The 144179-nt window shown below is 43.8% G+C and overlaps 1 long non-coding RNA gene and 1 pseudogene across 1 annotated transcript; both read left to right on the top strand.

The window, feature by feature from the left end:
- The first annotated feature begins 31227 nt into the window (after positions 1-31227).
- On the top strand, positions 31228-122934 carry LOC114912125 (uncharacterized; annotated as a pseudogene).
- On the top strand, positions 61962-64319 carry LOC108929483 (uncharacterized). The gene is made up of 3 exons (XR_001965765.1): positions 61962-63498; positions 63877-63981; positions 64124-64319. It is a non-coding gene; the product is annotated as an uncharacterized LOC108929483 (long non-coding RNA).
- Positions 122935-144179: the final 21245 nt, after the last annotated feature.

The raw sequence follows: 144179 nt of genomic DNA, 5'->3' as shown, positions 1-144179 counted from the left end.
AATGATGCAAAGTGTAGAAATCAAAATTTCACAATACCAAATATGATGAATGAAACGTACATCTTATCATGCTCTACCGCCACTCGCCAGCTAGAACTTCACAATGCTTTTAACACCTGCGCTTAATTAGTAATAAAATTCTTAAGAAGTAGCACCTGAAAAATCCTGCTGATCATTATCTTGGTGGACATGTCATCCTCCCTTATTGTCACTCCAATCAACCAACCATTGTCAACAACCACTTGTCCCAACAGGTGTCACAGCGAGCCAGAGCCCAGCCAGCAACACAGAGCGCAAAACCAAAGGGGGAGGGGACACACTGAGGATGGGATGCCAGTCTGCCGTAAGGCATTCTAAGCAGGGCATGAACCCCAGACCTGTCACACGGTGGACACCGGCCAAACCCACCGCACCATCATGCCCCCTGTTTTCCATCACTCTCTTGCTGCTTTTGAAAAACACGTAGTGATCCAAATTAATTTATGAATAACTTGAAGTGAAGCCAGCATGTTTGAAGCCACAGATTATGTGCAGTTTCCATTAGTTTACGTCTGGGGTGTTCAAGAAGACCACAAAATGAAATAACTCAGAAAATAAGATGGCAAGAAATTATAAATCAGGCATATTTAAATATTTTACATTTTGAGCAAAAAATGGTTTTTAAATATAGTTAATTCATAATTTGTTCTTCATTTTGAAAACAAAATCGAATGAAGGCATCATAATTCACATTTTGTTTTTCCATTTTGAATCAAAAAACATATGAACACAACATACACGGACCATGAAAGAACCTCCAAAGTCAATTTTCTATACGAAAATGACACAGATGAAAGAACCAATGCTGCCATATTAAATTTTAAGTCTATTTGTATTAGTACTTCTTGGTGTAGTTAATCCATTTTGCTTTTATTCAATAAAAACTTAAAAGTGCACTGTTCATAAAGAGTGTTTTCTTATTTATTTCAGACCGGGCGACCATGAATGTTTTTCTCCCCAAGCTTCATATCATTAAAAGTTGTTTTTAATCTTGTTCCTTCTTAATGGCTGTTTCACTAATTAATTGGATCCTCTGTGTTCCTTTCTGGTGGCATGGGGCCAGATAGTACTTACATTATTTTATGCACAGACCACAAGTAGTCCTAAGTTTATGCACTTGGCAAATATCTTTACAAATGCCCCTCTCTGCCAATCTAACCATAATAATGCCATCACAGAAACATCTGTTGCTAGGACTTCATAGACACATACAAGAGAGATGAGTTACACTCCTTCCCAGAGTCGGCACCAGTTGGTGGAGGTTTGCCAAGTGTAGGCCAGATTGTATTTTTGTGTTATTTTTTATGTTTAGGGAAAAAGTAAATACTGCACTGGGCAATGTCATTTCAGTTTTTCTCATATTGAAAATAAGCTTCATACATTTCACTCTTACCTTGTTACAGGATGTTGACAGAGATGGGCCTCTAATTATGCATTTAGGGGTTATCAAAATGCAAATGACTCTGATAACATTTGAATAAAGTGGAATTCACACTGCTGCTAATGTCATGCAAATTGGTAAAACGAGAGCATCATTTAGAATTGAAATGCAGTGGGCACAGCTTAATCTAGGACCCATGCCTTTGTAACTAATACCAGAGTTGAGAGGATAACACGCAAACCACATTAGGAGCCTTTGAAAAATTTCCTTGCCATGGAAGACAGGCCAGCCTGTAGTGCACTGAGCTGTACTAGTGATCATAATCAGCTGAGAGGAACAAAATTTTAAAAATAATACAAAACTATACTCTTGGTGAATATGTATGGAATATCAAAAGGTTTTTTAAAACTCTAACTTCAGAAAGAAATTAATATTTTATTTTCTGATATATTTGTTCTATGTATTATTACAGGAATAAAAAAAAATCTCTTCCATTTATCAAAAAAAACTTGACTTTATTTTGAAGCACAGGAATTATTTAAAAAGACTAATTTGTAATGCTATGAGAAAGAAAACACAATTTTACTATAAGAAACTACAGTAAAGTATTTTTTATTATGCAATACAAATTTATGGGAAGGCCATGCTTTCAGATCTGGCCATATCAATGTGGAGTTATCTACTGTAGGGTGCACTGCTCTCAGTGTGGATGTGGCAAAGAAGGACACACAAACACAGTTCATCATGAGCGTTTATTAGAACACCAGCACACAATCAAAGGTATCACCGAGTATCAATAGAAATAACACTGTCCAAGGACCCCTTATACCCAAGGACCTTCACCTCAAACCAGCCTTACACATTTAATATTACATTTATTCATTTAGCAGAAAATTTTCTCTAAAGCAACGTGCATCTCACAGAAAAAAACTGAGTGCATTACACACACCCCAACAGGCACTCACCTCCTTATAATCCTCATAAGCCCCCACAGTAGTTGAGCAACCATTTCACATTCTTCCCACAATTCCCATTTTCCCAACTATTTACAGTACAATGAACATCTGTTCCTACTCAGATGTGACACTCATTCAGTAATGCAGGTCGTTACATTGTTATACTTTATTGTATATTTCTATGTTTCTGTTATCTATGTTTGCTCAGGGAGAACACACAAAGAAATCTAAGGAAAAAGGTAATGCTAAACCACTAGTGAACTCTTTCTTACTCTGGAAAACCTTGTGAGTGGTTCCTATGAATCAGAGTGAAATTGTTTTGCTGTTTTGCCATCTTTCTTCTTTCCTGAAGAAGCTGCTCATATGGCTCCAGACAGGACCTTTTACCACAAAATGCAGTTCTGCTTCATTCTCCCTTGCAATTGTTCAAGACTAAGCATGTGGTCAGACTGAACCAAGATGAAGAATGTGGAGCAAAAGGGCATCATATACTGTAGTGCTCCGCACCCTGTTGTATTTGGCTGTGTCGGTGTGTGTTAACATGTCAGGAAAAGTGGCATATGTTGACCCAATTTCCACCCAATACTGTACTGACATTGTTCTCTGTTTACCAGTCACATATGAGCTAATTCACATTACATTACACAGCAGAACTACCTGTATTAAAACATCCAAAGATATACTACAAGATGGAGGACATTTGCCATGATTAATTTGCAGACTCATAGTTCATAGTTCAAGTGGATTCACATGTTCATTATGACATGTAGACTACATGTACCTTGGCAGTTATTCAGAGATGCTTGTTACTAGGGGCAAACTGTATTTTTTGTGGTCTCCACAACTTATCAGAACTTCTGGTAAAATATTATTTTAATGATGACAGAAAAGAAGAGTTACAGACAAATAAAATTATGTTTCTTCCCTTCAACTTTGATTGTCATAAAGTGTATGTTAACATACTCGCTGGTGTAGATGGGCCTAGGGGGAGATATTTTTAGTGTTCTTCTACCAAGACTACGAGAGGCAGGTATTTCTCTCACAGGGGATGACTGATCCAGACAGACTAGAGTGATTTGCATTGACAAAGCTGTCAGGAGAGCTTGTGCCTCCTGTGTGGTGATGGATGTTGACTTGGGGACTGAGGTGAGGAGGAGCATGAGCCTCCCAAGCCTCCTTGCTACATTTCATTATCACTTCAAGGTAAGGAAATCCATTAAAAAATAAAGCAATGGAATAACTTTGTCTGCTGCTTGAGAAAATGAAAATTACTCATGTGAAACTGTACCTACCTTTATTTGAGTTTATAGAATTAGTTGCATTGACAAACAAACAAGCAAGCAAGCAAGCAAGCAAGAAAACAAACAAACAGACAGGCAAACAAAGGTATGATATGTCAGTTTGAATTATTTCTAGTAAATACCTGTTGGCTAGTGCTCTAGAAACTCCATCCTAGACATCAAGTACCAAGATAATTCGAAGATAAAATAGCGGAACTCCTCTGCAAGTGCAATTTGTAAAGCAGGCATCAACAACTGCAAAGCAATGAGCTCTTGTGCAAGGTAAGAAGCATGTGCACATTGTACTCAACTGTAAAGATGCGGATAGTGATAACAAAAACCTGTTCCTCCTCTGTTCCTGGAAGTTCAATACAAGTTGTCACATACATTTTTTATGCTTCAGCCTGTCAAGAGCTGACAAGCCGAGCAGTATAGAGAAAGTCCTATTGGCAGGAGTGAAGTCATTCAATGTCCCTGTGTGCTTCTGAAAGCAGAACTTTGTGACTGGGAGGGGTTTAAAGGTACTGATACAGCATCTCTAGGTGTAGGAACTGAACTGCCTTCTAACCTTTCTAGTCATACGCTCCTGCAGCCCATGGGCTCTTTGCTTGTCACCTCCTGTCGCCCTCACCTCATCACAATGTTTGCGGCTCACTGGCACCTATTCGAAATGCCACCTGTCTGCACAGGAAGGCAAGGTGACTTTCCTTCAGTTGTAAGGAAAAATTAAGCCCTCAGTGAGTCTGAGGAAAATGACAACAGGTCAGCATCCCTCCTGGTCTCCACTTCTTAAGAGGCAAGGTCACTGGACTTCACTGTTGACTGGAAGGCAATTCCCCACATACAGTTATGCCTTTGACACCCTTTTGGATTGTGAACTTCTTGAAATTTGTATGATTTGCATTCATTAGCTTCTAGCCAAAGCAAAGGGACTTGTAGTGTCCTCTGATGTATAACCTAGAATTATTTTAGTTAAGGCAGCAGATAGCATGAAGTATAGATCTTCACTTACCTAACACAATATGATACTGGCAATGCCTTTGACGTATTTTTTTTTTTTTTTTTGCTTTCTCCGAACTTTCATCGCTTCAAAAGATGCTAGAAGAATCTCCATATGTTTTACGTGAATTCACTACTTAAGGAAGACATACAATTACAAACTGAGAATTCTCCTAACATAAGTCTGTGAAAAGAGATTGTAGTTTGACCGGGCAATTGAACAAGTCAGTATTAGTTCACATGTGATTTCAATCTTTTAATTTGAGTAATTGTAGCTAGGAATGTGTAAAATTTATATTTTTTACAAAACATAATGACATTTTAAATAATTTCAATAATTTCAGCAATTCTAACTTTAGCTCTTATTCAAACTTTCACTCAATAATTAAAAAAAAAAATAAATAAAATTAGACCAGATAATATTTTTGTCACCAGCAGTTGCACTTAACCATTTGATTTCATGTGCTGTGTAGTTGCTTTATATCCAGATTGTTTCTCCATATAAAAAGGAAATTATGAAAAAACACACACACACACACACACACACACACACACACACACACACACACAAACACACACACACTCTGACTGAAGCCGCTTGTCCCAACAAGCTGGAGCCTAACCCGGGAACACAGGGCACAGGGCTGGAGGAGGAGGGGACACACCCAGGACAGGACTCCAGTCTGCCACAAGACACCCTACGCAGGACTCGAACCCCAGACCCACCAGAGCACGCCAAACCTGCTGCACCATCGTGCCCCCTTTTGAAAAAATAACATTTACATTTATTCACACACACACACACACACATTTTCAGAACCGCTTGTCCCATACGGGGTCGCGGGGAACCGGAGCCTACCCAGTAACACAAGGCGTAAGGCTGGAGGGGGAGGGGACACACCCAGGACGGGACGCCAGTCTGCCACAAGACACCCTACGCAGGACTCGAACCCCAGACCCACCAGAGCACGCCAAACCTGCTGCACCATCGTGCCCCCTTTTGAAAAAATAACACACACACACACACACACACACACACATACACACACACACACATTTTCTGAACCGCTTGTCCCATACGGGGTTGCAGGGAACCGGAGCCTAGCCGGCAACTCAGGGCGTAAGGCCGGAGGGGGAGGGGACACACCCAGGATGGGACGCCAGTCCGTCGCAAGGCACCCCAAGCGGGACTCAAACCCCAGACCCACTGGAAAGCAGGACCTGGTCAAACCCACCGCGCCACCGCACCCCCTTTTGAAAAAATAACATTTACATTTATTCATTTATTCTCCAATGCAATGTACATCTCATAGAAAATACAATTTGTGCATTACATTAGGAGAAAGAGACATCGTTACAGATGTGTGATTCGTAAGTACAGTTAGTTTGTTTCCTTCCACAATATGCATCAATGTTCATCACAAGTAGCTGCGTAAAACTAGGAATATCGACAATTCTTGATCACCTTCCTACTATTTTTTTTTTTTTGAGATACACAAACATTTAAGTACATTACAGGAGTAGTTGTGTAAAGGCTTATCTGGACATGATCTTAAAGTTATAGTGGATGAACATTTATACCTTACATGAACTTAAGAGCTCATGGGCGAAGTGAATCTGGAAGAGGTAGGTTTTCAGAGCCTTTTCAAATGTGGACAGAGTTTCAGCAATTCTGAGTGTGTGTGTGTGTGTGTGTGTGTGTGTGTGTGTGTGTGGGGGCGGGGGGGGGTCATTCCACAAAAACAGAGCCAGAACCAAGAACCTCCATCCTTTACCTTTTGTGCGTGGGACCACCAAGCGGACCGATGTGGAGGAGTGTAGTAGTCTGGTTGCGGTGTAGCGGACGGCCAAGTCTCGTGGACAGCTGGGAGCAATTCTGTTGATCCATTTGTCGGCAATAACCAGTGTCTTAAATTTGATCTGGGCAGCTATAGAATCAGAATCAGAATCAGAACGAGCTTTATTGCCAAGTATGTTCACACATACAAGGAAATTGTCTTGGTGACAGGAACTTCCACAGCATAGACAGAATGACAGTGGCAAGATAGATGAGAAGATAGAGTATGTGAATAAGGGATGAAAAATATATAAAAATATACAGTACCCAATATTATATACAAAAATAGTCACTAGTTACAAATGCAAGGGAGTGTGAGAAGAGATATGATGTGATAAAAAGTTATAAATATAAATATAAATAGCATTATGTATTGCACTGGTTTACTCTCTAGGGGAGAGATTTAGGTGTTCATGAGGTAGATGGCCTGAGGAAAGAAACTTTTCTTATGCCTGGCTGTAGGAAGCCAGAGCAGAGAAATGAGTAGAGGACATACATAGGAATGCTTCGGCAAGTCAAACACAACTCGGGCAGCAGCCTTCTGTAACAGCTGTAGAGATTTGATGGCAGTAGCAGGAAGACCATACAGGAGAGAATTGCAGTAGTCCAGATGGGATGTTACCATGGCCTGGACAAGTAGTTGGGCAGAGTCTATTGTGAGGTCGGGACGAATCCTGCGGCTGTTATGTAGGATGCATCTGTAGGTCGGGGTTGTGGGTTTGATGTGCCCAGAGAAAGATAAAGTTAGTCGATCATACCAGACCCTTAGTTGAGGAGGTAGGCAATATGAGTGAGTTGTCCAGTTTGATCGAGAGATTGTGACAGAAAGACAGGTCAGCTAGGAGGTGTAGGATCTCTGTTTTGGAGAGGTTGACTTGGAGGTGACGATCTGACATCCATGCAGAGATGTCTGACAGGCAGAGATGCGTATGGAAATGTCTGTTGCTCCAGGTGGAAAGGAGAAGAAGAGCTGAGTATCATCAGCATAGTAGTGGTATTTGAATCCATGAGAGGGAATGACAGGGCCGAGGGAGGAGGTGTAGCTTGAGAAAAGAAGAGGAGCCAGTACAGAGCCCGGCAGGACACCAGTTGAGAGAAGCAGAGAAGAAGAATGGGAACCCCACCAGACCACTTCATTGGATCTGACAGATAGGTAAGACTCGAACCATCTTAGTACCGTTCCTTTGATTCCAAGCTGAATAAGAGAGCAGAGTAAAATTTGGTGGTTGACAGTGTAAAATGCTGTATACAGGTCGAAGAGGATGAGGACCGAGGACAGGAAGGTGGCTATAGCTGACTTGAGAGCATCAGACACCGGCAGGAGCGCTGCCTCCGTGGAGTGACCAACTTTGAAACCAGACTGATATCCATCAAGGAGATGGTTCCAGGTGAAGAATTCAGAGAGTTGATCACAGGCCGACCGTCCTAGAGTTTTAGACAGGAAGGAGAGGAGGGAGACTGGCCTGTAGTTTTGGACTGAGTTAAGATCCAGAGAGGGTTTATTTACCTGAGGTGAAATGAGAGTAGTTTTGAAGGCAGATGGGAAGCAGCCAGAGGAGAGCAAGGAGCTGATGATCTTAGAGATGAAGGTGGAGAGCTACGGGGAGATGTTCTGTAGTAGTGACAATGGGATTGGATCAGGTGGTGGCTCTGTGTGATGTCAGAAGGCCGGAGATTTTAGATTCTGAGAGTGGCTTGAATTCGAAGATTCAGTGAAATAAAGTAATTTATAAATAATTCTGTGAAATAACATTTCGTGATAGATAGATAGATATGTGCTACTTTCAAATGTTAGGTGGGAGATTTTGAGATTCTTAGGCAAAGCCAGACATTGTTGTTAAACATGAAGAAAAGAGATCAGTGAGAAAAAGAATCACGTTCTCTATTCCCAGGAGACAGTTGTTGAGAAATGCAGTATGCTAAGATAAAAAGAGTGTATAGAGATATCAAACTAAGCTGTCCACCTGTCCACTCTTCTGCTGCATTTAAGACTTGCCAAGTCAGGCACTCGTGGAACCAGAATCTGTAGAGATGATGGAAATTAACTGAATGGCCCACTTCCCAAGGACTGCAGGGTTTCAAGAGTTTTTTGCTACTGGACATAGGATGAATGGTGTGCTCTGAATTGGCACCCATTTACTGTTATATTCTGTGTGGTTGAAAGCCTTTCAGATATGTTTAGAAACAATGTGAGAGAAATTACTGGAAATGTGATATCCCGTGGGTGCAGTGGCGCAGTGGGTTGGACCGGGTCCTGCTCTCCGGTGTGTCTGGGGTTTGAGTCCCGCTTGGGGTGCCTTGCGATGGACTGGTGTCCTGTCCTAGGTGTGTCCCCTCCCCCTCCAGCCTTATACCCTGAGTTGCCGGGTAGGCTCCGGTTCCCCGCGACCCCATATGGGACAAGCGGTTCGGAAGGTGTGTGTGTGTGAGAGATCCCGTTTGAAATGTTGTGTTTTGGGCTCCATGGAAATCAGTGTTGGCCTCTTTCAGAAGACTGTACACCAAACAGTGGGTAAAGGCAGCACTTCCTGCAGTCTGAAAGTGTAGAAGCCACATTTCCTTTAAATTTGAAAAGATGCGTGACCCCTTTCTTTCAGTATCTTCTCAGATTCTCACTAATTACTCCTGTGTAATGAGTTTGTAAAGGCTATGCTTTCTGTGACTGGAGATTAAAATTGGCAGCTCTAATGTTCTAGTGTTCACCAACAGAACAATGAACATTAAACAGAGGTTTAGGAAAAAGTAGGTGTGACAATATAAGGATCTTTACCCTGAAATGGACAAATGATAAATCCTCTTTGTATTCAGCTCACTGTCTCCTCTAGTTACTGGCACTCTGAGGAAGCAAATACACCTATAACAACATAAGACACAGGACTGTTCATAAACTGATCATTAGGTAGATTGTTTCTCTTTGTATTGGTAGGCATGTTCTTTATTTGCCGTGCTTCATGAGATAATGCATAAGCATAAGCCCCCTGTACTTGCTGAAAAAATGTAGGAATTTCACAATGAATGACAATATCTCTCTATCAGAGAGTGTCAAAAAGTATGTGTTTGAGAATTCTGCTAAGCAATACAATACAGTTAGGGGAAGCATGAATTTGAATTGGAGCAAGAATGTCTCATATGCAGTTAAAGGACTATTTTCATATTGTTGTATTGTAGTTAATTGTATTTTTTTCTATTGTGTTGTATTGTATTGTATTGTTGTCATCAGCTATATTTTGCCACGCCCACACCTCCGGGCCAACACGGAACACCTGGGACGCAACGCAGACTGCAGCATAAAAGGCTGCTTCGGACAACCAGCTGATGCGGAACCTTGATCTGCCTCCTTGTTAGCGACCTTCTCCAGCCATTTCCTGTTCCCGAACGCCTTCCCCGAACCCGTCCCTTGTTTCCCCGATCTACTGCCTCCTTCGGATCATCGACCTCTTGCCTGTACACTGACCTCGCCTTTTGGATCCTCCCTGTTACGATGTTCGCACCTCGAAGATCCTTTGCCCGTCCTCTGACCTCCTCTCTTGGATTTCCCCGAAGACACCACGATTACTGCTCTGCACTTGGGTCCGCCGCTTCCCTCAGACGCGACCATGACATATTTAAACAGATCTTTCTGAGAACTGTTGATTTTTGTGTCACTGTACAACCTGATTTTCTCCAACTTACTATTCTACAATTACAATAATATATAACACAGCAGATGCAAGAAATGCTAATTAGAAAAGAAAAATATGGAGTTGTAAATGAAAAATACTGAGATTCTGAGTATTTTTCATGAGACAGACTACAAGTGTTCTTATAATTCATCCAATTTAGAAACACTGAAATCTGGATTATTTCCAGTGTTAAGATGACTTTTCCATGCTTTTTATGGCATGAATGACAGTATTAAAACAAGACATAGACACAAATCCTCTTTCATAAAATAGCTCCTCAATGATACAACAGTTCTAACTGCAAGGTCATGATTTCCCTCAAATAACAACACATATACAGCACACAGGTGGATATGGGGACATAGTATAAATTACATAGAACAGCAAGACAAGATATTGTTGCATTGCTCGCAAGCACTTCGTGTCATGCCAGACAGAGGACACAGGGGAGTCTGGATCCAAATGCAGGATCATTTATTAAGAACCAAACGATCAGATGTTTTCCTGTTGCCGGGGACAACAGATTTGGTCGATCGGCGGACAGGGTGAGAATGAAGGTCTATAGTTGAAGTCGGGAGGTGAGGCGAGGCGAATGGTCAGGAACCAGGTAACAAAGAACAGGATACGAGGACGAAGGGGAACAAGACATGGAATGCAGTGAGTATCATTGGCGCAGGGGAGCCAGTTGTCTCAATGAGATTCCGCAACTGAGAAAAGACTGAGAGGAGTTTTTATAGCCGAGTGCTCCGATTAACGCAGGGTGCTTAATCGGAGCAAGGTGCTGCTGGTTGAAGTGAGGACTTGAATGTGACATTATGTGCAGGAAAGAGAGCAGAAGCACCCAAAAGCAAGTAATGTTTCAACTTCAGTAGTGACTATAGGTTAAATTCAAGGATAAATTCACACACAGACATACACACGCACACACTGGCTGAAGCCAGTTGTCCGAGCAGGGTCACGGCAAGCCAGAACTTAACCCGGCAACACAGGGCGTAGGATAAATTTAGAAGATTTTTATTTATATACTTTAATTATAGTTCCACGAGTAAAGATTCATGTTTCCCATTGGTGCTATTTTTACAATAATATGATCAGATCTGTCCTATTTTTGGGATGGAATTTAACAAAATAGGTAAAGTGAAAGCCTATGTGAAACGTGCTCTGACCAAACTGAAAGATTCTTTATTATCTTTTCATTCCTGCGTCTATTCTTAGCCCTGGGTCAGAATTCCTGGGATGTAGTTCTGAAGTGCACTAATTAATCGTATTATTTTCACTGATTTTCTGGCATGAATGCCCACCTTGGTTTCATTGCAGACTATCTTGTGGAATCATGCGTTTTCAGGAAATAATGCATAAGGCACCAAGGTAGGCTGCACAGATTAGCCCACAAGAGATGAGCCTGAATAAGTTCTAGATTGGTAAACAAAAGTATGTCTAGTGCAGTCAGTAATAGTTCATTAAAATCTGAGTTGCCATTTGCAACTGTGCCTTCATGGTGTCAATGTTAGACTTATTCATTTACATTTTTCCATTTTCAGCTGACACTTTTCTTCACAGCAACTTGAAATGCTAAGATACAATTATTTACCCATTTATACAGCTAGGTAATGTTACTGGAGCAATTCAGGGTAAGTACCTTGCTCAAGGGTACTACATCCGGAAGTGTGGATCAAACCTGCGACCCTTGGGTCTAAATGCAACAGCTCTAACCACTATGCTTCCAGCTATTAGAAAACACAATGATTGCATTACATCAACAGAAAGAGACTTAGATGCAGACACATGATTCAAAACACAGTTAATATAGTCAAAGCTCTAAGTTACTCTCTTACAACACATTTTATTACATTTTCTTACTGTGACCATTGTTATAACGCAGACGGAAAGCATATGAACTTTTATTTCTGGGTAACTTCAATAAATGACATATTAATATTGCTGTATTTCTAATTCTTTCATTTATCTGCCTATTTACTCTGACTTGCCTCTTGATCTTCGCTTGTCAGTGAAGGCATTGGTAGAGTGAACCAGTGTCTCTAGGCATGCAGAAGCTTATTGACAAGTTCACTTTGTTTTGTTGTGGTTGAGCATCATTTCTCATCACAAGTTATTGCTGTAATCCTGTCTTGGAATAAGGCAATTCTTTTTGTGATAATGTACATCTCAGTGTTCATGCTCTCAAGTCATCTCATAATAATTATTATTATTTACATTTATTTATTTTGCAGATGCTTTTCCCCAAAATGACTTCCAATGAACTCTGTGTAGTGTTATCAACATACACACCTTATTCACTAAGGTGACTTACACTGCTAGATACACTACTTACACTGGGTCACTCATCTATACAGCAGTGGAACACACTCTCTCTGTCACTCACGTACTATAGGTGAACCTGAACAGTATGTCTTTGGAAGGAAACCAGACCACATGGAGGAAACCCCTGCAGACATGGAGGGAACATGCAAACTCCGCACAGACTGAGCAGTGATCAAACCCATGTTCTCTCGCACCACCCAGGTGCTGTGAGACAGTGCTACTAGCTATACCACCAGGCCACCCAAAATATTTGATGTGTTTTATGTAAATTATAGTTAAATAGGCATTTTATAGCATTTTAGACACATTTTTCAGTTAGTTGGAGTTTTTTTTTGTGACGGGTTGGCAACTGGTTATAACTATTCCCATAAGGAGTAATGGGAAATGGGCTTCTGCTATCCACCTGTTTTGTTTTCTGCAGGAATGGATTAAGGATAGATAGCTGGGTAAGCCTATGTGTATATATATTATACACACACACATATATGTATGTATGTATATATAAAATTTATGTACATATGAATAAATTGCTAGTAAGTGTATCCAGTTTTACTACGGCTAGAATCACAGAAATTCTGTGAGCTCTTTAAGCTACTGCTGCCCAGCGCTGCACTGCTTCCCCTCAAATAGGGAATATGTGCAATTTTTACTTAACCAAACCATTTTTACTTCCAAAACCCACTAAACATGTTTTGTTAAAAAAAAAAAAAAACTATAGGTTAATGCTATTCATCTTTTTGAGAAGATCAATGGCTCTTGCCTCACAGTGCCTAGGTGATGGGAGAGAATGTGGGTTTGAAGCCTGCTCACTCCATGTGGATTTTTCACGTTCTCTCCGTGTTTGTGTTGGTTTCCTTCTACGGTCCAAAGGCATATAGTTCAGGTGAACTGGTCATGCAAAATTGCTTGTAGCCCCAGCCCCTGTTTAATCAGTGATGATCTGAAGCCCAGTTAAATGGTAAGAGTTGAAGGGAATCTGGTGATAAAATCTCTGCTCCAACTACAGCTCTCTATACTGTGGCACAAAACCAGCCAAATCTGGGTCTTCCTGGAAAAAAATAATAAAACTAAATAAAATTTGTAGCCATCCATTAGAATGGAAAAACTTAGTTTAGCTGTCTCATTATTTGTATTGATTGGTATTTGCTGATCTAATATTGGTTAAATAATTTCTGAAAGCTACCAAAAAAGGCCCTAAAAGAGACTTAAGCCACCTACAGCTGTTGATACAAAACATCTGGAGGTGACATGGACACGGACATGTTTTGCTGAGCATCCAGATGCGGACAAAAAGGGTGATTTTCTCAAAAGCAAAGTGAATATAAAGCAAAGAGACGCACTGAGTATTCTCGTAAGAAAAACTGAGTACACAGAATCGCGACTTAGACCAGGCAGATACATGGGACCTGGACAAGAGATTGGAGGAGAGATAGAGTTGGGGCTGGAGCTCTGGATGAGAACACAGATATAGTGAACAGAACTTTAGAAGCAGGTGAGTAGACACAGAATGAGAGCCACTATGAAATTGCCAGGGAATGAAGTAAAGCGCTGATAAAGAATTCACAACTAGATGTTTGTCCGTCATTCTTTTTAGTGCTTGGGATTTGGTGTCTATTGAGCTCAGATTGAGCTTTACATGGCTGAGTGGCTCTGGGGGAGACATCTGCTATGTTCATCCCGAGTCTGATTTTCAGGGATCGTGACAGAATTCAATGTTTTTGTCTTTGTTGTTACTGTAAAAACAACAAGTGTACAAAATGGAGACAAATTAGCTTTGCAATTAACAAATATTTATCTAAAGAGAGGAATACAAAATTATTTCTCTACTGATTTCAATTAAGAATTTTAACTCAATTTTGAGGAGCTTTTAAATTTGCAAAATTTTCTCCATTTAAATCTCAGATTTGAATAATAATAAATTGAAACCAAAAATATAAACTGTATGTCACTAAGATTAAGCTACCCCTTATCCTATTCATTACCAAAAATTCTCTTTACATGCCTCAGACAGGTCCCACTTCTGTTGATAGTTGGAATTTCAATACCTGTTTTGATGTTTACTTAGCAGAAGATTTGATGTTGTCTAAACATTTACAAAAATGGAGTTTTACTTATCCGTGTCTTTATTATGTTTCTGATTATTATTATACTAATATGTACTACACAGAGAAATGTCTCTAGGTGCATTCATGTCATTGTACATTATATTTTGTGTTGGAGGATCATCGCTACAGTTCATTGTGCTTCCGATAAGTTTATTTGTTGCTATTGCTTTCTCCAGAAGTGCATTCTTACCGTATAGTTGTGTGGATAAATAAAAATAATCTGCTGTGTGTTTGTGCAGTTGTCGAATGTATTTATTTATGTGTCTATGTATTTATTTAAATGGGGGTGCGGTGGTGCAGTGGGTTAGACCACAGTCCTGCTCTCTGGTGGGTCTGGGGTTCGAGTCCCGCTTGGGGTGCCTTGCGACGGACTGGCGTCCCATCCTGGGTGTGTCCCCTCCCCCCTCTGGCCTTATGCCCTTTGTTACCGGGTAGGCTCTGGTTCCCTGTGACCCTGTATGGGACAAGTGGTTCTGGAAATATGTGTGTGTGTGTGTATTTATTTATTTATTTTATTCAATATGCAGTTTGTTTTGCAACTCTCTCCTATTAGGTCTTCCAGCTACTGCGATCAATCCTCTACAGCTGGTACAGAATGCTGCTCCACAAGTTATTTGACTTGCTGAAGTGTTCCCAGGTATCTTCCTTCCTCGTCTCTCTGCACTGGCTTCCTATAGCTGCCTGGATCAAATTTAAGATCCTGATTATGGCCTAAAAAAGCGTTAATGGGACTGCTCCTAGCTATCTACAAGACTTGATCATCCGCTACACTCCAAACCAGATTAATATGCTCCTCCGCATCTGCCCGCTTGGTGGTCTCATGCATGAAAGGTAAAACACGAACGTCTTAGGTTCTGGCTTTGCTGTAGTGGAAGAACTCCCCCTCCCACTCAGAACTGCTGAATCTCCGTCCACATTTAAAAAGGGTCATAAAACTCACCTCTTCTGGACTCACTTCCTCCATGATCTCTTAAGTTCATGTAATGTATAAATGTTCATGCACTATAACTTTGACATCATACCTGTCAAAGAATGGATAAACCTTTGAGCAGCTATTCCTGTAATGTAATGTAAATGTTTATATATATATGTATAGGTATGTGAGGGGGACGCGGTGGTGCAGTGGGTTGGACCGGGTCCTGCTCTTCAGTGGGTCTGCGGTTCGAGTCCCGCTTGGGGTGCCTTGCGACGGACTGGCGTCCCGTCCTGGGTGTGTCCCCTCCCCCTCCGGCCTTATGCCCTGTGTTACCGGGTAGGCTCCGGTTCCCCGTGACCCTGTATGGGACAAGCGGTTCTGAAAATGTGTGTGTGTGTGTGTATATGTATGTATATATATTTTATATATATATACACACACACACACACACATAAATATTACTAAGAAGGTGATTCGGAATTGTTGATATTTAGATTTTGTGCATCTACTCATGTGATGCACATTGGTTCATAGGGTAGAAAGAAACAAACTAACTGCTTGAGAGCTCTTTCTGCTAATGTAATGCACACATTGTATTTTCTATGAGATGTATGTCGCTTTGGAGAAAAACATCTGCTAAATGAATAAATGTAAATGTAAATGACGGAAGAAGTCATAACTACTCTCTAGCCATCTCCTGGGTTGAACAGAACAAGTGGTAGTTTTTTTACCATTTATTAGTGAAACATACTAACAAAACATGAAAACGGTTAACACAATCTGCACAGAAATATATATTTCAGTACCTGAATGTGCATGTGCATCAGTACACACCCGCACATTCAAGTAAATGTTACAAAGAACCCAGCTGTGAAAACTGAGCACTCTCCCAATAATTTTTGTAAAAATAATATGGAACATATGGTTTGGCAGGTCCTTCATCTTCACAGCACAGAATTTAGAAATGTAGTAATTTAGCTCTGCTGTACTGCTATTAATTCAAAGTGGATGTGGTCATAACAGAGACATTCTAATTTAAACTGTTCTGTCCTCAGCTTATACAGTAGTTCTTCATTTGGTCCCAAACAATTTATCACAGGCGTTTCCTGCCCAACCCTCTTTGTTCATAGTCATTAGTGTAAATGGTCTCATTAGTTCCAAAGGAAAAATTTGCGTGGCATCTTGCTATCCTGCATAAACAACTTGTAGGCACAATGTCACTGAAATCTTCTGCCTCTCTGCTGGTCCTTTCTCCTGTTGAGAGCTCTTTAGCGCACTGGTCAGTTTGCTCATCTCAGCATCACCAGTAAAAGCCTACTCATGTCTGTCACCACTGGCTTGTTGTAGCTGTCCACATCAAAATTCAGGACTGTGGTTATGACCTATAGGGTAGTCAAAGGACTTTCAAGCTAATACCTAATGACCTTGATCCTTCCCAGTACCCTAGAATGTATGCTGTGCCTTCTTCCAGTCCTGCTCACAAGGACCCAAAATCTGAAGCCTGTCATCTTGGTTCAGTTGTGGTGGACTGAACTCCCTTTGACCTTCCATGATTCTGCTAGTAGAGCAATGAGGTGGATGTGAGGATACTGTGACTGTTTATTATGTAGGCAGCCACATTTTGCTTTTCTGGCTTCCTCTTTTCCTTCATATCTCTCTGGATGTCCTGGGGCCTTTCACTGGAGATCTATACACAGCTCTAAAGGAGACAATCCAGTGGAAGCTTGGGGCACCTCATGATAACCAAGCAAGCGTCCAAGTCTGTTTCATTCCCAAGCACATTCAGCATTGCCTTTAGGGTATAGCTGAAGGGTTTCATGTTTTGGGGATAGTGGGGTGGTCTTAATCACACTGGTCCCTAATACCTGATATTCCTGCTGAAGATTTCATTTCAGTAAATTGCTGTTTGACCTATTAATGTTTCTCAGGAAATGCCTGCTCTAGAAAATAGCTGAATTGGGAATGCTTCAGGGTACCTAGTGGAATAATTACAGATTACAACAATATATTTATAGCAATTTACAACCCACTTACCAAAGCTTTCCCATGCAATCGCTCACCTATGTCCATTAGCTACCTGTAACTGCCCTGATCAAATTCAAGACTCTGATTATGGCCCACAAAACCATGAACGGATCTGCTTGCTGATATGTACAGGACTTGATCACTTGTGATGCCCCATCCTGGCTGCTACACTCCTCCACCTCTGCCCCCTTGTGCTGCCATGCACAAGAGGCTCAAATCAAAAGTTCAAAGGTTTTTGGTTCTGTCTGTGATGTTGTGAAATGATCGCCTTCTCTTAGTACGCACTGCTGAATCTCTTATAACATTCAAGAATGGCCTCAAAACTCAACATTTTCAGACTCATTTCTCCCCTGAAGTGTTGTCATGTGTCTGCATCTAAATCTCACCTTCCATTGATATAATAAGGTGCAGTGGTGTGGTGGGTTTACCCTGTGCCTGCTATCTGGTGGGTCTAGGGTTCAAGTCCTAATTGGGTGCCTTGTGACAGACTGGCATCCTGTCATGGGTGTATCCCCTCCCACTCCAGCCTTCACCCTGTATTTCAGGGTTAGGTTCCAGTTTGCTGCAACCCTGCTCGGGACAAGTGGTTTCAGGTAGTGTGTGTGTTGATATAATGCATTTTTTTTTAATTGTTCTCTGGGATGTACAGTAAGGTTCAAAAGTTTTGAATGACCCAGAAATTTTTATGTTTTTGAAATAACTGATTCTTTTTTATCAAGGTATCATTAAATTGATGTAAAAATAATGACATCATTCTAACAATGTTGCAAATGGCTATTTTTCCTTGAAATGACAGATTTACAATTTATTATTCAGTATAAACTGCAAAGTCCCATCTTTGGCAGCCATTACTCCAGTGTCCCAATGGTGAACTCTAATGGTAATGGTCCTAATGGCAGAGAAACTTTATTAAATTAAGTACAGCTAAAACCTGTTATTCTGTTCAAAAAAGCAAGTAAATTTTCTTGCCTTGGGTTGCAAGGTAATGGCATTCCTAAGGTTCATTTCTGGGATCAAAAATGGCCAAAACAAAACAGCTTTCTCAAGAAGCATATCAGTGTTGTTTTGTGAAATGAAGGTTATTCCATGCATTAGGTTACCAAGGTACTGAAGATTTCACACAAAGGTGTCAGCTACTGTCTTCACAGAAGAAGGCAAACTGGATATAACAGGACAGAAAAAGAAGTGGAAGACCCAGATGCATGATACTTGTGTGTAACCGAGTCCAGTGAGCTTGTATCTTCTCACATTTCCTGAATAAATGTATCAAAGTACCTGGAAAGCCTTTGAATTTTTAGCACAGCTGCAAAGTCCTCAGGAATATACTGTGACAGTGCATTGGAGTGAGATCAATTCAGTGAATGAATTTTAAGTTTTGTTCCTAGATGCTGAGGGAGATGCAGGCAGGGAAAGCTTTACCACATATAGATGACCATCCATGCCTGCTAAACGACACATCAAGGTCTTGTTCCCAAATCTCTCTCAGTTCATCAAAAGATCCAGTGCCAGTGCTTGAGAAAGTAGCATATAATGCAGAAATCATGCATCTGGAGTTGTTTAGGTTAATGAGCTGGTTGTCAACTTTTGTTAATTCTGCCCGTAATCTATTCTTTTCTAGGGCAAGAATAAAATGATGTAGCTGTACATATTTATGTAAGGATGTATTTAGGAGGTTGAAATGATTTCTTAGAAGACTTAAGTTGAAATACTCAGCCGATTTCTGGAGCCCAATTTGGTGAATAGTTGGGGTAGATCTGGAATGAGAGCAATAACAGATCATAATGATAAACAGTTCAAGATCCCCAGGTGTCTCTTAACATCTTTCAGAAAATGAATGGTATTGAATATGATAAAATTTTTTGATAAAGATCTGATTACATGAAATTTCTGAATGAGAGGTAAAGATCTTAACAGTCTTGGGTAGCATGAAACAAACTTCACACCCACAGAGTCTGGTCTAGCTTGAAACCAATGAGTAATTTTTTTAATGTGTGCAGCCCAATAGTAAAAGCTCATATACGTCTGGTTAAGAAAGTTTGGTTAGCCTAATTCTGGGGATTTTATTTTTCAATATCAGCCTAGACATCAAAGTGTATATTTATTTTTAAAATTCCTTTGGCAAATAATAGGGTAGATTTTGTTACAGATACACACACACACATTTTCTGAACCGCTTGTCGCATACGGGGGTCGCGGGGAACCGGAGCCTACCCGGCAACACAGGGCGTAGGGCCGGAGGGGGAGGGGACACACCCAGGATGGGACGCCAGTCCGTTGCAAGGCACCCCAAGCGGGATTCGAACCCCCGACCCACTGGAGAGCAGGACCTGGTCCAACCCACCGTGCCACCACGCCCCCCCCCCATGTTACAGATATAATAACCAAAATATTAATTTGGACATTGTTAATTCTACCAAACATCGAAATAAGCAAAGAAGTCCAAGAGGCTAGGTCTTCTTTAATCTTCTTCAGATACCTAGGTATCTAAAACCAGAGTCTACCAGTTCAAAGGGGAAACACCAGGTACAGTTAAGAGGTGGGATTCAATTGTCTGGCCAGAGATTTAGAGAGAGTAATTTTATAACCTGAAAGTCTACTATAGTGGGATGTCTCCTTTAGTACTGCTGGGGCTGATATTTCAGGGTGACTCAGGTATAACTGTACATCATTTGCAGGGATGGGGAAATAGGGGAATGCAATGGTGTTCTTCATCTGCCCTAAAACTAGATAGGTCTTGATTGCTCCTTATAGCATCTGGCAAATGTTTTATCCTAAGTGTGAACAATAAGGGTGAGAGGAGGTGGTCTTGTTGGCATTCTCTTCTAAAAGAGAAATTGTCTGACAGAAGGCAATTTCTGTTTCCTTGCGCTAAAGGATTTGAATACAATAGCTTGATTAGGTTGGTAAAGTTATTATCCATTTTAAATCTATCCAAGACAACAAATAAGAGACTCCATTCTATTCTGTCAAATGCCTTTTCAGTATCAAGAGAGGTCATTAGAGCCAGTTCTTGCTTTTCAGAAATGAATATAATATTGAAGGCATGATGTACCTTTTTGGAGCCAAACCTGGCATTAAGAAAACCAGTTTGATCAGATTTAATGTTGTTTGGGTGAACAATATGTCATGTTTGGAAGACGGATTCAACGTACAAACTGCAAGTGCTCTGTCCGGTCAGGGAAGTCTGAAGACATGGTTGGGGGCGGGCAAAGGTCAGGTGATCTGCAGATGTTGTTCGGGGAGTAACACAGAACCGTGGTCGGTGGAGCAAAGTCATGGATCGAAGACCTGAGGATCACCCAAGAAAAGGATACTGGGACAAGGAGGGTTAGAGGCGAGGAATGGGGAGAAGAGAATAAGGAGCAAACAAAGGAAACAGGTGGTGGAGTGAGTTGCATCTTCCTAACGGTGAGGTTCAGCAATCAGGTGTTTCCAGGCTGCTGCTTCTGTACCTGTCGTCCTTAATCTCCTGCAGGTGCGGTTGTTGGGCACACAGTCGGGGGCATGACACAGTCTCAAGCCTACGTGCCAACGTTTTGGTTACAATTAAGATCTGCATTTAGCAAACTGATTGGATGAAAGGAAAAACACTCTAATGGATTTTGAATTCCGAGAGTGGGGAATATGGCCCCTTTGAGTATTTTATTAATTACTGGCATAATTAAAGGGTATAATTCGGGCTAGCATTTCTTATAAAATTCAACCAGAAACTAACAGGGTCTGCTGCTTTACCAGAAGGCAATGATCAAACAATCTCCCAAATCTTTCCATTACTGTATGGTGAGAAAGAATGGTCCTCATTTGAATCATGAGGCAGCGATAAGTTTTTTACTTATGATTGATTGTAGCCATTAGTTGACTGTCTTCTTTGTTTGTATCTTTTTCTTGCCTTATGTCTGTGTTAAAGTGCTCTGTGTCACTGCGTGAGAAGAGCGCTCTATAAAAATAAATTGAATTGAATTGAATTGATTATGCCTTCATGAATCTCCGTATGGAAAGCTTCACTTTGCAAAAGAGTGTAGTTAGACAAGCTTAGATTAATTTTGAAAAGACTCCTTCAAATTCCCGAAGAAGTCAGAAAAGCGCTTGCATTGTCTGGGCTGTTGAAAAAGATGAGTTTGCCTTCATGAAAACATCTAAGCTGTTCTGGGGAAGCAAATTTGAGTTTTGGCATGTGGGAAAATTCCCTTGTAACAGGACTAAATTCATATCACTTTCTGAGAGTGTCCACAGATAGAACTGCAGACGGTACTCTTCAAAGTTGGATTAAAGCTTCGTTAGAGCAGCTCTCAGGATATCCTCTTTACCAGAGAGGTGCACAATGTATTCCTGAGGCAAGCATTTGGACCAGTTGTACCGGCTAGTTATCTGTAGGCGGAATTGATTTTGATCGTGGGAAAGGTGGCAGTCCGGTCCAAAGTAGAAGCTGAATCTGCAGAAATAGTCTGAGTGAAGTATTTCCCTCAGCTTTGTCCAGAAATCTCACAATTCTCAGATTGTTTTGTCGGAAGTTATTTTTGAGCTTGTCAACTTTTTCTGTATTTTTATTTCAGGGCATCACCTAATCTAGCTGTGTCTTCAACAACAAAGATCCTCTGAAAGCTATTCTTCAAACTTGCTTACATGAGCAGTTAAACCCACAGACTTCCTTTCTCTTCTAAGTCTTCACAGATGACATTGGTATTTGGCATGTTTGTTCTCCTTGTCTCTGATACAAGTCCCCTTTCTTCACAAAAGCTTTTCCCCTCAAAGGTTCCTTGTTATCTGCCTCTCTAAGCACAATATAAAAACACCTTAAAGACTAATTAAACCTAGTGTGGGACGTTCAGAATTCTTTAAATGCTGCACAGTACTCAGAAACTTCTATTTTCTTCACTGGCCTCTAGTCTAGTCTTTTGCAAAAGGGATAAAATGGCATTTCCCTGAAGTAGTTAGTTTAATTTCTCACACACTTTGACTAACACCTGGTCATTTCCACACTGCTGATTGTTGACTTGCTAATCCCTGGTAACTTCAGTAGCTCATACAACATAGGTGCGTTGCTGCAACACCACCAGATGAGATAGGGCTTTTACCCAGCATTTGGGAAAAAGAACTGACCGTGAAAACTATATAAATATCTGTTGTTGAATACATCCTCTTCTGCCAATGAATAGAGCAGACACATATTTTAACACATACACTCACTGAGCACTTTATTAGGAACACCATACTAATACTAGTAGTATGAGTAATACAAGTACACACACACACACACACACCATCTGAACTGCTTGTCCCATACAGGGTGGCAGGGAGCCGGAGCCTAACCTGGCAACACAGAGCATAAGGCTGGAGGGGGAGGGGACACATCCAGGACGGGACACCAGTCCATCACAAGGCACCCTAAGCAGGACTTGAACCCCAGACCCACCAGAGAGCAGGACCCGGTCCAACCCACTGCGCCACTGCACCCCCCCAGTAATATGAGTAGGTCCTCCTTTTTCTCTCAAAACAACCTCAGTTCTTTGTGGCATGGTTTCCTTTGATATTCTGGTCCATGTTGATATGACTGCATGAAACCTGTTTGAGACAACTTTTGCTTTGTGACATGGAGCATTACCATGCTGGAAGTAGTCATTAAAAGATGTGTAAATTGTGGCAATAAAGGGATGCACATGGTCAGCAGCAATACTCAGATAGGCTGTGGCATTCAAGCAAAGATTGATTAGTATTGAAGGGCCAAAAGTGTGCCAAAAAAAATTCTCAACACCATCACACCACCACCACCAGCCTGGACAGTTGGCACAAGGCAGGGTGGGTCCATGGATTCATGTTGTTGATGCCAAATTCTCACCCTACCATCTGTGTGCCTCAGCACAAATCAAGATTCATCAGACCAGGCCATGTTTTTCCAGTTTTTAACTGTCCAGTTTTGGTCAGCATGTGCCCACTGTAGCCTCAACTTTCTGTTCTTTGCTGACAGGAGTGGAACCCGGCATTGTTTTCTGCTGTTGTAGCCCATCCGTCTCAAGGTTAGACATGTTGTGCATTCTGAGATGCTTTTCTGCTCACCAAAGTTGTAAAGAGTAATTATCTGAGCTACCATAGCCTTTGTGTCAGCTCAAACCTGTATAAACCTTTGTATAAACCTTTATGCAGCTACTTCTGTTATGTCTTTTCTCTGAGATGTATGGTGCTTTGGAAAAAATGTCTGGAGGAATTAATGTAAATGAATCTAAATGTGTTTCTCTGGCATCACCTTTCTTTATCTGCAAGCAATTCTCCGCATGCATAACCTCACATTTTGCCAGGCTAGTCCACTTTTGACATTATTTACAACCCAGATGGGCAAACAATGAGGCAAACATAAGGTTAGCATGGATCTACAGACGGTTTATTTCCTTCAGCTGACATGCCAGTGCTCTATTTAAAGGTGCAAGTCTTTCAATAGTGACCATTTACATGTTTTCACATGAAACAAGACTTTTGCTTGTAAACTTAATCTTCACAATAATTCATTTTTCTCTTCCATGCCTTCTTGTTCCTCTCTCTGAAATAAAGGAACTACAGTATATACAATAGGCTCTGACCTCCACCATTCCATTCACCAGGCACATGAAGTATCCATCTTTCAGTTAAAGTTCCACAGAATAACTATTCACCATGATTACATTTTATAAACAACGTTAATTCCTGTTTTCTACAACTATATTCAGATAACAACATAAAACAATGAATCTGTTTCCATCTCAGAACTGCTGAATCCCTCCCAGTATTCAACAAGGATCTTGTTAATTTCTTTTCCCTCCTAAGCTTTTGAAACTGTATGTTAGTCCTTCACTAGTGCCTTACGTTCCACGGTCCCTTACCTAATATGTACTTATTTTCCTGATTGTATGTGGCTTATTTAGGTAACTCTTGCAAATTATATGCTAAGAAAAAGATGGTTTCCTCAATGTTTCAGGCTGCACTTAAGTAATCATATGTATTTTTGTAAAAGCTCTCTGCTTGTTGTGTGGTGCACTTTTGTTTGCGCTGATCTTTACTTTGTTTTGGTGAAAAGCATCTGCCAAATATCTACCTGTCAATGTGAACATGTGCATTCTCAAACTGTGGTTGTGTTTTTGTTATCAGTTCCACAGCAACATCTGTGTCCCTTAAATCATAAGCTTACGGAGCCCCACAGGAGCTCTGCTATCTCTCCTGTGTCCTTGTTATCTGGAAGCACTTACCTTATTGGGTACCCACCATCTATGTGTCACATGCTCTGTCTGCCAGAGGAGAACAGCCAGAGAGTGCCACGAAAGCAGGGGTGCATAGCACTCCTTGGAAAGTAAAGTACCATGAGCTCAGAGTGAAAGCTCCAAGCTTAGTGAGTGTGTGTGTGTGTGTGTGTGTGTGTGTGTGTGTGTGTGTGTGTGTGTGTGTGGTACCATGAACAATTTTAGCTCTTCTCCATTACCTGGAGTGTCTGAATTTTCAACCAGTTTACAGTAAACTTTATAAATCCATTCTGTCTGTAAAACTAGCATTTTCTTTTGCATAAATAAAAATTTTACAACAAGCTTCATCAAATGGAAACATATGAATAAAAATAAATAGAAAAATAAAAAGACTTCTACCCAAAAAAGTAAGCAACGATACTCACTAAAAATGTATATAATGTATATAGATGTAGCAGACACTTTTCTCCAAACCAACCTCAGCTGGACATTATGTAGTGTTATCAGCCCATACATTATTCACGAAGGTGACTTGTACTGATGCATACAATACACTACTTACAATGAGTCAAACACTCTCTCACTCCCACATGATTCACGACTTAGAATCACCAATCCACCTGAACAGCATGTCTTTGGACTGTGGAAGGAAATGCATGCAAACACGAGGAGAACTTGTAAACTTCGAACAGACTGAGATGGGATTTAAATCCACACCCTCTCATACCACCAAGGCAATGTGAAACAGTACTACTACTTGCTGTGCCACCATGTCATACTTCTACACTAAACTTTTTTAGTGGTTAAAATACAAAATATTGGCATCTCTCATCCTGGGGCATTAATTTACAGTGAGTAAATCAGTACATTAGACAACCAGGCAATCTATCATATGGCTTTCCATTTATTGGCACATGGCTCCTGCAGCTGCAGTCTGACAGAATTTTAGATTGTTTGGAGAGTTACTCCTGAGAGTTAATCCCTAAATCCCCATCCTCACCAGTGCTGCTGTAGCCAGATATACTGTATACTGTATGTGTGTGTATAATGGCTGTTAAATCAAGGTAAAAATTAGATATAAAAGTTTCATTTTCTAATAAATGTTTCATAAATACACACACACACACACACACACACACACATTTTCTGAACCGCTTGTCCCATACGCGGTCGCGGGGAACCAAAGCCTACCCGGTAACACAGGGCGTAAGGCCAGAGGGGGAGGGGACACACCCAGGATGGGACGCCAGTCCGTCACAAGGCACCCCAAGTGGGACTCAAACCCCAGACCCACCGGAGAGCAGGAACCGGTCCAACCCACTGCCCCACCATGCCCCCCTGTTTCATAAATATTTAGGAATGAATTTAATAGATTAAAGTGGAAAGAATTCTCTCACAGTTATGAAGTATGGTAATGTCTTGTTGTGGATACACAGGAAATTAATACAAGGTATTTATTTACGAAATGATAACGAACTGTTTCTAAACTGCACATTAGTGAATTTAGATAGAACACTTAATTTAGAGACTTTTCATTAAGATTTTTTGTTGCTACTACTTAACATATCTACAGCATAATAATAATAATAATAATAATAATAATAAATGACTGGAAGTGTGAACAAACAAAAATCAATTAATTAGCTAGCTAAGCAAACACAAGGAGATGTGATAAGAATGTAATAACAACTATTTTGTTCACATGCCAAATAAATTAAAAATAGCAAACATGCAAAGGTACAACTGACTGGGGTTCTAAGTCTTCTGGATGAGACCCCATCATGTAGGAAACTGGTTCCGACATTTTGCATGATACCCCAAATGCGATACATGCAAATTTGAGAAAATATTCAAAAAGGGCAAGCCATAGATCAAACAGTGAGTAACTTGAAACTCTGGAATGGTGCTTTCCATAACAATAAATTTTAAGTGTACTCTACCCATGTAACAAACTGACTCTAATCATCCTGCTTCTGACTGCAGTAGGCTTAAAAATGTGTGATATCTTAATGAAGCTGGTAGATGTTAAGGTGAAAAATACACCCAGGTAGGAACAAAAAACAGGCAACAAGTCTTCAAAAATGAATATTTGACCATACAGTATTTATTTATCACAGATCATATCTATCTATACACACATGCACAAAACAGAAGGAATTTATAAGTATATAAAAACTTGATTAATTTCAATTTACACTCTGTTACATTAAAGATTGAAGAAAATGGTTGAAATAATTATGACTGGAAACTTAATTAGTCACTTTGGTGGTCAAATAGCAAATATTCAAAAAGAATGAATTTGGTAACTACGGTTAATTAGCTAGCTAAGCAAACACAAGGAGATGTAATAACAATGTAATAACAACTACTTTGTTCACATGCCAAATTCCTTTTATATAGTAGATTCATCCATCCACCCATCCATTTTCCAGACCGCTTGTCCTTGTAGAGTCATGGTGGCGATAGGGAGAACTAACTAAGAAGGAGTTCTATCGGGCCTGGCTGGCTCATGGGACTCCTGAAGCAGCTGACAGGTACCGGCGGGCCAGACGGAGTGCGGCTCTGGCAGTCGCCGCGGCAAAAACTCGGGCCTGGGAGGAGTTCGGTGAGGCCATGAAGGAAGACTTCCGGTCAGCCTCAAAGAGATTCTGGTAAACCGTCCGGCGACTCAGAGGGGGGAAGCAGTGTTCCACCAACACTGTTTACAGTGGAAGTGGTGCGCTGCTGACCTCAGCTGAGGATGTCCTCGGGTGGTGGAAGGAGTACTTTGAGGATCTCCTCAATCCCTCCGACACGCCTTCCGTAGAGGAAGCTGAGGCCGGGGACTCGGAGGGGGACTCGTCCATTACCCTGGTTGAAGTTGCTGAGGTAGTCAAAAAACTCCTCGGTGGCAAGGCTCCGGGGGTGGATGAGATCCACCCCGAGTTTCTCAAGTCTCTGGATGTTGTGGGGCTGTCTTGGCTGACACGCCTCTTCAGCATCGCGTGGAGTTCAGGGACAGTGCCTCTGGACTGGCAGACCGGGGTGGTGGTCCCTCTTTTTAAGAAGGGGGACCGGAGATTGTGTTCCAACTGTAGGGGGATCACACTCCTTAGCCTCCCTGGGAAAGTCTATGCCGGGGTACTGGAGAGGAGAATCCGACCGATAGTCGAACCTCGGATCCAGGAGGAGCAATGCGGTTTTCGCCCTGGCCGTGGAACACTGGACAAGCTCTATACCCTCACTAGGGTGTTGGAGGGTTCATGGGAGTTTGCCCAACCAGTCCATATGTGTTTTGTGGACCTGGAGAAGACATTCGACCGTGTCCCTCGTGGCATCCTGTGGGGGGTACTTCGGGATTATGGGGTTCAGGGCTCGTTGCTACGGGCTGTTCGTTCCCTGTATGACCGGAGCAGGAGCTTGGTTCGCATTGCCAGCAGTAAGTCAGACCTGTTCCCGGTGCATGTTGGACTCCGCCAATGCTGCCCTTTGTCACCGATTCTGTTCATTATCTTTATGGACAGAATTTCTAGGCGCTGCCAGGGAACGGAGGGTGTCTGTTTTGGTGGCCGCAGGATCTCGTCTCTGCTTTTTGCGGACGATGTGGTCCTGTTGGCTTCATCGAATGAAGACTTACAGCGTGCACTGGAGAGGTTTGCAGCCGAGTGCGAAGCGGCGGGGATGAGAATCAGCACCTCCAAATCCGAGACCATGGTCCTCAGTCGGAAAAAGGTGGATTGCCCCCTCCGGGTTAGGGGGGAGCTCCTCCCTCAAGTGGAGGAGTTTAAGTATCTCGGGGTCTTGTTCACGAGTGAGGGAAAAATGGAGCGGCAGGTTGACAGACGGATCGGTGCGGCGTCCGCAGTAATGCGGTCATTGTACCGGTCTGTTGTGGTGAAGAAGGAGCTGAGTCGTAAAGCGAAGCTCTCAATTTACCAGTCGATCTACGTTCCTACCCTCACCTACGGTCGGGAACTCTGGATCATGACCGAAAGAATGAGATCGCGGATACAAGCGGCAGAAATGAGTTTCCTCTGCAGGGTGGCTGGGCGCACCCTTAGGGATAGGGTGAGGAGCTCAGTCACCCGGGAGGAGCTCGGAGTAGAGCCGCTGCTCCTCCGCATCGAGAGGAGCCGGTTGAGGTGGCTCGGGCATCTGTTCCGGATGCCTCCTGGACGCCTCCCTGGGGAGGTGTTCCGGGCATGTCCCACTGGGAGGAGGCCTCGGGGCAGACCCAGGACACGTTGGAGAGACTACGTCTCCCAGCTGGCCTGGGAATGCCTTGGGGTTCCCCCAGAGTAGCTGGAGGAGGTTTGCAGGGAGAGGAAAGTCTGGGGGGCTCTGCTTAGACTACTGCCCCCGCGACCCGGTCCCGGATAAGCGGAGGAAGATGGATGGACGGATGGATGGACGTCTGGATGTGTGCGCGTCCTTTACCTGGGGAACAGATGGCAGCAGGATGCACTATGGAACGAAGGCAAGCCAGCGGAGGCAGTGTGATGCTCTGGGCAATGTTTTGCTGGGAAACCTTGGGTCCTAGCATTCATGTAGATGTTACTTTGACACGTATCACCTACTGTACCTAAAGATTGCTGCAGACGATACACACTCCTTCATGGCAAAGGTAGGGGAGAATGAGGTAAGATGAGCCAGTAGGTAAGCTGACCCACTCCCTGTATCTACAAACATTTGCTGTCATGTAACCATAAATTTAGGAAGCTTGGATCATTTCTACCTGGCTGTAATGGATTGAAGCCCATGGGAGAAGAAGAGAATATTCTGACACCAAAAATTGTTCTTTGCATGTCAAAGCAAATTTTCTGCATGCCAGTGATAGAAATAGACAATAGACACTGTACGCAAGTGATAGAGTCTAAACTAGGTTTGCTTGAGACTTTCATGTCTGCAGCTATGTCTCCATCTCTCAATGTAAGGCATAAATTGTACTTTTGCTGAGATGTACGTCACTTTGGACAAAAGCGTCTGTTAAATTAATAAATGTAAATGTATTGTCCATCCACAGTCAACAACCGCTTGTCCCTAGCGGGGTCGCAGCAAGCCAGAGCTGTACCCGGCAACATAAGGCGCAAGGCCGAATGGGGAAGGGACACACCCAGGACAGGACAGCAGTCCGTTTCAAAGCACCCTAAGCAGAGTTTGAACCCCAGACTCGCCACACGGGGCACCAACCAAGCCTGCTGTGCCACCACACCCCCAATGTCTATTATTTTAAAGCAAATTTTGCCTGGTCTAAAACAATGTATCATACATATTGCTGATTAAGTAATTTCTAAATCGACATGAATTACTTAGCTGAAGATTGGCCTGAATTGTTACACTGTGCATTTTTTTTTTTCTTTACAAAATGGTGGCTATGGGGAAAAGTGAACCAAATGCTTTGGAGCAAATTGAACCCATGATTCAGCTTAACTCCATAAACCTCGTTCTGTACGTCGTGGAGATGGAGTCGGTGTTCTTTTCAATAATAGATTACAAACAACACCAAGAAATCATGATAATATCACCTCATTTGAAGTTCTACAACTAGATTTCAACTCAAAACCCAATATATTTATATTCCTTATCTACGGTCCACTTGGACCATACTCCTCTTTGCTCGAGGAATTAAGTGACTTCATAACCGATTTAGTCATTAATCATGACAAAATTATCCTGACTGGTGATTTCAATATTCATATAGACGTGTCGTTGGATACTCTCACTAATAGTTTTACGTCTCTCTTAAACTCCGTCGGTTTAACTGAAGTTGTTTTTGGTCCTACTCACTGACGTAACCATACGCTCGATATCATCATAACCTATGGCGTAGATGTCCATCACGTTAATATTATCCCTTTAAACGAGGCTATTTCTGATCATTTATTAACCTTTGATCTATGCCTGCCGGTGCCATCTGACAATAGTAAGACCAAAATCATGCGGCATATTGATGAAAATACTACTGTTAAAATTGTTGATCATATTACAAGCTCGGATTTTGGAACGAGCGTAGATATTGATAAAATGGCTTTAGATTATAATTCAGTGGTAAAATTCGCCCTAGACTCTGCGGCTCCACCAAAAACTAAACTTATACGAACTGTAAAGTTAGAATGTGGTAAATTAGAGCATATGTGGCGTTCAACTAAACTAAACGTTTATTACGTAGCCTGGTCCGATTGTCTAAAAAAATATTAAAAAAAGCACTTTTTCATGCCAGATCTAAATCCTACGCAGAGCGAATTGATGAAAATCAGAAGAACCCTCGCTTCCTGTTTAATACCATGTCTTACTTAACTGGTAAACACAAAGATAAACAATGTGTTTCTGCTGCCATTACTAATGATCAATTTAAGTCGTTTTTCAAAAATAAATTAGAGAATATCTGCAAATCCATAGTGCCCTGTAGTTCGGTTTAAACTAGCATAAGCGCTTCTGACGATGATAATATTAGTTGTCTACACCATCTCAGTAGCTTAAACGTAATAACTGTAGAGGAAATTACCGTGCTAATTCGCTCTATGAAAGGTACTACCTGTTCTTTACACCCAATCCCCACCAAATTACTGAAAGCTGCAGTTTCCATCCTTGCAGAACCTATTGTTAATATTGTTAATACGTCATTACTAAATGGCTGTGTTCCAAAAGCTTTTAAAATCGCCATTATTAGATCCCTACTAAAGAAATCGGATCTGGATTGCAATAGCCCATGTAATTATAGACCAATCTCCAATATACCGTTTTTATCCAAAATTCTAGAAAAAATCGTAGCTTCCCAAATTGTAAAATATCTTAATCATCATAATATATTTGAAAAATTTCAGTCTGGTTTCCGCACTAGTCACAGCACTGAAACGACACTCACGCCTGCTGTTAATGATATTCTCATCTCTTCTGATGCTGGTCAGATCTCTATTCCTATCTTACTGGAGTTGAGTGCTGCATTCGATACTGTAGACCAGGGGTGTCCAAACTACGGCCCGCGGGCCAACTGCGGCCCGCGGGTCAGTTTTTATTGGCCCGCAGCAAATTCTGAAAATATAATTGAATATGGCCCGCACATGGCGCTTGAGCTCAACTCTGTTGCACTTCTCAGTTTCAACACTAGAGGGAGCCAGTCACAGAAAAGGTGCTTCTCCACTAAACAAAATTAAGCAAAGAAAAATATTTACCACGAGTCACCAGAAATGGCAGCACCGAAGAAACGCAAGATAGCAAGTGAGTGTAGAAGATTTCAAACACGGTGGGAAAATGAATATTTCTTTAAAGAAGTGAGTTAGAAATACACACAGTAATCATGTGTCAATATGTCACCTCTTGTGTGTGGCCCGGGCCTTTGCTTATTTTTCTGTATTTGGCCCTCACCAAAAAAACTTTGGACACCCCTGCTGTAGACCATAGTATCCTACTGAGTAGACTTGGAAACGTGGCTGGACTAAGAGGTACCGTTCTGAAGGGGTTTGAATCGAATTTACCTAACCGTGAACAATTTGTACTGAAATCTGATGACTGCACCCCCTCCATCTCAACTACGGTTCAGTATGTTGTGCCACAGGGCTCTGTGTTGGGACCATTACTGTTCTAACTCTATATGTTACCATACAGCTTACATGTACATGTTCATTTGTAAAAACATTCTTAGAACGTAAATTATTCTATATTTTTATAAAATAATTCTTAATATCCTATCTTTATACTCTAAATAATAAATTCCAGTCACTTATGACATTGATTTCTCAGTCCTTAGCTGTGGATGCAATCGGATCCTTGTGCTGCTGGCCATGTGGCTTCCTTGCCTTTCCTGGTTTGACAACCGGAAGTGATGCGCTCGGAAAAACAGGAAGTGATGTGCTCAATTTTGAATGAACTTTATCGACAAAGGAAAACGTTCCAAACCCCACAAATGAACTAATAATGTCTTCTAGGCATGACACTCCCTGTCTGACCTCAGTGAGGTCACTACCCATATGTATACCACAGGTCAACCTAAATATCTTCAGGGAGAAATAAAACAACTTCTGTAATTGGTCTGCGAAATGTCTTCACAGTACCCTGCTCAACTGTTTTAACCTCGACTTGTCTAACATGACCATCGGTTCCAGGAAATGTGGAGCTTATTCTTGCCATAGGCCACCAATTGTGTTCGGCCTGCTTGTCTTTGAGCAGGACCACATCTCCAACTTGCAAGTCTTTGCGATGGGTGGTCCATTTTTGTCTGCGCTTTAAATAAGGCAGGTATTCTCTGCGCCATTGTGTCCAGAATTGGTTTGCCAGTGCTTGTACTTTTTTCCACTGTTTAGTGTACATGCCCTTCTCCGAGAAGTCAGCAAGTGGTGGTGGAGCACCTGACTTTTGGGTGAGAAGCATGGATGGAGAAAGAACCTGAGGGTTGTCTGGGTCTGTAGAAACCGGTACTAGTGGCCACGCATTCATAATCGCAGCAACTTCCGCCATTAATGTAGAGAGAACTTCGTGGGTGAGGCGGGCATTTAGCAACATAGAGTCCAAGATCCTTCTAGCAATTCCTATCATTCTCTCCCAACTGCCGCCCATATGCGAAGCATGAGCTAAGGACCGCTTTTCCTCAAGGACCTACAGCTCAAGCCAGCCTTCCCAGCCTGCTGAGCACCACTCATGCTCTATCCCTCCCTCACTGGCCAACACACTCACCCTCTTATATTCCCTGTGAGTTCCCACAGCAGTTGAATAAAATTCCATGTTACCCACAATCCAACTATTTGTAGCCCTATAGCGCTACTAGGTTGCGTGTTTAATTTTGAAGGTTTAAATAAAGCTTCATTAATTGGAGTCCTAGTTTGGTTGAAGCCCTGCCACCATATGTTGGGACAGGTGCAACCTACACGTTGTGCTAGTTCTGCCCGCACTGTGAGTTGATTGGGGGGTTCAGTTTGGTGCCGAACCAATGAGAGAAGGGGGATGGAACGAATGGGAAAAGTTTCGAGACTTTTCTAGAAGGGTCGAGAGAGAGGAGAGCGTGAGACGGAGGTGTTTGAAAGAGCGCTCCAGAGTGTCAGGAGGCGATATTTTTCTGGTTGCTGGACGAGTAACCAGAGAGAAAATATCACTTCTCTGCAGTTGGATTGTGTTGGTGAGTTTAGTTTCTGTGGTGTCCTCGTGGTCCGACGAGACGTCCAGTTAAAACGACAAGTTTTCAGGCTCAGCCCGTCTCGTCGAACTGCTACGCCGGTGTGACGGAGGAGGACTGAGGAGAACCCGATAGCGCTTCGTGTTACCGGTAACGCGCGAAGTTCCTCGGGCATCGCTGGAGTTTTCATCCGCCCGAACGCGAGTGGACGGGGATGAGGTAAACTGCGGGTTTTTTTCCTCTTTCACTCTCAAGAGTGAAGCGACCCATAATTCGGGTCTCAACGCACACGAGCTGCGTCCAGGCCTGCAACGAGGGGTTTTTACGTGTGTTAAATACTCCGGAGTATGAAGAAGTCTGAAGTGTGTAGCACCAAGGTTATTCGTGCTTGTTGTAAGATAGTGAGTGTACGTGTGTTTTCTGTTCGGTTGTTTTATGTTTGCATTCGCTTTGAGGGGATTTCCAATTTGGGGTTGTTAACAGTTTGAATATTTCTATGGGGGTTTGGAGAATTTATTAAATTTGTTGTTGAAATAGCTGAGTTTGGGTTTTCTATTCAACCCAGGCACCACCCTCATAAGGCGAAATGGAGGGTGGCGCTACATATTTAATTCCAATTTATTTTTATAGATAGGGTGCTTTTCTCACGCAATGACACAGAGCACTTTAACACAGAGTGTACTGTTCTCCCTGCGTGTTGTGCACACCCAGTACGTTAACGCAGTTTAACAGCAAGCCAAACTCGATTCTCACGAGCCAGGATTATGAGCGTCTTGCTCCTTTATTGTCTCCAAATGTGAAAATGCGAGTGAAACTATAATAAACAGAAACAGTAAAGGAAACTTAGTTTAATTACAACAATCGTTATAATAACCAGTTAAATCGTTTGCCGATAGCACACTTAGCATGACACAGCGCGAACTCACATACGCGTTTTACAAGAACAGTGGAGTTACGGCTGAATAAACAGAGTTTACATTACAAAGGTCAAACTTAAAAGCACGTAAACATTTTAGCCAATGTCTGCAAGAACTTCACAACTTAGTTAGTGCTTCCACGGGCGTAGGAAAGCACACAGAACTCAAGACGCTTCCACTATGCCTATCCCAACAGTAGCGCATCATGGAAATAGCGCATGTGCACAAATTGCGTATAACTTACGGACATAAAGGTTCCGCTCAACAAAGCAATTAATCACATGAACTAAACAAATCTGCGGGCAGAACACTCCCCGTCTGGCATGACCAATGCCACTAAATTTAAGCTGTTTTCCCTCTGTCCTTTTCAATCCCGTTGTTCCCAGTCATTTTCCAGCAGAAGGACGACGTCGGCGATGGGCCGCAGGTAAGTCTTCGAGGTGCCCTGAGATGATGTCCGTACTTCAACTGTGCGGACCTTTCCATCGCTGCATGGAGAGGTTGACGTGACCAGAGCCACTGGCCACTCATTCCTAGGCACTTGACTTTGGTGTAACAGCACAATGTCCCCAGGTTGAAGGTTCCGATGCGTTCTGTGCCACTTGCGTCTTGAATGGAGAGTGCTTAGGTATTCGTTTCTCCAACGGCCCCAGAATTCATTCGCAAGCGCTTGCACTTGTCTCCACTGGCCTTTCAGGAGATCTTTTCCAGTGAAGACTCCTGGTGGAGCATGTAGGCCTGGCTTTTGAGTTAGGAGCATGGCAGGGGATAGCAGAATTGGTGAGGAGGGATCCGATGAGATGGGGACCAGTGGCCTTGCGTTGATTATTGCTGAGGTCTCTGCCATCAGGGTACACAGAACCTCATGTGTCAGGTGAGTGCGTTTGTTTTGTAAAAGCATAGAGTCTAATATTCTGCGTGTCACCCCAATCATACGCTCCCACACTCCCCCCATGTGGGAGGCGTGCGGGGGATTGAACTTCCATGCGCAGCCGTTGCTGTGGAGATACTTCAGGATGCTGGTCTGCCTCTCATCAAGACACCCCATGCCCAGTTCCGCACTGGCAGCGATGAAGTTAGTCCCCCTGTCTGACCTAAGCTGCTTTGCGGGGCCTCTAACTGCAAAGAATCTCCGCAATGCATTGATACAGCTGGTGGCATCCATAGACTCCATAACTTCGATGTGAACTCCCCTGGTACTCATACATGTGAACAGAATGGCCCACCTTTTGCTTTGCGCTGCACCTCCACGAGTGCGTCGAGTGACCACCGACCATGGTCCAAATATGTCCAGCCCCACGTACGTGAAGGGTGGAGATGTGTTGAGCCGCTCCGGAGGGAGGTCAGCCATCTTTTGCACTTCTACCTTCCCCCTGAGCTTTCGGCATATTACACAGCGATGAAGGATAGAACTCACCAGCCTCTTGCCAGCAACAATCCACAGTCCAGCCGCTCTGATGGCCCCTTCTGTGAACTGACGCCGATGGTGTTTCACAAGCAGCTTGGTAACATGGCTATTCTTTGAGAGGATGATTGGGTTTTTTACCTCTGATTCAAGGGAAGCATGTCTGAGACGCCCTCCGACCCTCAGGAGGCCATCACTGATGTAGGGGTCAAGGGTCAGGATTGGACTTGAATTAGGGACTTCTGTGTTTGCTTGAAGAGCAGCATATTCGTTCGGATATGTGTCTCTTTGAACAGACTCTAGTATGAGCCTCCTGGCCACTTCGAGTTCTCCAGGAGTGCGAGGCCTGCTACTTTGATGCCATCCTTTACACATGTGCTGCGATGTGTCGGTGGAGCCTGACTTGTGGGAACGTGCCTGATGTATCAAGAGGGAAACAGCTCTCAACAAGGAGTTCCATGTAGAAAAATGCTGGAATCTTTCAGAGCCAAGTCGCTTAGCTTCAATGTGGGTAGTGAGAGCCGTTACTTGCGGTCTGACATCCACGTCCATTTCAGGGTCTATCAGTTCAAAGTGCTCGTGCTTCTCTGGCTTTGGAAGCTTATAGAGGAAGTCAGGTCCCTTGAACCACATTGTGTTCATGAGCTGTGATGCAGCCACAGATCTGGTGGCTAAGTCGGCTGGGTTTTCTTCTGAAGGGACGTAATGCCACTGCTCAGGGGACGTTGTCTGGCGTATGCGATGCACACGATTGTGTACATAGACAAAGAATTGCTTTGAGTCATTACAGATGTATCCGAGGACCACCCTGCTGTCGCAGTAGAATTGTACAGCGTCCGGTTTGTGGTCCAGTTCGTCTAAGATCAGCTCTGCTATCTCAACCGCCAGGAAGGCTCCACAAAGCTCAAGGCGTGGGATTGCGGGCTCCGGCTGCGGTGATAGTTTTGCCTTTCCCAGGACAAATCCAACTTCACAACGGCCATCATCAGTGACAGCTCTTAGATAAGCTACTGCCCCTATGGCCCAGTTTGAGGCATCGGAAAAAAGACACAGTTCCGTGTACATAGGTCTTGAGAGTGACTTGGGTATATAGCAGCGAGGCACGTGGAGGCTGCTTAGCTCCTTGAGTGACGATTTCCACACTTCCCATTTGCTCATCTTTTCATCTGGCAGAGGAGCATCCCAATCCTGAACTCCACTGGACAGCTCCCGCAACAGCAATCTGCCTCTGATCGTCACTGGTGCTGCCAGACCCAAGGGGTCAAAGATGCTGTTGACGACTGATAGCACCCCACGACGGGTGTAAGGCTTGTCAGTGACAGCTACTTTAAAGGTGAACATATCTGTGCTGATGTCCCAGCATAGGCCTAGGCTCCTTTGGGCCGGCAGAGTCTCATCATCTAGACCCAGGTCTTGGATGCCTGAGGCCAGTTCTTCTGGTTTGAAGGCTTTCATCACAGTGTTCGCACTGTTTGATGCGATTTCGTGCAGCTTCAGGTTAGACTCTGCAAGTGATGCACAAGTACGCTTCAGTAGGTCTATAGCTGTAGACTCTGTAGGAAGGGATATGAGCCCATCGTCCACGTAGAAGTGTCTTTCAACAAAGTGCCTTGTGTCAGCTCCATACTTTGGTTCTCCTTTCTGAGCAGCTCGCCGCAGACCGTAGATAGCAACCGCCGGGGATGGGCTATTGCCAAAGACATGCACTCGCATGCGATATTCTTCTATCTCTTTGGATAGGTCATTGTCTTTATGCCACAGGAATCTCAGGTAGTCTCTGTGGTCGTGCTTCACCAGGAATCCATAAAACATCTGTTGGATATCAGCAGTGACTGCGATGAAATCCTTCCTAAACCGTAACAGCACACCCAGGAGAGTATTGTTCAGATCGGGGCCTGTAAGCAGCACTGAGTTGAGGGAAACACCGTGTTATTGGGCGCTTGAGTCAAACACGACTCGTATCTGCCCTGGCTTCTGGGGATGGTACACCCCGAAAATGGGCAGGTACCAACATTCTTGCTTCTCGTGGATGGGCGGTGCCTTCTCTGCATGTTTGTTCTCGAAGAGCTTTTCCATGAAGGAGGAAAACTGCTGCTTCATCTCCGCGTTTTTGCTCAGAGTGCGTCTTAAAGACCTGAGGCGGGAGAGTGCTTTCTCTCTGTTGTTCGGGAGTGGGAGACGAGGTGACTTGAACAGTAAGGGAGCTACCCAATTGTTCTTTTCATCCTGATGAACTTCTTTCTCCATAATCTTTAGAAAGATCTCATCCTCGAAGGACATGGCACACTTGTTGTCATTGTCTGTACGCTGAAAGACCATAAGCCCGAGCTTGTCTTCAGGTTGCATAGGTTTTGACGTGGATGTAGAGAGACCATACCTGCGCTCCCCGCCGTAGCACGGTTTTTCCTTTACCCTGATGCTGTTATGGCAAGGAGTGAGGAGAGACGGGCGTCCGTTCTGTAGGATGTGGGTTCTGAAGACACTCGGAGTTGGTTTATGAGCATTGTCAATACACACGTCACCTACAATTACCCAGCCTAAGTCTAGACGCTGAGCAAAGGGTGCATTATGCTGTCCATTGAGTTGCTCTCGCACCTTGTGCACACGTATCATGTCTCTCCCTAGCAGGATCGTCATCTGCGCGTCAGGATCTAGCTTGGGAATGTGGGGAGCAATGTGCCTTAGGTGAGCGTGCGCGAGAGCGACCTCTGGAGTTGGAATCTCAGATCTATTGGTCATTATCTCATTGCACTCAATGAGTGGTGGAAGGTCCATGCACACACCTCCATTCACTGCTTCAATTTGAAAGCCTACCGCCTTTCTTCCAGTCATCTCCGTGGTGCCTGCGCATGTCTTCATCAGGTATGGTGACAGGTTGCTCTCAACCCGGAACAGGTGGAAAAATTCAGAGCGGGCCAGTGAGCGGTTACTCTGATCGTCAATGATGACATACATTTTGATGGAGTGCTCCGGTTGACCCTGGGGGAAGACACGCACCAGGCACACCTTTGAGCAGGACCGCGTGAGTCTGCCCTTACCACAGACCTTGGTGCATCGTGATGTCACCTCGAGTGGAGGACTGCCTCGTGCTTCTGCGTCTGGTTCTAGAGTGGTCAGTGAAGCAGGAGGTTGGGAGGTGAGAGGGTGCATTGCAGAGCAGTGTCTTTCGCTTTCACACTCGCCGCATTTCAACGTCGCTTGACAATCCTTGGCCTGGTGCCTTGGAGAGCAGCACTTAAAACAGCGTTTGTGTTCCTTTAGGATGCTTTTTCGTTCCTGCAATGTTTTCATTCTGAATAACCTACATTTTTCCAAAGGATGAGTTTTCTTGTGCACAGAACAGTATCGGGCTAGATCATTGTCTCTTCTCTCAGCCTCTGTAGTGCTTGTGGAGTCTGCGTCAACTGTGGCAGACACGTCTGTCTTTTGCACAGATGTAGCAGTCTTGAATCCGCTGTGCTTTGAGTTCTCTCACCTTTGTTGTAAGACTGACCGCTGCCAGACAAGATGAAACTTGGGTCATTTCTGGCCTTAGCCTGGTCATAGACAAAGTCAACAAAAAATGAACAAGGGGGAAAAGTTACTCTGTGCTGTTCCTTGTATAGTGAGCCGGTGAAGAGCCATTTGTCTTGCAGGGCTGGAGGCAACTTTTCCACTATGGGCTTTATCCCACGAGGAGTATCGAGGTAGGCCAGGCCAGGAAGATAGCCATCATTTTTAGCTGCGAGCAGCTCCATGAGAAGATCGCTGAGCTCTCTCAGTTTTGTGTTGTCCTTAGCCGACAGACGGGGGAAGCTATCCAGTCTTTTAAATAGGGCATTTTCCACTATTTCTGGTGTAGCATAGCATTCCTGAAGTCTTTCCCAGGACAGATGGAGGGCAGCTCTGGGGTCAGTAACATAAACAGCACGGATCCTTTTCACATGCTCAGATGACTCTTTACCCAGCCATTTCACGAGGAGGTCCAACTCTTCACTATATGTGAGCCCCAAGCCCTGTGTCGCGTTGAGGAATGAGGACTGCCATGCTCTGAAGTTCTCTGGCGTGTCATCGAATTTGGAGAGACCAGTGCTCACTAATTCTCTGCGTGCTAGGAACTTGGCAAAGTCTAACATAGTTGGAGTGTTAGCATGAGAAGGATGCTGACCATATTCTGTGCATGGATAATCCGATGGTCGTGAAGTAAGTATGCGTTCAGTTGCACATGCGTGCTGATTTGCTGAGGGTCTGAAGAGATTGAGTGGAGGCTTCTCCTCTGCAGCTACAGGTGTTGTTTGCTGAGTATCATTGTTCGCAGCGTGCCGGATTTCATCGTGATGCGATAAAGCAGGAGTCTGAGTACTGACCTGTGACCGGCGCCGCACATATTCTTCCGTGCGCTGCTGAATCACTTGTGGCGGGACAGCGCTCCTCACACTTTGCATATCACCATTTTCCATAGCTGCAGCTGCTTCAAAGATTTCAGCGTTTACTTGCGCAGCTTCCGCTTCCTTTTCAATCTCCAGTGCATCTAATTCTAGATCTAGCCTAGCTCTCTGCTTTTTTATTTCTAGCTGTCTTTTAGCATAAGCCACCTTGGTAAGAGCTGCTTCAGCTGAGGCTCTAGCCTTGGCAGCAGCCTCCATGATAGATGACTTGGAAGAAGATGAGCGCTTAGAGCTCGCTCTTGATGCTGCATGGACTGAAGAGTTGGGTGAAGATGGACGCTGCATGCTTGCGTTCTTGTATTTTTTCCTTGCACCCACCGCTGGTATAACTTTTCACTGTACTGTTCTCCCTGCGTGTTGTGCACACCCAGTACGTTAACGCAGTTTAACAGCAAGCCAAACTCGATTCTCACGAGCCAGGATTATGAGCGTCTTGCTCCTTTATTGTCTCCAAATGTGAAAATGCGAGTGAAACTATAATAAACAGAAACAGTAAAGGAAACTTAGTCTAATTACAACAATCGTTATAATAACCAGTTAAATCGTTTGCCGATAGCACACTTAGCATGACACAGCGCGAACTCGCACACGCATTTTACAAGGACAGTAACGTGGAGTTACGGCTGAATAAACAGAGTTTACAATACAAAGGTCAAATTTAAAAGCACGTAAACATTTTAGCCAATGTCTGCAAGAACTTCACAACTTAGTTATTGCTTCCATGGGCGTAGGAAAAGCACACAGAACCCAAGACGCTTCCACTATGCCTATCCCAACAGTAGCGCATCATGGAAATAGCGCATGTGCACAAATTGCGTATAACTTACGGAAATAAAGATTCCGCTCAACAAAGCAATTAATCGCATGAACTAAACAAATCTGCAGGCAGAACACAGACATAAGGCAAGAAAAACAAATACAAAAAAAGAAGACAGTCGACTAGTGGCTACCATAATGAAGTATTTTTTTATAGAGCTATAAGGATGCCTACTGGCCACTGAGGAAAGGAACAAAAACTCCCAACTGAAGGTTGAGGGAGAAAGAAAACCTCTGGGGGTCCGTGGGCCAGTGGTTGCCCACCCCTCCTGGGCATTCTAGAAAGTAACAATTGTGAGCCAGTGTGTAACAAGTAATAATGATTATGTTGCTAAATGGCATCTTGGATCCCCAGCTCAGCATGGAATGTTTTGTTCGTCATGGCAGATGGACATCATTCTCTGTCAGCACAGGATTCGTCTGTCACCACTGGCCAGCCTCCTCAGGTCTTATGTAGCAAGGTTGTGCTCAAAAAGAAGATTGAACAGAGTTAGTAATTTGTAACTTAAGTCAATTTAATATGCATTTGCATAATCAGAACAAGCTTTATTGCCATGTATGTTCACACATACAAGGAATTTGTCTTGGTGACAGAAACTTCCACACCACAGACAGAATGACAGTGACAAGACACACACACTTTCTGACCCTCTTGTCCCATATGGGTCACGGGGGACCAGAGCCTAACCCGGCAACACAGGGCATGAGGCTGGAGGGGGAGGGGACACACCCAGGACAGGATGCCAGTCCGTCACAAGGCACGCCAAGCAGGACTCGAACCCCAGACCCACCAGAGAACAGAACCCAGTCCAACCCACTGCACCACCTTGCCCCCTCACTGACAAGACACAAATGAGAAAATAGAATATGTGAATAAAGGATAAAAAATATATAAAAAACATGAAGTACACAAAATACAAAAAATAGTCACTAGACATAATATGTATGTGCAGGTATGATCTATACAAATGCAAGGGAATGTGAGTAAGATCTATTTATCACAACATATATATTACTATAAATATAAATAGCATTGTGTATTGCACAGGTTTACTCTCTAGGGGGGATTTAGCTGTTCATGAGGTAGATGGCCTGAGGAAAGAAACTTTTCTTGTGCCTGGCTGTCCTGGTGCTCAGTGCTCTGTAGCGCTGGCCAGATGGCAAAGGTTCAAAGAGGAAGTCGCCTGGATGTGAGGGGTCTAGTATGATTTTGCTAGACCTTTTACTGACTCTGGATGAGTACAGTTCTTGGAGAGCCGGGGGGGTGTGCCGATAGTTCGGACTGCTGGAAGAATCATCTGCTGTAATCTTCTGATGTCTGATTTCGTAGCTGAGCCGAACCAGACAGTTATAGAAGTGCAGAGGACAGACTCGACGACTGTGGTGTAGAATTGCATCAGTAGCTCCTGTGGCAGGTTGAACTTCCTCTCCTGGCAAAGGAAGTACAATCTCTGCTGGGCCTTCTTCACAATGGAGTTTATGTGGAACTCCCACTTCAGGTCCTGTGAGATAGTGGTGCCCAGGAACCTGAATGACTCCACTGTTGCCACAGTGCTGTTCATGGTGGTGAGTGGGGGTAATGCTGAGGTGTTTCTCCTAAAGTCCACAATCATCCCCACTGTTTTGAACGTGTTCAGCTCCAGGTTGTTGTGACTGCACCAGACAGCCAGCTCTTGGACCTCCTGTCTGTAAGCAGAGTCGTCACCATCCTGGATGAGGCCAATGAGTGTGGTGTCGTCAGCGAACTTCAGGAGCTTGACAGAGGGATTTTTTGCGGTGCAGTCGTTGGTGTACAGGGAGAAGAGCAGTGGGGAGAGCACGCATCCCTGGGGGGTGCCAGTACTGATTGTGCAAGTATTGGATGAACATTTGCCCAGCCTCACTAGCTGCTGCCTGTCTGTCAGGAAGTTGGTGATCCACCGACAGATGGAGGTGGGCACAGAGAGTTGGGTTAATTTGGACAGGAGGAGGTGTGGGATGATGGTGCTGAAGGCCGAACTGGAGTCTACGAACAAGATCCTCACACAAGTCCCTGGTTTGTCCAGATGTTGCAGGATGTAGTGCAGTCCCATGTTGACTGCATCATCCACAGACCTGTTTGCTCGATAAGCAAACTGCAGGGGGTCCAGCAAGGATCCAGTGATGTCCTTCAGGTAGGCCAACACCAGTCTTTCAAATGACTTCATGACCACAGACGTTAAGGCGACAGGTCTGTAGTCATTAAGTCCTGTGATTTTGGGTTTCTTCGGAATGGGGATGATGGTGGAGCATTTGAAGCAGGAAGGAACTTCGCACAGCTCCAGTGATGTGTTGAATATCTTTGTGAAGATAGGGGCCAGCTGGTCAGCACAGGTTTTTAGGCAGGCTGGTGAGACACCGTCTGGGCCTGGTGCTTTCCTTGTCTTCTGTTTGCGGAAGACCCGACACACTTCCTCTTCACAGATCAAAGGTGCATGAGGGGGGAAGGTGACTGGAGGTCTTAATCAATGCATGGAGAGAGGGTCAGAATGGGTGTGGGGTGTGAGACAGGGTTTTTCAAACCTGCAATAAAACTCATTCAAATCGTCGGCCAGTTGTTGAGTTGACACGGTGCTGGGGGATGGTGTCTTGTAATTGGTGGTGTCTTTCAGGCCTTTCCACACTGATGTAGGGTCATTGGCTGAAAAATTTGTTTCTTCAGCTTTTCAGAGTAGTTTCTCTTAGCCACTCTGATCTCCTTTGCCAGTGTGTTTTTGGCCTGTTTATACAAGACTCTGTCCCCATTCCTGTAGGCGTCTTCTTGGGCCTGACGAAGCTGTCTGAGTTTTGCAGTGAACCACGGTTTGTCATTGTTGTATGTTAAATGAGTCCTGGTAGGGATGCACATATCCTCACAGAAACTGATACATGATGTTACAGAGTCTGTGAGCTCATCTAGATTGGTAGCAGCAGCCTCAAAAACACTCCAATCAGTGCACTCGAAGCAGGCTTGTAAGTCCTGCTCTGCTTCCCCAGTCCATCTTTTAACAGTCCTTATTACAGGTTTAGCTGATTTCAGTTTCTGCCTGTAGGCTGGTATAAGATGAACCAGACAGTGATCAGAGAGCCCCAAAGCTGTCCGTGGAACAGAGTGGTATGCATCCTTTATTCTTGTGGTGTAACAGTGGTCCAGTATATTACTGTCTCTGGTAGGACATGTAACGTGCTGTCTGTATTTTGGCAGTTCACGGGAGAGATTTGCTTTATTAAAATCCCCGAGAATGATTATAAGAGTCCAGATGTTGTTGCTCTGTGTCTGTGATCTGATCGGCCAGCTGTTGCAGCACTGCGTTCACACACGCTTGCGGTGGAATGTAAACACTTACGAGAATGAACGAGGAAAACTCCCGCGGCGAGTAGAAAGGCTTACAGTTGATGAAGAGCGCTTCTAGATCGGCACAGCACATCTTCAACGCTGTTACATCTGTACACCACCTTTCGTTGATGTAGAAGCATGTCCCACCACCAGGTGATTTCCCCACTGATTCTGTGTTGCGATCCGCTCTGAACAGCTGGAAACCAGGCAGATGTAGCGTGCTGTCCGGAATGGCTTCATTCAGCCAAGTTTCCGTGAAACACAGAGCAGCAGAGTTTAAGAAGTTCAGAAGAAAGAAGTTCGTCCATTTTGTTGGGTAGGGAGCGAAGATTCGCCAGATGAATACTAGGCAGCGCGGTCCTGAAGCCACACTTTCGGAGCTTGACTAGCACGCTGGCTCGCTTTCCACGTTTGCGTGTCTTGGAGCGTTTGAGCAGCGCTGCTGCACCTCCAACTACAATGTCCAGCAAAACGTCAGAAGAAAGATTGGGTGGTGTGTACTGCCGAATGTTCAGCAGTTCTTCCTTGGTAAAACTGATTGTAGGAATATAACTAAAGAAAGGAATCAGAATCAGAACGAGCTTTATTGCCAAGTATGTTCGCACATACAAGGAATTTGTCTTGGTGACAGGGACTACCACAGCACAGACAGAATGACAGTGACAAGACACAGATGAGAAGATAGAGTATGTGAGCAAGGGATAAAAAATATTTAAAAATATAAAGTACCCAATATACAAAAATAGTACAAAAATAGTCGCTAAATACAAATGCAAGGGAGTGTAGGAGAAATGTGATAAATAGTTATAAATATAAATAGCATTATGTATTGCACGGTTTACTCTCTAGGGGAGAGATTTAGGTGTTCATGAGGTAGATGGCCTGAGGAAAGAAACTTTTCTTATGCCTGGCTGTCCTGGTGCACAGTGCTCTGTAGCGCCGGCCAGATGGCAAGGGTTCGAAGAGGAAGTGGCCTGGATGTGAGGGGTCTAGAATGATTTTGCTCGCCCTTTTACTGACTCTGGACGAGTGCAGTTCTTGGAGAGCTGGGGGGGATGTGCCGATGATTCTTCCAGCAGTCCGAACTATCCGCTGCAGTCTTCTGATGTCTGACTTCGTAGCTGAGCCGAACCAGACAGTTATAGAGGTGCAGAGGACGGACTCAATGACTGCAGAGTAGAATTGCAGCAGCAGCTCCTGTGGCAGGTTGAACTTCCTCAGCTGACGAAGGAAGTACAACCTCTGCTGGGCCTTCTTCACAATGGAGTCTATGTGGGGCTCCCACTTCAGGTCCTGTGAGATGGTGGTGCCCAGGAACCTGAATGACTCCACTGTTGCCACAGTGCTGTTCATGATGGTGAGTGGGGATAATGCTGAGGTGTTTCTCCTGAAGTCTACGATCATCTCCACTGTTTTGAGCGTGTTCAGCTCCAGGTTGTTATGACTGCACCAGACAGCCAGCTCTTGGACCTCCTGTCTATAGGCAGACTCGTCGCCATTCCGGATGAGGCCGATGAGTGTGGTGTCGTCTGCAAACTTCAGGAGTTTGACAGAGGGGTCTTTTGCGGTGCAGTCGTTGGTGTACAGGGAGAAGAGCAGTGGGGAGAGCACACATCCCTGGGGGGCTCCAGTACTGATTGTGCGAGTTTCGGATGAGAATTTTCCCAGCCTCACTATCTGCTGCCTGTCTGTCAGAAAGTTGGTGATCCACTGACAGATGGAGGTGGGCACAGAGAGTTGGGTTAATTTGGACAGGAGGAGGTGTGGGATGATGGTGTTGAAGGCTGAGCTGAAGTCCACGAACAGGATTCTCGCATAAGTCCCTGGTTTGTCCAGATGTTGCAGAATGTAGTGCAGTCCCATGTTGACTGCATCATCCACAGAGCTGTTTGCTCGGTAAGCAAACTGCAGGGGGTCCAGCAAGGGTCCAGTGATGTCTTTCAGGTAGTCCAACACCAGTTTTTCAAGTGACTTCATGACCACAGATGTTAAGGCGACAGGTCTGTAGTCATTAAGTCCTGTGATCTTGGGTTTCTTTGGGATGGGGATGATGGTGGAGCGTTTGAAGCAGGAAGGAACTTCGCACATCTCCAGTGATCTGTTGAAGATCTTTGTGAAGATAGGGGCCAGCTGGTCAGCACAGGTTTTTAGGCAGGCCGGTGAGACACCGTCTGGGCCTGGTGCTTTCCTTGTCTTCTGTTTGATGAAGACCCGACGCACCTCCTCTTCGCAGATCAAAGGTACAGGAGGGGGGGAGGTGGGGGTTACTTGAGTTGTTAAGTGATTGGTGGAGAGAGGGTCTGAATGGGTGTAGGGTGTGAGGCAGGGTTTATCAAACCTGCAATAAAACTCATTCAAATCGTCGGCTAGTTGTTGAGTTGACACGGTGCCGGGGGGTGGTGTCTTGTAATTTGTGATGTCTTTCATGCCTTTCCACACCGACGCAGGATCATTGGCTGAAAACTGTTTCTTCAGCTTTTCAGAGTAGTTTCTCTTAGCCACTCTGATCTCCTTTGCCAGTGTGTTTTTGGCCTGTTTATACAAGACTCTGTCCCCGTTCTTGTAGGCGTCTTCTTTGGCCTGACGAAGCTGTCTGAGTTTTGCAGTGAACCACGGTTTGTCATTGTTGTATGTTAAACGAGTCCTGGTAGGGATGCACATATCCTCGCAGAAACTGATATATGATGTTACAGAGTCTGTGAGCTCATCCAGATCGCTAGCAGCAGCCTCAAAAACACTCCAGTCAGTGCACTCGAAGCAGGCTTGTAAGTCCTGCTCTGCTTCCCCAGTCCATCTTTTAACAGTCCTTATTACAGGTTTAGCTGATTTCAGTTTCTGCCTGTAGGTCGGTATAAGATGAACCAGGCAGTGATCAGAGAGCCCCAAAGCTGCCCGTGGAACAGAGTGGTATGCATCCTTTACCGTGGTGTAGCAGTGGTCCAAAATATTACTGTCTCTGGTGGGACATGTAATATGCTGTCTGTATTTTGGCAGTTCACGGGAGAGATTTGCTTTATTAAAGTCCCCGAGAATGATTATAACAGAGTCCGGGTGTTGTTGCTCTGTGTCAGTGATCTGGTCGCCCACCTGTTGCAGCGCTGCGTTCACGCACGCTTGCGGTGGAATGTAAACACTTACGAGGATGAACGAGGAAAACTCTCGCGGCGAGTAGAAAGGCTTGCAGTTGATGAAGAGCGCTTCTAGGTCGGGACAGCACATCTTCTTCAACGCTGTCACATCTGTACACCACCTTTCGTTGATGTAGAAGCATGTCCCACCTCCACGTGATTTCCCCGCTGATTCCGCGTCGCGATCCGCTCTGAACAGCTGGAAGCCCGGCAGATGTAGCGCGCTGTCCGGGATGGCTTCATTCAGCCAGGTTTCCGTGAAGCACAGAGCAGCAGAGTTGAAAAAGTCCTTGTTTCTTTGGGACAGGAGGAAAAGTTCGTCCATTTTGTTGGGTAAGGAGCGGAGGTTCGCCAGATGAATACTAGGCAGCGCTGTTCTAAAGCCGCGCTTTCGGAGCTTGACAAGCGCTCCGGCTCGCTTTCCGCGCTTGCGCGTCTTGGAGCGCTTGGAGCGCTTGAGCAGCGCCGCTGCACCTCCGACAACAATGTCCAGCAAAACGTCAGAATAGTCAAAAACCGGTAAAATGTCGGGTGATGTGTACTGCCGAATGTTCAGCAGTTCTTCCCTGGTAAAGCTGATTGTCGGAGTATAACTAAAGACAGGGCAAACTAACAAAAACATTAAAACAACTGTGGAGCTCCACACCGAGGCGGCCATCCGCGGCGCCATCATGTATCAAGATGATTAAAACAACTGTGGAGCTCCACACCAAGGCAGCCATTCGCGGCGCCATGGTACTTTCTCATAAAGGTGATAAAAAACAACCAAGGCAGGTGGAATTACATTTCGAGGTGGAATGCCTGAGTGAACATATAAGTCTTTAGTCAGGATTTGAAAACAGAAACAGACAGGGCATTTCTGACAATAACTGGTAGACTATTCCACAGTTTAGGTGCTCTATAACTAAAGACACAACCTCGTATTGAGGTCTTATTGATCACAGGTACTTTAAGGTAACCTGCATCCAATGAACGAAGATATCGTCCAGGGATATAAGAATCAATAATCTCACAAAGGTAAGCCGGATCAATGCCATGTGCTGCCTTACAGGGTAAAAGTAGGATTTTATATTTAACTCTATAAGCGACCAGGAGCCAATGTAACGATTTAAGTACAGGTGTTATATGGTCGTACTTCTTAGTTCTAGTGACAATTCTCGCAGCAGCATTTTGTACCAACTGTACCAATTCTTGACACAAACCGTATGCTTGAAAGTAATACCATTTGTTGTAAAGATTGGCGTGTTTACGTCGAGAGTTTTGGCATCACCATATACCACAAGTACCGCTGTTTTCCTGGCATTTAGAGATAAAAAATGTTTACTCATCCATAATTTTATACTGCTAAAACAATTAGACAGCACATGTGATGGATTATCAGGCTTAAACGATACATATAGCTGTGTGTCATCAGCATATGAATGGAAAGTCACATTGTGTTTGCAAATAATGTCACCCAATGGTAACATATAGAGTTGGAACAGTAATGGTCCCAACACAGAGCCCTGTGGCACAACATACTGAACCGTAGTTGAGATGGAGGGGGTGCAGTCATCAGATTTCAGTACAAATTGTTCACGGTTAGGTAAATTCGATTCAAACCCCTTCAGAACGGTACCTCTTAGTCCAGCCACGTTTCCAAGTCTACTCAGTAGGATACTATGGTCTACAGTATCGAATGCAGCACTCAACTCCAGTAAGATAGGAATAGAGATCTGACCAGCATCAGAAGAGATGAGAATATCATTAACAGCAGGCGTGAGTGTCGTTTCAGTGCTGTGACTAGTGCGGAAACCAGACTGAAATTTTTCAAATATATTATGATGATTAAGATATTTTACAGTTTGGGAAGCTACGATTTTTTCTAGAATTTTGGATAAAAACGGTATATTGGAGATTGGTCTATAATTACATGGGCTATTGCAATCCAGATCCGATTTCTTTAGTAGGGATCTAATAATGGCGATTTTAAAAGCTTTTGGAACACAGCCATTTAGTAATGACGTATTAACAATATTAACAATAGGTTCTGCAAGGATGGAAACTGCAGCTTTCAGTAATTTGGTGGGGATTGGGTGTAAAGAACAGGTAGTACCTTTCATAGAGCGAATTAGCACGGTAATTTCCTCTACAGTTATTACGTTTAAGCTACTGAGATGGTGTAGACAACTAATATTATCATCGTCAGAAGCGCTTATGCTAGTTTAAACCGAACTACAGGGCACTATGGATTTGCAGATATTCTCTAATTTATTTTTGAAAAACGACTTAAATTGATCATTAGTAATGGCAGCAGAAACACATTGTTTATCTTTGTGTTTACCAGTTAAGTAAGACATGGTATTAAACAGGAAGCGAGGGTTCTTCTGATTTTCATCAATTCGCTCTGCGTAGGATTTAGATCTGGCATGAAAAAGTGCTTTTTTTAATATTTTTTTAGACAATCGGACCAGGCTACGTAATAAACGTTTAGTTTAGTTGAACGCCACATATGCTCTAATTTACCACATTCTAACTTTACAGTTCGTATAAGTTTAGTTTTTGGTGGAGCCGCAGAGTCTAGGGCGAATTTTACCACTGAATTATAATCTAAAGCCATTTGATCAATATCTACGCTCGTTCCAAAATCCGAAATTGTAATATGATCAACAATTTTAACAGTAGTATTTTCATCAATATGCCGCATGATTTTGGTCTTACTATTGTCAGATGGCACCGGCAGGCATAGATCAAAGGTTAATAAATGATCAGAAATAGCCTCGTTTAAAGGGATAATATTAACGTGATGGACATCTACGCCATAGGTTATGATGATATCGAGCGTATGGTTACGTCAGTGAGTAGGACCAAAAACAACTTCAGTTAAACCGACGGAGTTTAAGAGAGACGTAAAACTATTAGTGAGAGTATCCAACGACACGTCTATATGAATATTGAAATCACCAGTCAGGATAATTTTGTCATGATTAATGACTAAATCGGTTATGAAGTCACTTAATTCCTCGAGCAAAGAGGAGTGTGGTCCAAGTGGACCGTAGATAAGGAATATAAATATATTGGGTTTTGAGTTGAAATCTAGTTGTAGAACTTCAAATGAGGTGATATTATCATGATTTCTTGGTGTTGTTTGTAATCTATTATTGAAAAGAACACCGACTCCACCTCCACGATGTACAGAACGAGGTTTATGGAAACACATACGGAAATATTTACAATGTTTTCCCCACTCATACTCCCCGTAATGTGGTTTGTTACAATAGAACCATAAAAGTGTATCACTGGACAGTGCTGCACTGGCATCAGTCTACACCGATTATCCACAACATTAAAACTACAAATTATGGCTAATATTGTATAGGCCCCCCTCATGCCACCAAAACAGCTCTGACCCATCGAGGCATGCACTCCACAGGACCTCTGAAGGTGTCCTGTGGTATCTGGCACCAAGACGTTAGCAGCAGATCCTTTAAGTCCTGTAAGTTGAGGGGGTGGGGCCTCCATGGATTTAACTTGTTTTTCCAGCACATCCTACAGATGCTCGATCTGGTTGAGATCTGGGGAATCTGGAGGCCAAGTCAACACCTTGAACTCCTTGTCGTGTTCCTGAAACAATTCCTGAAGAATTTTTGCAATGTGATAGGGTGCACTATCCTGCTGAAAGAGGCTACTGCCATCAGGGAATGGGGTAAGATGAGCCAAATTTTACTTATCTTGTCCTCTAGGTAAGGAAAAATGAGAAAGTAAAATAAAAACATCTACTTATATTTCAGGATGTCTGCTATCAACCAAAATTATAAGAATGCATCTCTGGCAAACAGTTTTGGAAATATAACTTCTCAAAAAAAAGTGGTTATGTGGCTTAGCTTGCCCCAGGTTAGTGGTAGGTTGATCCAAGTCACTGGGTAAGTTGAGCCATCTGGGGGTAAATTGACCACCAGACTTAAGTTTAAACTTAAAAACATGAAATTAATTAATTAAACATAATTTAATTAATTGGCAGTTTCACAGTTGTGAACTTGTGAAAAAAATCAACCCGAGCTTAACAAACAAATATGCCACAGTTAGAGCTTCAAGACCACTGCACAACCAAAACAACTATTCAACATTCCATTTATCAAGGTTACAAGGAAATATGAATTGTTGCTCCCTCCTTCCAGTTCCTCTAGCCTACTGAGGTTGAGGTAGCTTCATCAGCACATCACTCAGTGGGAAAGATGCCTCATAATTTTCGTTGAATGCAAAGGTAGGTTTCTCACTGCTAGCACTGCCCTGGATTCTTCTCAAAAAATCTTGCACTCACATCGTCAAACTCAAAGCTCTAACCTAAGCCAATGTAACGGTAGCTCCTACATTTGTTCACAAAATTAACTATTAAAAAGTCACCAGCTGAAAGATCTGAGATGTCAGGTTTACCTCTGTCATCCTCAGAGCTCTCATACTCAGAAATGACATCAAATGGGATAAAAACATCACTATCCTCAAAACTGCTGTACACTGATTTTTTTTTTTTCTTCTTTGGTTTCCTCTTGAGCTTTCCTTGTTCGTTGATACTTTATTTTTCCCGCTTTTGTTTAATTTTTTTCTCTTGTTGAGCCTTTCAATTGCCTGTTTTTCAGGTGTATCAGTCACTATCCTTGATTTCATGCACTTTCGTTTTGTTTGTGGCCTGGGATGCTGACTTTTAAGTAAGGGTAGAATTTTAGTAGGATACACATATTCAGTGTGTTTGCGTTGCGAGTCTGGCTTGCTTGGTGAAACACTTGGATGTGTAGGGCATGGTGAAGGCAGTTCAGCAGAGGTAGAAGTTTAAACCATTGGTGAATCATCTGGAGCAGCAGGCTGCAACTCAGAGTTTGGCTTGTCTAACACCATGGATTGCTCAGACTCTGCATCACAGAAAATATCGCTATAGTAAGAGAAAATCCCTGTGGACTTGAATCCAGAAGAGATAGTCTGTGGTGTCATTGCTGACACGAAAGCCTGATTCACACATCCAGGGATTTTGTATAAACTGGTTATTTTGCCTCAGTGTGATGTCATCCACCCATCAAGAGCTCTGTTGTAAGATGTCTTAAACGGACCGCAAACACACTTGTACAGAGGCTGCAAGTGATGTGAAGTGTGGGGTGGAATTGTGAGCATGACAATACCATTTGTTTTTGTAACATCCAGTGCCCTCAGTGAAATGTGTGCCTCGTGGTTATCGAGGATTAGCAGCATGGGCTGGTCAGAGGAGCAGTCGGTGTGCTGAACCAGCTGTTCAAGAAACTCAACAAAGGTGTCTTCATTGATCCAGCCATATCTGGTGGAGGTACCCACTGACCCTGGAGGTGCTCCTGTAATGAAGTGGTCTTTGTATCTAACCCTTGAAAATATAAACATGGGAGGGACTGCATTCCCAATTGCACTGACTGCACAGACCAGTCACAAGCTCTCCTCTTTCAGCAGATGACATGACTCCCATTTGCTTCTTTCCTTTTTCTACCACTAACTGCTTTGGTGTCTGTACTGTTGTCATACCTGTTTCATCAAAATATAAATCATGTTTGGGGGAGTTAAGCTGAATCATGGGTTCAATTTGCTCCAAAGCATTTGGTTCACTTTGCCCCATAGCCACCATTTTGTAAAGAAAAAAAAAAATGCACAGTGTAACAATTCAGGCCAATCTTCAGCTAAGTAATTCATGTCGATTTAGAAATTACTTAATCAGCAATATGTATGATACATTGTTTTAGACCAGGCAAAATTTGCTTTAAAATAATAGACATTGGGGGTGTGGTGGCACAGCAGGCTTGGTTGGTGCCCCGTGTGGCGAGTCTGGGGTTCAAACTCTGCTTAGGGTGCTTTGAAACGGACTGCTGTCCTGTCCTGGGTGTGTCCCTTCCCCATTCGGCCTTGCGCCTTATGTTGCCGGGTACAGCTCTGGCTTGCTGCGACCCCGCTAGGGACAAGCGGTTGTTGACTGTGGATGGACAATACATTTACATTTATTAATTTAACAGACGCTTTTGTCCAAAGTGACGTACATCTCAGCAAAAGTACAATTTATGCATTACATTGAGAGATGAAGACATAGCTGCAGACATGAAAGTCTCAAGCAAACCTAGTTTAGACTCTATCACTTGCGTACAGTGTCTATTGTCTATTTCTATCACTGGCATGCAGAAAATTTGCTTTGACATGCAAAGAACAATTTTTGGTGTCAGAATATTCTCTTCTTCTCCCATGGGCTTCAATCCATTACAGCCAGGTAGAAATGATCCAAGCTTCCTAAATTTATGGTTACATGACAGCAAATGTTTGTAGATACAGGGAGTGGGTCAGCTTACCTACTGGCTCATCTTACCTCATTCTCCCCTACCTTTGCCATGAAGGAGTGTGTATCGTCTGCAGCAATCTTTAGGTACAGTAGGTGATACGTGTCAAAGTAACATCTACATGAATGCTAGGACCCAAGGTTTCCCAGCAAAACATTGCCCAGAGCATCACACTGCCTCCGCTGGCTTGCCTTCGTTCCATAGTGCATCCTGCTGCCATCTGTTCCCCAGGTAAAGGACGCGCACACATCCAGACGTCCATCCATCCGTCCATCCATCTTCCTCCGCTTATCCGGGACCGGGTCGCGGGGGCAGTAGTCTAAGCAGAGCCCCCCAGACTTTCCTCTCCCTGCAAACCTCCTCCAGCTACTCTGGGGGAACCCCAAGGCATTCCCAGGCCAGCTGGGAGACGTAGTCTCTCCAACGTGTCCTGGGTCTGCCCCGAGGCCTCCTCCCAGTGGGACATGCCCGGAACACCTCCCCAGGGAGGCGTCCAGGAGGCATCCGGAACAGATGCCCGAGCCACCTCAACCGGCTCCTCTCGATGCGGAGGAGCAGCGGCTCTACTCCGAGCTCCTCCCGGGTGACTGAGCTCCTCACCCTATCCCTAAGGGTGCGCCCAGCCACCCTGCGGAGGAAACTCATTTCTGCCGCTTGTATCCGCGATCTCATTCTTTCGGTCATGATCCAGAGTTCCCGACCGTAGGTGAGGGTAGGAACGTAGATCGACTGGTAAATTGAGAGCTTCGCCTTACGACTCAGCTCCTTCTTCACCACAACAGACCGGTACAATGACCGCATTACTGCGGACGCCGCACCGATCCGTCTGTCAACCTGCCGCTCCATTTTTCCCTCACTCGTGAACAAGACCCTGAGATACCTAAACTCCTCCACTTGAGGGAGGAGCTCCCCCCTAACCCGGAGGGGGCAATCCACCTTTTTCCGACTGAGGACCATGGTCTCGGATTTGGAGGTGCTGATTCTCATCCCCGCCGCTTCGCACTCGGCTGCAAACCTCTCCAGTGCACGCTGTAAGTCTTCATTCGATGAAGCTAACAGGACCACATCGTCCGCAAAAAGCAGAGACGAGATCCTGCGGCCACCAAAACAGACACCCTCCGTTCCCTGGCAGCGCCTAGAAATTCTGTCCATAAAGATAATGAACAGAATCGGTGACAAAGGGCAGCATTGGCGGAGTCCAACATGCACCGGGAACAGGTCTGACTTACTGCTGGCAATGCGAACCAAGCTCCTGCTCCGGTCATACAGGGAACGAACAGCCCGTAGCAACGAGCCCTGAACCCCATAATCCCGAAGTACCCCCCACAGGATGCCACGAGGGACACGGTCGAATGTCTTCTCCAGGTCCACAAAACACATATGGACTGGTTGGGCAAACTCCCATGAACCCTCCAACACCCTAGTGAGGGTATAGAGCTTGTCCAGTGTTCCACGGCCAGGGCGAAAACCGCATTGCTCCTCCTGGATCCGAGGTTCGACTGTCGGTCGGATTCTCCTCTCCAGTACCCCGGCATAGACTTTCCCAGGGAGGCTAAGGAGTGTGATCCCCCTACAGTTGGAACACAATCTCCGGTCCCCCTTCTTAAAAAGAGGGACCACCACCCCGGTCTGCCAGTCCAGAGGCACTGTCCCTGAACTCCACGCGATGCTGCAGAGGCGTGTCAGCCAAGACAGCCCCACAACATCCAGAGACTTGAGAAACTCGGGGCGGATCTCATCCACCCCCGGAGCCTTGCCACCGAGGAGTTTTTTGACTACCTCAGCAACTTCAACCAGGGTAATGGACGAGTCCCCCTCTGAGTCCCCGGCCTCAGCTTCCTCTACGGAAGGCGTGTCGGAGGGATTGAGGAGATCCTCAAAGTACTCCTTCCACCGCCCGAGGACATCCTCAGTTGAGGTCAGCAGCGCACCACTTCCACTGTAAACAGTGTTGGGGGAACACTTCTTCCCCCCTCTGAGTCGCCGGACGGTTTGCCAGAATCTCTTTAAGGCCGACCGAAAGTCTTCCTCCATGGCCTCACCAAACTCCTCCCAGGCCCGAGTTTTTGCCGCGGCGACTGCCAGAGCCGCACTCCGTCTGGCCCGCCGGTACCCGTCAGCTGCTTCAGGAGTCCCATGAGCCAGCCAGGCCCGATAGAACTCCTTCTTCAGCTTGACGACATCCCTTACCTCCGGTGTCCACCACCGTGTTCTGGGATTGTTGCCGCAACAGATGCCGGAGACTTTATGGCTGCAGCTCCGAAGCACCGCCCCGACAGTGGAGGTGTGGAACATAGTCCATTCGGACCCAATGTCCCCAGTCTCCCTCGGGACCTGGTTGAAGCTCTGTCAGAGGTGGGAGTTGAAGACCTCTCTGACAGGAGCCTCCGCCAAACGTTCCCAACAGACCCTCACTATGTGTTTGGGCCTGCCAGGTCATACCGGGCGGGGTGAACGAGATCCTTGATTTAGTAGTTATAAGGGGATTTTGAACCGCGCTTTGTCTCGTCTGTCACCCAGGACCTGTTTGCCTTGGGAGACCCTACCAGGGGCATATAGCTCCAGGCAACATAGCTCCTGAGATCATTCAGGCACTCAAACCCCTCCACCTCGGTAAGGTGGCGGTTCGCGGAGGGGACCTTCAAATGTCCACGTGATCTCAAGGAAAATGTGATTCATCAGACCAGGCCACCTTCTTCCATTGCTCCATGGTCTAGGTCTGATGCACACGTGCCCATTGTAGGCACTTTCGGCAGTGGACAGGAGTCAGCATGGGCACTCTGACTGGTCAGCGGTTACACAGCCTTATACAGAGTAAGCTGCGATGCACTGTTTTCTGACACCTTTCTGTCATGTCCAGCATTAAGGTTTTCAGCAATTTGTAGTACAGTAGCTGTTCTGTGGGATTGGAGCAAATGGGCTATTCTTCACTCCTCACATGAGCCAGTGAGCCTTGGGTGCCTATGATCCTGTTGCTGGTTCACCGGTTCTCCTTCCTTGGACTGGGAACACCCCACAGGACCTGCCGTTTTGGAGAACCTCTTACCCAGTCATGTAGCAATCGCAATTTGACCCTTGTAAAAATTGCTCAGATCCTTATGCTTACACATTTTTCCTGCTTTCAACACAAAAAAATTCAAGACCTGACTGTTCACTTGCTACCTAATATATCCAACCCCTTGACAGGTGCCATTGTAACAAGATAATCAATGTTGTTCACTTCACTTGTCAGTGATTTTAAAGTTGTGGCTGATTGCTGAAAACTTCATGTGAAACAGAATTCCTTTCCTGCAAGGCAGAATTTCTCTTACAGAAGTTTGAAATGCTGTCAACTTGTGGCTTGAAAAACATTAGGAAATATTCTAGCTTGCACAGTTCACTGGAACCAGTATAGTGCCATCTTCAACAAATACCACGATGGATATACCTTTGTTGAGACATGTACTGTGTGGCATTTTGTTAGCATTTTCCACTTTTCAATACCTAAGTGCTGAATATGTTGTGTTACGCAGACAAGTGAAAATAGACACACGCACATTGACTGAAACTGCTTGTCCTGAGCGGGGTCACGGCAAGCCGGGGCCTAATCTGCCAACACAGGGCGCAGGGCTGGAGGAGGAGGGGGGGGACACCCAGTACAGGACAGCATTGTGTCACAAGGCACCTCAAGCAGGACTGGAAACCCCAGACCCACCAGAGAGCAGGCCCTAGCCAAACCCACTGTGTCACTGCACCCTCAGTGAAAATACACCAAAACAAAAACATACTGAAAATAAAAGATGCATGTTAAATTTCCTCTTTGTTGAGACTGAACATTTATCTTAAATGAGATGCCCTTTAAAAATGCCACCATGATCCAGAATTTTGAATGTACACAATCTCTTCTGTAGATTTACATTCGTTTCCTTAGTAGAAGCTTTTCTCCAAAGCAATTTCTCAAACTCTGTGTAACATTATTAGCTCCCACACCTTATTCACTAAGGTGACTTACACTGCTAGGTACACTACTTACAATGGGTCACTCATCCATCCATCAGTGGAACACATTCTGTCACTCACACACTACAGGTGAATCTGAACAGCATGCCTTTGGACTGAGGGAGGAAACCATAGCACCCAAAGGGAGAACATGCAGACTCTACCCCAACTGAGCAGGGATTGAACCAACATCCTCTTGCACCATCCAGGCACTGTGAGACAGCAGCGCTACTCACTGTGCCACCCTTCTTTTTAAATAAACCAAACAGTTGAATTAAACTTCATAGATTCTGTTTGATTGCTGTGCAGTGTTGTGATTTGTGTGGATTTTTTCTTTTAACATGAGGAATGTGTAAGAGAGGATGCTCAGATCATTCTAAAGAGATATTGTTGCTGAATCATTTTCAGAACCTTGAGTATAACAGCATTCAATAACTCCTTTCCAAGCTTTGACATTTGTTGCTTTTTTGTTAAAAAAAGAGTGATGATATTGTGAAAAGCAAAAAAGTGACAGAACTGTATTTTCGCCCATTACTGTTCTCTTTTAGATCTCTGTGTCGAAAACTGTATTCACTACCAATACAAATTCAGTGTGCTAGTAATCAGCTTGCATGCAAATGGCCTGCAGCTGTGAGACTATTCTATTTCACTCAATGCTTCTGAAGTTCTTTACAGTTTTAACACACTATCTGCACAAACATACAAAAAATTAACTTTTTACAGTATCATTCCTGTTTGTATATTAGCAAATTTCTGTTTAACCAAAGATTTTCATTTATTAAATTAGCAGACACTTTTCTCCAAAGCAATTTACAGTGTTAAGTTATTTACAATTACTACTTACAACAAAATAAACACATAGATGTTTATGCTCGATAAACATATATATATCTGTTATGTTAAATTATTTTGAATTATACTGAATGAAAAGCCTATATGTACCTACTTGTGTACTGTATACTGGTTAATACGGTAGACTGTGACAAATTGAATGTTCAGTAGAATCATGTCTCTGTGCAAATCTCTCCTTTTGTTGATGTAATGCACTTTGTGTATTGTTCTCTGAGATGCATGTCATTTTGAAGAAAGGCATCTACTTAACATGTCATGTAGTAGTAGTAATAATAATAATAATAATAATAATAATAATAATAGGGGGTGTGGTGGCACAGCGGGTTTGACCAGGTCCTGCTCTCTGGTTTGTTTGGGTTTTGAGTCCTGCTTGGGGTACCTTGAGACTGACTGGGATCCCGTCCTGGGTGTGTCTCCTCCAGCCTTGTGTCCTGTGTTGCCGGGCTAAGCTCCAGTTCGCCACAACCCTGCTTGGGACAAGCAGCTTCTGAAGGTGTGTGTCATAATAAGATGTTGAAGTAACCTCTCTCGTACTCTGCTCCATACCATAAAAACTTCCTACTTAAATCACAGAATGTAAAATATTCTTTTTCCTGTAGAGTATCATACAGTATCATGTTGCAACATACAACCTGTCTGAATTATTTTATTATTCAATATTTTTATGTGTTTTTAGCTTGTGGACTGCAATCCACAGTGTTCACAAAGTCACAGTTTTGCCAATAATGTAATACTCACCTAAATATGCTAGTGGATTTTGCTGAAACTGAAAATTAATCTGGTCTGGTTCCATTTATGTGTTAATTGGCTTCAAATTCAGATTGGTTTTCTGTGTAGTCAGAGCCCTTGTAAATTTTGTCAGTTTAAAAAGTACTTCCCTGCAGGTAGAGAAAGAAGGTAATTGCACAGACTATGGTTAGAACAAAGAAAAGTCATTTATAAGCATTGAGCCTTTCTTTAATCTTTCAAGGAGACCCACTTAGATTGGAGCACCAGCAAATTGATAAAACATTTACATTTTTTCAGCTCTTCAGAATTCGCTTTAAAAAATATTAGAAAGTGTGCGCTTTGAAGATTAAACTGCAACTTGGGCTTCTTCTTGTATTTTCCACCTCTAGCATGTTAATAATTTCCGTTTCCATAATGAAGACAAGTCTGTTTTATTTTCTTTCAGAGACAGCTGAAAGAAAAGCTGACATTTGGTTACTTTTTTCCAGATGGACTCCTCTATGAGACACCCACCACAACCCACCTACCCTTCCACCTGACAGGTAGAAAGTACTGATCTCTGCTGAACTCAGCAGGTATTATCTTCTATGCATTAAATCGGACAGCACTGTGGAACATACATTCAGGAACTTGAAATATCAACCTCAATTTAGTAGCCATGTTATCAATATTTCAAATACCTGTAAGAAAATTAGGCTGGTTGCTTTCTTGGACTGCTCATCAGTGGAGAAGCAGACAGAGATAAGCAGTGGTAGATCAGTAAGTCAAAACTGCATTTTTCAACAATAGCAAAGAGGCATTTACCAGACAACAAGACTGAATTTAGAGTGTGTTATTTTGAAGCACAGATTTCTTATGGATGTTTAGCTGATAGCTGGATCCACCCTTTTAATTGAGTTAGAGTACATTATACAGTCACCCTTTCAGATTCTGAATATCTTTAGCATGCACTGGTCAGCTTAAGTAACCCCTTGGATACCTGGCAAGGCTTGTGAAGCCTATGCAGATGATGTGAAGTTGAAGGCACAAAAAACTGGGGACTCTGTTACTTTTACAGGTACCTTTGGATAAAGCCACTGAGGCTCATTTCAGCAGAAGGACAACCTTCCCTTCGCTACTTTCCTGGCGTGTGAACAGAGCACTTAGAAGTAGCTGGATTTTTCAATATGTATTTGCATCAGTTGAATAGTTTTCTTCAGTAATTCTGTTTTTTAACTGGATTGAAAACTGTCAACAATTTGTTCTATTTTTACGAGGTTGCATACACATTTGTACATCTTGCAGTGCAGATTGATTACACGTTCAAGATATACAGGAAAAGATGTTATACCCCGTGCATATTTTTCAACGGCTGTACACAAGGACCCAGTCCAGTTATCAACCTGAAGCCACAGAGAACAACACCCAGCATAACCAGTATACATCTTCATGCCCTGAAACCAAGAAGCTTAACTGACCTAATCCACCCACCACACCGAAACTAATTCCACCAACAAAATCAAACCAACAAGCCAGATCTAACCCTACCAACAAATAACCAAACCAAGCCTAACTCACAAACACAAAACACCAAACCACACCCACCAACAAAACTCCGAAAGCAAGCCTAACCCAACAAACCAGCCATCCAGCCAACCCGCTAACAATAACCAACTACCAAGCCACACCCAACAAAGCCAAATCTACAGACTCTCAACCACCAACAGAAACCAACCAAGCCTACTCCCACCAACAGAAAAACTAACCATCAAACCAAACAGACCAAGTCTAACACATCAACTCAGAACCATCAACCAATACCACCAACAAAACCAAGCCTAACAACCAACCAAACCACACCTACCAAAATCAAACCAGCAAACCAAGTTTAACCCACCAACACAAAAACCAACGAACCACACCACATTGACAGAAAGAGAGATCTGCATGGAGACATGTGATTCTAGAGTAGTCAAATTTTCACATTCCACCATATGATCCAGTATACATCACACTAGTAGCTGCATAAAGGTTTTTTTTTCCATTATTCAACAATTTCTTATTTAAAAAATTATTAACAAAAGAAACATAAACTCTTATGCTTTTATCATGCACTTGTGAAATCAGCGGAGCAATGAGACCGAAAGAGGTGAGTTTTGAGACCCTTCTTAAATGTAGAGAGAAATTCAGCAGTTCTGAGTGAGAGTGGGAGGTCATTCCATCACATCAAATTCAGAACTGAAAACCTTTGTGCTTTTGATTTTGGACCTTTTGTGCATGGGACCACCAAGTGGGCAGCTGTGGAGGAGTGTAGCAGTCTGGTTGGGGTGTAAAAAGTGATCAGGTCTCGGGGAGCAGAACAGTTTTGTAGACTCTAAATTTGGTCCAGGCAGCTATAAGAATAGGAAGCCAATGGAAAGAGATGAGGAGGGGAGATACGTAGGAATACTTTGGCAGGTCAAACACAATTTGTCCAGCAGCATTCCGTATCTGAGATGTTTGATGGCAGAGGCCAGAAGAGCATACGGGAGAAAGCTGCAGTAGTTCAGGCTGGATATCACCAAGGCCTGGACCAGGAGGTGCTTAGAGTTCCGTAGAGATAGGGGTGGAGCCTACATTTGTTATGAAGGATGTATTGGTAGGATCAGGTTGTGGCTGTGATATGTTGAGAGAAAGATACTGTAGACTTGTGTCAATCATGACTCCCAGGCTCTAAGCTGATGAGGTAAGAAAAATAAGTGAATTATCCAGTTCGATAGAGAATTCTCAACAGGAGGACATGTCAGCTGGGACGTGAAGGTGAAGGATCTGTGTTTTAAAGAAATTAAGTTGCAGGTGGTGATCAGATTCATGCATATGCAACCAATCCAGAATTTTCCAGTCCATTAAAAGTAGACTTATTTTACCACTGTTTAACTTTATTCTCTGTTCCTTCGCCTAACCTACATCCCGTCTTGTTTGGTTATCAAAGAAAACCTCCTAAAACTTGCTAGGTAATTAAACACCCAAAATTAGCCTGATGGAATATGACCTTTTAATTAGTGGCACACTGGGAAATTGCATCATTGGATGTCTTCAAGGGTCCTCCATTCCTGAAATCCCAGGGAGGCACTTCTTCAGCCCCTCAACTAATCTGTCTAAGTTGGTACAACTCCTTTGGTCCTGGTTTTGGTCCATTGCCCAGGGCTAGTCTGATCACAGATGTGAGTCACTGAACATTTGTGATTAGCAGAAAAACTCACTGGATCTCTGCCTTTAGAGTAATCTCATTAGGATAATGGAGACATTTCTAGTCGTGGCAGTCACATTGGATGAGCATTTGGTTTTGTTTTCACCAAGGCAAATTATAATGAGAATGTGAGTGCAAGAGAGAGAGAGAGCAGGCAAAAGGATGTGGGAAATGAACAGGATGCATTCTGCTTGCTGGCTGATCCATTCTAATCAGTGTTACTGAGACTCTTCAGGAGTTCATTAGTGAAACACAAGAAGCCTGATCCTTCCCAATGCGCAAACATACACAGCAATCATTAGGAGCGATACAAAGGAAACGCGGTGGGCAGGCATGGTGGCTGTGATGTAGGCTGGTGGGTCCTCATACATGTGTCCTTTTTCCCTGTGCATCACTGGCATGGCTGCAGAGACAACATACCTTTCTTGCCTCAAGGCTCTCAAAAGCTCATTTGGACTCAGGAAATTTCCACTGGGCAACTACAATAACCTGCAGGGAAGAAATATCATTCCATTCCACCATAACAGCTTGGAATGGATCATTCCTATTCTATGGCATCACATAATAAATTGCTGGTAATATTTCTTCAGTACTTTTTGGCTCATACCTTTAATCTTTTTTATTGTTACTGGCATTTTCAATTATTTATCTCTCAATTGTAAAATGCCCATATATATTTCATTAGTTATTGTACTGTGTTCTGCTTAGGTTCCTGTCTGTCATGTAAGATTATTGCTGAAAGAATAAACAGATCCCCAAAAGGTTTCTCAAGGAAATTAATTTGAACAGAGAGAATTTACTTGACATATGGCTCTTCTCTGCATAGCATAGTAATAACTTTGACTCAAGCATAATAATAAAAGAAATTCTGAAGTGTAAGCACAGTCTTTCATGTAATACATTTAAGATTAATACACTCTCATTTTTCACTGAATGTATTTTGTATCTTACAGGTCAATGGGCAACATATCAATTATTGGCTGCACGGTTCATCACTAAAAATGTGTCCAAGGCTGAGACCAAGAATTTGTTACCAAAATGTTGTCACGTCTTGTCATGTAAGGTCATAATATATTTATTGGTACTGTCAATAATATGTTCTCCAACCTGAGACAAATAAAAAAAATTCTTATTTTAAGTTGTAAATAAACATTGTGTTGATTATTAATTGATTTTTTTTTCTTTTTCCATTATTGACAGGGCTGTCTGGGTACTGTCGTATTATAAGATGTTCAAAATGGGGCTTGCTATTTCTGGTGAAACAAGGATACAGCATCATAAAGGAACAGAGCAATATAAGAAAGTGAACAATTATACTTATCTCAAAGGTTTGGAAGAAAAGAAGGTCTTGTTTCTTAAGCATATGCTTTAAGTTTAATTGCATTTGTTGCATTCAAAATAGTCATGATACAAATAAATTTACCATAATGGTCCTTAAACAGTAATAAAAGACTTTTAGTGAATTTGTAGCTTCTGCCAGTTCTTCATTATTTCACCGATCTTCAGAACTCTGGTGATATTCTTAACACAGCAATACCCACACTTTCTGAACTACCTGTCCCATACGGGGTCGTGAAGAGCCGGAGCCTAACCCGGTAACACAGGGTGTAAGGCTGGAGGGGGAGGGGACACACCCAGGACAGGACGCCAGTCTGTCACAAGGCACCCCAAACAGGACTCGAACCCCAGACCCACCAGAGAGCAGGACCCGGTCCAACCCAGTGCACCACCACACCCCCCACAGCAATACCAAAATTAAAATTAGATATCACGCTGCACTAGGGGTAACACAGACTAGACAACTAGTCGATTTGTCGACCTTAGTGTTCTGCGATGATGCTTTAAGCTTGACATCGACTAGTCGCTGATCACATGATTGACACTAACATGGCCGCCTCCAAGAAGACAACAGGTCAAGAGCCTGGTGGGTCATTACAGCAAACCAGCAGTAGTTCATCAAGTGTGTGGAAATACTTCACTAAAGATGACGTCTGTGCTACTGTCACTTGCAAAACATGCAAGTCTGTCCTGAAGTACAACAAAAGTACAAGTGTAATGCACACTCATCAGAAAAGGCATCCCCTAACGTGACTAGAAGAGGAACAATCCAAATCGGTATAAGTAAATGTAGCTTAAGGTATTAGGCTAATCATCCTGCAGATAATATGTTTTGGATCAGAATATCAATTTTTCTGGACAGTTATCTGTGTTTTTGAGACATTAATAACTATATATATGGACAGATATATGGGTGGACATTCATAATAATTATAAACATTCGTGCTGTCTCAGGAGAGTTGAACTTAAGCACACACCTCCTCTGTTGTGATTGCTGAGAGCCCCATTTCTTTTCACTGTTTGCCCTGTATGCTTTGTCAGTTAATGAAACAACACTTGGAGTAGAGTGCCAAGCAGCCAAGTGCCAAAGTGATGGAAGAAATGGATACATTACATTTACATTTATATTACTGTTGTTCAGAACATCTTATGAAAGACCACTGTGCCTTGTGTTGCTGGGATAGGCTCTGGCTCACCATGACCCCGCTTGGGACAAGTGGCTTCAGTGTATGTGTGTGTGTGTGTGTGTGATGTTTAATTCTTGTTTCTAGGAAGAAAGTTGACTTCTTTGTAATATTCATCAGTCTATATGGGAAAATGCTTAAAAAACTGTAGTTGTACCACAGGGTCACATAAAAAGGATCATGTTCTTTAGCCATGATACAAGCATTACAAGCCTCATCAGACACAGTGACTTCTAAGCTATAACAACCCAGTCTGGTAGAATTCCATACGAGTGTTTAACTGTAGTTTGTATGAGGCCATTCTTTTGATTTCTCGGAATATCAACCAATGGCACTTTCGGCTGCTCGAGGTTTTACACTTAGTACTCCAGGTTGGTCATTTATGTAACCCTACCATACATACAAATTAATGGAAGCTCACCAGGTAGTTTTTCTTGACTGGGACACATGATGGTGTTCACCACTGAAGGAATATAGGGATGGTACATACAGGTTGCATCAGTCAGCAACTTTTTTCATATGTTAAATGGTAAAATTTACCTGTACATACATTTATTTAGTTCTGTGGCTCTTGTCAACGTAAAATAGTGCTAAAATAAAGGAAACAGAGCAACACTGAAAGAAAGAGTTATCACTTTATATTAATTGCCATTTCAAATATTCATACAATGTACTTATAACATTGTATAATACTACTACTAGTACTACTACTGGTTTCTAAAAGTTGTCATAGCTTGGGGTGGATGTGGAGATAACTTCCCACTTCCTTGAAAGCTCCCACGTTCTATAAAATGCTCCCATTAGAATGCGTCTCAAATAGCCTCTTAGAACCAAAGCCAAACTCGTGGCTTTCACGTGGCAGGAACCGTTCTGACAGACAGGAGAAGTGGCAAAGGTGGGTCACTGGTGCCTTAATAACCAGTTGCTTCAGGTAGGTGGGGCTTGTCAGCCTGGGAAGGCAGCCCGCCTAGGAGAAGGAGTACTCCAACTTCAAACCTCTGCTGCCTTGTGGCCATATGGAATTATGGGAAAGGCTTTGGGAGACAACCCTGAGGATAAATCTGGATAAATCCCTAAGGCTGTCCGCTGCTGTCTTCAGCATTGTTCTGGCAACTCCTGCGATGACTGTGTGGTGGTGCTAAGTTGTACTGACTCTTGCCTTCCCTTGGATCTCACAAACGGTGTGGAGAGGGTAGACCTGCTCTGTGGGCTAGAGCTGGTTTTCCATACATTCATGCCCAGGCTTGCACACTGGCGAGGACACTCCCGCATTGCCTAACCACGATAAGTCACGCTTGACTAGTGTAGAGTGAGGCGCCAGGGGCTGCTTCTGATGGTGGGAGAGACCATCACATCTCACTAGACAGCTACCACCCACTTAAGCTGGGCAGTCCCGAGTCAGTCAGGGGTTGTCCCACCACAGTCTGCTTGCTTCACTGGTTGCGTGAAGCTTAAGGTTTCCCTGACAGGAAGATGGAAACCCTGCACCAGACAAAACAAGAAACAAAAGATGGAGACCGGCACTCTAGGTTGCTGGAACGTTTGAATCATGACTACTAGTCTATCCGGAAACATTCAGGAGATTGATGACGTACACAAAACACGCAGTTATTGATACCAAACTGCTCAGGTTGAAAGTGGACATAGCTGCACCGCAAGAAAATGAACTCACCTTCTTGTGGTAGGGAAATGGTGCAGACAAAACAAGGGAACATAGTGTTGGCTTTGCCATCAGGAACTATAGACCCTGGTGTGAGTGGAACAGAGAGAATTCTCTCTCTGAGACTGTACACAACTGATGGGCCTGTCAGCCTCATCAGCATTTATGCTCCAACGCTGTACTCCCCTCAAGAAACCAAAGATGAGTTATACAACCAGCTGCAGAGAGTCATTCAGAGCATCCCCAGTCAGGAGCAGTTGCTGCTTCTAGGCAATTTCAGTGCCAGAGTGGGTGCTGATTATGAATTCCTTGGGTGGTCTGGAGTCGGAATCATGAATGAAAAGAGGCAACACTTGCTTGAACTCTGCACTCTCAATGACATGTGCACCACGTACACTTTCTTCCAGATGAAGCCTCAACACAAGGTCACCCATGCTCCAAGCCCTGGCACGAACTAGATCTCATAATCACCAGGCAGTGTCACCTCAGAAAGATGTTTATGACGCATTCTTTTCAGAGCGCTGGCTGTGACACGAATCACTTCCTGGTGTGCAGTAGGATCAAGTTTCGGCTCAAGAAAATCCATCACACCAGGCCATCAGAAAAAGTGCATATTAACGTCAACAAAATAAACCACCCTGATAAAGAGTAGGAGTTCATGATGGCTCTGGATAAGGCTCTCACCGCAAAGCAACCAAAATGAGATGCTCAGTAAAGGTGGATCCATCTGAGGGACGCTCTTCACAACATATCACTCCTGGTTTTTGGAAGAAAACAGGGTCCATCTCAAGATTAGTTTGAGGCATAGTCAAGAGAACTCACTGCTGTGATGAGAAAAATGAGCAGCACTACTACTCAAAGACGAATGATGTCCCACCCATGTCATGTTGCAGGCTCTACGAACAGCCAGGAAACAGCAACACACTGTCGAAATGATCACTGGCTGCATCTCTCTGAGTGCATTCAAACAGTAGCCAACACATGAAACATCCACAAGATCTATGACGGCATTAAAAAAGCCATCAGTCCTACACAGGAGAAGACAGCACCTCTGAAGTCCACCACAGGCAAGGTAACTAGAGATTAAAGGAAACAGATGGAGAGGTGGGTGGAGCATTACTCCAACCTGTATTCTAGGGAGAACACCATCTCTGATACAGCTGTGGAGGCCATTGAGAGACGGTCACTCATGAAAGAACTGGATGAAATGCCCACATTGGAAGAGATGAGCACAGCAATTGACAGCCTACCTTCTGGTAAGGGCCAGGGACTGGATGGGATCCTACCCAAAGTTGCACTTCTCCTATTGCTCCATGATTGACATAATCTTCTTCCTATGACAGTGATAGGAGAAGTGCAGAGAATCAAGGAAGCCACTGTACATAGTTTTCCTTGACCTGACTAAGGCCTTTGACCTTGTCAATCACGATGGCTTGTTCTGGATCCAGGATCCATCCATTTCTTGCCCGCTTGTCCTTCTAGGGTTGCGGTGGCAACAGGGAGAGCAGAGAAGCCCAGCCGCCCCTGTTGCCCGCAATTTCCTCCAGCTCAGCCCAAGAGATCCCCAGACGTTCCCAGGCCAACTGGGAGATATAATCCCTCCAGCGGGTCCTGGGCCAACCTCTGGGCCTCATTCCAGTTGGCCGTGCCTGGGATACCTCCAAATGGAGGAGCCCAGGGGGCATCCTTATCAGGTGCCGGGATCCCCTCAACTGGATTCTGTCAATGTGGAGGAGTAGCAGCTCTACTCCAAGTTCCTCCCAGATGTCCGTACTCCTCACTCTCTCATGGAGAGTGAGTCCCAACACCCTGCGGAGGAAGCTCATTTCAGCCACTTGTATCTGCGATCTTATTCTTTCAGTCATTACCCAGAGCTCATGATCACAGGTGAGGGTAGGGACGTAGATTGACTGGTAAATAGAGAGTTTTGCCTTATAGCTCAGCTCCCCCTTCACCACTACAGTCCGGTACAACAACTGAATTACTGCTGCTGTTGCTCCCACTCTGCGGCCGATCTCACGCTGTCTTCTCCCCTCACTCGTGAACAATAACCAAAGATACTTGAACTCCTCCATCTGGGGGAAATTTTCTCCCCTTACCTTTTCCATGAGAGAACCATGGATTCAGACTTGGAGGTGCTGATCCTCATACCAACCGTTCACACTCGGCTGCAAACTGCTCCAGTACGTGTTGGGGGCAACCATGTGACGGTGCCAAAAGAACATCATCCATAAAAAGCAGAGACATCACCTTCTGACTCCCACATAGAATGCCCTCCTGACCTCGAGTACGCCTTAATATCCTGTTCATGAAAACTACAAAGAGGAGTGGGGACAAGGCACAGCCTTGGTGGAGTCCAACACCTACATTGAACGGGCTTGACTTAATGGTCCCTGTGTCCGAGTATGCGGACACAGCTCTTGCTCCATGTGTACAGAGACTGAGTGGCCTGCAGTAGTGACCCTGGCACCCTATACTTCCTAAGCACCTCCAGAATTTCTTGGGGAACACAGTTGTAGACCTTCTCCAAGTCCAGAAAACACATGTAGACTGGATTAGCGAACTACTATTCCCCCTCAATTATCTGTGAGAGGGTAAAAAGCTGATTCACTGGTCCATGGCCAGGACAGAATCCTGATTGTTCCAATTAAATCTGAGGTTCAACGATCAGCCGGAACCTCCTTTCCAGCACCCTGGCATAGACTTTCCCCGAGAGGCTGAGAAGTGTGATACCTCGATAGTTGGCATACACTCTCCGGTCCCCTTTCTTAAAGATAGGGACCACCTTCCCAGTTTTCCAATCCAAAGGCACTGTCCCCAAGGTCCATTCAACATTGCAGAGTCATGTCAGCCATGATGGCCCCACAACACCCAGGGCCTTAAGCAGTTCAGGGCGAATCTAATCCACCCCCGGTGCTTTGCCATTCTGGAGTGTGGAAGAAAAATGAGTCACACGGACAATCAGAGTTGAATAGAATATATTTTCTTTAATGCGCAATACACGTTAACGTGGGAGAATCTCTGTGCAGAGAGTCTCTGTACAGAGGTTCTCTCTCACCAAAGCATACAGGAGTTACTTATACACCTGTTGTGCTGAGTCTATACGCCCCCTTCAATAACTTTCTGCTTTCTCGGGCTCGTTCTTCTCTGGGGATTTTCCAAGCATGTGAACCTCATTCTGTTATCCACACTTTACGCAAACGCGTTATTTGTTTTGTCTCCAATCTTAGGTCACCGTGCCCTGTTTCGGTCTCAACTTGCATATTAGAGCATCAATATAGCAGTGTTCTCACCCAGTCTATCTTTGTTAGTTCCTGCACCTTGATACAGCTTGCAACATTACATCTCTCAGTTATTTTCCATAAGCACCTACCCTACTGGACACTGCATAGATATATTTGCTTTTAGAAATAATATCTAATATTAAATTTTCTCTCACAGGAGCTTGCCAACTATCTCAGTGATTTTCACCAGGGAAATGGACTCTGATATCCCAGAAGCCTCTGGCCCTGACTCCTGTAAGGGAGGCATATCTCTTGGACTTAAGAGTTCCTCAGAATGCTCCTTCTACATCCCGACAATGTCCTCATTAGAGGTCTCTCCACTTTGGCTGAGCACAGTTTGAGTGAAGCTCCTCCGACCCCTCCTGAGCTGCCGGATGGTTCTCCAGAACCTTATTGAGGCTGACCGAAAGTTATTTTCTATAGCCTGTCCAAACTCCTGCCATGCTCTGGAGTTTGCTTCTGCAGCTACAGCTGTTGCTCCCTTTTTTGACTGCCGGTACCTATCTTTTGAGTCAGAAGTCCCCAGAGCCAACCAGGCCCTAAAGGCCTCCATCTTCAGCTTGACGGCTTCCCTCACACCGGTGTCCACCAGTGGGTTCTTGGGTTGCCGCCATGACTGGCACCAACAAGCTTTCGGCCACAGCTGTCCCTGTCTGCTTCCATATTGGAAGCTTCGAACTGGGTCCATTCAGACTCCATGTCCCCTACCTCCTCTAGGACATGGGAGAAGCTCTCCTGGAGGTATGAGTTCAAATCATTCCAGACAGGGCACTCCAACAGTTGTTCCCAGCACACCCTTGCTATATGCCTGGGTCTACTGGGTCTATCCATCAGTTTTCCCTGCCAACTGATCCAACTCATCACCAAATGGTGATCGGTTGACAGTTCAGCACCTCTCTTCACCCGAGTGTCCAGAACATGTGGCTTCAAGTCAGATGAAGTCCAATAACATTTCACCATTTGAGTTTAGATCGAGAAAGCCATTCTTTCCAATCACCCCCCTCCAGATTTCCCAGTCATTGCCAACATGATTGTGGAAGTCCCCCAGCAAGACTATGGAGTCTGTAGGTGGGGCCCTGTCCAGAACCCCACCCACTCTCTCCAAGAAGGTTGAATACTCTGAACTGCTGTTTGGTGCATAAGCACACACAACAGTCCAAGTTTTCCTCTCTGTGACCCTACTTCGCATTGAGGCAACCGTCTCGTCCACCGGAATGAACTCCAACTTTATGGCAACCAGCCGGGGCTTGTGAGTATCCCCCCCACCCTGACACCTCTCACCCTGTGCAACTCCTGAGTGGGAGAGAAATCACCCCCTATCGAGGAGTTTGGTTCCAGAACCAACACTGTGAGTGGAGGTGAGCCCACCCATATCTAGTTGGTGTCTCGATGTCCGACACCAGTTCTGGCTCCGTTGCCCCCCCCCGTGAAGTGACATTCCACGTTCTAAGAGCTAGTGTAACAGGCGACACTGGACACTGTGGGTGTGGTGCTTGCGTGTCCGTTATTTTATTTGAGTGTATCTCCAGGGATCGAGCCTGAGCCCTTGTCATGGGGAAGGAAGATGAGGAAAAGGGGGAACTCGGAACGGATATGGCGGGGATTCTCCAGGGTCGTTCGGGACTGGGGCTGGGGGTTGGTTGCTGCTACACCGTCTTCGGGCTCGTGCTCGTGCTCTCTCTCGGGCTTGTGCTTATACTCTCACTCTCCTTCTCTGTCTCCTCCCTTCATTATCAGGCTCAGGGGAAGAAATGGGGGGCTTCATTAACCCCAGCCGTGGCAATCCCGTCCCTCTCTCCGCCCCCATCCCTGGCCGCCTTGGTGCACCACATCCAGTTCTGTCATGAGGGGCTGCGGCGCCACATGCCACCCTGTTCCCTTCTGCTGCCTAAAAAGCATCGCACCCAACCCCGATGTTGGACCTTGCGGGTGGTGGGCCCACATGGCCCCCCCACATTGCCTTTTCGTTCTACTATCTATTTTTTTATGGGGGTTTCTGGATTGTGTTAATCTGGATCTTCACTCCAGACCTTTCACCTTGGGAGACCCTACCAGGAGCATACTGCTCCCTATGATATAGCTCTGGAGATCCCTCAAGCCCTTCCGCCATGCCAAGGCCCCACTCTAGGAAGGGGCCTGTCCAGGAGGACTGAATCAGGTAATCCTGGACAGGCTCTTTAGCAAATTTGGATGCCCTTCCAAGCTCCTTAACGCGATTCAGTCCTTTTCATATGGATATGAAGGGCATTGTCCAGTTCGATGGAGTTTCTTCAGACCCATTCTACATTCAAAATATTGTGAAACAGGACTGTGTCCCTGCCCCCACCCTCTTCGGCATCTTCTTTGCTGTCATGCTTAGACATGATTTGGGTCGGCCGAAAGAGTGTACTTTCATACTAGATCAGATGACAAGACTAGTGTGTGAGTGAGAGAGATAGTGTTTCCCACTGATGTATGGATGAGTAACCCATTGTAAGTAGTGTATCTAAGAGTGTAAGTGACCTTATTAAATAAGGTGTGTGAGCTGATAACACTACGTGAAGTTCATTGGAAGTCACCTTGGAGAAAAGTGTCTGTTAAATAAATAAATGTAAATGTTTCAGACTGAGGGGGTGTGGTGGCGCAGTGGGTTGGACCACAGTCCTGCTGTCCGGTGGGTCTGGGGTTCAAGTCCCGCTTGGGGTGCCTTGCGACGGACTGGCGTCCCGTCCTGGGTGTGTTCCCTCCCCCTCTGGCCTTACGCCCCTGTGTTCCCGGGTAGGCTCCGGTTCCCCGTGACCCCGTATGGGACGAGCGGTTCTGAAAATGTGTGTGTGTGTGTGTGTGTGTGTGTGTGTGTGTGTGTGTGTGTCTGTTTCAGACTGCCCCTCCGTGAACCGCCACCTTACTGTGGTGGAGGGGTTTAAGTGCCTGAATGAGTCCAGGAGCTATGTTGCCTGGGGCTATATGCCCCTGATAGGGTCTCCCATAGCAAACAGGTCCTGGATGACAGATGAGACAAAGTGTGGTTCAAAAACCCAAATTACAACACAAAACCCAACAGCTCTAATCTCATTTCACTGATTGGAAGACCTGATTAATTAGCTTTTGGAGAATTGTTTAGCCGAGAGGTTCATGTACATTTCCCAGCCTGTTTTGTAAATGTTTCAATAATGTATTCAGTATTGACAAGAAGAAGCACAACCATTTGTATGCTAATAGTTTAAACAGGTTGCCTTGGTTTAGTAATGTGAAGATCAGCTGAAGATAGTTGAAGATCAGCCCACATTTTATGAGTAATACATGCAACAATCCAGGCAATTTAAGCAGGTTCACAAACTTTTTCTTCTAATTGTGACCCAAAATGCAACTGACTAAGAAATAATATAATAAGGCAGGTACTGCAGTTGTAACCAGACAGCTGGTAGTTTAGTGTTTAAAGTTGCTGCCTTTGGACTCAAAAGTCAAAGGTTTGAATTTCACTGGCAGTTGCAGTACTCTCAAGTAAGGTACTTAGTCTGTAATAGGCAATTCCTCCAGTAAAGTTACCTAGCCGTGTAAATGGGTAAATAATTGTAGGTACTTTAACATTGTAAGTTGCTTTGAAGAAAAGTATCAGCTAAATAAATAAACATAACTCAGTAGTAAGATTTTTTGGTATTATAAATTTCAACATGTAGAAATAAATAAGCATGTTAAATTGTAATGAAGAATACATGCATAATTTTTGTATATGGGTTACCAATTTCTTCTTAAAAACAATAGAAATAGTAAGTAGTGTTTGTTCATCAAATTCTACATGATTACTTTTATTTATTCAAGACAGGACATCATATGCTGGCTTCAGCAGCCTAATTTAAAAGTGAAGAGGTCATGAATATGGCAATTTTCTCTACAGTATAAATGACAGTAAAAGGTTCTTTATTCCTTGCAGAAAATAAAAACTTAATTTGCTGATTTTAATATTTAAAATATCTGCAGAGAGTGATGACTTGGTTCTGTCTTGGTGTGTCATTTCTTTGACATCAATAATAGATAGATAGGTACACACACACACACACACATTTTCAGAACCACTTGTCCCATACGGGGTCGCGGGGAACCAGAGCCAACCCGGTAACACAGGGCGTAGGGCGAGAGGACACACCCAGGATGGGACGCCAGTCCGTCACAAGGCACCCCAAGCGGGATTCGAGCCCCAGACCCACCAGAGAGCAGGACTGTGGTCCAACCCACTGCGCCACCGCACCCCCCCATAGAGAGGTACATTGTTTTCTTTTTTCCAAGTAAGAAAATGAGTTATTAATTCAAATTTTACATGTTACTGTTTTGTAGAATTATGAAGTACTCTAAGTGTTTTAGTCAGACTCATATACATTAAACTGAGTAGGGCATTAAGAGTTAAAGGTCTTATAGATAATTTCATGTAGGGTAAAGTCTAGGAAATGTAGGAAAAAAGCTGTCACTTCCTCAGCCTCAAAGCAATGAGAGGCTGTGCCATCCTGAAAGGCTAGCTGTCAGCGGGATGGGTGGGATGAAGATGATCAGGGCCTTGCAGAGGACACCATTGGTGTGAGAGTTGCAGACCATTCTATTCCCACCCCATTAATACACTGAGGGAATGGCTGCCGGCTTGGTATTTCAGTTTCTGTTATGTGACATTTGGTTTGACTGAATGAATGACTGTGCGACTTACATTGCTGAGAAAGAAGGCAGAGGGAGAGGAAGATATGTCATCTCAGGAGTTATCAGAGCAGAGTGCAGATTTCCAAATGTCTCTCTCTTCAAGAGGGACAGTGCATTTTAATTGGAATAGTCTGACGTCAAAGTGCAAACTGGTCACAAAATGGGCTCATATCCTGTAGTTGATGATGACAGAAAAATAAACCCTGTATTCCAAAAAAAAATAAAATGTCTGGAGGCATCTACATTGGTGCACTTTGGGAAAGAGTGCTACACCAAGAGGGGTGAATTATTAAGCATAACATGAAAAGGAAGAGAGGCTTGCTGGCATGAAAGAACCACATACGTAAGGGGTGTTGGAGACAGCTGATGTTGCTTCTACTGAACAAGGCGACTCCTTAGGCAGTTCACTTCTTGGTAAGAATGCAATGAGAATAAAGGGCTACTGATAGATTTAAATTTGTTAGGTAACATAAAATTTTAAATAGGACTCAGTAACCTTCCACCTAAACCTGTATAAGTGAAAATGCTTCTACTGCTACCTCCTGTAATAGAAATTTTTAAGTCATGTCTGAAATGAAAACTGAAGACTCTAAAGGCACAGCTATGAAGCTTAAATCAGCTTTTACGAAAATTAAAATATTTTATCATGTTTTAGGAGCGAAACTAACCTCCTAAAACATGAAAACAATTAAAATAGACAAAATAAAATAGACAAACGACAAACAAGGTTTGAAAGCTAAATGTTTTCATTTTCAGTTTCAGACCACAGCAATCTCAATTTTCCAGTAATTTGTAATGCCTGGTTTCCCCTCTGTTAACAAACAATGTTCGCCTATTCCCATCTTCCTATTGGAAATTAATAAGGGGAATTGCATAGGGTGCTTGAGTGTTTTTCTCATCAGTAAATTGGCAGGTGTTGACAGGTGCCAGGCATGCGGCAACTGACAGGATGTCACAGCTATGGTTACATGCTAGCCTTCCAGTCATTTCAATAAGGAAATTGACATTCTTGTACCTCAGTATCAGTTTGAATGGGTCAGAGAAGAAATTCAGATCTATGACATTATAACTTTTGTTGTAACATTTAAAATGATATGCATACTGAGTCTTTGGTATAAACTTGAAAATTTCACTAAAATTTTCATTGAATTGCAGTTCTGCTTGAAAGTATGAGAGACCTTTGTGTGTTTTAGTTTAACCATGAAATGGTTATTTAATGAGAACAATTCTTTCTCATCTGAAACAAAAGGTGTGGAATTAACACAAGGAGTGCAAGTGCAAAAATAAGTGAACCCCAAGTTACACAGCTTTAACTATGTAAGTAAGTACAATCAGGTGTGTATATCATAATAATTTGTTATATATTATTAACATATTTTACTTTGTTATTTTAAGATTTAACATATAGATTTAATAAGTTTATTTTAATAGGTTATCAAAGAATAATGATCATCTCTAATACAGCTAACAAACTGTCATACACTTTCAATGCGTGTTTTGTTTTGTTTGTACTTTTTGTTGCTGTCAAATTTCAACCTGGTTTTTAAACTATTATAAGTATTATTTTGTACCAAACGTTTCCTTGGATAATTACATGAGGTTTTTATTTTTTTTTTTGTAATGAAATTCTGAGCATGTCAGCCCATCTAAAATAATTTAATATATAATTTAAGCTTTGCGAAATATTTCATTTAGTTGGTATTTCAGTAACTTTCAGCTTTAAACTTCAGCTTTATAATTTAAGTTGTCACAATTTTTTTGTTCTTGTATATTTGCAACCCTTTTTTGCTTAAAGCATAGTTACCTTAACAAGTAAACATATTGCCATCCAAAATTCAAAAAATAATATTGCATAGACAGAAATTTTTACATTCTGAACATCACTGACCTTGATCCAGTCATTGAAAGCATATTAGATTCAGCGCTCTATCTCTTGGGAGAGCTTTAAATGGCTGTGATCAGTTTATAATCGACTGAAGGAAGTTCTCAAGTAGCATGCTACTCTAATACTGTCAGAAACAAGACACAGATGCATTTAGGAAAAATAAAGATTCAATAATAATTTGTATGTGTGAAATATTTGGAACTATGAACAGTTCATTTGAGAATTGTAAATGAGCTCTTCACAGTAACACTAGAACTCTTGGCAACATTTGTTGTTAGAGACCTTTTACTGTCAATTCTTCATGCACTTTGTGGTCACAGATGTGCATATTATTTATTTTTATTTATGTTGACACATTTATAGCTCTCCGTAGGGGTTTTAATGGTGGAGAATCAATTGAGACTGAAGAATGCTGATTGCAGCTTATACTATAAAGCTTTTTTCAAAATTTATGCATGACCCTGCAAAATTAGTTACATTCCCTGGCAAGAATATTTTCTTATTTTGCTATTTTAAGAAAATCACACTATGATTCACACTAATGATTGTTTCCTTCATACTGCAGAGTATTGCTTTGATACAAATGTATTAATAGTTAAGACTTTAGATGGGTGCCACTATGGTGCAGTGGGTAGTGCTGGTGCATCACAGGACCTAGCTTATGAGATCAGACGTGGGTTAGAATCTTAGTCAGTGTTGATTGTAAATTTTCCTTTTTGTGTGTACCTGCCTTCTTTTCCATGCTTCCAGGATAAGCTCAAAAACCACCAGCAGCCTGCACTAGCTATCAACAAGTACACATGAAAGCAATTGTGGAGTGGCCATTGGGAGAGGTGAGACATTTCCTGGTGGGCCACTGAGGTTCTAACTGAGAAGACTGAAAAGTAGTCAATCACTGTAATAGTCTTGCCTATTTTCCACACTCAACCTCTGTACTTGATACTTGCACACACACACACACACACACACACACACACACACACACACACACACACACACACACACACGAGTCCTACAAAACCAAAAATTTGTCATGCTGCCACATCTATACATTTAGGGGAGTGAGGAAAAGCACTTCTAAACTGGTATTGCTGAAACTGAATCCTGATTGGTCAGCCAATAGTCATGTGGTGATGATGAGAATCTATTTCCTATTTAACATATTTTGAGGATGTATTTCCCAATAAGCAGCTATGTTAAAGATTATGGGTACTAGTCATAAGAGTAAGAGCCTGTCTTCTACCTCTTTTAAACTTTGAATCTGTATTAAACAGGATGTTTAAAACTTTGAGATCTATCTCCAGTGCAAATGCACATTGTAAAGAGCAGCTAAAATGGAAATTATAACAAATAACATCTGAAAAAAATTTCTGAAAACGATTGTGGCATGAAGAGAGTAAAATGGTAGCACTAGAAGCATTGGATGAAGATGTATTAAATTGCTCCAAAATAACCAATATATTCCAAGTTAAATTCAGGTAAGACACAGCTGTTATTCTCAGCAGATACAGGAAGATGAGAGGATAGACCCAAGAGGGGGTTATATTGAAAAGATTTGGGCTGGTGGTTGTTTGGGCATGGCATTAAAGAAGAGCAGTGGTGGAGGTTTGGGTCGAAGCCAAAATGTGTTTGTCTTGGAGCAGGAGCAGATTTTGCAAGGCGTGTGGGTGTAGAGCTGCTTTTATGCCTCCCCTTGATTTGTGCTTGCCTAACCTGCTGGGGGTGTTGTCTGGGGCATGACGTGTGTAGGTGTACTTGCCTGATCTGCTGGGGTGTGGTCTAGGGCACAGCAACAATGAGTATTTTCTGTAAAATATTAAGGTAGTTTGTGCTTACTATACTAGTGGTGCTCTTCCAGGATATAGTTGTCCATGGAAAATAATTTTACCAGTGTTATATGATGGTCACAAATGCAGCATGCTAATTTATTGTTTTTGTGGGGAAAAAAGAACCATCTGCCATTTTCATTTCAATTAATAGCAGTATGGTGGTAAAGGTAATACCAGTTCGTCACAGTTTTTGAGCTATTCATTGGATTTGTGTCCTCATGGTGTCTAGAGTTAGGACATTCTCCCTGTGTTTACAACCCAAAGACAAAGAAGTCACAAAGAATCATTTTCATTTCCTACCTTAGCAAAGAAGCCACTGAGTGGTTCACTAAACTAAGGAGATTTTTTAAGTCCTTTAACAGTGATGAGGTGACAAACAAGGTAGCAGAGACCAGTAACCTACTGGACGACAATTTATGTTTAAGCATGGGGCAATATATGATTTTCCAGAGAAAATATATTGTGACTCCACATGAAAATTCAGATTATTGTTTTCAGAAATTTCAATGGCTTACTATGAGGTGAAGATTCATTTCTGTTAATTTCTTATCTTTTTATGCATCACTGTAAAATTTTCCATGCAAAATGCGTGGTTGGTTTAGTGTTAGTTATAATGTTTCACTGTTCAGTCCAACTAAAAGCTCGTCTGTAGCATGCAAAGCCCAGGCTGAAACTGACTGCTCATTCTCCTCATCCCTGAATTCTGTTTACCACGGCCATGAAAATCGCTTGTCCCTTCAACCACATCTCTGGATCATCCTTGGTACAAAGTTTGTCCCTTGAGTTTTAACCTTCACCTGCGCCGACCACAAGATTTGCTTTGTACCGTCAATAGTCGAATGAACAATCCCGCATCTGGGTTCACTCTCCAGTTCCCCGACGCGTCAGCGTCACAGCTGTACAACGGACCAATGTCCTGTGGAGACGCACACAAACATGCAAACTTTGTACTGACTGAGCAGAGCTCACATTCAAATCCACAAGAGTGGGACAGTGATCCAGGAATGTCACTTACTGAGCCAGTGCATCACCTTTTACTATATTTTATACATAATACATTGCATTTTTTAATGATAAACAATGCTGGATATGTTAGCAATAATCATAATACTCCCAGTTAAGATTTTATTGGTTTCTGATATTATCAGTTATACACTTGAAGGGACAGCAGTAATTTAAAAGAAACAAAAGTAATGATTCCCACAATGTATACTTGCACAAATTAGCTCTTCTACTTTAATTTTATGAGTAGTTCAAGTAAAAGAAGGTTATGGAACATTATCAAATGAAAACCTAAGAACATAACATTCAGGGGGGAATAACATGCTGTTTTCATTTACAATGCCTATCTAAAACAGGCTAGTACAGCTGAACAACAAACAAAATTAATAACTTTCAAAAAGGAAAAAACTGTACTGTTTTCAATGATATACACAGAAGACTTTGTACACACTACTTCACATGTTTGTCAGAGATTTTTATATTTGTGCTAGCATCTTTAAATATTATTCAAAGAACAAGGCAGATTGTGGAGCAGAAGACCACAGATTTACAGTAAGATAAAAAAAACATTTTTAAATGTTTGAAACTGTTATATATGTACAAATATCATATAAAATAACCTATAACACATTTATGTTGTTTGTATGTTTTATGTACGGAATATAAAGTTATACGCACACGTGTATATATACAAATATATGTCTGTATATTTATAGAAGTAATAGCTCTGTCCTAATACATATATATATATACACACACACACACACACACACACACACAGAGTTTCTGAACCGCTTGTCCCATATGGGGTCGCGGGGAACCGGAGCCTACCCGGCAACACAGGGCGTAAGGCCGGAGGGGGAGGGGACGCACCCAGGACGGGACGCCAGTCCATCGCAAGGCACCCCAAGCGGGACTCGAACCCCAGACCCACCAGAGAGCAAGACCCGGTCCAACCCACTGCGCCACTGCACCCCCTATCAATATATATATAATGATATATTAATTAATATTACTAATCATATATCATATATGTATATCATTATACACACACACACACACACACACACACACACACACTGTCGGAAACCGCTTGTTCCAAGCGGGGGTCGCGGCGACCCAGAGCCTAACCCGGCAACACAGGACACAAGGCTGGAGGGGGAGGGGACACCCAGGATGGGACGCCAGTCCGTCGCAAGGCACCCCAAGCAGGACTTGAACCCCAGACCCACAAGAGAGCAGGCACAGGCCAAACCCGCTGCACCACCGCACCCCCCATTGTATATACATATATATAATATAATAATATCACTGTCTTCATATATATGTGAAGACAGTGATACTATTTATGTTTATGTCCAGCAAACAAGTTACCGCTGGTCAAGGACAAGTAAAACATATTAATGTCCAGAACAATGAAAATTTGTCTGAAAAAGTTTGTCCTTCCTTCACTGACCTCATTTCTATTCTTAATTAAATTTCCCGACAAACCTTGGGCCTTAATGACTTGCCTTTTCTAGTGCCGCCTTGCCTTCTTGCTGAGGTGTTTACTAAAAGGCAAAACCACACAGAAACTTGTAATCACATTCTTATTTCATTAACTCTCATATCTGTAATTGCATTGGGAGATGAGTTAAGTCTTCTGACCGTGGTTTAGGCACTTTACTACAATCTGATTAAAAGGAAATACAGGCCACACTGCTGGAATAGTAATGAGAAGCTGTGGGAGGTTTTTTTTTTTTAACTGTCTAATTTAATAGCATAAAGTAAACAGTAAGAACAAGCGATGATACAAGAAGTAAGAATAAATGAAAAGATAAAAGGAAAAATCACAGGGGAGATCTTTATGGAACTGCATTCTAAAAGAAGCATGGTCCATGTGTCTGTGCAGCAAAACAAAAGAAGAATGAACATTTACGTGTTCTGTTTCGTGTATCCTTTATCACAGCACCTGCTCCTAGCTATAAGTCTATTAAGCAAGGCTCTTCTTTGAACATGAAACTTTATGCTGGAAAAGCAACATGCTTAAATATTGTAAAACCTTTAATATCTGTCAATTTACCTACAGGCCATAAGCACAAAGATAAAAATATGACCAGTTTTTCCAGGAGGAAACATTATTGACATGACCTGGTAACAGTGTGACCTAACTGAAATGTTTCAAAATGTGCTTCAATGGTATTGAGGCACGCAGTGCTCTGAGTTCGGATGGGGCGAAAAAGGACCCACAGCCAATGTTCATAACAAATGTTTACTAGAACACTGCCCACGGAGGGATATAACGCTTTCAGTCCGAGGACCCCTTTTCCTCAAGAACCTGTGTCTCAAGCCAGTCTCCCCAGTCTGCTTAGTACCCCCATAGGCTTTCTCCTCTTTCTCACTGGCAAACACGGTCACCCTCTTATTTTCTCCATAAGTCCTCCCAGTGGTTGCAGTCTTTATTCACATTTTTCCCATAATTCATCTATTCTACTATTATTGACTATAACCCCTTTTCCTGCCCAAATTCATGGTAACAGGGATCATTACAGTATACTAAACTATTATTGATTCAATTCTTTTAACTTTGTTGAATTTTTTTTTTTACAAATTTTTTTTTTAAGAAAGTAATTTCTCTGTTTCTGTGCTCTATGCAATATGATTTAATATATTTTTCAGGAGGTTGGCCACTATAGATGTTATAAAAGAACACATATAAGACATAGAACACAAAACTATAAACACATAAATTAACACAGGGAATTAAATCCAGTTGCTTTGTTCAATTTGTTACATGAATGGGCTTCAAATTTCTGTCTACCAAAAACTCATTGCAAGTTCATCCTTTAGTTATGAAGAGTCCAAGAATCATAATCAGTACAACAGAATTTTCCCAAAGACCTTGTTTTAATCATCATTCTCACAATCCTTAATTTCTGCAGTTTTACTTTGTGGGTAAATCGTAAGCACCTATCTGGCTAATTCAGCCAGTCCGAAATGTATAGCAACCTAAGTTCTGGATGAATTGGCTCCTTCAGTCCCTTTGATGTTTGCCATTAAAGGAAATATGAGGAAGAGGTTCTGTTTTAATTTTTGTGACAAGAGGAGCAAAAATGTATATTAAATTCTATAAATACATTATCACTCCAAGTCATAACCATGTTGTCACGCAGTGTGTGGGGATCAGGGGAGCAGAACAATCAGCCTCGAAAGAGATAAGTGAGGAGAACATCTCTTAGTTGGAAGTTTCACGGCCAGGTGCATCGGAGCGAGTGGTTTTATACTGCATCTCCGGGGTCGTCACTGGGGTCGAGGTGGTCGTCAAGCATTTACATTTACATTTATTCATTTAGCAGACGCTTTTGTCCAAAGTGACGTACATCTCAGCAAAAGTACAATTTATGCATTACATTAAGAGAAGGAGACATAGCTGCAGACATGAAAGTCTCAAGCAAACCTAATTTGTTACCTACCACTTGCTGCACCGAGGTTCATTGTTCAAGTAGGTAAGCACGCAGTTATAAGACGTGCAGTCGTTGGGCACGTTGTCAGGCGTGCCAGGAGTGACAGGAGTGACAATACCCCCCCCCCCCCCCCCCCCCCACGGGCGGCGCCTGCCACCCTACGACGCGAGGGTGGGCGGCCTCTGCGGCAGGGCCTGGGCTGGTCCGGATGGGACCTGTGGAAATCGGCAACAAGAACAGGGTCCAGAACATCATGCACTGGCACCCAACACTATTCCTCAAGGCCATAACCGTACCAGTCAACCAGGTACTGCAGACCCCCTCGCCACTGACGGGAATCAAAGAGTGCCCAAATACCATAGACTGGGTCCACATCGACCACCGCTGACTCAGCTGGTGGCCTTGGCGTGACATCACAAGGTGTTTGGAGAACAGAGAACCTGTAGGGTTTGAGCAAGGAAATATGGAAAGTGGGATGGACTCATAAGTCCGACGGGAAGTGGAGCGTATAGGAGACAGGCGTGACCTGGCGAAGAACCTCAACGGGGCCGACAAAATGGGGGCTGAGCTTCCTAGGGAGAGGCGTATCCTCAGGTCCCTGGTGGACAGCCACACTTTCTGCCCTGGCTAGAAGATGAGGGGATGTCGGTGGCATTCCGCCTGCCGCTTATAGCGGAGGGCGCTATGCTGGAAATGAGCCTTGGTGGCTCGCCATGTCTCCCTGCTGGCCTGGTGCCAGGCGTCGAGTGCGGGTATGTTGCTCGGGCCGGGGGACCGAAGAAACAGAGCAAGTTCGTACCCTGAAACACACTGGAACGGTGACATACCTGTGGAGGAGTGGGTCAAGGTGTTGTGAGCATACTCTGCCCAGGGTAGGTACCGGGCCCACTGGTGTTGTTGAGGGGTGCAGTAGCTGCGGAGGAAGCGACTGACATCCTGCTGCAGGCATTTCACCTGCCTGTTGGACTGGGGGTGGTAGCCAGAGGTGAGGCTCACTGAGACCCCCAGTTTCGCCCAGAATGCCTTCCATACTCACGTGGTGAATTGGGGCCCATGGTCAGACACCATGTCCTTAGGCAGACCGTATAGGCGGAAGACCTGTTGGAATAGCGCCTCCACTGTCTCCAGGACCGTGGGCAACCGCAGTAAAGGAATCAGGCGGCAGGCTTTAGAAAATCGGTCAATCAAGGTTAGTATCTCAGTCTTACCATCCGAAGGTGGGAGGTCCACCAGGAAGTCCACTGCCTGAGACCAAGGCCATGAGGGTACTGGCAGCAGTTCCAGCAAGCCAGCAGGTCTCTGTGTTGGAGTTTTAGCTTGGAAGCAGACTGTGCAGGCCTCTACGTACTCCCGGATGTCCTCCGGCATGAAGGGCCGCCAGAATCTCCCTTAGAGAAGTGACAGTGTTTGGCGCACTCCAGGGTGACCGGCTATGGAAGAGTCGTGGGCCCACTGTAGGAGTGTTAGCCACATTTTCAAGGGCACATACTGCCCGTGCCACGCGTGGATTGGGCTCGGCTGCTTGTGCATCTTGGACCTCCTGAAAGAAGTGCCAGCATACTGGGGCCACAACACAGTGCTCGGGTAGGATCAGCTCTGGGTGTTCGGTCGGAGCGTCAGTGGCAAACAGCCGTTAGGGGGTGTCAGCCTTCATGTTCTTAGGGCCTGGCCGATACGATACAGTAAAATCAAATCTGGTAAAGAACAAGGCTCATCGGGCCTGGCGTGGGTTCAGATGGCGTGCTGTCTGAAGATACTCTAGGTTACGGTGGTCAATTAGTACCAGGAAGGGGTGCAAGGCCCCTTCTAACCAGTGCCTCCATGCCTTCAGGGCTAATTTATGGGCTAAGAGCTCTCGATTTCCAATTTTATAGTTCCGCTCGGCTGGCGATAGCTTTCGTGAGAAGTATGCACAGGAGTACAGTCTTAGTGAGTTGCCCTGTTTTTGGAACTGCACGGCCCCGACTCCGTCCTCTGAGGCGTCCAACCTCACCACGAATGGCAGTGTGGGGTCTGGGTATCATAATATCGGTGCTGTCGTGAAACGAGTCTTCAGCTCTAGGAACGCTTACTGTGTTTGCTTGCCCCAAGGCAGGTGGGTCTCCTTACCTGCCATATGGGCCGTGAGGGGGACAGCAGTGAGCTGAATCCCCTGATGAATCTCCTACAGAAATTAGCAAAACCTAGGATCCGTTGCAGGGCTTTCACAGTTCGCGGTTGTGGCCAGTCAATCACTGCCTGGACCTTCTCTTGGTCCACAGTCACGTACGTGTCGCTCAGGATGTAGCCCAGGAACGGCACTCTGGACTGGTGGAAGAGACATTTCTCCCCCTTGAAAGAGAGGCGGTTTTGGAGGAGCCGTTCTAACAGTGTTCTTACCTGGCAAATGTGCTCTTCCTGGGTCTTGGAGAAGATCAAGATGTCATCCAGGTACACCAGGATGCAGTCATCCCCGAGATCTCCCAGTACGTGATTGACAAATGCCTGGAACACTAACAAATTTTACAATTTTGCATCACAAGCCCGCCTGGGTATGCCATGTGAAGTAGCAAAGCCGATGTCCATAAAACAGCTCCCAGCACTGGAGTCCACCAGCACGCGCGTCTCCACCTAATTCCCCGCCCACTCCAGAGTCATGGACACGGTTAATTGTGGTTTACTAACCTTGGGTTCTGGTGGATTTAGATGGTGGCAAGCGAACCGGGCAGGTCACGTGGAAATGGCCAGGGATTCCACAGTAGAGGCACAGGGGGTTGCGGAGGCGGTGCTGTCTCTCACCAGGGTCCAGTTGACCTTGGCTGATTCGCATCGGTTCAGGAGCCTGCTCGGCAGGGCGGTGACTCAGCGGAGCCAGCCACAGATGGGGCATTCGCTTTTGGGCAAGATTATTGAGGGTTATCACCCCTCCACAAAGCGGCTGAAAGACCATTCCTCTCTGGGGTAGGCAAGCTCCGCCTGGATCCAGGGGTGGAGCCCGTTCTGGAAGCTGGCTAAGGGGGGGGGCAGAGTTTCACTGGCTCTGCTAGGCCAGGGTCTGGAATTCTAGAAAGTATTCGGAGGTTGAGGTGGTCATCAAGCACGCAGTTGTTAGACGCGCAGTTGTCGAGCACGTCAGAAGTGACACAAGTACTTACAGAATTTCTACCACAAATATTTACATTAAAATTTAACGGTAGCTGTGAATAATACAACCAGAATTTTGGATTTGAAAGTTTTAAAGAAATAATAATAAAAAAAACTTCTTATTTTTATTATTATTATTATTATTATTATTGGATAATGTCAAAGATAATACTTTGTTGCTATCCTTTGTTCCTCCAGTTTAAATAAAGCAATACTAACTCACAGTGTAGGAACCTTTTTCAATCTACTAAATACTCTCAAAAAACACGCACACCCTCTAAAGCAAGTGATCCTTCTTCCTCTTTACTTCCACACAGTCAGACCCATATGCAAATACCCTAAATGAGAATCTCCTTTGTCCAGGTCAAACTCATCTCTCATTTTTACATTTTCTCTTGGGAGCCTGCATCCAAAAATCAGTGCCTGAGTGCAGTGAACTCTCTGAAGTTCCTCATACAGCAGTGGATACCAGAGAATCAGGAGCTGCAGTTGGAGACCAAATAATTTTCACAGCATGATGCTTAGGTTCAAGGCAATTATTTTTCTATTAAGTTTCACAAACTCTGTAAAGCACCAAATTCCTCTATAATTGACATGGATTTTATTTCTCTCCTGTGGTTAACCGTCCTTCCATTTTATTTATTTGTTTATGTATTTATTTATTTATTCATTTATTCATTCATTTGTTTGTTTGTTTACTTCCTTCCTTTAAAGTTTAAGGACATCTCTACAATGCACAATGTCGTGTTCCAATGGAATTTTTATTCATGTCCACTTTATTCTTTTTAAACATGCAGTAATATAATTTGTTGGCAGATTTGACTCATTGCTTTTTTTTTTTTTTCTTTCTAAAGATATTTTCAGTTATTTTGTGTTGAAAACTGTTTGGTGGTGTACCTTTATGGAAATAAATATATATATATATATATATATATATATATATATATACACACATACATATATATATATATTTGCATGAACTGATTGCACTATACATACATAAAGGATTATACATACATACATACATACATTCTGGATACACATACACCTATACTTTGTCTTCGATTCAAGTTGTTTAGTTCCAGATGGTGGGTAAATTTCTGTGTTGGAGCATGTGTTGTTACCATGGTGTACTCTCTATACCTGTGTTGTTTCCTTTTGGCCTACATAAGAGCACAGTGCTCTCTTCAGTGATACCCAGAGAGGCAACTCTAATAACCCAGATAGATGGTGCTGCTAGATTTCTATCTTCCAGCACTCTGTCTCTGCCTGGGAGCGACCAGGTGCTTCACTTTGAGCATTCACAACGTTTCCCCCCTGTAAATAACATTTATCACTTGAAGCAAAGGTAGATATGGAGAAGCAGAGAAAAAATGGGACGAAGAGAGGGAGCCAGGTGAGAAAGAATTGCTTACTCATGGCGATGCTTTTAAATGGGCAACGCTCCTCACATGTATATTTTTTTTTTCTTTTTTTTGTATTCTTTTATTTTATTTTCAAGCTTTACACTCCTGTCTCACGGTGGAAATTTCCCCGGTAGGCTGAACTGTGTATCTGTTTGTATGCAGGAAAAATCACAAATTGTCTAATGTAGACATAGATGTTTTGATGCAGTCTGTTACCAGTTTGATGTACCATGAATCAAAGTCAGATACATGTGGTCATCAGGTCCTGTTGGTCAGTGCAACTTGCTGTGAGTGTAAAGTTATTGCAACAGCTGCCATCACAACAAAATCAGTTCACAGGGTGTCCATCTTGCCTGTAATGTGAGTGAGCTGCCCCAGCACTCATAAGATCTTTACCCTAAAGCTTTAAAGGTTGCTGGGGTATGGTGCTGTAAATGAAAAGCATGGCAGCAAAACACTGTGGTTATGCATTCCTACAATATGCTGCTAGAGAAGAGACCGTGGAGTGCTATATGGGAATGCTGTGCTCTGAATATTACCTGTATAAAGAAATGGTTTCAATGACCTTTGGGATTTTAAAGGTATGTCTTTTGTAGCGAGAAAATATACAAAATACAGCTAAATATGTGTTAAGCACCAGTACTGTTAGGGATGTGGTGACACAGTAGGTAATTCCAGTGCCTCACAGCTCTTGAGTGCTTGTGGGTGTGGGTTATGAGCCCCGCTCAGGTTGTTTGGAGATCACTTGTTTCCCCCTGTGTTAACACCCCCTAGATGTGCACCAGCAAACCACTTCTGTTCTTCCCTTGTCTTGGAGGTCATATGAGTAGTTGCTGTAAGACAGTATTAGCTTGATGGCACATCCATCCATCAGCACTATATCTTCTATAGTAATACTAAAAAACATCATAAAGCTGCATCTAAATTAATTTAAAAAATAAAGAAATGGGCGAGGGCGGTGGCACAGCGTGCTTGACCAGGTCCTGCTCTCCAGTGGGTTTGGGGTTCGAGTCCTGCTTGGGGTGCCTTGCGATGGACTGGAGTCCTGTCCTGGGTGTGTCCCCTCCCCCCTCCTGCTCTGCGCCCTGTGTTGCCAGGTTAGGCTCTGGCTCGCAGCGACCCCACTTGGGAAAAGTGGTTTCAGACTGTGTGTGTGTGTGTGTGTGTGTGTGTGTGTGTGTCTAAACAAATAAGATCACATAAGATCACACTTGTCCAAGGGGTGGGGTGTGACTGTTCTGGTGAGTATGCACAAAAGAGGCAGGTTGTCTCAACATATATGAACAGGCATGCAATCTTTCTGAGGCCTGGAAGTCAATGCCTTCATATATTGTCACATGTACTAATACAATCAGCCAGGACATAAAAGGAAAATCTAAAGAAGCAAAGCAAGTCAATATTTTTCACTATAGCGTGTAATTAAAATGTTGCTGCAAGGGTGCTGTAAATCTGACAGGTAATGTGGAGTGACCTGATTAACCTGCACATAAATATTAAACCTTGGGTCTTCCTTCTTAGCAGCCAAATTAATCTAATATGAAGTTTAATTAAGCAATTAATCTATCAAAAAGGATGCAGTACTATTAAGAATTATTTAAATGTCTTTAATTGTTCTAGCAGTCCAGAAAACCCTGTTTGACAGTCACAGGCACAGCAATCATTGTTATATAACATATACAGGAAAACCAGGATCAGGAATACAGATCTTAAATTGTAATTTGAAAAATCACAGGCTATTCATACTACAGGTTTGCTTTCCCCTCTCTTCCACTCCCGCTCTTTTCTTTCTGAAAGATGTAAACAGTGGTAGCAGGTTAAATTAACAAATACGGTCAGGGTGTTTTAATAAGCGGCTCTAGGGCTCTGTCACCAGTTACATGGCAAGATAGATTGCTCTGCAGTGAAACTGGGGCATTGTCCTCTGCCATCATTTATTATATGAGCTCTTCAGGTTTGATGGAGGGAGCCTAGCAGCCGGAGGTATAGATCACTCATGGAAGGCAGCGCTTGCCTCTCAATAACATATGAGAGCCCCTAAAAGACACGACTGGGGCGCTGAATTCTGGCTTGATAAACTCCTTGATAAAAACTGAAATTCTGTAACGTATCTTCTGTCCCTTGCTGTACAAAGCAGAACATCATAACAATGTGGATAAAAATTTGCACAACAGAAGAAGTTCATGTTAAAAAACACATTCAATAATGCAATAAACAAAAAAAATTATATAAGTTATATGTGGCTGAGGTACAGGGGAGAAAAAGTGAAATATTGTCTTCAAAAGACAAAGAGAAAGGACACCTCACTCTTATTCACAAAATGACTGTCAAAAAACTGTCTATTAAAACATGAATATGATTGCAAGGTTTTTGTTCTATTAATCCTTGAGTCCATGCACTGCTTAGCACAGTCAGACTGGAAATAACCTGTGAAAAGATACAGGTATGTCCTTCATAGAATTACTTGTCATTGTCTTTGTTTTTTTTTTTTTTACAGTGAAATACAATGAAAATCAGATGAGATGTGTTTTACCTGTGCTGCCTCTTGCAAAAGTTTTAAGCAGGTGGTACTTCAAACTTTTAATTCTAATTTTAAACTCACGATAACAATATTCAGTTAAAACTCTAACAATCTTAGCCGAATTATTAACAAAATTATTATTAACCAAATTACTGTAGGGCAAGTTTTCACCTGTAATTGTGTTAAAACACATGTGGGAAAGCAGTCGAGAATCATACCTATGTACAGTATATGAATTTATTGCGAAAGACATAGTATATATCTGCAGAACCTTAAAAACAAAAGCAAATAATATACCTTTAATTTGCAAACTTTCATGTACAGGATTTGAGAAAGTTTCATGACCAGATATCGGTCCATAAATTTAATAAATTATTACATTATACAATGTGAAAAAGTAGTGCACATTTACTGTTTTGTTAAAATATCCTAATTTAAGCAAAGCTAGGGTTATTATAGGGTTAGGACCCACAATCTGAACACAAAACAAAGCAACAATATCCTGTTGTTTAAATGCATTGTAAAATTGCTTATCTATACATAACAATGGAAGTCACCTTGGACAAAGACATCAGTTAAAGAAAATTTAATAACAACCCCATGCTTAATGCCATATTTGCACGGTGCTGTTTATATTTACAGAGTTACATTAAGCTGAGTGTTTTGCACATGCTCCAATAAACAGAGGTGTCACATGTCATGCACAAACACAGGGGAGCAGCACTCTCAGAGAACCTGTGGTATCGCAGGGCAGCAGTGACGGATAACAGTGGTGACAGGAATTTATTAACATGGCTTTTAGATGGTTTCCTGAGAGCTGTGCTTGTCCAAAGCAATCCTTGTCAGGCAATGGAAACAACCTGCCACACAACAAAAACATTTTCCAAGTGGGGCTACCAAAGAAGAGCAACATCACACCAGTTATTAATGGTCATATGGTATTAGCACAATTAATGCATTTATTAATTTAGTCTTTCGTCTTGATAATATGCTGTATTTTTGGAATTGATGAAGCATCTAGGATGTAGGACTTTGAAATATTTGTCTTAGTTCATTGATTGCATTAGAAAATACCTGTATAAATAGTCCATGTAAGACTTTTCATCTGTTGCATTGAACATAATAATAAATAAAAAGTCATCATTTATTCAAAAAAGGACTGACTATACATGTATCTCTTCTATCCGACTGTGAAACCAGTCACCTCAGATATGTGAAGAAATGCAGGGACAACCTGGAAGTTGTCACATTAAGACAACTCTGTAGTGTCAGTCATTGGAGGGTTGTGTGCTGTAATAACCCTTAACCCAGTTACTTTAGTTTTTATAGCCTGTGGTATATTAACATATATTCCTTCACACTATATGTACAGTTAATACTATGTTTTCATTGAAAGCGTTTTTGTGTTTGATTTAGTAAGTATGAGCAGCAATAACAGAAGACTTTTAGGCAGTGAGTAAAGCTGTAATGAAGACCCTTGTAATGATATTGTCTTTCAGCTCTACATGTCTCATCACTTCAGCTTTTAGAACAGGTAGACTTTCTTTGTGACTGACATGTTCTTGAGCATCCAGCATCCATGAGGGGAGGGAACTCTTGCTTCTTAACGCCATGCCATGTCTGCAGGCTGCAGGCACTGCAGGCATTTTTGTCTGTCTGTGCTCCACAGTGCCAGCAGGACCAGGCATTCAAGCAGTAGCTGTCTTCTCCGACTTTGAAAGAATAAAGAAAAAGGATTGTTTCTCTGAAACGTGCAGCACAACCCCCTCCCTTGCTAAAAGGCTCAAATCACACTGAATCTCCTTGAGTCACTTAATGAGTAAGTCATCAGCTTTTGATGAGGATGTTCCTCTTACATTTACATTTATTCATTTAGCTGACATTTTTCTCCAAAGCAACTTACAAAATTGAGGTCACAATTATTTATGCATTTACACAGCTGGGAAATTTTACTGGAGCAATTTAGGTTAAGTACCTTGCTCAAGGACACCACAGGCAGAGGTGGGGATCAAACCTGTAACCTTTGGATCCAAAGGCAATACCTCTAACCACTAGAGTACCAGCTCTGCCCGTTATGAAGCCCTGTTTGATTCAAAGCATTTGCAATTTGTTTTTAACCTGTTGCCCGGAGACAGGGGGGTGTGGTGGCGCAGTGGGTTGGACCGGGTCCTGCTCTCCAGTGGGTCTGGGGTTCAAGTCCCGCTTGGGGTGCCTTGTGACGGACTGGCATCCCGTCCTGGGTGTGTCCTCTCCCCCTCCAGCCTTATGCCCTGTGTTGCCGGGTAGGCTCTGGTTCCCTGCGACCCCGCATGGGACAAGCGGTTCAGAAAATGTGCGTGCCCAGAGACAGAATCATACACAAGGCCCATTGGCTTATTCAATATGTCACATCCTCTCTTTCAGGATATATCAGTTTAGGGCATTTTTTATGAATTACCAGAGAAAAGGCAAAGGCAGAACATTTTCATGTCGCAGTGCATTGTGGACTTGGATGAATGGAACAAATAACAGACAGTATAAGCAGAGTCGCATTTCCAGCTATGATTGTTTTCTGAATTGTAAGGATCTCAACAAGCCTCAAGCCAACCAAGAGCTCTGTGTACTTCCTCATTGAGTGCTTTGAATTTATTGCTGCATGATTGGCTGCATTTAGTGTATGATGTCATTCTGCAGGGCAGCCAGAAACATTCATTAATCTTCCTTTGAGGAAGAAAAAAAGTCTCAAAGTGAACAAAGGGCTGAGAAGTGTACTATAACTTCTCTTGATGGCCATCTTTCAAAATGTTACAAGGTTAAAAACAAGATTGTAAGATATACTGTATGTTGGGGTTTGTGGCAAGTGGTAGGGATGTAAGGTGTTACAAGGCAGGCATAGAACACCAAGCCAATGAAGTGATTCAAAATATTGTCATAAAATGTTCATATTGGAATGTTTGTTAAGATGTCAGTACGTTTAATTGTTCGACTGAAAAAAAAAGCAGAAAATGAGGGCGGCCATATTCAGTATTGATTGTGCCACACTTTTTTTGGCATCTTATAAAGAAATGTCGCAAAGAATAGGAAACTATGCCTTTGCACCATTTAAAAATATATACTAATTATATTTCCAGTGCTCTAACACATACAATTATATATTTTTAATTGATGAAATGGAGCATCAAAATTAAAAATGTCCTTTTGGCACAAATTAATGACAAAATTGTGTGAACTGTTTCCACATTTGACCACAAAAATCTAGTATTTTTATGATTACCAATGAAAATGAAGTGTGAAATGAAACTGAATAAGTTATTTTACAGTCCAAAAGCTCATTTTCTTAAGCATATTATGTGGGGATCTTATAGAAATACTGTGAAATAATCACAATCTTTAGCAATTTTATATATTTTTTTTAATAGAAGAGAAAAATGAATGCAGTTTAATCACAGGAAGTTTCTTGGGGATGTGATTTTTTTTTTCAAAATTGTGTTGGTATATGTCATTTTTAAGGCAAGAGGACTTTAAATAACTTTAGACAGAATAAATTTGATAACTTTTTCATGAAAGCCAGGATAAAGTTCATGTAAAAAATCATTTTAATTTTTACAGTATTCCTTCCTTTATCATGTTGTGTAACTTCAAAAGAAATGATTTTCCAATATTGAAAACATGACAGTAAGTTCAGCAGTTTAACTAATATAAGACATTTCCATTATTATAGTTTATCATGGTATATTGTTTGGGAGATTGCTTCCTTGTCTCATATATGTAATTTAGTGAAGTGTTTCATAACATTTTCTGCTATTCAGCTGATTAGTTTTGCACAACAGAACCTTGTGTAAAAGCATTGTTATCTCCAAATCATGAAAATAGTACAAATGTGATAAAAGAAGGATCTATAATATGTAATAGACTGTAGAACTGTGTTAAATAGTATATACTGTAACAAAAGTTATGTCAGTCAGAAAAGAATTTTCCATAAATATAAATACATGCCACTGAAGTTCTTGATACTTGGTAAAGGAATAAATCTCTGCAATCTGTTTTGGTCTTTTCTCAAGCCTACTGAAAATAATTTCCTAATGGCATGATATACACACACACACATTTTCAGAACCGCTTGTCCCATACAGGGTCGCGGGGAACCGGAGCCTAACCCGGCAACACAGGGCGTAAGGCTGGAGGGGGAGGGGACACACCCAGGACAGGACGCCAGTCCGTCGCAAGGCACCCCAAGCGGGACTCAAACCCCAGACCCACTGAAGAGCAGAACCGCAGTCCAACCCACTGCACCACCACACCCTCTCGGCATGATATATAATAGCATATATACAGTTCCAGCGTAAGGACACAAACAGAGGACTGATATTTCTGAAGGAACTTTCGGAGGTCGATATGAGCCAATATCAAATCAATGGCACTTAAGGACATAAGAACAACAGCAGCATAAGACCTGTTCTCCCATAAAACCTGTTTAAAATCAGACAGACCTGGTTTGAATTTAACACTGAAAAGACTCAGTCTAGATGTGAAAGCCTCTCCTCTTTCCCCTATTTTTATTACAGGCTGACTATCCATCATCAAAGACATCTTGTTTTTCTGGGAGGATAAGAAGGATCAAAGAATGGATTGCTGCAACTTTGGAGGACAATACCACCTACATGAGAGATTAGCTTTTCACAGTGTTGCTGACAAGGCATTGCTGACAGGTGACAACTTTTTAACAGTCTGATATCAATAGGAGGGATCTGAGTCCATGTCTTGTACATTAGAAACATACAACAAATATTGCAGTAAACACAAAACATTTCCCCACCCCAGACACAACTCCACAGCACAATGAACTTCTGACCTCCATCAGTTCAGTTAAACACTATGGCCACATCTGATCATCATCTTGGAATCAGGTGCAGCCAATAATCATGGAGACGACTGTGTTCACTCTTCTGTTTTCCACACAATGCTTTGCTAAGACCATGTTTACCAGCTGTATAAATTGTATTATCATTGTTAGTCTTTTTAGCAAAAGATGTAAATTTCTACTAGTAAGTGATCTTAACTGGTGTTCACCATAATTACTTCTGACTGAAATGTCTAATGGTTCCATTATGCAGTAACTTTGGAGTCACTGGATAATGCAAATTCACATGAATTTTCATAACATCTATTCTGAGTATTCCGCAAAACAACAATGTCCTGTGCTGTAGGTCACGTTTCTCATCTCAGCCTTGCTAAATGAAGATGGACACTTTTACAAAAACTGAATGCTTCCTCTGAAAAGACTGAACAAATCTAAATCCAACAGCCTGAGAATATGTGTGTAAAGAATAGGTCCAAAGATTACCATCTCAAATAAAGATTAAGATCAGCAGCAACCATCAAAAAGGCCCTCAACGTCTCCACTTCCTCAGGCATCTGAAGAAAGCCAGGATGTCCACTATAGTCCTCACCACTTTCTACAGGTGTGCTGTGGAGTCTGTCCTCACAGGGTGTATTACATCCTGGTGTGGCAGCTGCTCCATACAGGACAAGAATGCCCTACAGAGGGTGGTCAAAACAGCTCAGGAAATCATCGCCACACAGCTACCAGCAGTACAGGACATCTACACCACAAGCTGCCTCAGAAAGATGATGCGCATCATGAAAGATCATAGTCACCCTGCACGGGCACTTTTTTCTGCTGTCTGGAAAGTGGCTTAGGTCTATTCGAACCCATATTGCTAGGTACAGGAACAGCTTTTACCCCACTGCTGTAAGAGTATAGAACACTCACCAATGTTCCAGCTTTTGTAACTAGAGTTGGACTGCTCCTTCCAAGCATAGTGGTAGATTACACTGTCACTTTAAGCATTCTCATGTTCTGAGTTCTCTGGCTGTCTACTGTTATTCATTGTTATTATTGTTACCGTTATTTATTGTTATTAGCATTACTCATCGTCATTGTTTTTGTTTTGGAACCTTAACCTCATACTTTGTAGTGCAGTCTAATGGAAATGACTATAAAGAGGGACGCCGAGGAAGCCTGGATGTGGAACCTTGTTTTGCCTCCTTTGTTTCCTCTCCAGTTTCCTCTTACAGTACAGTCTAGCCCTCTGTACTACGTTTGCTGATCGCCTGACCTGCGCCTGTCCCACAACTTTGTTTTTGGATTCCATTTTGTCTTTATTAAATGTCTTTATAAGAAACTCTGCACTTGAGTCCATCCTTGTGAAGCACAACCATGGACTCAGCAGAGTATGCTGCAGTGCTGCATTCACATCTTCTAGTAGGCTTTTAGTAGGTACTTCACTTGGTCTTGGTAATTGGCCACAGGGGCTCCAGGTGTCCTTCTTAGCCATGATCTTATCTCTTAGGTCAGCTGCTCTTGCATTCATCTTACAAGGGTTCATTGTTCTGAGGGCATGATACCCAATCTTGGAGTGTGGGGATGATGATATCTCCCCCCTGACCTGTCCTTGCTCCCCCTTGCCATAGCATTTGTGTTGTACCTTGTCATTCTCTAGTTATGATAGCAGTTGTTTTTTGCAGATGTTGGAACACTGAGCTACTAGTTGTTTAGGCATTAGTCTTGATGTTGAGTCCCACATCCTCTTCATGTAACCCCTTTCACTGGGGTTACTTGTGTAGTAGCATTCTAGCAGTTCCCTATTCTCATCTCTTGTCCACACATGCCTTGTTCTAGTTCCAGTAATCCAGTTATCATCAGTATGTCCTGGTTCCCCAACATCTGGCACAGACCTTGTTAATCCAGGCAACATCTGAGCCAGCATGACTCTCTTTGTTTGTTTTGCTCTCACATCCAAGGTAGGCAGAGCCAAGTATAAGGAGGTCTTGCCTAAGGACCCCTTACTGGAGGTAGGCCATGACCAGGATTCAAACCCACATATCCCATGTGAAAGGCAGCAATCTTACCACTAAGCTATCCAGCCACTTATACACACATATATACATATATACAGCCTCTCCCCTACTCATGACATATGCGATTTATGACGATATGTACATATGACTAAAAAAAAATACTGTATAAATTAAAAAAAAAAAAATATATGTAAACATATAAATTACCCTTGGTCTGCCAGTGCTAATGGCTGCATGTGTACAACAGTTACCATCAGGTGATATCCCATCATTGTGTACATCACATCATCTCTCCAAGTTCCCGCTCTCAGTTCCATTTCGTAAGTGCACGTTATTCAAGTAAATCTAACGAATTTTCATGCTGGATTAAATCATTATTGTATTAAACCCCAAAGAAGATGATGAGCAAGAGGAAAAACCCAACCCCTGCTCATAGATCTGGAAAGAAACTGATGAAGACGCTTGAATTGGAATTGAAAATGAAGGTAATCAATCAATATAAAGGAGTTAAAAAGTTAATGTGATTGCACATGGTCTACAGTTGTCCCATTCCATGGTCTCCACAACTTTAAAGGACAAAGAAAAAATACGGGAAACAATATATTCAATACATTATATTTTTCCATGAACTGTGTGCTTTACCACAATAAACCAAATGCAATGTTACCTTTACACTTTTAAATTTCGACAAAACACTTTAAAATGATGAAATATAAATTAATGACAAATGTACTATTATACTGTTTCGTGAAATCATAAAAATCATAAGAAGGTAAAAAATAAACCAAATAATCTTTTTTTTTTTTTTCTTTTTTTATAATTGAAGTAAACCATAGAGTGATTTTAAAAAAATGTCAATTCATAAAACTGGTAAAACAAAAATTACATAATCACAATAGAACTTGCATAACATAAAAAATAAAAATGATGAAATATTAGCTAAAGAATCTCAAATAAAAGGTAAACGTCACAGAGAACAGAGCACACAGAGGAGGCTAGACCCAAATGCAGGATTGTTGATTTAGAGCCAAAGGATTAAACATGTTCTCGTGGTCGGGGACGAGCGAATGGTCGGTCGGTCGGCGAACTGAACAGAAGCGAGGATCCAAAGTCATAGTTGGGGACAAAGTGGACGGTTGTTACCAAAGGGATGTGGAGTGGGAATGGGGAACAATGGGGAACTGGACTTGGGAAAATTAAAGCAAGGTAGATTTGCGAACACAGATAGGATGGTTGTCTCAAGTGAGATTTCACAATTGGGAGGCTGAGAGGTGTCTTTTCTAGCTGAATGCTCTGATTAAATCCATGTGCTGAATTAGAGCCAGGTGCTGCTGGTTGAGGTGTGGGCTTGGTCATGACAGTAAAAAAATTACAGAATCATATAAAATGTCTATTAATTAAGCTGGTTAATAAAAAATGAGAATCATGATAGAAATTGAGTAGGACAAAACAATGTTGTACAGGTATACAACTTCTACAGGGCATGCTAACATAGGTCTGACTTACATCCATTTCAAGATACAACTGGTAGGTCAGAATGGAACTCGAATGTATGTCGGGGAATGGCTGTGTAAAAAAATCTCCCTCTGACCCTTACATAGGGTGGTCTGTGTGTCTTCCTTGAGCTCAGGTCCTCTTCCAGAGGCCTTGGAGTTTGAGGGTTCTGCACAGTATCTTAGCTGTTCTCAGGACTGCACTCTTCTGGATATAGACTTCAGATGTTTTTCCCTGAATCTGCTGGAGCCACTCTCCCAGTTTGGAGCTCACAGCCTCGAGTGCTCCTATTAGCACTGGGACCACTCTGGACTTCACCTTCTACATCCGTTACAGTTCTTCCTTCAGCCCTTGGTACTTCTTGATCTTCTCATTCTCCTTCTTTGTGATATTGCTGTCACCTGGAATTGCTACATCTATCACAATTGCCCTCTTCTTCTCCTTATCAAGCACCGCGATGTCTGGTTGGTTGGCCAGCAACTGCTTGCCAGTCTGGAACTAGAAGTTCCACAGGATCTTAGCTGTGCTGTTTTCAACCACCTTTGGTGGTGTCTCCCATTTGGACTTTGGAACTTCCAGTAAATATTCTGCACAGATGTTCCTGTACACTATCTCAGCCACTTGGTTATGTTTCTTAGTGTACGCTGTTCCAGTTTGCATCTTACACCCTGCTACTATGTGCTGGACTATTTCAGGGGCATCTTTGCACAGCCTGCATCTTGGGTTCTGTCTGCTATGGCCTCTATTTATCTAGTGCTTAGAGCTTGTTTTTGTGCTGTCATGATCAGAGCCTTTGTGCTGTCCTTAAGGCTGGCCTTTTCCAGCCATTGATAGGATTTGTTGATGTCAGCTATTCCCTCTATCTGTCAACGGTAGAACTCGTGGAGGAACTTGGTCTTCCACGATGTCTCCTCTTCTTCTTCGTCAATCTCTGTTTTCTGCTGCCTGAGGTACTCATTTAGTGGTTTGTCCTGGGGGGCCAACTTCCTGATGTACTCTTGGATGCTTCTTGTTTCATACTGGATAGTGGCTCTAACACTCACTAACCCTTCGCCACCCTCTTCTCGCTTATCGTACAGTCTCAGGGTGCTGGTCTTTGAGTGAAACCCTCTGTGTATCGTGAGGAGTTTTCATGTCTTGAGCATCTGTGGCATCTATCGCCTCCTGTAGCCAACTTACTGTTCCAGCTGGGTATCTGATGACTGGTTGGGGTACATGTTGATGACTTGAATCTTATTCCTACTATTGAGCTGGCTTCTCAAGACCTGCCTTACTCTCTGGAGGTATTTGGTTGTGGCTGACCTCCTTTCTGCCTTGTCATGGTTCCTATTGACATGTGGGATACCCAGGTAATTGTAGCTGTCCTGTAGGTCTGCAATCATGCCTTCTGGTAACTCCACTCCTTCAGTCCTGATCACTTTCCCTCTTTTTGCTACCATTCGACCACACGTATCCACTCCAAATGACATCCTGATGTCATCACTGTATATCCTGGTGAAGGGGATAAGTGAATTGATGTCTCGTTCACTCCTGGTATACAGCTCGATGTCATCCACATAGAGGAGGTGGCTTATGTTTACTCCACTTCTGAACATATATCCATATCCACTTTTTGCAATGATCTGACTGAGGGAGTTCAGGCCTATGTAGAACAGCAATGGGGGCAGTGCATTAACTTGGTATATGCCGCACCTGATGGTCACTTGTGTGATGGCCTTGAAGTTGGCTTCTAGTGTTGTTTTCTAGAGCCGCACTGAGTTCTTGAAAAAGGCTATGAGTGTCCTGTTGGCCTTGTATAGTGTCAAGCACTCCAATATCCATGTATAGGGCATCGAGTCATAGACTTTCTGGTAATGGGGGGTGCGGTGGCGCACTGGGTTTGACCAGGTCCTGCTTGCCGTTGGGTCTGGGGTTCAAGTCCTGCTTGGGGTGCCTTGTAATGGACTGGCATGCTGTCCTGGGTGTGCCCCCTCCAACCTTACTCCCTGTGCTGCTGGGTTAGGCTCCAGCTCCCTGTCACCCTGCATGGGACAAGCGGTTTCAGATGGTGTGTGTGTGTGTGTGTGTGTGTGTGTGTGTGTGTGTGTGTGTGCGCGCGCGCTTTCTGGTAATCAATCCAGGCAGTGCTCAGGTTGGTCTGTCTGGTTTGAGAGTCTTGGGTGATTGCTCTGTTAGCCAGTAGCTAGTGCATTGACCCTCTGTTGTTGTTTCCAGTGCTCTGGTACTGGCACATGTGCCTGTTCAACTTAGCAGCTATGATGCCTGAGAGGAGTTTCCAGGTTGTGGAGAGGCAGGTTATCAGTCAATAGTTGGAAGGTGTTGTACCTTTGTGGGGATCCTTCATGATCATGATTGTCCTGCTATGTGTTAGCCAGTCTGGGTGAGACCATGATGTTAGCAGCTAATTCATTTGTGCTGCCATATGTTCATGGAGTGCAGTTAGGTTCTTCAGCCAGTAGGTGTGCATCTTGTCAGGTCCTGGTGCTGTCCAGCTCTTCATACCTGAGACTCGCTCTTGGATGTCTGCCTTTGTGATGATGACTGGTTCTTGCTCTGGGAGATTTCCGTGGTCTGCTCTCAGGTCCACCAACCACTGGGCACTGATATTATGTGATGCCTCCTTCTCCCATATATCCTTCCAGTATTGCTCAGTCTCAGCCTTGGGTGGGTCTGCCCTTGTGCTTCTGTTCCCTTGCAGCTGGGAGTACACTCTGGAGGGTTCTTTGGAGAACAGACTATTTATTTTCCTGGTCTCTGCTTCTCTAGTGTATCTCTTCATCCTGGCAGACAGAGCTGTGAGTCTTTGGCAGTTTCCAGAGCCTCACATATGGACTTTTTGCTGTAATTCTTTGTCATCCAGTATCTGTCTTTCATCACACCCTTCTTCAGCTCTGGTAGTCGGCTAATGTCTCTTCAGGTTTCCTTGACCTTAGCCTCCAACCTCATATGTATATATAGTAATGGCAGTGAGGGGGGGCTTACTGATCTAGATTAATGTAAATAGTTGGTGTTAGTGTCTACTCCTGTACATAGTCCTGTGTTCCGCTCTGACTGGCTATTATGTAGCTTGTGCTTAATTTACCATGGGGGAATTCTGGAGGGTTCAAGGGGTGACCTCCTAACTATTGTGTGGAGATGAGGGGGCTTAGAGTGACCTGGGGGAACTCTGCAGTGTTCAGGGACTGCTTTGTAGTGTCTGAAGTATCTTTGTCAATGCTGTTATGAAAAAAAACATGTACATGGTCAATAAAGAGCATTTTCCAGAAACCTTGAGCCAGTCTCTAGTAGCTCCATAGGGGATGATACAAAATTATATATTGCATTTTAATATTTATAAATTCATATTCTAGTTTTAGATGGGAGGTGGTGTCGTGGCACAGTGGGTTTAGCCGGGTCCTGCTTTCTGTGGGTCTGGGGTTCGAGTCCTGCTTGAGGGACCTTGCGATGGCCTGGCATCCCATCCTGGGTGTAGAACCTCCCCTGACGGTCTTACGCCCTGCATTGCCAGGTTAGGCTTTGGTTCACCGCAACCCCAATTGGGACAAGCGGTTTCAGCCAGTGTGTGTGTTCAGCCAATATTCTAATTTTATGTTTCATGAAATTAGTTGAAAAACCTGACAGTCATTAAGAATGGTCACTTCAAATGTTCTCAGATTTCAAGACCAAGATTTTCAGATTTGGATCCATGCAGTCAACTAAGACCTTGCACTTATTTTTTAAAGTTGTTATATGGATAGTTCAAAAGTAGCCAGTTCACATTTCTGTTGTTATTTAGCTGATGTAATTGTACAACGACATTATCACACAAAGCAGAAAGTGCTTTATTAAAGGCTTATGTGTGATGTGCTTTACGGATTCTTTTTCAAAGAAGAATATGCTCCAAACCATTTTCACCATTTATAATGGTATAAAAATATTCTCTGCTCTTACACAATAGTGTACGGATGAAATCCAAAGTTGCTTGTAAGTCCAATAAGATTCTTTGAATAAATATCATACTATCAAGATTCTCTGCAGTTAAGACATACAAACAGGGGCAAAAACAAGGCACCAGGCACATCCAGGTACAAAATCTCTTTGAGCACACTGCAACGTCCACGCCTGGTGGCTTCAGTAATTTCCTCGACTTCTCCATTCCCTTATTGACCTACCCCATCTCTGTGTCTCCCTGGTTCTCCGACTCTCACCTGCCTTCTGACCACGACCTTCAGATTCTCCTCGAAACAACATTTGCCCCAGAAGACCTTTTGCCTGTTCCTTGGTTCTCGCTTTTTCCTGTGCCTTCTCAGCTTCCGCCTTCCCCGAGGCTGTGCACCTGCTCATGGGTCTGTTGCCCCGCGGCAGCCATGACAGAAGGTTCCACCTACACATTGGACCCAGCAGTGCTGGAACAAGCCCACTGTGCGGTCCTGTACCAAGGTAGGTGTCTGAAAAGACATGAACAAACATTGACCCGGCTTATGGAAGCATTCCAAGGGCTGGTCCAGGCGCTATAAGAGAAGGGGCTGGTAGACCCTCCCGCACCTGAGGGGAAAGCCCTCACCACACCTGCACCGGACTGCGCCTCGGTTTCTTCGCTAGTTTTTCAGGTAGTTTTTGGGCACCCCTCATCGGCTAATGCGGCTCCCACTCGCCTGATGGAACTCCGTGGCGGATTACTCCCTCGAGTTCCATACTCTGGGGGAACAGAACAACTGGAACGAGACTTCCCTCCTGGCGGGTTTCCGGAATGGGCTAAATTCCTGGCTACAGCCCGAACTCGCCTACTGTGGTGGACTGGATGGTGGATTGTGGAACAGTGTTGACTCATCATCCACATGGGATGATGAGTCAACACTGTTGCTGGCAGGATACGTCCTCTGGCCCAGGAGGAGAGACGGAACCAGTTTGAGGACAGCCTGTGCCTGTATTGCATCAACCCCAGTCATTTCCATGCAGTCTGTCCAATGCACCCAGGATCCCTGGTGAGAAGCTGTCCCTGTATGTGTACCCAGCTCACTGTGCTGATTGTCCTGTCATGGGTAGGGCAGTGGGTCAGCACACATGCGCTGTTAGATTCAGGTACTGTGGGCTGTTTTATTAATGGAGAGTTTGCTAAGGCACACCGCATACCCCAATGGGTGTGCGATGTAACACTCTGTGTAACTGTCCTCGATGGACAGCTGCTTGGAAAAGGGGTGGTGGAATCCAAAATCAAACCATTAAACCTATGAGTGGAGGCATGTCACTAGGAACATCTGGGATTTTACTTAATTTCCCCAGTGGTTCCTGTCATTCTGGGTTTCCTGTGGCTGTCTCTTCATGATCCTGTGCTCTGCTGGAGCAAGGGCAAATTGGTGGCATGGGGTCCTCAGTGCAGCAATGGGTGCCTGTCGTGGCCATGCTGAACCACTTCCATGGAGGGCTCCAATGCACCACCACAAGTAGACATCCTGAAGGACTACCAAGACCTCCAGGAAGTCTTCAGCAAAGAGCAGGTCATGACCCTACACTCCATAGGCCATGGGATTGTGCCATCAACCTCCTCTCGGGGAGAACACCTGTACCCCTCTCACTGCTGGAACAGGAGGCAATGTGAAGGTACGTGTCCGAGGCCTTGGCAGCGGGGATCATTCTGCCCTCTACATCCCTGGCCTCTGCGGGGTTCTTCTTTATTGGCAAGAAAGATGGAGGCTTCCGTCCCTGTATCGATTACTGAGGTTTTAACAGCATAACTATCAAATATCCCCATCCTCTGCCTGATTACAGCAGTGCTCAAACAGGTGCATGGGGCTGGATCTTTACCAAATTAGACCTCCGTAGTGCATACAACCTGATCCGGATCAGAGAGGGGGACAGGTGGAAGATGGCCTTCAGTACGACCCTTGGTCACTATGAGTACCTTGTGATGTCGTCTGAGCTGGCTAATGCATCCAGGATAGTTCAGGTGTTCGTGAACCACGTGTTGTAGGACCTGGCGAACAATGGGGTCCTTGTTTACCTGGATGGCATCCTGATCTACTGTTAGTCTAAGGAACAACACATTCAACAGGTAAGGGAAGTGCTGAGACATCTGCTTACTCCCTGCTTGTTTGTGAAGGCTGAGGAGCGCCTGTTCCATCAGGATTGGGTTGGGCTCTTGGGCTTCATCCTAAGCAGAGAGGGAGTGGCTATGGACCTCAGGAAACTCCAAGCCATGACCAACTGGCCCCATCCCAAGACCCTGAAAGCCCTGCAAAGATTCCTCAGGTTTGCTAACTTCTACAGGCACTACATCATCAGGTACTACAGTACCGTCGCTGCACTCCTCACAGTACTCACTGTGGGGGAAGGACCCCCGTCTCACCTGGACCGACTCAGCTCAGAAGACCTTTAAGTTGCTGAAGAAACTTTTTACTTCCGTGCCCATCTTCAGACACCCAGATCCTGCACTTCTATTTGTAGTGGAAATAGACGCATCAGTGGTAGGAGTGGGAGTGGTGTTGTCCCAACGTCAGGGATACCCGTGTGCCTACTATTCCTGAAAACTGTCCAGGGCTGAACAGAACTAAGATACTGGCAACCGTGAGTTGCTGTCCGTTAAATTAGCCCTTGAAGGGTAGCAACACTGTCCAGAGGGGGCTGTACACCCCTTCCTCACACTGATGGACCACAAAAATTTGGAAAACCTTCCGATGACCCAGCGTCTAAACCCTCAGCAAGCTAAGTGGGTTCTTTTCTTTACAGACTTTCGCTTCACAGTGACATACAGGCTTGGTAGCAAGAATACCAAGGCTGATGCCTTGTCCTGGATGCACGAGGACCCGTCAGCCTTGAATGCACCAGAACTTATCTTACCCAAGCACTGTGTGGTGGCCCTGCTGCAGTGGAATTTCTCCCAGAATCTCCAGCTGGCTAAAAGGATGGAACCGGGACCCCCAAGACACCTGCTGGAAAGCAGTACGTGCCACATCCATGAGATTGACTCTCCTGCAGTGGGTCCATGAATCCCTTGCGTCGGGCCACCCCAGGTTCAGTAAGACCCTTGCCCTTTGGAGAAGCAATTTGGGTAGCCCTCACGCTGAGAAGATGCCTGGGACTACATCCGAGTGTGTCCCACATGTGCCCAAGCCAAGACCCCTACCCAAAAGCCATCAGTTCTCCTTGAGCCTTTGTTAGTTCCAAGCCGTCCTTAGTCCCACATTGCCCTGGACTTCCTTGTGGACCTCCCACTGTTGGAGGGTAAGACCACCGTTCTTATGATTCTGGACAGGTTTTCAAAGGCTTGCGGTCTTGTCCTTCTCCCCATACTCCCTACAGTAATGGAAACGACAGGGCTGCTATTTCATCACATCTTCCCTATTTCTGCCCTGCCAGAGGACATTGTCTCTGACCAGGGACCCTAGTTCACCTCCTGGGTATGAAGATCCTTTTAGCTGTGATTGGAATTTTGGTGAGTCTTATGTCAGGCTACTACCCACAGGCCAACAGGCAGGTCGAGCAGTTGCAACAAGACATTAGCAGATTCTTTTGCAGTTATTGTGCACACAAGCAACAGCAGTGGGCCCGATACCGACTTTGGGCCAAATATACCCACAGCACACTGTCCCACACATCCACAGGTCTTTTACTGTTCCAGTGTGTCTTAGGCTACCGACCTCCATTGTACCTGCTGTGGACACCTGGTGCAAGGAGAGCACGGAGACTTGGCATGCAGTTCGAGACCACCTCTTGCAAAGCAACCAGAGGATCAAACTCCAGGCAGCCCACCGTCGGCATCCGCTGTCTTTCCTGCATTGCCAGAGGATCTGGCTTTCCACTAGAGACCTCTGACTGAAGTTGCCCTTGGAGAAACTCAACCCCAGGTATACAGGCCCATTCAAGGTGCTCTGCCGTGTCACCTTGTTCTCCTATCGCCTACAGTTGCCCCCACATCTGCGTATTAACCCAACGTTCCATGTGTCCCTCCTGAAACCCTGCGCCACCTCCCTGCACCAGCGGCCTGCCCTGCGCGAGGACTGTACTGTTGACCTAGATGACTGCACGTCAGCAGTAACCAGTTACATTAGCACCTGCATCGAGAACACTGTGCCCACCAAACAGATCCGGACATACCCCAACCAAAAGCCATGGATAAACTGAAGTGTGATCCATGCTGCATGCCCGCTCTACTGCATTCGTTTCAGGCAATGCCAGTGACTACAAGAAGGCCAGGTATGATCTTCGAAGAGCCATTAGGGCTGCCAAGAGGGAATACAGACTGAGACTGGAGTGTCATTACACTACTTCTGACACCTGGTGCATGTGGCAGGGATTACAGAATTTCACAGACTATCGGAGCAGAAGCAGGTGCGAGATCACTGACAGCCGAATCACACCTGACAAACAACGAATTCTTCGCCCATTTTGAGATCTTCAGCAATGAACCACTGGGTGCTAAACTGACTGGTGGGAACACACAGAACCCACCATTCACGGTCACATCTGCAGAAATGGCAAAGACTTTTGGGAAAACAAACCCAGGGAAATCAGCCAGACCAGACAACATCCCTGGACACATACTTAAGAGCCTGCTCATCAATGCTAGCTGATGTCTTCACGGATATATTCAATTTGTCCCTTGCACAAGCCTCGGTTCCCACCTGCTTAAAGAGGACCGCGATCCTGCCACTGCCAAAAAACAACAAAGCATCCTGCCTCAATGACTACCAAGCCGTTGCACTGACTCCAATAGTGATGAAGTGCTTCGAAAGAATTGTCATTAGGTACATCCAGACCATTACTCCAGACACTCGGGACCCTCTCCAGTTCGCATACAGACGGAACAGATCCACAGAGGATGCCATCAGCACAACAATACACACTGCCCTCACCCACCTGGAAAACAAGGACAGCTATGTTCAAATGCTGTTTATTGATTACAGCTCAGCATTCAACACAGTAATACCTTCGAAGCTCATCAACAAGCTTCACAATCTTAGTGTGCCACCCACCCTCTGCAACTGGGTTCTGGACTTTCTAATGGGCAGACCCCAGTCCGTTAGAATTGGGAACCACACATCCAGGTCAATAACCATAAACACAGGAACTCCGCAAGGCTGCGTGCTGAGCCCCATGCTCTACGTACTCGTCACTCAATTGTGTGGCCTCCCAGACAACACCCGCATCATCAAATTTGCTGATGACACGACAGTCATCGGACTGATAACGGAAGGTGATCAGTCGGCATACAGGAGGGAAGTGGCTGACCTAGTAGAGTGGTGCCATGACAACAATCTCTCCCTCAATGTCAACAAACAATGGAGTTGATAATAGACCCACGGAGAAGGAGGGAGCAACACTCATCAATGCGTATTGGTGAGACAGTGGTGGAGACAGTGAGCAGCTTCAGATTCCTGGGTGCTCACATTATTGAAGATCTCACCTGGTCTCGGGGGTGCAGTGGCGCAGTAGGTTGGCCCGGGTCCTGCTCTCCAGTGGGTCTAGGGTTTGAGTCCCACTTGGGGTGCCTTGCGACGGACTGGTGTCCCGTCCTGAGTGTGTCCCCTCCCCCTCTGGCCTTATGCCCTGTGTTACCGGGTAGGCTCCGGTTCCCTTTGACCCTGTATGGGACAAGCAGTTCAGAAAATGTGTGTGTGTGTGTGTCATCTGGTCAAGAAATTGTGTCAACATCTGCATTTCTTGAGAAGGCTGAGAAAATTTGACATGCCAAGCCGAATCCTCAGAAGCTTCTACAGGTGTGCAATTGAGAGCGTCCTCACCAGCTCTATCACAGTGTGGTTTGCAAGCTGCACAGTACAGGATTGTAAGGCACTACAGCGAGTGGTGAAAGCTGCTCGAACCATCACTGGAGAGTCTATACGAGGCCAGAACCATCAGGAGAGCCATTAACATCATCAAGGAAAGCAGTCATCCCCAGCACAGACTTTTCACACCCTTACCATCAGGCAGACACTACAGGAGTGTTAAAGCCAGAACTTCAAGGTCGAAAAACAGTTTTTACCCACAGGCCATCAGGCTTTTGAACAACACCCATCCATTGCCTCTCCACCCATCACAGCAGACACAATTCACCCTCTGAGCCTGAGAGGTGTCAACTACCCCCCATCCCTCCCACACACACATACATACACATGCACAACGCCAATATCATCAGACTACCTCCACATACCTTGCGTACGCAAATACACACCCTCCCTCAACTGCGAATAGATCCAATCTATCTCTGCAGGACTTTGCACATGTACGACTCATGTTTACATTGCGCACTGTACACTTTATATACATATATAACCTTGTTTCTTGGATTTTTTGCACCAATAGTAATTTTAGTAATTTTTGAAATTTGTGACCTTGCACCAATAGTAATTATTTGTAAATTTGTGATTTACGCCCTCTGTTCTCCTTGTGTTTTTTTCTTTCCTTATGTCCTTATAATTTATGTGATAGGCTGCTGAGAGGATTCAGAGTAAGAATTTCATTGTACGGTGTAACAAACTGTTTACTGTACACGACAATAAACTCTTGAATCTTAAATCTTGAAGATACTGCTCCACCCCTGCCGGTGCAGGTTGATGGAGCACCGGCCTATGCGGTAAAGGAACTATTGGACTCCTGCTGTGAAGGGGAGAGCTTCAGTATCTTATTGATTGGGAGGGTTATGGCCCGGAGAAGCGGAGCTAGGTGGTGGCGCAGAATGTATTGGATTCAGCTCTTATTGCAGCGTTTCATCGTGTTTATCTGGACTGGCCGGAGCCCTGGCCATAGGGGCGTTGCCCCCGAGGTCCACAGAGCAGCCGTTGCCACTCGTGGAAGGGCTTTACTGTCACGCCTCCGCATGGAGCTGTCCCACCTGTAGCAGATCAGGACACAGAGACATAAAAGCATGACACCCAGGCACATCCAGTCACAGAACCTTTTGGAGCACACTGCAACGTCTACACCTAGCATCTTCAGCGATTTCCTTGACTTCTTCATTTCCTTGTTGACCTACCCCATCTCTGTGTCTAACCCTAACCCGGTTCCCTGATTCTCGTCTGCCTTCTGACCGCAATCTTTGGATTCCCCTCAGAACGATGTTTACCCCTCGACGACTTTTTGCCTGTACCTCGGGTCTCACTCTTTCCTGTCCTTTCTCGGCTTCCACCTTCCACAAGGCTGTGCACCTGCGTATGGGTCTGTCAGCCCCCAGCGGCCATGACAATAATTCTGATTCCTAGAGGGGCTTTCATCTCATAGATGTAGCGCCACCCTCCATTTTGCCTACTTGAGGGTGGTGCCCTGGGTTCTATTCCAATAGAAAACCCAAACTCAGCTATTTCAACAACAAATTTAATAAATTCTCCAAACCCCCATAGAAATATTCAAACTGTTATTAACCCCAAATTGGAAATCCCCTCAAAACAAATGCAAACATAAAACAACCGAACAGAAAACACACGTACACTCACTATCTTACAACAAGCACGAATAACCTTGGTGCTACACACTTCTTCATACTCCGGAGTATTTAACACACGTAAAAACCCCTCGTTGCAGGCCTGGACGCAGCTCGTGTGCGTTGAGACCCGATGGGTCGCTTCACTCTTGCGAGCAAAAGAGGAAAAAAAAACCCGCAGTTTACCTTATCCCCGTCTACTCGCGTTCGGGGCGGATGAAAACTCCAGCGATGCCCGAGGAACTTCGCGCGTTACCGGTAGCACGAAGCGCTATCGGGTTCTCCTCAGTCCTCCTCCGTCACACCGGCATAGCAGTTCGACGAGACGGGCTGAGCCTGAAAACTTGTCGTTTTAACTGGACGTCTCATCGGACCACGAGGACACCACAGAAACTAAAACTCACCAACACAATCCAAATGCAGAGAAGTGATATTTTCTCTCTGGTTACTCGTCCAGCAACCAAAAAAATATCGCCTCCTGACACTCTGGAGCGCTCTTTCAAACACCTCCGTCTCACGCTCTCCTCTCTCTCAACCCTTCTAGAAAAGTCTCGAAACTTTTCCCATTCGTTCCATCCCCATTCTCTCATTGGTTCGGCACCAAACTGAACCCCCAATCAACTCACAGTGCGGGCAGAACTAGCACAACGTGTAGGTTGCACCTGTCCCAACATATGGTGGCAGGGCTTCAACCAAACTAGGACTCCAATTAATGAAGCTTTATTTAAACCTTCAAAATTAAACACGCAACCTAGTAGCGCTACAGGGCTACATAGAGTATCAACTTGCTGCATATTCTAATAAGAGCATATTCAATACTTTCAGTCTTCAGTTATAATAATGTTCAAAGGAATAAATCAAAACACACACACACTTTCGGAACCGCTTGTCCCGTACAGGGTCGCGGGGAACTGGAGCCTAAGCGGGACTCGAACCCCAGACCCACTGGAGAGCAGGACCCGGGCCAACCCACCGCGCCCCCCCTAAATCAAAACACACTGTCCAAAAATTGTACTTGGCACTAAACAGTGTAAACATGTTTTAACTGTGTTCTGAATAAAGGAGTAGATGGGTAGCTTGTGCGGTTCAGCTGATCATTATTTAATTTCAGCATTTGTTACTTTTTGTGTGCTGAACACTTTATTGCCAATCAAGGCGACATTGCCAGTCCACAGAAAGAGAGAAGTTGGAAATGGGAAAAGCATTTTTTTCTTTGTATTTGCCTCTGAGCATCTGCATCTGAAACTCTTACATTGCAAGGCCATGGTACAGATATGGGAATTAATAAGGATGATGGGAGAGCTGGCACTTCTCAGCTTCCTCATGAAGTGAAAACTGTTGTTTCTATGCTCTGGTTGTCGTGTTAGTGATCTATGTAAGGCCAGCAGACATCTGTACACCCAGGAACATAAAAGTTACAGTCTTCACTGCAGTCTCATCTGTTTATGAGAGATAATCATCTTGTGGTGTTCTAAAGTCAACAATGAGCCCTTTTGTATTGCTGACATTGAAGGGAAGACTCAATCCAGCCAATTACGAGTAGTCTATTAAGTCTCACACATTACTGCAGTTACACTGTTTTTGTCTACACTAGAATACAGTCCTTCCAATGTAAATCCACTCTAATAACTGGCCAGCCATTCATGTTTTGCATTTTATAACTGACAAATTTCATTAGGCAAAACTTGGAGTTGATAGGTATTTACTCACAGTTTCACCTGTAGTTCAAGAAAGCATCACATATTGCTCTGAGCAATGAGCCGTACAAGACTCAAATTGTTTCACTCACACAAAGAAAAATGGGCCTCTCACCACACATGGTTTGGGGGATAAAGAAAAAATTTTAACCTGGGTACTCATCTTAAGGCACAGGAAGATTTGCCAATTTACCTCAATAAAATTAATAAAATTGTGCAATTAGTCTGCTGACCCTAATTGTTGCACTGTCGGAAAAGAAAAAAAACAAAAAAAAAAAGCAATACTTGTTTGTTAAATGTGCAAAATATGAAGTATGGCATAAAAAAATTTAAACTGAAGGATAAGCATAAGACTTTCTCGCAACATAAACAAGTCCCTAGAGTATGTATAAGAAATTTAATTCTGCACATTATACATATGGGTCAACATACAAATAAAAATTCACAAAAATCTAGGACTAATAAATTTACATTTATTATTCAAAATATAATCCTGTTTTGGCAAGAAACTGCCAGCTCTTCTTTAAAAGAAAAAAAAAAAAATAAATAAGTTAACACCAATGAAGATGGCCTTTCTACAGTGGGCAGAAAATGTCACAGTTTAAGCTGGATCAAACCCATAATTAAATCCATCCTTGAAAATAATTTTAGGCAGCATTACATACAAGGTGGCAATGCAAACAAAGAAAACAAAATATGTCAACAATGGCAAAAATTTAAAAATTTATTTGCTGTTCAGATCTTTAAAAACAGTTGAATAAAACAAATCCTTTTTAGACTACAAGAAAAGAATAAAGGAGGGAACTGGGGATGAGAAAAGTGCCATGATTTCATCCGGAAGTAGAAGGTGGACTCAATTGCGGAGTACACAGGAGAGTATTGAGGAACAGGACAGGAACCGAGGTCGGGGACAGGCGTGGGTCTTCATACTGCAAACGTCGTTTACCAGGAAATTCAGAATCGTGGTCAGTGAACACAGGCAATAGGTCGAACACCGATCAGACCACAGGAAGAGCAAACAAGGTTCCGCATCCTTCTCTGTTTGCGTTTGCCTTATATCCTGCCAGGTCCAGGTGTATCTGATTATGGTGATGGCGTGGGTGTGGCAAAAAGTCAGTTTTATTATGAGAAAAAAAATCCCATAGGAGTGAAAAAAAAAACAATGTGGTTTACAAGACCACTGGTGAATTAAGTACTACAATAGGTTTGGCTCACCAAGCAGAGCAAATTAGCAATTTTAAAGATCAATAAGTTTGATTGGCCTTTACAAGTCAGTCAAGGAAACTCTTTGGCATTCTCTTTTTTTAACACTAATATCAAACAGCAGGAGACAGTCATTGTTCATTCCACCAACTACAACATAGAAGTAAATATACAACAGTCAACAGTTAATCCTTGTAATTATAAATAATAATGATAAACTATAGTAATAAATAAAATTAATAACAAAAGATGTTACTGCTTTTGACAGACAATCTTCTTTAGAATTGAGACCTGGACACTGGTGGAGATTGAGAAAATAGTTTCTTCTGGGACTTGGCACCAGACTTCTGGGTGGGGTGGATGCTACACACACACACACACACACACACACACACACACACACACACACACTTTCAGAACCGCTTGTCCCTTACGGGGTCACGGGGAACCGGAGCCTACCCGGCAACACAGGGCGTAAGGCCAGAGGGGGAAGAGGACACACCCAGGACGGGACGCCAGTCCGTCACAAGGCACCCCAAGCGGGACTCGAACCCCAGACCCACCGGAGAGTAGAACTGCGGTCCAACCCACTGCGCCACCGCACCCCCCGGGGTGGATACTAATCACAGCAAAAACTGAAGTATAAAAATATAGCTGAAGCAATTAAAAGGAAATCAACCAATAAACTCAGAGCAGCGCTCAGGTCTGGGCAGAAAGGACAGCTATCTCATCTCTGGGTCTCATTCTCTGCAGGAGAAATTTAAACAGATTATTATGGATGATTAAGTTAATTGTCAGGTGTTGGCAGTTGAGTTTTCCCTCCCTTCTGTGCTGTCACAGCTGGAGCGTGCCACATTACTCTTTTTTAATTATTATTTATTCATTTAGCAGGTGCTTTTCGTCAAAGCAACTTACAGTATTAGCTTGGTATATTTTATTTATTTACCTTTTTTTAAAGCTGAAATTCACAGAGCAAATCTAACTCAAGGGTATCATAGAAGGAGCAGGGAATCAAATCCTTTAATTGCCGTGCAGCAGCTCGAACCACTACACTCCCTGGTGCTTTTTTGTAACATTGCAAAGACACAAGCACAGTCAGTGTTTGTTGCTTTATGAAGATATTTTTTAATATGATATTGCTCATCCAATTATATAAGTGTAGATATTAATTAGATATTAACTGTAATATGTTTTTTTTTTTTTTAGAAGGTCAATGGCTAGTGTGAATTCAGCCTAAATTTATGGAGTAGACATACATTGCAGAATATCTGACATGGATTTTAGTTGCAGTTTTTCTAGGATATTCTATGAAATGGGGGCCTATGGATACTGTTAGGAGTAATGAAAAATACAAGAATTTTTCCATTGTTTAGAAAGAAATAGTCTGTATTTCTGTTTTTTACTTAAATATGAAAAGATAATTATTTAATCATGTTACAGGTTTTCTGTCCTATATGGTCTGGCCTCTGCACTCAGTAACTGCGCATGTGTGATTGAATGAGTGTATAGGGCTCCTCTGCAATGGACTGTTGTTCTGTCTGTAACGCACCCAACCTAGCTAAGAATCCAAAGCTTTCGGTATAGGCTTCAGACTTTTGAGGCCCTGCATTGTGACGGTTATCAGTAGTGAATAAGTGAGTCAGTGAATGTTCTAATTATAGACTATAGAAAGATTTATTATGGATCATATAGAATGCACTAAGATAACAACAAAGTTTTGTTTAGACTTTTCTCTTGGTTATGAAAAATAACACAGAGAGTGGATCGATAATTGTGAACCATTATTGTGAAATGAGGATTTTTATTATTATACAAATGCCATTGTGTTGTGTTGTAATATGGTATACATTTGACTTTCGATTACTTCCTTAGCTCTACATTAGGCCCATTGTGGTGGTATTTCTTTGAGGATTACCTAGAAAGGAATATCTAGTTCTATGCTGCATATAATTTTAGTATTACTAATACTTTTTACTATACTAATTTTACTGTGCTTGATTATGGATGTATCAGCACGGTGGCAGAGCAAGTAGCACTGTTGCCTCATAGTGCCTAGGTGGTGCAAGAGGGCATGGGTTCAATCCCTGCTCAGTCTGTGTAGAGTTGACATGTTCTCCCTGTGTCTGCATGGGTTTCCTCCAGGTACTCTGCTTTCCTCCCACAGTCCAAAGACATGCTGGTTGGGTTTCCTCATAGTATGTGAGTGATTGAAAGAGTGTGTTCCACTGATGTATGGATAACTGACCCACTGTAAGTAGTGTATCTAGCAGTGTAAATTGACTTGGTGAATAAGGTTCATGGGCTGATAACAGTACATAGAGTTCGTTGGAAGTGGCTTTAGAGAAAAGCATCTGCTAAATATATAAATATCATTTCTACACACACACATTGACTGAAACTGCTTATCCCAAGCAGGGTTGTGGTGAGCTGGAGCCTAACCTGGCAACACAGGGTGTAAGGCTGGAGGGGGAGAGGACACCAGTCCATTGCAAGGCACCCCAAGCAGGACTCAAACCCCAGACTGCAGACATAGGCCAAACCTACTGTGCCACCATGCCCCCTGCATATTATTGCTATCAGAGGAAAAAGAATAAAAAAAAAAAAACTTTTACACCTGAAAGCCAAAGAAATTAGTCTGTAATGAAAAACATTGGACTATACCGTTGGTTACCAGCCTAGAGTGGAAATTGAAATACACGCAGCTATGGCATCTAAATTTAACCTGCCTTCCAGAAAAACAGAGTATCTTTGGTTCAATAGTTAGTGGTGGCTACTGGTCATGTGCTAAAGTTTAATAAGCTCCCCTGCAGATTTATGACACCCTGAAAAGTAGTAGGTTGGTTGTCCTAGAACAGCAGAGGCACTTAGGCTTTAGTGTCCAAGGGGCCTCCAGCATGGATCAGCTCAGTGACACTCCGTGACTCCTTTTCATGAAATGTGAAACAAATAACAACAAGAGAAAAGAGGAACAGAGGCTTGGTCTGGTAGCTGTCCTAGGCCTTGCAAGACCTGCTCCATGCCACATGTCTGTAATGGTCATTACTGGGTAGGAGACAGCCACATAATGAGCAAAGGGCTGACTGCTGTCTCCTATGTTCAACCCTGGACAGTTCCCATCCTAGTCTCTGTTAGAGTTTTTACGCCTAATAGAAGCAGGAAATGTCATGTGATTGTCTGCAAACACAGGCGTTTATTAAAAAGAATTCTTCAGACTGTAGGACTGTGGTTCTTAAAAGCCTGTCCAGCACATGATTAAGTCTGCCAAAACTTTGCTTCTCTCAAGTACTTTTTACACATTGCTAAGATTGCTTCATATAATAAAAGAAGACTTTAAAAAATATTGTTAAAAATGGAAATTTTCTCTGAAGTCTCTACATGTTGTACATGAAATCAGTAATTTTACAACATATATACAAATAATGATTTTTGGTGTTTCCGGACATCTCCAAAAAATTAATAGCAACAAACAAATTATGAACTGGTCATTAATTTTAAATCATGTGGCAAAGGTTTAAAATGCTGAGAACAGTATGAATTACACACACACAGATTTTCTGAATCGCTTACGCCATATGGGGTCGCGAGGAACCGGAGCCTACCCAGCAACAGAGGGCGTAAGGCCGAGGGGGAGGGGACGCACCCAGGACGGGATGCCGGTCCGTCGCAAGGCACCCCCAGCGGGACTCGAACCCCAGATCCCCTGGAGAGTAGGACCTGGTCCAACCCACTGCAGCACCGCACCCCCTGGTATGAATTAGTATGTAAAAATTCTAGTAAAATTAAATTGCTCAAAATCTCCAAAATTTTCATTCATTCTTCAGAATACGTAGGATGCCCCCTTACGATAAAGCCAGTAACCCAGTAATCTGTGAACATGTCTGTATCCCCATTTTAACAGTAAATTAAGCTCTCTGAAGTTTAAACTCCTTATTCCAGTTAGTTAAATATTGTATTGTTCCGTTCCAAAAAAAAAAAATCCTCCTTAATCAAATGAAATAGAAATATTGGTTGCTGAAATTCACCAATTCAACAATGTAATAAGTGGTTTAAATGTCTCTCTCCCTGTCATGAAACCACAACACATATGAAGCCTGTCAAAATGCTTTGCACAATTTTGCCATCATAATTTGAACGTAACAGAAGTTTGGTTTCTTCTGTCTTCTTTAACTTGTATGTTTCAATTCCATGCACATGGGGTCTTTTGTGAATACTTTAGTTGATGTAACCGGGTGCAGCAACAATAGCTGCTGGCAGGAATACCCCTAATAACTGAACTCTAGCCCTAATGAACGATGTAAACATGGTATTTTCAGAAGCCAAAAACAAAACTGTAGTTCCTTTTCCTCTAGCAACTGTGCTGCATTATAACTCTAAAAACAACCACTGTCAAACAGTAATTAAATGTGCCATAAATCAATGTTGTAATGATAATTAGTAAAGCAACTGGATAAAAGCCGTACTGCTAATAAAGTATCCATAAGGGCTGGTGTTGTGATGAAACCAAAAGTAGTAGTGTCAAGTCAGCATGTTATCCCAACACAGACTGGCTGAATATCTTTCAATAGTGCTATTATAACATGCAGTGCCTTACAAAAGTATTCAGATGCTTGAAAAATTAATTAATTCAATCAATCACAAGTGGTACTCCTTTTTTTCTTCTCTGCAATGTCTTATTTGAAATGTATTATTTTTTAAGATGACATTTATGTCAGAAAATACTCATAAGAAAACAATGAAATATGCTGTTTGCGTATGTATTCAATCTGTGTTGTGGAACTTCCAAGTCTATCCAGATGAAAAACAATTGCACTGATGAGGACAAAGTTGCATTACAATTGGTCTCTATCTATCAAAGCCCATCTGGAATTAGCCAGGAAGCATAGGAGTGGAAGGGGGTGCAGTGGGTTGGACCAGGTCCTGCTCTCCAGTGGGTCTGGGGTTCAAGTCCTGCTTGGGGTGCCTTGCGATGGACTGGTGTCCCGTCCTGGGTGTGTCCCCTCCCCCTCTGGCCTTATGCCCTGTGTTGCCGGGTAGGCTCTGGTTCCCCATATGGGACGTGTGCGTGCGTGCATAGGAGTGGCCAAGCAGTGCTGTGAGAAAGGTAGACTTTTCAAGTCCAAATTCAAAGTGTCATTTGTGGTACAAAGCTAACATTGCCCATGCCTCAGGAAACACCATACCTGCGGTGGCCATCATCATGCTCTGGGGTGGTTTTTCATCAGTGGGGACAGGTCAACTTGTTAAAATACAAGTAAGAATAGATGGAGCAAAATACAAAGGTATATTGCAAGTGAACCTGCTTCAGTCATTTGAAATACTAAAGCTTAGGAGAAGTTTACCATTCAGCAGGACACTGATTCTAACCTCAAGGCCATAGCAAATATTAAAATAGCTCAACGATTAAAAAGGTAAATGTCCTACAGTGGCCCAGTCAAAGTCCTAAAATCAAACTCACTGGGAATCTGTTGCACTGAAAAGCATGTCCATAGGCATCATCCAACTATCCTGACATCTTGGAGTTAAAATTGTTTTTCTTAAAATAGTTTTTGACTGTACAAAATATATATTTAAATATATAATATCTGAAATAAACTTAAATTTCGAAATAAACTTATAAAATGAATAAATGATTATGACTTACATACCTGATTCTACATATCTACTTAGTGTAACTCATGCAGTGTGGAATTCCCTTATTTTTGCAAATGCAATTTTTTCCGCTTTTCTACTAAATGCATGATTTCCTCTAAACCAACATATGGGACATTGATTATTACACACTAGTTACGCTAGATGAAAAAGACTGGTTCTCATTAAATTACTCTTTCCTGGTAAAACTAAGGCACACAATGGGTTCACATACTTTCAAGCAGCACTATATATCTCTGCAATTCTCTTCCCTCACATTTTTTTCGAAGTTGTTCCTAAACATTTAACTTGACACAAATCTTTCCAAACTGAGATATTGACACCTTTTGTTTGCAATTCAAATTTACCTCATTAAAAACAAAAAAGCAAAAGTAGCTGAGACTGTGCATGTTATTCTATCCTCAGTCTGCACTCTAAAATGGGAAAATGAGGGTGTTTGTGCTACAGGAAAGCAGATTTCAGTGAAAACTGACCTTTATTTAATAAATGCAAATTGCTGGACCTTTCAAAACTAATCAACATCACAAAAGAGGTTAAACAAACATTTTCCAAAAAGTATGAATGTAGTACAGACAAAAATTTAAGTACATTGCAATTTTCCCCATAACTGTCTGAATTTCACATTGTACACAATTCAACAAATATAAATTTAAAAATAAAACTTATGGCAATACATTTTAACAGCTCCGCTTTACTATTCTGTCAGCAGTGATGATGCCAGTAACAAATTAAGGAGACAAGACTCTGGCAACACATGTTTTTTGATTACACTGTGGCACATATAACAGTACTCTTCACAGAGTGCATGGTTATGCAGGCACACCTTTGACAATATAGGGGTGGCTGACACAGGTCCTTCCAGCAATTAATAAGATAAGCAAATTCTTAAATACAGACTACAGGACAAAGTTTTTTCAGAAATAAGCAAAAAATAAAACAAATATTCATAGTAAGACAACAACAAGAAATGGCATACATTTTGCATATCAAAGAGATTCCTATGAGGAGCAGTGATTTGTGGGAGGACCCTCAATGCCCATTGACATTAGAGTACAAAACAAAATATAATTAGCATCACTGAAATGTTCAAAATCTGACAATTGTCTCTAATCCTTTGTCTTGAAGTAGCTATCATTTGCTTTCATAATAACTTTTAAAATATCTGGTTTTTGATGAGGGGGGTGCGGTGGCGCAGTGGGTCGGACTGCAGTCCTGCTCTCCGGTGGGTCTGGGGTTCGAGTCTTGCTTGGGGTGCCTTGCGACGGACTGGCGTCCCGTCCTGGGTGTGTCCCCTCCCCCTCTGGCCTTACGCCCTGTGTTGCTGGGTAGGCTCCGGTTCCCCGTGACCCCGTAAGGGACAAGCGGTTCTGAAAATGTGTGTGTGTGTGTGTGTGTGGTTTTTGATGAAAGTTGTAGCAGGAAATTACCCAGCATGCTTCACCAGCTGTTCTGCGCCAATTCCGATGGGTTTTGTGGGTTGCTTTGTTTTCCTGTAAAGTTTATTCCCTCCGAGTTCTCTTAGACTGAGAACTGAAGACTGGACAGGCCAGGTCATTATTCTTTTAGTTGTCTCTCTTGTTCTCTGTTCATCAGATAACACAACACCATAACATTTTTCAAAGTTCTTAGTCATGTTGATTTTTGCCTGATTTATGTTTCGTTAAAGCTTACTGATTACAAAAATATCACAAGTTCTTTGAAAATGTCAGTTTTAATTTGGTACTTTATATTTCCTAAAAGGTATTGGAATATTTGGTGCTTGGAACCTGGTACCAAAATTCACCAAAATTTGCTAATTTCAAGAATGTGGAATATTTTTTCTAAAAATTGTCATATAGTAAAAACTAATGCCAAAAGTATGCTTGATCTAACAAACTGAATGGAAAATGTGAAAAACTTTATATAAATTTTTTGTTATATTATGTAATGCTTTTGCAGTTTTAAAGGGCACATGTCATGCTAAAGAATGAAAGATTTCCAGACTAGCTATAATTTTCATGTAATGGAATGCTACTCCATTAAGCTATCTTAACCATGTTGATTGACTTTGCATTGAACTTGGTAAAGATCTCCAAATTTATCACCCCAAAACATGACACTCATGAATACATACTTAGCTGCGATAACTACCCAGGTCCTCTCTCTCTGCATCTCACACTGTGGCACAAATCACTTTGGAGACTGGGGTAACTGACCAGCTGCTTGATTATTGTACAAGTGCTTGGTGCTCAGGAAAACAGTTGGTTTTGAAATGCTCACTCTTGTGCTCAGGGCTGGGGATGACTGTGGATGAGTTGGGGTACAGGTCACCTCTTTTCTCTCACTGTCAGGGAGATGGAATAAAAAGAGTAAGTGATTAGGAAGAGTATGTGCAGGTCCTTCCTTCTCAATTCCCCTCTTTCCACTTTCCAGACAGGGCGTGTCACACACACTCAGTACTTAGAGCTAAACATTTCAAATTTTCTCTCATCCATCCATAAGACTTCAAATCTTCAGACTTTTAGATTCTGTTTTTTTTTTTTTCTCTCTCTCTTCCTCTTATTCCTCTTATTCTACATTCTTTCTTTGAAGCAATTCTTCTGGCAACATTTAGCTGAGCTTGTATTTCAAAAGCAATTAATTGTACATTCTGCAGACTTGTGACTCAAATGAACTTGGACTCTGATTCTATGAGAGTCACCTTTGGCCTACCTGACCTTTTCTGTTATTATGAGTACCACTTTCTGCAAATGTTTTCATTGTCTTGGTCACAGAAGCTAGACCTTCACAAGATTCTTGTAATTTGTCTTAAAGATCAACTTATAAGTGAAAGCAACTTTCTTAAAGTAATCAGGGCATTTTTTTTGGTGTACTTCCCTTGGGATCTTGTATCCCCAAAATTACTGCAGTGATCTATAGCCCACAGTTTTGTCTTATTGGCTGTAGTGATCATTAGTGTGACATGTACAAAAAGCAAATGAAATAGCATGATCTAAACTTTATTGTGTTCATTTTGCATAGATTAGCAAGGCGTTGTTTAAAACTGGTTTAAAAGTTAGTATAGACATTTCTTTATGTATTTGTATGCAGTTGTAAAACCAGAAGCCAAGTGCACAAGCATTACTAAGGGTGAAAAGACAAACAGCCCAGTCTCCCTCATCCCTTATCTGTCAAAAACTCTAGAACGGGCGGCCTGTGATCAAATATCTAAATTCCTCACCCTGAACTATCTCCTTGATGGATATCAGTCTGGATTCAAAGTTGCTCACTCGACTGAGACAATGCTCTTGGCAGTGTCTGATGTTCTCCAGACAACTAAAGCGGCCCCCTTCTCCTCGATCCTCATCCTCCTCAACCAGCCTACAGCATTTAACACTGTCAACCCCCAAATTCTACTCTCCTCTCTTCATCAGCTTAGTATCAAAGGAACGGCACTAAGATGGCTTGAGTCCTACCTATCAGACAGATCCTATGAACTTGTCTGGCGGGGCTCCATTTCTTCTCCTCTACATGTCTCAACTGGTGTCCCGCAGGGCTCGGTACTGGGCGCTCCGCTCTTCTCAATGTACACCTCCTCCCTTGGCTTTGTCATCGTCTCCCATGAATTCAAATACCACTGCTAAGCTAATAACACTCAGCTCTTCCTCTCATTTCCACCTGGAGCATCAGCCATTTCCACACGCATTGCTGTCTGTCTGTCGAGTAGACAGATGTGCATAGATGTCTGATCACCACCTACAACTCAACTTCTCTAAACAGAGATCCTACACCTCCCAGCTGACCTGTCTTAGTATCATGATCTCTCAATCAAACTGGACAACTCATTCATTTTGCTGACCTCCTCAGCTAAGAATCTGGGAGTGATGATTGACTCGACTCTGCCACAACCCGGACCTGCAGATACATCCTGCATAACATCATACTGTCCTTACCTCACAACAGACTCTGCCCAACTACTTGTCCACGCTATGGTGGCATCCCGACTGGACTACTGCAACTCTCTTCTGTCTGGCTTTCCCGTCACTGCCATCCAATCTCTACAGCTGATACAAAACGCTGCTGTCCAAATTGTTTTTGACTTGCCAAAACATTCTCATGTATCTCCCCTACTCGTTTCTTTGCATTGGCTTCCTATAGCTACTCGGATCAAATTTAAGACTCTGATTATGGCCTACAAATGCATCAATAGAACTGCTCCCAGCTATCTATAGACTTGATCATCCGCTACACCCCAACCAGACTGCTTCACTCTTCCACATCTGTCTGTTTGGTGGTCCCACTCATGAGGAGTAAAGCACGAAGGTTCTCAGTTCTGGCTCCGTTGTGGTGGAATGACCCCCCCCCCCCATCTTTCAGAACTGTTGAATCTCTGTCCACATTCAAAAAGGGTCTTAAAACTCATCTCTTCCAGACTCACTTCACCCATAACGTTTTAAATTCATGTAAAGTGTAAATGTTCATGCACTATAACTTTAAGATCAAGCACAAATAAACCTTTACACAGCTACTCCTGTAATGCAATGTACATTTTTCTATATATCTCAAAAAAGTAGAAAATGTTACTGGGAAGGTAATTTGGAATTGTGGATATTCGGATAGGAAGTTTTATGCAGATACTCGTGTGATGAAGACTGGTTCATATGGTAGAAAGAAACAAACAAACTGCACTGAAGAATCATGCATCTGCACCTCTCTTTCTGCTAATGTAATGCACACATTGTGTTTTTTTTTAGATGTACGTTGCATTGGACAATAGTGCCTGCTAAATGAATAAATGTAAATGTATTACTAACAGAAATTTCTTAGTGGGTAACAAAACTATTATTTTTAGAATATTTTTTCAAAGTGAAAGTAGTTGCATACTAACATTTGGAACTGTAGAAAAACACAACAAAATTACTGAATAAGAACAACAACATATCAGTGTAAGTGGTGTTGGAGAATGTGACATGTAATATTCCATAATTTAGTTTTAAATCATTCTCCCAAGATTCGTTTGGTTATTTGAAAAGCTAAACGGGGATTAAAGCCTCAAGCAATCATCTTTTGTTGTTATATACTGGGGTGCACCAACATGCATCTCATTTAAGAGTGTACTTAATGCTAAGATCCAGTCCATTGCTGAAGTCATCCTGGATATTATATTATGCATAAATGGCCATCGATAACTATTTATTCATATCCAGAGGATTCACATTCTAAAATTAGTCCAATTTTAAGTTTTTGTCAGTTAGAAGAAAGCATAATTAACATATCTCAATAATACGCAAAATGTGATTTCTAAAGTTTTTTTCTTGCATACATTTTCACAAATCATCCATTATTATTTAATCATTTTATAACTTTTAGTAACCACCTGTCCAGTATAGAGTCCTAGAGGTCCAGAGTGTTACACCCCAGATAAAATGCCATTCCATAACAGGGCAATAACACACACATGCAAACTCACACATTATGGGACATTTAGAATCACCAAGTACCCAGAAACACTTTTGGACTGTAGGAGGAAACCTGAAGACCCTGAGTAAATCAACACAAATGCATTCCCATTCCACACAGATACACAGAGAAAACCAAACCCATGTCCAAACTGACCGCCCAGGTATCAGGGATGAGGACTGGATGCAGGTAAGTTTGTGGACCCAATTGCGGGTTGGACCTTTAACCTCGTAGGACAGGTTCAAGGGACAAGGCAAGGTCGGAGTCAGAAACAGGTGTGGGTCAATCCAGGGACAAACGTGGCAATACAGGCAATCCAAAACTTGGTGATCAAACAACAGGCAAGGGTCAAGACACAAGAGCAGGCAAGGAACAAATGCTGAGGAGAGACAGAGAAACTGAAACTGCAAAGGCACAGCACAATTGCAAGAATCCGCACTCGGGTGTGGACGCAGAGCCTCTTTTATCCCTGGTCTTGAGTGGGCTCAGGTATCTCTACTTTGCTCGTTTCCAGGGGCGTGGCACCAGGTGTGTGGCACCGTGCCACCCTATGGTTAACTACTGGTTTACTGTTCTAAAACAGTACTAGCACAGTGTTTGTGGACAGAAGAACAAGAACTGATCATGCTGATAAAAGCTAACAATGTTACATTTGGAACCAAGAGCATTTCTACCAATGAAGCAAGGCTTTTTATGGAAAACTGGAAAATATCCATTATCACATCATTAAAACTGTAATGTCACATTTGGTGGAAATTATTATTTATTTATTTATTTTTTAATTTTATTATGCGTGTGTGAATGTATAATGCACACACATACAGTATCTAAGTGAGATTTTTAAATTTTAGTTGTAAGGGATGCATAATATGTATATACTCAATGTCATGTGCTGTACATATTTTCCATCCATCCATTTTCAATAACCTGAGCTTGGTTGGGGTTATCTGGAGCCTATCCCGGAAACACTGGGTGCACGACCTAGGGGGATACACCCAGGATTGGATAGCAGTCCATTACAGGTTAAGAATACTTATACAGACACTCCTCACTTAACAACCGAGTTCAGTTCCTACAACTAGGTCGTTAAGCAAATTGGTTGATAAGCAAGAAGCCTCCCCTTACTAATATTTCAAGCATATTGTACTGGTAGTGGGTTTGTGTCAACCATCTTTAGATATTGTTTTAATGTTACCTTTGCACCATTTATAACACACACACACACACACACACACACACACACTAGCTGAATCGCTTGTCCCATATCGAGTCGTGGGGAGCCGGAGCCTAACCCCACAACACAGGGCGTAAGGCTGGAGGGGGAGAGGACACATCCTGGACGGGATGCCAGTCCAGCACAAGGCACCCCAAGCAGGACTTGAACTCCAGACCCACCAGAGAGCAGGACCAGGTCCAACCCACTGTGCCACCATGCCATTTATAACATTTTTAGTATATTTATAAATGTTTATACAGTAGTATACTGTATACTGTAATAAACAGTGTAGAGGAAATCAGTTCTAATATACATTTCTTAGGTTTGTATACTGTAAATACAGGAGATCATTTTTATTTACTCTGAATAAAGAAAAGGTCTAAAGGAAACTCCAACTTGATAACTCTGTTTTAATTTGCATAACGCTTACATATCAGAATCAGAATGAGCTTTATTGCCACGTATGTTTACACATACAAGGAATTTGTTTTGGTGACAAAAACTTCCACAGCACAGACAGAATGACAGTGACAAGACACAGATAATTAAAAAAAAAATAGATTAAGTGAAAAAAAGATATATATATATATATATAATATAAAGTACACCATATACAAAATAGGCACTAGGCATCATATGTATGTACAGGTTTGTGCAAGGGAATGTAGGTAAGAGATACGATGTGATAAATAGATATAATTATAAATAGCATTGTGTATTGCACCAGTTTACTCCCTAGGGGGCATTTAGCTGTTCATGAGATAGATGGCCTGAGGAAAGAAACTTTTCTTGTACCTGGCTGTCCTGGTGCTCAGTGCTCTGTAGCGCCGGCCAGATGGCAGAGGTTCGAAGAGGAAGTGGCCTGGATTTGAGGGGTCGAGAATGAGTTTGCCAGGCCTTTTACACACTCTAGATGAGTACAGTTCTTGGAAGGGGGGGGGGATAATTCCTCCAGCCGCCCGGACTATACACTGTAATCTTCTGAGGTCTGATTTTGTAGCTGAGCCGAACCAGACAGTTATAGAAGTGCAGAGAACAGACTCGACGACTGCAGAGTAGAACTGCATCAGCAGCTCCTGTGGCAGGTTGAACTTCCTCAACTGGCAAAGGAAGTACAACCTCTGCTGGGCCTTCTTCACAAAGGAGTCTATGTGGAACTCCCATTTCAGGTCCTGTGAGGTGAGATGGTGGTGCCCAGGAACTTGAATGACTCCACTGTTTCCACAGTGCTGTTCATGATGGTGAGTGGCGATAATGCTGAGGTGTTTCTCCTAAAGTCCACAATCATCTCCACTGTTTGAGCATGTTCAGCTCCAGGTTGTTATGACTGCACCAAACAGCCAGCTCTTGGACCTCCTGTCTGTAAGCAGACTCGTCACCATCTCGGATGAGGCCAATGAGTGTGGTGTCGTCTGCGAACTTCAGGAGCTTGACAGAGGGGTCTTTTGCGGTGCAGTCGTTGGTGTACAGGGAGAAGAGCAGTGGGGAGAGCACACATCCCTGGGGGGTGCCAGTACTGATCATACGAATCTTGCATCAGAATTTTCCCAGCCTCACTAGGTGCTGCCTGTCCTTCAGGAAGTTGGTGATTCACCGACAGATGAAGGTGGGCACAGAGAGCTGAGTTAATTTGGACAGGAGGAGGTGTGGGATGATGTGTTGAAGGCCGAACTGAAGTCCACAAACAGGATCCTCACATAGGTCCCCGATTTGTCCAGATGTTGCAGGATGTAGTGCAATCCCATGTTGACTGAATCATCCACAGACCTGTTTGCTCGATAAGCAAACTGCAGGGGGTCCAGCAAGGGTCCAGTGATGTCCTTCAGGTAGTCCAACACCAGTTTTTCAAGTGACTTCATGACCACAGACATTAAGGCAAAAATCTTTGTGAAGATAGGGGTCAGCTGGTCAGCACAGGTTTTTAGACAGGCTGGTGAAACATCGTCTGGGCCTAGTGCTTTCCTTGTCTTCTGTTTCCGGGAGACCCGACACACTTCCTCTTCACAGATCCAAAATGCAGGAGGGGGGAAGGTGGGGGTTAACGGAGGTGTTAATCGATGCATGGAGAGAAGGTCAGAATGGGTGTGGGGTATGAGACAGGGTTTTTCAAACCTGCAATAAAACTCATTCAAATCGTCGGTCAGTTGTTGATTCAACACAGTGCTGGGAGATGGTGTCTTGTAATTGGTGATGTCTTTCAGGCCTCTCCGCACTAATGGTGGGTCATTGGCTGAAAACTGTTTTTTCAGCTTTTCAGAGTAGTTTCTCTTGGATACTCTGATCTGCTTTGTCAGTGTGTTTCTGGCCTGTTTATACAAGACTCTGTTGCCAGTCCTGCAGGCATCTTCTTGGGCCTGACGAAGCTGTCTGAGTTTTACAGTGAACCATGGTTTGTGATTGTTTTATGTTAAATGAGTCCTGGTAGGGATGCACATATCTTCACAGAAACTGATATATGATTTTACAGAGTCTGTGAGCTCATCTAGATTGGTAGCAGCAGCCTCAAAAACACTCCAATCAATGCACTCAAAGCAGGCTTGTCAGTCTTGCTCTACTTCGTTAGTCCATCTTTTAACAGTCCTTATTACAGGTTTAGCTGATTTCAGTTTCTGCCTGTAGGTCGGTATAAGATGAACCAGGCAGCGATCAGAGAGCCCCAAAGCTGCCCGTGGGACCGTGGGATGATATGCATCCTTTATTGTGGTGTAACAGTGGTCCAGTATATTACTGTCTCTGGTAGGACATGTAACGTGCTGTCTGTATTTTGGCAGTTCACGGGAGAGATTTGCTTTATTTAAGTCCCCGAGAATGATTATAACAGAGTCCGGGTGTTGTTGCTCTGTGTCTGTGATCTGACCGGCCAGCTGTTGCAGTGCTGCGTTCACACATGCTTGCGGTGGAATGTAAACACTTATGAGAACGAACAAGGGAAACTCCCATGGCGAGTAGAAAGGCTTACAGTTGATGAAGAGCGCTTCTAGGTTGGGACAGCACATCTTGAACGCTGTTACGTCTGTACACCACCTTTCGTTGATGTAGAAGCTTGTCCCACCGCCACCCGATTTCCCCGCTGATTCTGCGTCTCAATCTGCTCTGAACAGCTGGAAGCCCTGCAGATGTAGTATGCTGTCCAGAATGGCTTCATTCAGCCAGGTTTCCGTGAAACACAGAGCAGCAGAGTTTAAGAAGTCCTTGTTTTTTTGGGACAGGAGAAGAAGTTCATCCATTTTGTTGGGTAGGGAGTGGAGATTCACCAGATGGATACTAGGCAGCATGGTTCTGAATCTGCACTTTCGGAGCTTTACTAGTGTGCCGGCTTGCTTTCCACGCTTGCGCGTCTTGGAACACTTGAGCAGCGCTGCTGCACCTCCAACTACAATGTCCAGCAAAATGTCAGAATAATAGAAAACCGGTAAAACATTGGGTGGTGTGTACTGCTGAATGTTCAGCAGTTCTTCCCTGGTAAAACTGACTGTAGGAGTATAACTAAAGACAGACAAACTAATAAAAGCAGTAAAACAATTGTGGAGCTCCACACCGAAGCGGCCATTTGCAGCACCATATTACAGAACATAAAAATACAATCGATAAATGAAATATGTAGTCTTGGAAATTGCGAACGTTCGTGTAATGAATACTGACTGACTGTGGGAACAAGACTGAGACTAAGAAAGGGTGATGGGAGATGAGATGCTTGACGCTGAGATGCTCTGCTGCCGTTTCCACGACCAAAGTTCTCGTACAGTGCACAACACCAACTGGTTGGACAGCTGGTCTTAAGTCCGTGCGGTCGTTAAACAGGTAGGTCGTTAAGTGAAGAGTGTCTGTATAAAACTTTTACTTTAGTCAGCAGAACCTCTTTTAGCATTTAAGAAGTCTCACAAAACACATCAGTTTTGTACCCACTTTTCTACTGATCCATCTGTCATGATCACCTTTGCATTTCCTATCAGACTAATTCAATTTGAAGTTATTTTTGTATAATTTGTGCTGACAGAAATGGTGATATCAGACAAACTAACAGTCCTTTGAGTGTCCTGCATCTGTACATAAAGCTCTTCATCTGCTTTGAAAGACACTTTTGTTTATTTTGAGCGGTACGTCACTTTGGAGTAAAGTTTCCCAGTAAAGTTAATTCTGAATGCATGTTATATTTTATGTGTCAGTTTTAAACATGCAAGGTACCATTGCAATAAAAATAACAGAATATGGTTGTGCTGAGCAAATACTTTAAAATAATATATTTGATGAGGCCATGTCTTTAAATGAATGAATATATGTGACCCCTTTTGAAAATAAGCACCGTACAATCTGATACACTACATAAATGGTATATTTAAAAAAAAATTCTTTCAATCTTGAGACCTTTACAATGCTGTTTTCCAGCTTTGAAACTAAGTGAAATCATCCTTGGACTAATAATTAGTACCATTTCTCCATGACTCATTTTTAATCCTATTTCAATAGTCTGCAAACACACTGAGTGTGCCACTGCTGTACATTGGCTCTCACACCTTCATGTTTATTTATCAGAGCCCTTGATGGTGTGGCTTTTTTTGCCTTGTATTCAAATTTCTCATGCAGCATTTAACACAGATCAGACTCTTTTAAACCAACAACTACGTGATTAAAGTGCAAAATAAACTAAAGATGCAGTTCTGAGTCTGATCCTCCTCCTCCTCCTACAAGTTTTCCTTTTTCAGAAATGTCAGTGATCTAGAGTTCTTTGCAAAAGTGTCATGGTTTCTCACGGAAGAGAGTCATGGGACCCAGTCGCAGGTGCTCAGGGTTTTTATTCAAGGGGCAGTCAAATCTCGCAGTCAAAAGAAAAAAGGCAAAGGGTCACTGACGCGCAAACGAGGTTACAGGGAGAATCCAGGAGTCGAAGTCCAAAAAACAAGCCATGAGTCGGGGAAGCCAGGGAGACAATGACAAGGAGGCAGACAGACAAGGAAACAGGGAAAACGGAGGGGGTTGGGGAAAAGAGGTTCTAACACAGTTGTCAAGGCAGGCTGAACTAAGGTTCTGCGAGCTGTTACGCCCAGAGCAGCTCTTTATACTCCCTTTCCTAGCCACAGTTGTCACTGATTGCGTGGAAGTGGGATGCATGACACAAAAGTATTCAAGCCCCTTGAAAATTTGCACCATATTCTGGATTTCAAAAAGTACATACACATATACTTTCAATAAGTATTTTTATTGTAAACTTAGGCATTTTAATAGTTTATTTTCAAAGCCAACTTCATTTGCTTAAAAATATATAAAGTAAAATAAAATCAAAAAAAAAAAACAGAAAAGTGCTCGCTCTATCTATCCATCCATCCTTCCATCCATCCATCCATCCATCCATCCCGCTTGTCCTTCTAGGGTTGCGGTGCAGCAGGGAGAGCAGAGAGGCTCAGCCACTCCTGTCCCCTGCAACTTCGTCCAGCTCAGCCTGGGGGATCCCCCTCAGTTCCCAGGCCAAATAATCCCTCCAGCGAGTGCTGGGTCGACCTCGGGGCCTCATCCCAGTTGGCCGTGCCTGGTATACCTCCAAAAGGAGGGTCCCAGGGGGCATCCTTCTCAGATGCCTGAACCACCTCAACTGGCTCCTCTCAATGTGGAGGAGTAGTGGCTCTACTCTGAGTTCCTCCCGGATGTCCGAACTCCTCACTCTGTCAGGGAGAGTGAGTCCCAACACTCAAATGAGAAAACTCATTTCAGCTGCTTGTATCCGCGATCTTATTCTTTCGGTCATTACCCAAAGTTCATGATCATAGGTGAGGGTAGGGACGTAGATCGACCAGTAAATGGAGAGCTTCGCCTTATGGCTCAGCTACCCCTTCATCACTACAGTCCGTTACAGCGACCAAATTACTGCTGCCGCTGCTCCCAGTCTGCGGCCGATCTCACGCTCCCTTCTCCCCTCACTCATGAACAAGACCCCAAATACTTGAACTCCTCCACCTGGGGCAAATTCTCTCCCCTTACCTGGAGGGAGCATGCCAGCCTTTTCCGTGAGAGAACCATGGACTCAGACTTTGAGGTGCTTATTCTCATCCCCACCGCTTCACACTCGGCTGCAAACCATTCCAGTGCGTCCTGGAGGCAACCCTGTGACCGTGCCACAAGGACAACATCATCTGCAAAGAGCAGAGACGTCACCTACCGACTCCCACACAGAATGCCCTTCTGGCCTTGACTGCACCTTGATATCATGTCCATGAAAACCACAAACAGGAGTGGAGACAAAGCACAACCTCGGCAGAGTCCAACATCCACACTGAACAGGCTTGACTTAATGCCGAGTATGCGAACACAGCTTTCGCTCCATATGTACAGAGGCCGAATGGCCCGCAGTAGTGGCCCCGGTACCCCATACTCCCGAAACGCCTCCCACAGAATTTCCTGGGGAACATGGTCATAGGCCTTCTCCAAGTCCACAAAACACATGTTGACTGGATTAGCAAACTCCCATATCCCTTCAATTATCTGTGAGAGGGTAAAAAGCTGGTCCACTGTTCCATGGCCAGGGCGTAATCCACATTGTTCCTCTTCAATCTGAGGTTCAACTATCGTCCGGAGCCTCTTCTCCAGCACCCCGGCATAAACTTTCCCAGAGAGGTGTGATACCCCCATAGTTGGCACACACTCTCCGGTCCCCTTTCTTAAAGAAAGAGATGTAGTCTCTCCAACGTGTCCTGGGTCTGCCCAGTGGGACAAGCCCGGAACACCTCCCCAGGGAGGCGTCCAGGAGGCATCCGGAACAGATGCCCGAGCCACCTCAACTGGCTCCTCTCGATGCAGAGGAGCAGCGGCTCTACTCCGAGCTCCTCCTGGGTGACTGAGCTCCTCACCCTGTCCCTAAGGGAGCGCCCAGCCACTCTGCGGAGGAAACTCATTTCTGCCACTTGTATCCGCGATCTCATTCTTTCGGTCATGATCCAGAGTTCATGACCATAGGTGAGGGTAGGAACGTAGATCGACCAGTAAATTGAGAGCTTCACCTTACGACTCAGCTCCCTCTTCACCACAACAGATCGGTACAATGACCGCATTACTGCGGACGCCGCATCGATCCGTCTATCAACCTGCTGCTCCATTTTTTCCCTCACTCGTGAACAAGACCCCGAGATACTTAAACTCCTCCATTTGAGGGAGCGGCTCCCCCCTAACCCGGAGGGGGCAATCCACCTTTTTCCGACTGAGAACCATGGCCTCGGATTTGGAGGTGCTGATTCTCATCCCCGCCGCTTCGCACTCGGCTGCAAACCTCTCCAGTGCACGCTGCAAGTCTTGATTTGATGAAACCAACAGGACCACATCGTCCGCAAAAAGCAGAGACGAGATCCTGCAGCTACCAAAACAGACACCCTCCGTTCCCTGGCTGCGCCTAGAAATTCGGTCCATAAAGATAATGAACAGAATCGGTGACAAAGGGCAGCCCTGGCGGAGTTCAACATGCACTGGGAACAGGTCTGACTTACTGCCGGCAATGCGAACCAAGCTCCTGCTCCGGTCATACAGGGAACGAACAGCTCGTAGCAGCAAGCCCTGAACCCCATAATCCCGAAGTACCTCCCACAGGATGCCACGAGGGACACGGTCAAATGCCTTCTCCAGGTCCACAAAACACATAGGGACTGGTTGGGCAAACTCCCATGAACCCTCCAACACCCTAGTGAGGGTATAGAGCTGGTCCAGTGTTCCACGGCCAGGGCGAAAACCGTAAAAACTGAGGTTCGACTATCGGTCGGATTCTCCTCTCCAGTACCCCGGCATAGACTTTCCCAGGGAGGCTAAGGAGTGTGATCCCCCTACAGTTGGAACATAATCTCCGGTCCCCCTTCTTAAAAAGAGGGACCACCACCCCGGTCTGCCAGTCCAGAGGCACCCTTCCCGAACTCCACGTGATGCTGCAGAGGCGTGTCAGTCAAGACAGCCCCACAACATCCAGAGACTTGAGAAACTTGGGGCGGATCTCATCCACCCCCGGAGCCTTGCCACCGAGGAGTTTTTTGACTACCTCAGCAACTTCAGCCAGGGTAATGGACGAGTCCCCCTCTGAGTCCCCGCCCTCAGCTTCCTCTACGGAAGGCGTGTCGGAGGGATTGAGGAAATCCTCAAAGTACTCCTTCCACTGCCCGAGGACATCCTCAGTTGAGGTCAGCAGCGCACCACTTCCACTGTAAACAGTGCTGGTGGAACACCGCTTCCCCCTCTGAGTCGCCGGATGGTTTACCAGAATCTCTTTGAGGCCGACCGAAAGCCTTCCTCCATGGCCTCACCAAACTCCTCCCAGGCCCGAGTTTTTGTCGCGGCGACTGCCAGAGCCGCGTTCCGTCTGGCCCGTCGGTACCCGTCAGCTGCTTCAGGAGTCCCATGAGCCAGCCAGGCCCGATAGAACTCCTGGTTCTGTTATGGACCGAAGACTTTATGGCCGCAGCTCCGAACCGCCGCCCAGACAATGGAGGTGTGGAACATAGTCCATTCGGACTCAATGTCCCCAGTCTCTCTCGGGACCTGGTTGAAACTCTGTCGGAGGTGGGAGTTGAAGACCTCTCTGACAGGGGCCTCTGCCAAACGTTCCCAACAGATCCTCACTATGCGTTTGGGCCTGCGAGGTCTGTCCAGCTTTTTCCCCTGCCATCTAATCCAACTCACCACCAGGTGGTGATCAGTTGACAGCTCAGCCCCTCTCTTCTCCCGAGTGTCCAAGACATATGGCCGAAGATCAGAAGAAACGACTACAAAGTCGATCATTGACCTCCGACCTAGGGTGTCCTGGTGCCAAGTGCACTGATGGACACCCTTATGCATGAACATGGTGTTCGTTATGGACAAACCGTGACTAGCACAGAAATCCAATAACAACTCACCACTCGGGTTCAGATCATCTGACAGCATCTACCTTATAAAAATCCACAGAAAAGCGAGCATAAGGGATTCCTCAATGATATCCATTAGCAGCATCTTGTCGATTTTTTCCCGAATTACCTTGTGTTTGTGCACAGGAATGCGATATGGGTAGTTCCGGACCACCTCGTCCATTATCAGCTAGATATGATGCTGTATGAGGTGCGTCTGGCCTGGGAGAGGAGAGAACACATCTGCAAAGTCCTCCTGCACTTTTCTAATCTCCCATTACTGTTAGTCAGAGCGGCCAGACTCGAAAGACACCAGCGAGGTTGTGGCCATGCTGGGAACCTCTGGGCTTAATGCATCCTGTGCAGGCTCCCTAGTGGCGAGAGAGGCCATCACCAGCTCTTGCCACCGTTTGAGGAGATTCAGATGGTAAATCTGAGGTGCATCACCCATGTCAGACCAGACGACCTCATAATCAACATCCGCTACTCGCTGCGTGACCACAAAAGGCTCTTGCCACTTAACAAATTTAGACGGGAAGTGGGGAGCAAAGTGAGGATATTTTTCCCCGGGACTGAAGCATCGCAGCTGGGTTTCTTTGTTATATGTACAAGCCTGCCTTTCGTGGGCCTGCTGCAGGTGTTCACAAGACAGACAACTGGAAGTCTGCAGCCAGGCCAACAGATCCAAGACATACTGAACTTCGTTTTTACTGGGGCTGGGCCCCGCCTCCCAACTTTCCTGAATAATATCCAAGATACCTCTCAAGTATCCGACATACTGTATAATAGTTCAAAGGTGTGTTTATCCCCTTGAAAAGACAGAACCAACACTGTGTAGCAAATATGCAATGCCCGCAAGAGAACCAGGCTTGGTTGGACAATGGTATGCTGATACCTGGAGTCCAGTAAAGCCCAGCGTAGCATGCCGGGGCAGTCTGAAGAGGGGGCGGAGCTGGGGATGGGCCAGCAGCAACTGAAGCTGATTAATGCCTCTATTTCTTTCCCCAGACCGGCCAGTGTGAGAGAGAGAGAGAGAGAGAGAGAGAGAGAGAGAGAGAGAGAGAGAGAGAGAGAGACTGAGACTGAGCAGCCGACGACGGAAACAGCCCCAAGACGTCCCAAGCACAACCCCGACCCTGACCGCAACCCCACACACTGAGTTCCCCCACGATCTACCCGTTCCCTGTCCCCCCATTCCACATCTCTGTCTGCTTTCCCCTATGACCCTGAATAAAATATGACTCCCCTTCTTACGAACTCTTCTTGTCTGTGCTGACGCTTCTTTTCTACACCCAACGTAAAACCCCTTGGAACCGTATCTGGTACTTTGCCGCCCAGTCATGAACCACTCCAAGGCTACCAACTCCACGATCTTTTCTGGCTCCTGCCAAGTGGGTTGTAGCCAATACTGAGTGGAGTTCAGGACCCTCTGTGTGAAGACGAATGGCCAGGCCATCTTGTCCCGCTGTGTGCCGCACAGATGCTGCCAGTGTCCTTCAGGCCTAAGCCCTACATGCTCCATTATGGCTTCCTGGAGGGCCCCATAACTGGCCGCTGCTGCCGCCCCCAGGGCCTCCCCCATATAAGCAGGGTTGTGAGGCGCAGTGCCATCTTGTCTGGAACCCACTGACAGGTCCTGGCTGAGTGATCAAACACCACCAAGAAAGTTTCTGGATCATCCTCCGGGAACATTTTTGGGAGGTAAATGGGGGAGGCGGAGGCAGAGCGGAAGAGTCGGCAATCATAGCCAACGCCTCCACGAATGCCCTCTGATCCTCCGTCAGTTTTTAATTTGTCATCCAACGATTCCTACTGTTGGAGGTGCATCCCGTGCAGAAGGCAATCTAGATATGCCCCATCCATCACCGCTGAAAGGAGTCCTGGGTTTTAGCACCACTGTGGCACAAACAGGCAGGAAGCGTTTGGTACATGAAGACTTTTTCTTTATTTACATGTGTGGCAAGTCAGTGATGGGGAACTATGGACAGGAAAGGAATGCTCCCTTCTGTTGTTTGTGCTGTGTTGTGCTCTTGGTGCGGGGCGTCGAGACTTCAGGGTCTGAGGTCTGCCATTCCTAAGTCTCTCGGGTCCGGCATTTGCCTGGAACTCCCGAGTTAGTCTCCCCTACTGTTTGGGAAGACAGAGTGAAATAGGGCCGATTATTACCCATAGGTGGGGTAAAATCGTTCCTTACCATCCCCGTCTCCCCCAGCCTGAGCGTGCCACAGGATCCAATAGTACTCGTTGGGAAATCAAAGCACTTCGATTTTTTTGTACTCTTTTCCTGACTTATGCAATTGGATCGCTTTTTCTGAAACTTTTGTAGTATGCTCTGTAAGTCTTAACTTTCACACTGGGTTCACAGCCTGACTGATGACTCTGACACACAGTGATTTTTATATCCAGAAAAAGTGATAAATTATTCAGTTATGTCCAAATAAGAGTTAAATGTGTCATGTTTGGGAACAATTAGCCATTTTAAGCTTATTGACCACAGGGCTTTGAATACTTATGCAAGCAGAATATTTAAGTTTTACATTTTATTTTTAATATCTTCGGACAAATAACTCATTTTGCCTTTTGAAATAGACTGTTATTGTAAAATTGATACCAGTAAAAATATTGATTCGGAGAAAATGTGTATGTATCTTTGGAAATCTCGAAAATGTTGTCAACTTTCAAGGGCTGTGAATAGTTTTGCAAGGCACTGTATAAGAGAATTTTTTTTTTTTTAGAGTTATGACATGATACTTCAGAGTCAAAGTCAACATTATTGTCATTCTACCTATAGGTGAGTTATGCATACAGAAGACCAAAATTCAGTTTTTTTGGATTTCCGTGCCACCCAAAACATACACTGCAGTTTGTAAAAGAAAAAAAAAGCAATAAATGCAACAGGCGGGTCCAGAAACAAAACGAGACAGTGGAGTACACAGGCCAGTGTCTGCCAACAACGTACAGAATATATGATATACACTGACAATGTACACATTGCTATAAAGATATTTATGTATAATATGAATACAATATAATTACAAAAAATGCTATACGGAACGTGTAATTTAACTGTAAACTGGAACAATTAAACATTAGACACTGGAGACTAGATACACTATACAGCAAGCTAGCTGCAGGAGCAGTAATAAGTTATATAACTGTTATTTGCTTAAAGTGACATGTGCTTTGATCAGGTAACTAGTGCAGACTTCTTTTATAGTGTGGGAAAAACAATAATCAATTATGGGATGTATTGCAATGTAATCATAAGTCAACAGTGTGAACAGAAGGGGGTTGAACACACAGTCCTGTGAGGCATTTGTGTTAAGCATGGCAATTCTGGAGGTATGTCTGCCGATCTGTTATTTAGTAGTTATTAGGTGCTGTGGGATGATCATGCTAAATGCTATGCTTTAATCAATGAATAGCATCCTCATGTAGAAACCTTTTTCCTCCAGGTGTGACAGGGCTGATGTTATTGGGTCCTTGGTGGAGTGATTTGGTAGCAAACTGAAGGTGGTCGAGTGTAGCAGGGAGGTTAAATTTGATATGCTGTATGTCTAAACTTTCTAAGCATGTCATGATTATAGGCGTTAGTGGAACGGGGTAGCAGTCATTCAGGAAGGACACACGAGATAGCTTCAGCAGAGGTATGATAGTGGTGGTCTTGCAGCATGTAGGGACTAGTGCTTGTGCTAGTAAGATCTTAAAGGTGCCTGAGAGGACATCTGCCAACTGCTCAGCACAGTCTCTGATTGCCCATCCAGGTATCCGATCAGGACCCGCAGCTTTTTGGAAGTTGACTGGATAGGGTCTTCCTCACACTGGTTGCTGTCACAATCATCTGGGAGTGGAGGGGACTTATTCTTTCGAAATGTGAGTAGAAGCTGTTCAGAGCATCTGGGAGGGAAGCATCACTATCACAGGTCTGTAGTGGTGGCTTATAGTCTTTGATAGCCTGAATGCCTCTCCACAAGCACCGTGTGTATCTGTTATCTGTGAAACGGTTGTTGATTTTCTGTGTATCCCGGACTTCTGCTTTTCGGTTGCCACGGGAAAGGTTAGCTCTAGCTATCCATAGGGCTGCCTTCTCCACAGATCTGAAAGCAGTGTCTCTGTACCTTTGTAATGAGCAGACTTCTGCAGTTTGTCTCTGTACCTTTGTAATGAGCAGATTTCTGCAGTTAGCTAAGGCTTCTGGTTATCCCTAGAGGTGATGGTCTTGGTGATTGCAGTGTTGATGAGCAGTGTTTGAGAACTACCATAGCGTTCATACACCATTTTTAATAAATACACAAGCCCCCTCCGTATTTCTTAAAAGAGCGTGAACCCTCACTGCTCTAAAGGAGGTTAGCCAGTCTAGCTGAATAGCCACATCCAGAATGTTGTCGTTCGACCACGTTTCCATGAAGATATAGACAAAACAGTCCTCCAGTTTGCGAACTGACAATGTCAGTTTTTGAAAAAGAAATGAATAATGAATGGGGGCGCGATGGTGCAGTGGGTTGGACCGGGTCCTGCTCTCTGGTGGGTCTGGGTTTGAGTCCCACTTGGAGTGCCTTGCAATGGACTGGCATCCCGTCCAGTGTGTATCCCCTCCCCCTCCAGCCCTTCACACTGTGTTGTCGGGTTAGGCTCCAGCTCCCCGCGACCCCGTATGGGACAAGCGGTTCAGGCAATGTGCGTGTGTGCGTGTGTGCTGAATTGTATGTAAAATGTTTCTCTCTTTATGCAGTTTTCAGTAGCCACTTATCAAATCAGATAAGTGGCAAAGATTCCAAGTCCCAGGAAGCGACACATGCAAATTGAGAGGACAATAAAGTCAATGGCTACTCAGAAAAACACATTTCACTTTTAAAATGGAATTGTGAAGAACAATTTAAAATTTTGAATGTCAAAAAAAAAAAAAAAAAACACAGTCGAGTCATTTTGTGTGCAATGATTTACATATATAGGGGGTGTGGTGGCGCAGTGGGTTGGACCACAGTCCTGCTCTCCGGTGGGTCTGGGGTTCAAGTCCTGCTTGGGGTGCCTTGTGATGGACTGGCGTCCCGTCCTGGGTGTGTCCCCTCCCCCTCCGGCCTTACGCCCTGTGTTACCGGGTAGGCTCGGGTTCCCCGTGACCCCGTATGGGACAAGCGGTTCTGAAGATGTGTGTGTGTGTGTGTGTGTGTGTGTGTGTGTGTGATTTACATATCTACACGTCTTATTTGTTTTCTTAAGTAAATCATTAAATGAGAGATAGTAAAGGTGGCGACTGCATGTGATAAAGTAAAGGCTATAAGCCTATGGCAAGCAAAACCTACAGAGGATGCAGTTTTTAATACAGTTCTGGGATTTTGATTCTACTACAGTGCAACAGTAGCTTTCATGCTTATATAATAATAACTTGAAAAATATTTACTGATTAAAAAATTTCAACAAAAAGCTGCTTAGCCTGCTGCTCTATCTTCATAGAGTGCCTGGAGCTAAGGTTCCTTACATTTTTAGTGGTTTCCTGTGACTACTAAATTATACCGAATGGCCAGTAAAGATAATGCAGTTAAGTATTACCCTCCACAACTTTTATCGGCCACCAAGGAAGAATGTATTTGTGTCAGTATGGAAGTCGTCCTTATGAACTCTGTGTCCCTCACAGTAGACAGTCGAGCTGACTCAGCAGCTTTCTCTACTCCTATTATTATTTTTTAGCTTTTTATGTTTCAGTTCTCTCAGAAATCACCGAAAAGAGACTGTTCCTCTTTGAAAGGAACAGAAATAGTTGTCTCTACTGTAGCCTCTGAAGTAGGTTTGGAGAAGAGTTACTGCACAGACCATTCACTAGCATCAAACTGCTATGTTGCGAAGTCTGGAAATGTACCAACCATGAAAGGTTGATAGTCTCCGGAGTGTTGCACAGATCGAAAACTGGGTATTTCTATGGAGAAAAAAAAGGCAAAATTTGTCACCCATTTATATGGCAAGAGGGGGTGCGGTGGTGCAGTGGGTTGGACCACAGTCCTGCTCTCCGGTTGGTCTGGGGTTCGAGTCCCACTTGGGTTGCCTTGCGACGGACTGGCGTCCCATCCTGGGTGTGTCCCCTCCCCCTCCGACCTTACGCCCTGTGTTACCGGGTAGGCTCCGGTTCCCTGCGACCCCGTATGGGACAAGTGGTTCTGAAGATGTGTGTGTGTGTGTGTATATGGCAAAGTAGTTGCTGCTGCACTGCAGGGGAAGTGTCTTGTTTAAGAATACAATTGAAAATTCATCACATTTACAGTTTTATTCAGCTGACACAGTCTGCCAAAGCGATTAGCAATGTTAAAGTACTTAAAATGATAAATCCATTTATGAAGTAGGAGACCAACTAATGGTATGTTCCTTACTCAGTAGTACTATGGCAGGGGATTTGAACCTGGGTTCTTGGATTTGTTTCAGATATTGCAAAATATGTTGGTTTTATCATTGTCATACATAAACATTTCTTTTATTTTATGATGTTTAAACACACACACACACACACATTTTCAGAACCGCTTGTCCCTTACGGGGAACCGGAGCCAACCCGGTAACACAGGGCGTAAGGCCAGAGGGGGAGGGGACACACCCAGGACGGGACGCCAGTCCGCCGCAAGGCACCCCAAGCGGGACTTGAACCCCAGACCCACCGGAGAGCAGGACTGCGGTCCAACCCACCGCGCCACCGCACCCCCTGATGTTTAAACATTTTTTTTAATTTATTTTTTCATTTGCAAACCATTTTTTTTCTGCCATGAAATACAGTGGTAATTCAGCCCCCTCAAAAACTTAATTTGTGTGATGGAGTGCTTGATGCATTCATCTATTAACAATTAATTTTCTTTAAACATTTTAAAGACAAAACCTCAATAACCATATCACATTCTATAAGAATTCCTTCATTTTCAGTATGTAATTCACTTATTCATTAACCTTTCAAAATCTGGATGGTTTGTGGCATGATGCACAATTGGAAAGATAAATTTATACTGCAGGTATTTACAAAATCAATTAAGATTTAAAGAAAGAACAAATACCCCTAAGAATAAATGCTAGTAACAGAGTAAAGTTAAAGGAAACAGATGAAGGGTTCATGTACACACCAGTTAATTGTGTTGTCACTTAAAGCTGTCATGGCAGTGTTCCAGAAAGAGCGATGGACACAGGTGCAGGCCTGTTCATTTAATGATAGGACTAAGCACAAGAATAGTCGAGAGTGTTCAGGGATCAAGCAACTGACAAACATCATACAAAGGGAAAGGCAATACTCATGGTTCAAAAACAATTCAAGGTAAACAATTGGAGAATAGCATCAGGAAGCAAACAAGGAGCCCACTACAGTTGGACACCCAGGGTTCCCCAGTGAGGTGCTTCCAGGATGTCCTTTTATGCTGTGCTCCCCTGATTAGTCGCAGGTGTCGCCAATTATCCGATGGGCGAGGTTGTGACAAAAGCACTGAATTTATTGATTTAAAAATTTCTTTTTGTGTGTTTTTAATTTTATTTTGCAAGTATAAATGTGATAAATCTTATTATTATTATTAGTATCCATTCATTGTCAACAACCGCTTGTCCCAAGTGGGGTCACAGCGAGCCGGAACCTTACCCGGCAACACAGGGCGCAATGCCTAAGGAGAAGGGGACACACCCAGAACGAGACAACAGTCCGTCGCAAGGCACCCCAAGCAGGGCTTGAGCCTCAGACCCACCAGGCACTGGCTAAACCTGCTCTGCAACCACACCCCCCCATTATTATTATTATTATCGGGGGGGCAGTGCTACAGCAGGTTCGGCTAGGGCCTACTCTCTGGTGGGTCTGGGGTTTTAATCTGTTCGGGGTGCCTTGCAGCAGACTTGCGTCCTGTCCTGGGTGCCTTCCCTCCTTCTCCAGCCTTGTGCCCTCCCTCCTTCTCCAGCCTTGTGCCCTCTGTTGCTGAGTTAGACTCTGGCTCACTGTGACCCCACTCAGGACAAGCGGTTTCAGACAGTGTGTGTGTGTGTGTGTGTGTGTGTGTGTGTGTATTGTTATTAAAACATAAAAGCAGTATTATAATAATTATTGACAGTACTGCTTTTTCCTGTTACTGTGAAGTTGTTGCAAAAGGCTGCACTTTCATAATTAGTTCTGGTTTAGTTTGACTGATTTTCACTGACACATACCTGCCAAAGGCAAAGTGAGGCATAGTAATTTTTCATTCTGTGGACATGCTGTGTCTCCATCATCCATCCATCCATTTTCTTACCTGCTTGTCCTTCTAGGGTCACGGTGGCAATTGGGAGAGCAGAGAAGCCCAGACATCCCTGTCCCTCGCAACTTCCTCCAGCTCAACCCAGGGGATCCCTAGTCACTCCCAGGCTAACTGAGAGATATAATCCCTCCAGCAGATCCTGGGCCGACCTTGGGGCCTTGTCCCTGTTGCCCATAACTGGGGGCATCCTTACCAGATGCCCGAACCAACTCAACTGGCTCCTGTCCATGTGGAGCAGCAATGGCTCTACTCTGAGTTCCTCCCAGATGGCCGAACTCCTCACCCTGTCATAGACAGTGAGTCCCAACACTCTGCGGAGAAAACTCATTTCAGCCGCTTGTATCCGCAGTCTTATTCTTTCGGTCTTTGCCCAGAGTTCATGACCATAGGTGAGGGTAGGGACATAGACCGACCAGTAAAAAGAGAGCTTTGCCTTACCACTACAATTTGGTACAGCAACCACATTACTGCTGCCACTGCTCCCAGTCTGCAGCCCTTCTCCTCTCATTCGTGAACAAGACCAAAGATACTTAAACTCCTCCACCTGGGGCAAATACTCTCCCCTTACCCCCTTACCTGAAAGGGGCATGCCCTTCTTTTCCATGAGAGAACCATGGACTCAGATTTGGAGGTGCTGATGCTCATACCAGCCACTTCACACTCAGCTGCAAACCGTTCCAGTGCATGCTGGAGGCATCCATGTGATGGTGCCAAAAGGACATGATCTGCAAAAAGCAGAGACATCATCTTCCTGCCCCCACATAGAAACCCCACAAACAGGAGTGGGAACAAGGCACAATCTTGGCAGAGTCCAACACCCACACTGAACAGGCTGACTTAATGCCGAGTATGTGGACACAGCTCTCGCTCCATGTGTACAGAGACCAAATGGCCTGCAGTAGTAGCCCAAGAACCCCATACTCCCAAAGCACCTCCCACAGAATTTCTCGGGGAACACGATCATAGGCCTTCTCCAAGTCCACAAAACACGTATGCTAGATTAGCGAACTCCCATGCCCCCTAAATTATTTGTGAGAGGGTAAAAAGCTGGTCCACTGTTCCACGGCAAAGACGGATTCCGCATTGTTCCTCTTCAATCTATGGTTCAACTATCAGCTGGAGTTTCCTTTCCAGCACCCTGGCACAGACTTTCCCAAAGAGGCTGAGAAGTGTGATACCCCCATAGTTGGTACACACTCTCCGGTCCCCTTTCTTAAAGATAGGGACCACCACCTCAGTTTGCCAATCCAAAGGCAGTGTCCTCGAGGTCCATGCGATATTGCAGAGGAGTGTCAACCTTGATGGCCCTACAACATCCAGGGCCTTAAGCAGTTCCAGGCAAATCTTATCCACTCCCGGTGCTTTGCCACTGTGGAGTTTTCCAACTACCTCAGCGACTTCTACCAGTGAAATGGACTCTGATACCCCGGAAGCCTCTGGCCCTGGCTCCTGTAAGAGAGGCCTATCTCTCGGATTTAGGAGTTCCTCAAACTGCTTCTTCCACCTCCTGATAATGTCCTCATTTGAGATCAGAGTTTCTCCACCTTTGCTGAGCACAGCTTGAGCAAAGCTCCTCCGACTCCTCTTGAGCCGCCGGATGGTTCTCCAGAACTTCTTTGAGGCCGACCCAAGTCATTTTCAATAGCCTCTCCAAACTCCTCCCATGCTCTGAATTTTGCTTCTGCAACCGCAGCCACTGCCGCTTTTTTTGCCTGCCGGTAACCTATCTGCTGAGTCAGGAGTTCCCAGAGCCAACCAGGCCCTAAAGGCCTCCTTCTTCAGCTTGACGGCTTCCCTCACCACCAACAGCGGGTTCTTAGGTTGCTGCCACGACTGGCACCAACAAGCTTTTAGCTGCAGCTGTGCCTGGCTGCTTCCACAATGGAAGTTTTGAACAGTATCAATTCAGAATTCA

Source organism: Scleropages formosus, chromosome 13 (assembly GCF_900964775.1).
Source record: "Scleropages formosus chromosome 13, fSclFor1.1, whole genome shotgun sequence".
Lineage (NCBI taxonomy): Eukaryota > Metazoa > Chordata > Actinopteri > Osteoglossiformes > Osteoglossidae > Scleropages > Scleropages formosus.
The sequence above is the reverse complement of the archived record's forward strand: the minus strand, read 5'-3'. Positions and strand labels throughout refer to the sequence as shown.